The sequence below is a fragment of the Apodemus sylvaticus genome, chromosome 5, assembly GCF_947179515.1.
Source record: "Apodemus sylvaticus chromosome 5, mApoSyl1.1, whole genome shotgun sequence".
In the NCBI taxonomy this organism is placed as follows: domain Eukaryota; kingdom Metazoa; phylum Chordata; class Mammalia; order Rodentia; family Muridae; genus Apodemus; species Apodemus sylvaticus.
In genome coordinates this window covers 96,519,536-96,663,714 of record NC_067476.1, presented here as the reverse complement: position 1 = coordinate 96,663,714, position 144,179 = coordinate 96,519,536, and the positions used below count along the sequence as shown (strand labels likewise).

Here is a 144,179-nt window from a genome sequence, read left to right as displayed (position 1 = left end):
GTCCTTGCCTTCGTGTTACTCTTCATTCTTAATTGACACTGTCATTACAAGGAATGGTAAGAGTCACCAATCACAAGTGTGTTGTGTTGTTTTCTTCACGCAGCTAGTTCCTAGTCATATTTTGCATTCAAGGCCTATTGTGTCTCTCCCTCCACATTATGAGGTTCTTTAATTCTTCTTAGGAAAAATAGGATGCTTAGGAAAAACTGGTGCTTAGTCTTGAATGCATACTGGAAAAGGAGTTGGGGCAATTTGCCACAGTCCTCTGGCATCCTAAATGACATGTTATCAAGAATGCTTCTACCTATTTGTTCTGCTACTTAATACCAAAGTGTCAGAGACATCCCTACTGAAGAACACTAAGTTACTGATTCCTGGGGCTAAAACATATTCTGAGAAGCTGTAAGCTGTTGAACCTACACTCTGGATAAGAATCTATGGCTCCTATAGATATCTGTAAACCTTTCTAAATTCTAAAGAACAGATTGAACTGTCTTCTACATTAAGCTCTTGATACTCCCCAAATTTCCTTTTTAAAGCTATGCAGCTTCATCCACAGGACATATGCATTTGTTCCGTGAAGAGTCTGTGAAGAGCCAACCCAGGCAGCATTTCCTGTTTCTCCCCTTTAGCCCATACCTGAGTCTCTGAGTGCCAATAGACAGCTTTGTCTGAATATTGGATGCTTACCTCATAAATGTAATTTTAGGGAAACGAAGTGATCATTTCAATTTATTTAAGGAATGATGACATGGAATCAATATTTCTAGGCAGGTTTTCTCGCCACAGTAGAATAATTAGAACAACAAAACTAAAGGGGAAAGTGAGCCCACAGATTAAAAATGAAGACAAGAGGTTGAATCCAAATTTCATATTAAAAAAGCAAAAGTTTTAATATATTTCCCAAGTATTTTTACTTGCTGAACCTTACATTTGTGTTTGTATATGATTGTTTCTCCTTCCTTCTCACTATTTGACTGCTTGTTCTAAAGCACTATTCACAGTGTACTTCATTAAAGTACAATATTGAAAGCCTGTGTTAGGGGTTGAGGGTGACTTCTAGTGTTGACACCTTGGAGACAGCAGTTCTGGTACAGGTATTTAATTCTGTGATCTCAAAATACCAGTAGGAAAAATTATCCCTTGGAGAATGCAGAATCTGGAAAGTGTTTCTGGCAGGTTTACCGCATTCCTACACCAGGAAGCTCTGCCTCTAGATCCTCTCCTTCACCTCTCCCCTTGACACATGCACAAACTGTATTAATAATTTGGATGATGGTGGTGGTGAGTGCAGCTGATGAGGGACTCCACTGTACTGACTGTGTAGGAGGTGGGAGAAATGAGAACCAGAATGTGGCCTCTTGGTCCCAACCATACCTCATCTAGGTCTCCAGCTAAGATAATTTCCTACACTTTGTTATTCAGAAATGAGCTCAGAAGTTGAAGTTTAACAATGATGGGTCTCATGACTCTGGTTCTTTGCTCCCATTCCCAATCCACAAAATTCATAATTTCTAGAGATGAGACGTAGGGATTTATATTTTCCAAATTCTCCTTGAGTAAAACCAGTGTTAAACACTACTGGCAGCCACTGAATTCTAGTAGTAAGAGCACATTTCAGAATCAGTAGGCATTGAATTGAAACTTCAGATCCATCATTCATTAACCATTGCTCTTAGAGAGTTAAGTGTTCTTTATTGTCCTTCTGGGATTCCATATATCCAATACACAAATGAAGGAGAAAGGAAGAAGGTGAGCAGGGAAAGAAATAGCATGACTTACAGTATCACAGGATTCATTGAAATCATGAGGAACCATCACTTGACACAGTAGTCAGAACAGCAGTTGTCATTTACCATGCATTCGTGTCCAGATTCCATGCTTGGTTCTGATATCAGTTCTGAAGCAGCTGTATTTACAGTCCACTTTTATTTCCAAATTATCTATTTAATATTCTTCAGTTTTTACCAGTATCTTCCATAGTAAAGGTTGTTTGCTGAAAAGAGGGGTTAGAAGTGATACCAAAGAGTAAAAGATTTTATTTGCATTTTGTCAGTCCTATTGAGGGCACAAAGACATTCAAAAAGTCATCCTCCTGACAATTGGATGAAGACAATGAAGACAGTAGCATTATGCTGTGCCCATTCAATTGATGGACAACTGTGCTTGGCACAACCAATCATTACTGAAGCAAAAAAACTGTTCACGAAAACATATATCAACATATCAAGATATCAAACATATCTTTAACATAGGTACTTAGACTATTTAGAACATGGTATGCAGATATAAGTTGTGTTGGTTGCTTGTTTTTTTGTTGTTGTTTTTGTTTTTGTTTTTGTTATTTGTTTTTTTGTTTTTTCTTTTGAGATAGAATCGCACTATGTTACCCAGGCTGGACTATATAGTCAAGCCTGGGTAACATAATAGCTCAATTATATTTTTCTAATAGTAAAATTAATATTTATTAAACATAATTCAAAAATAATATATAAAGAAAAATTAAAGTTAATTCCAATCACCATCTGAAAGTAATAATATCAACATTTGGATGGATTTCTGTCAGGCATTTTTCAAAATATATTATTTTTATCAATTCTTTGAATATTTCATACATGCATACAATGTATTTTAGTCATGTTCACTCTCCTAGTTCTTACTCTAACTCTTTCCAGATCCACTCCAGACTTCTCCAACAGCTCCAAATTTCCATGTGAAGAGCTCACAGATGAAGAATTCACAAGAGTGAACTTATTACTATTATTTTACTAAATGGACATACTATCAAATTGTTCTCTAGATTCATATCTCTGTAATGAATCCCATTAATTACTTCATCTCTTGGACCTCATCGGACAAGTTTCTTTGTATAGCAATTGGTGGCTAACATAGACACACACAACTGGCCATAGTGCAGGGAATAAATATTTTGGGGGTACTAAGCCACAAATAAGATATGGAGATCATACCACTACCCCCAACCCAAGGCATGGAAACCAATACAGAAGAAGGGAGAAAAGATGGTAAGAGCCTGGAGTCCGGGATGACCAGAGCAACACAGTGCTTCTGGCCATGGCAATACCTGCAAGCTGTATTAGTTTGCACAATACCTTCCAGATCAGCCTTGCAGGATAAAGCCAGTCAACTTCGAAGCCTGGAGAAGGGAGGAGGAGATCACAACCCACCACCATCCCCAACAAAGGATCTATTGCTAGCTGATGGCTTTTTTTAAGTGTTCCATGTGAATGTAAACATCTTTAATAAAATTGATTTAACTGGACAGGTATAATTTCTGAATCATGCTTTTTCACTTACCTTGCAAATTTCTAAACTACTGCTAACAGATTTTGAAAGCCATCATTGCAAATGTTGACAGTATTCAACCCTATCAATATTACATCATTTGTTACCCTGTTCTTGAATTTTGGGAATTTTTACACTGTTTTTGCTTTCGTGAGTAGTAAGAGCTAACTTTCTTATTTATGCTTCCTTACCACAGGAAAACTGGACTTGGATTAAATGCTGGCTGCAGGGCTAAAACTGAAAGGAAGATTCCATTCCCTACATATCTGCTTTCACAAACCACAAATACTACTTTGCTATAGCAATGTGGATCAATGCCAACACCATATTTGCTACTTCAGTCCACTGGGTTTTCTGTTCTTCATTTTAAAAGCAAACAGTATTGACAGTATTGGACGATATGAATGGGGTTAAAATATTGTACCAAATCCAGAGCAAATGGGAGTAAGTAATTCACTGCCGTTTTTTATGTCTGCTGCTTCTCATTATATATACTGCAACACCTGTTACTGGTGACATCACTTCCTTGTCTGATTCACATGAAGGTAAAGCTCTCTACTCAGCATGCTAACACAGTGCCCTCTTCATTTTACATCTCAGTGCTGCTTCTCCTTTTACCTTATTCATGTCCTATCCCCTCCCCATAAATGTCTCTGGGAATGTACCTCCCCACTCTCAATCTATTTATCTCTAGCTCTCTCTGATTTTCAATATAAAATGCTGTGTTTGCAGTTCTGCTGAGTCACATAAGTGAGAAGAAGAGGAGGAGAAAGAAGAGGTAGAGGAGGAAGAGGAGGAGGAAGAGAAGGAAGAGCCACCTGTGGTCATCTTTCTTCCATGCTGTATATACAATTAAAAAAAAAAAACACTAATTTACAGAGAGAAATGCAGAATTTACTTGAGATGCAGAAGACCAAGTACCAAGTTTGTAATATGAACTCCATTACCAAGTTTAAGTCTAACTTTGGGCAAGTTGCTTGTCACTATAGTAACATTCTCCTCCCTCTCCACCCACTGGCACCGGCCATCATCCACCACGTGACTTTCTACCACTGCTGCAGAATATCGCCACCTACTATCACCACCTACACTGTGAGACTCACAGACTTCTGCCACCCCGGCCCACCACATGGTGCTGGCCTCTGGCCACACTGACCACACGGCTCCACACTTCCTGCTACCTGACTGCAGAAGCCCGCAAGCACACACCAGCATATGGATTAGCAAGTTTGAGAAGAGGCAAAACCACAGGAAATTCACCAAACAGACGGAACATATCCAATCAGATCTGAGGCTATGCCTGACCAGGAATCACAATTCTGCAGCTTCTCAGGTGAACCGCTGAGTCTGGGACATCCAGAACCCCTTTGTTGTTGAACATCATTTTTCTGTTGTCTTCCAGTTACTGGACTCTACCAGTTCCTGTTACAGGATTACCAGCCACTGCCCACAGAAGAGCTGCTGTCCATGGAGGAACCTGATGCAAACATTTACCAAGGGGATCCCGATGATGAGAGCCAGTTACCCCAAAATTAATGATGCCCCTAGACAGCAGGAAGCAGCTTAAAAGACATGGCGCCCTCATTCCCTTTTCACCACCAGCTTCCCCCTCCCCCTTTTTTTCTTCTCTGTATAATAATAAGGGAGAGATGTTGATATCATGACCTCTGAAACCCATGACATCACATAGGCAACAGCATGACCCACACACCTGTTGCCACGGCAACAGCCACCATATTCCCAGAATCCACGTGGCTCACCTGCCACCTTTACCTATGGCTACTATATCACCATCCATTAAGTAAGAGGAAGGCCCCTCTCATCTCCCTCTCTCTTCCCCCTTCTCTTTTCATCACCACCTTGCCATGGAACTGTTAAAAAAAAAAAAAAAAGAATAAGTCTGGAAGTGTACAGCATACCTTGGAAACATTTTCAGAATTAAAAGAAAAAAAAAACATTCTTGAATCCAAATCCTTTCTGACTAATCAAAATGCAGGAAATTGCAGAGGTGGTGTTGAAGCTCGGGTAAGTCACTTTTGAATAAAGGAAGTTCAGTAATTGTAGCATTAAAGTGTTAAATACAGTATATATCATATTTGTTTCCTGAATTTTACCTCAATTTGTTCTATGATATACTTTTACAAATCCTATTTTCTAAAGCAGTTAGTTGAACACACAGAAGGCACCAAGAACTATCTGAGAATAGATCTGAGAAATAGAAATAGTATCTGTTTTATTTGTAACCTAAATAGAACATCATTTCTGATTCTAACAGACCATTGTCATGAAGGGCTTCTGTGAGCATCAAAGAGAAACAAGTGTGTAGTGAGGTGGCTGGTGAAGTGGGGGAGGGAGCATTTTACATACTACAAAGCAGCTTCCCTGCCTTTCCACAAAGGAAGTGTCAGGAGTGGCTTCTTCTTCTTCAGTAGATAAAGCAGGATAAGCACTGTAGTTACACGTGCTTTAGCATTTTATTTAACCAACAGCTGCATAATGCTTACTGTGTACCATAACCTCTAAGTGATTTATAAATGTTAGTTCTTGATTTTTTTTTTCTAGGAGAATATGACAAAATAGACAATAGTATCATGATCATTCCAAGAAACTTAGGATACTTGTTTAAGGCCCATACCTAATAAGCAGCAGACCTCAGATCTTTGAGAGTAGCACATTATTTAAGGAGGGGGCTGGATTATCAAATACACTGGATAACCACAGCCCCTCAGCACTATGTAAACCCCACTCCTGCCTTCTGGCACCTTCCACCTCTTTATCTTGGTGATTGTTTCAGACTGTGCCTCTCCTAACATATACCTTGAGGATAGAAAATAATGATGAAATTAATATGAAAGAATTTTACAATATGTAAATTACAGAATAACTTTTCTTGACAAGTTGAGGTTGATGATCTAAATTTAGAAGAAAATTAATAACCTGCTAGAAGTTTTAATTTAATTGGATCTGAGCTGCTAATCACTTTTATCATTTATACAAAAACACAAACAAAAAGAAAAACAACTTTGGTTTTGTGTTCGGAGATTGGTGTGAATGAGTCCTCATTAGCTTTAAAGAATAAAAGATATCCATTCCTGTAAGTCTTTTGTCTAAAAACATTTGAAAGGGTCATCTAATCACTCCAAAGAAGCAATATAAAAAGTATGCTTAGGGTCACGAGGATGGCTCAGCAGGTAAAGATACTTGTTGCCAAGACTCAGAACCTGAGTTCAGTCACTGAGATCCACACAGTAGAAGCAGAAAACAGACTCCAGTAGGTTGTCCTCTCATCTCTACACATGGACCATGATACATAAATGCACACACACACACACACACACATTAAATTAATAAGTGAAACAAAAAGAATTTTTAAAAAGGAATTTTGCTTGAAGAATTGTTTGCCATAAAAATATTTCAAGGGAAAAAAATAAAAAAAAAATATTTCAAGGGATCTATTTTCCCACCAGAAGACAGAAAGCTCATGCAATGGAACACCAAATCAATCATCAGTCATTTAAAAAGAATGAAGTGCACCATCCATCAGTATTTACATATAAAGATATATGGTGTGCATGTGTGTATGTGTAAGCAAAATCAATTCATAGCATTATTATATTATTATGGGAATATCACACAAGAATATTAGTTTCACATGTCTATAACATTCAGACATGTTCAGAAGCAAACAGAGAAAGTCTAAAAGCCACTTAGAATGTGTTCTGGAGAATGTGCTAAAGGCAGGGGTGGTGAAAGGGAAATAAATTTTTACTTTACAGCTTTCCACTTGCGTTTGGTAAGTAAGATTCGCCAAAGCACAGGCAAACATATGGAAACAATTAAACAACTGGACAGAGACTGAAAAATAATCAACTATAAATAAGTTGTGTTTTAGTCTGACCTCCAGACTCATGAGGCATATTACATATCTCTATACTCACCAAGTCATCCCTAACTAAGCATATATCACTGTTGCTAGTGTTACCAGACTTCTGGTTTGGTAACTGTAGATTTGGAAGTTTAAAGTTCATTAAGTCTATTTTCAGTTTGTTGGTTTTTTTTTTTTTTTAACAAACCAGGATTTCTCTGTACAGCCTTGGCCTCTAATGAATGAAGACACTCCTGCCTCTGCTTCCTGCGTGCATGCAACCACTGCCTAGCCATTCACTAAACCTTAGAGAAGGTGAAAACAATCCTCTAAAGACTGGAAAGTCAATAGGAGTGTGAAATTATTTTGTACTTATTTATCTGAGAAACATATATACACATTTACATAGACCATCACCATATCTCATGCTGTTGACGTAACAATTGTGTATGGGTAAGCCAGAGTACATTTGGAAACCAGGAAACTAGAAATAGGTCATTGGAGAATAGATGCTCAATGGAAGAGAGATAGTAAGACACAGATAAAATGAAAATAGAGAAGAGGGAACTGGGGGTAAAAAGCTTCGAGAAAGCAGGAGGGAAATGAAGTGTTAATGGAATGCTTAACCAAAATGAATGGTGCATGACAAGGCTATATTGAAACCTACCACCTCCCATCCCCCCAATCAGTCAGAGGAGACAATCCAATACAGGTAGCATCCAAAGAGAAAAGGATAGGAGGTATGGAGAGAAGAGAAAGTTAGGGGTTAATTATCCCAGCCTAAGGATACATGCAGAAACATCATGGAAATCTACTAGTTTGCAAGTTAATTGAAAAATATATAAATACTTTTTTTAAAAAAGGAGTTTGAGCACAGGAATTCTCCACAGGTATACCATGCTGTTCCCAGAAAACATGGGTTACTAAATATTTCAGAGAGAGAGAGAGAGAGAGAGATGTTTGTGTTTTGCATGTATGGCACATGCATGCAGTGCCTGCTTAGGCCAGAAATGAGCATTGGATCCATGGAAGTGGAGATTATGGAAGGTTGTGAGCCACCTTGTGAATGCTAGGCCATCTCTCCAGTCCTTCTAAATTTTTTTGGTTTTTTTGTCAACTCCTCACTCCAACTACATTAATAAAACATGAACTTTAAAAAGAAAGTTCACCCTTGCCTTGTATAAGGTACATGGATATTTCCTGATCTATTCCAGTAGCTTTCACTTTTTAAAAATATTAATCATAACTTCAGAATGGATAATGAAATTTATGGTATTGAAAACACAAGATTTTCAAACACAGAGACAACTTCCCCATACATATCAAAGGAAGGTACAAAATGTTAAATAAATTGAAAACATGGCTTAGTTTAGTTTTATTTTCACTAGTTATACATTTCATATTGTTTCTTCATATCTTAGTGACTCACACTCTGAAACAGAGGCAGAAATTCCTGCCCTACAGTTGGACAACATCTGGCTAGAGACATAGGATGTGTGGTAAGATAGAAACCAGAGCAGCTTGCAATCTGGAAGTTGGGGCTGTTTTCACCAACACTAAACAGATTTTGGCCACCTATCTGACATTTATATATTATACATTATATTAAACTCACATTTTTCGTCTCTTAGAAGACAGCTTGTATTTTGTGGTTTAAAATTTTTATGTGGCTTAATGATAAAGTTAATTTTAAAGAAAGGCTTATGAAATGTGAGCTGCTGTGAGGAAAATGTGGATCAGTTCTTACTTCCTAAAGAAAGTACAGTGATTTTAATAATAAATACTCATAAATGACCTATAACTCTTTCAGAAGTTTAAAAACATAAAACTTTGGCTTGAATAGGTGGGGATTTTTTATTGTTGTGTAAAAGCTAAATTGTGCAAACCATGAATAACAATTGTGCCAATTAGATCCTTGCTTATAGCAAATATATTTATCTTGCTATCTTTAGAAAAGGTGTTAGTTGTGAGATATATTACCTATGACTAACTTTATCTGTGTGATGAAAACCCAAAGTAGTAGTAGCTTAACTATGATAGTATTTACCTGTCTTATAAAAGCCTAGATGAGGAGAGCATAGAACTGGCTTGTTTCTGAATTATAAGTGACTAGGGTCCTTTCCTGAATGCTCCTGGGATTTTGTTCAATTTGTACAGTATCTAGGAAACTGGATAAAGAAAGAGAGGAGTAATCTTGTTTCTCCTCCATTAAAAGCTGTGCCCAGGAAATCACATATATCACTTCTTTTGGCAGCCAATTGTTATGGTTTGAATCTGGACTGGACCTCCTAGTCTCATGGGTTCTAACACTTAATGCCCAGTTGGTGATGCTGTTTTGAGAGGATGGGGAATCTTGGAACTGAATATGGAGCTTATCTGGCAAACCTAGAGCTATAGAAGTGGGGCCTAGACCACAACTGCTGCCTTGGTTTCAGCCAGTAACATATCTTGAGGCTTCTTCATTAATTCCTTATGTAAATATATGACAAATATATAAAAATCATAAATTTTATACATCAATTTAAATAGATATATTTCATTTATAAAGATTTAAGTAAAATATTAACATATAAACATATATTTGTATTTTATATATATATGAATTGAATTCTGACTTTATACAATTGTATAAATTGAGTAACAAAGTACATCTGGAGCAAGAGCCTAGGGCTCTGTCAAGATAATAAAAATGTATTTGGGTTTTCATTAGAGTTCTGTTCTGCTATTACAAGGTGTAGTAATTTAAATGAGAAATGTCCCCCATAGCTGCATATATTTGAACACTTGGTCCCTAACTGGTGACACTGTTTGAGGAGGTTTAGGAAGTATGGTCTTACTGGAAAAAGTGTATCATGAAGGTGGGGGTGGATAGATTTGTTTCACCTTACTTTTGGTTCTTTAGGTTTCATGCTGGTTTGAGAATTTGGAATCTCAGCTAGCTGCCTTGCTACCATGCCTGCCTGCTCCATGATGACCCACCGTGGTAGACTCTTTTCCCTTTGGAACCATAAGCCCAAATAAATCTCCTTCTCTAAGTTGCCTCATTTGTGGTACTTGTAGTATCACAGCAACCAAAAAGTAACTAATACACACGGTAACATAAAGGATGTGATTTGATAGGCCCCATGACTTCTTCCTTTCCTCTTCAGCTTGTAGTAGCCTAGGAACATTGGTTTGGGTGGCAGCAAAATTTCCTTCCCTTTCTTTGTGTTCAGATGACTATCTCTACACATTCATTTCATTTTTTGGTTGGTTGGTTAGTTGGTTGGTTGGTTGGTTGGTTGGTTGGTTGGTTGGTTGGTTGGTTTGGGGGGGGGGTGTTTAATGTAGTGGTTTGAATATGCTTGACCCATTGGAAGTAACACTATTAGAAAGTGTGTCCTTGTTGGAATAGTTATGGCCTTGTTGGAGGAAGAGTGTCACTGTTCCGGTGGGCTTTGAAGTCCTAGTCTCAAGCTCCACCCAAAGGAGACCCTTCTGGCTGCCTTTAAGAATCTTCTGGTAGTAAGATCAAGATGCAAAACTCTCATCTCCTTCTCCAGCACCACGTCTGCCTGGATGATGCCATGCTTCCTGCCATGATAATAATGGACTGAACCTCTGAAATTGTAAGACAGCCCCAATTAAATGCCACCCTTTATAAAAGTTACTTTGATCAGAGTGTCTTTTCACAGCAATGAAACCCTAACTAATAATGGTGGGGTTTGGTTTTTTTTTTTTTTTTCTTGCTTGTTCTTTCAAGGACACAACATTCCATTTAAGAATTACTATGAACCCAGCCTAGGATTATGACTTGAACAATCCTACTCATTACTAGATTATTTAAGGCCTGTTTTTCTAAGTGCAGGAATATTCCTTCCTGATTAGACTCTGATCTTGGATCTATTAGAACCATCAGTGACTCTACATGCCATAAGGGATAATATATAGACATTTTTAGATAATAAAGGAAAATTTCTACATTCCACCTAAAATTAGAGAGGTAACAGTTGGAATATAGACAACAATAATTTCCAGTGTACAGAATTTATTAAAATAACTCATAAAAGAACCTATCAATAATAAGTAGGTTTACTGCTGAATCCAAATCTTTAAAGAAAAGCTAACAGAAATGATCTAATTATTCCAAAATTTTAAGAGTAAAGAATTTTTTCAAACTCAGTTTGCATAGCTACAATTATAGTGATACTCATGCCAAAAAAAAACTGATATATACACACACACACAGCAACCTATTGGATAACCATTCTTGATGGATGTCAAAAAAATCTTCAAAATATACTAGCAAAGGAATTCAAAAGCACATCAACAAAAATACTTACCATGATAAGTAGGACCTAAGGATGGTTGGTTGTGCAAATAAAAAGATGTAATATAAAATATCAACAAAATGAAGTTTTAAGTGTGTGCTTATCATAACAGATGTAGAAAGTATTTAATAAAAGCTTAGAAATTTATGATAAAGAACATGAAACCGTGGAGGTAGACCCTCTTCCTAACTATGTGTGAGCCAGTCTTCTAGTAGCATGCTCCTGCTTTGAGGATACTGGACTGAACCTCCCAACTTGTAAGTCAGCTCCAATTAAATGTTGTCCTTATATGAATTTATAAAATATCTTGGGGTAACGCTAACCAAACAAGTGAAAGACATGTATGACAATAATTTCAAGTCTCTCAAGAAAGAAATTGGAGAAGATCTCAGAAAATGGAGAGTTCTCCCATGCTCGTGGATCCACAGGGTTAACATAGTAACAATGGCTATCCTACCAAAGTCAATCTACAGATTCAGTGCAATCCCCATCAAAAGCCCAACACAATCCTTCAAAATCATAGAAAGAGTAATTCTCAAATTCATCTGGAAAGGCAAAAAAACCAGAATAGCCAAAACAATTCTTAACAATAAAAGAACTACAGGGGGAATCACCATCCCTGACCTCAAGCTTTACTACAGAGCAATGGTGATAAAAACTGGATGTTATTGGTACAGAGACAGACACATTAATCAATGGAATAGAATTGAAGACCCAGAAATAAAACCACACACGTAAGGACACTTGATCTTTGACAAAGATGCCAAAAATATGCATTGGAAAAAAGAAAGCATCTTCAATAAATGGTGCTGGTCTAACTGACTGTCTGTATGTAGAAAAATGAAAATAGACCCATATTTGTCACCTTGCACAAAGCTCAAGTCCAAGTGGATCAAGGACCTCAACATAAAACCAGAAACACTGAATCTAATAGAAGAGAAAGTGGGAAAGAGCCTTGAACTCATTGGCACAGGGGGAAATTTCCTGAAGAGAACTCCAATGGCTCAGACTCTAAGATCAAGAATTGATAAATGGGACCTCATGAAACTGGAGAGTTTCTGTAAGGCACAGGACATAGGGAATAAGACAAATCGACAACCTACAGATTGGGGAAAAAAATCTTCACTAACCCCACATCCAATAGAAGGCTAATATCCAAAATATATAAAGAACTCAAGAAATTAATCACCCAAAAACCAAACAACCCAATCAAAAATGGGGTATAGAACTAAACCAAAAATTCACAACAGAGGAATCTCAATGGCTGAAAAGCACCTAAAGAAATGTTCAAAGTCCTTAGTGATCAAATAAATGCAAATCAAAACGACCATGAGATTCCACCTTATACCAATCAGAATAACTAAGATCAAAACCTCAGGTGACATCACATGTTGGTGAGGATATGAAGAAAGAGGAACACTCCTCCATTGCTGGTGGGATTGCAAACTGGTACAACCACTCTGGAAATCAGTCTGGAAATTCCTCAGAAAATTGGAAATAGATCTACCTGAAGACCCAGCAATACCACTATTGGGAAATACCCAAAAAATGCCCCACCATGCCGCAGGGGCACGTGTTCCACTACGTTCATAGCAGTTTTATTTGTGATAGTCAGAAGCTAAAAACAACCCAGACGTCCTACAACAGAAGAATGGATACAGAAAGTGTGGTTCATTTACACAATGGAATACTACTCAGCTATTTAGAATGAGGACATGCTGAGTTTTGCAGGCAAATGGATGGAACTAGAAAATATCATCCTGAGTGAGGTAACTCTGACCTAAAAAGATAAGCACAGTATGTACCTACCAATAAGTGGATATTAGCCAAACCAAGAAAAAAAAATACCCAAGATACAGTCCACAGAACTCAAAAAAAAAAAATCAACAAGCTGAAGGGCCCAAGTAAAAATGACACACTCCGGAGAAGAAAGCAATCACAAGTGGGGAGGGAGGGATCTGGGAGGGAAAGTGGAGGGTGCGGGGTTGGGGAGAGAAAGGAACCTGACATGGTGTTGGGTGAGGGAAATGCACTGATACCCTGAGGGCCAGCACAAAGAATGGAAACAGGCCACTGTGAGAGGTAGGAAGTTGGGGGCACCAGAGACCTGGGAGGTGAGAGACTCTCAGGACTCAAAGGGAGGGACCTTAGATGAAGTGCCCGACAGTAGGGAAAGAGAACTTACAGAGCCCACCTCCAGCAGGAAGACAGGGCATCAAATGAGGGAGAGGGTTGCCATCCCACAGTCAAAACTCTCACCCATAATTGTTCCTGTCTGAAAGAACTACAGGGTTGAAAATCAATATTTCCATTAGCTTGAAAAATACAACCAAATAGAACCAAAAATATCCATCAGCTGGTGAAGTTATATGGTGTGAAAATGTGCAATAGTATAGTGGGATCGTGGGGGTACATATTTAGTGAAAGGGGCAGAACAATGATGATAACTGCATGATCTCACTCATAGGAGGGGCTTTAAAAGTTGGTCTCATATAAGTTAAGCATTCCATGCTGGCTATCAGCAGCTCAGACATGTAAGAGGTATAGACGGTTAAGGAACTGTTTGGTCAATGAGCACTAACTCAGAGCTAGGTAGGAGAAATTAAGTTACAGTCAATGTCTTTCCATAATGGACTATATAGTTCAAAACAACTGGAAAGATTTTGAATGTTGTCTTCAAACAAAAAAGGGCAACTGTTTGAGGCGACTAGCATGATAACCTTGATTTGGGCATTTAACAATGGAACAACAGAGGGTACCTCATAAATATGTACAATTTTATGTGTTAATTGAAAAACAACAAGTTAATAAATAGCAAATCCAAAAACTCCACTAGTTGCTAGTGTTAGCATTTCTTCTATGTTCCCCACAACAGCCAAGTAGGCCTGGCTTGATATAAAAGGGACCTTTGGCCTCTCTTACTCTCTTACTCTTGGACTCCTTTCTCTCTCTGACCCCCCTTCTCCCTCCTTCATTCCCTCCCTCCTCTCTCCACATGTTTCTCCCTCTCTCCCTCCCTCCCTCTCTTCTTTTTCTCTACCTCTACTCTCTTCTCAACTTCCCTTCCGATGCACTGAATCAAATGATGTGTTTTATAAAGTCAAAGATATGTTTTATAGAGCGGAGTGTGGTGCAGTGGGAAGGGGTGCTGCAGCGGGCCCTTGCTGAGGCATCCCTTCCCCTGAGGTATAAGGCAAATAAATAAAGTACAGAATCTAGTTTATTTGGGGGCATGGGAAGGGGAGGTGAGCAGGGAGTAGAGGCAGAGAAAGAGAGGGGACAGAGAGAGGGAAGAGACGAGAAGAGGCCGACCAGGAACAGTGGAGAGAGATGGGGAGGGGGTCGGAGAGAGAAAAGCTTCAGAGAATCAGAGAGAGAGAGAGTCGGAAAGACCAAACAGTCCTTTTTCTAGCAAGCCAGGTCTCCCTGACTGTTGCTAGGTAACTAGTGGGCTGAGTGCAGAAAGGAACACCAACAGCTAGGGTCTGAGGAGAAATGTCCACATCTGTTCTGATTCTTACAGAGACAATTTTTTGGTACATTATATCTGTTAGAAAAAATTGCTTCCCATCACTCAGAAATGAAGATCCAGAAATAGGAGACTCGTAGTGATAAACTCTCCGGGTTCCTGAACAAAAGTTCAACAAGCACCAGAGTTCCTCCTTCCCTTTTTGGTAGCCCGGTACTTTGAACTTGTAATTCTCAGAGATCCATTCAATGAGAGTTTAGACATTAATCCTGATCAAAAGCTTAATAAGTATAGCCAAAACCCTACAGTTCAGGGTTATAAATAGATAAATAGATAAATAGAGCTGCCTACACAATGTAAATACTAATCAGAATTTAGATGCCAAGGACCCACATATAAAGCAGTATGTGTTCTTTCCAGCTTCTGGCTATTATAAATAAGGCTGCTATGAACATAATGGAGCATGTGTCTTTATTGCATGCCGGGGAATCCTTTGGATATATGCCCAGGAGAGGTATAGCAGGGTCCTCTGGAAGTCTCATGTCCAGTTTTCTGAGGAACCTCCAGACTGATTTCCACAGTGGTTGTACCATCTTACAGCCCCACCAGCAGTGGAGGAGTGTTCCTCTTTCTCCGCATCCTCACCAACACCTGCTGTCTCCTGAGTTTTTGACCTTAGCCATTCTGACTGGTGTAAGGTGAAATCTCAGGGTTGTTTTGATCTGCATTTCCCTAATGACTAATGATGTTGAGCACTTCTTAAGGTGCCTCTCGGCCATCTGAATTTCTTCAGGTGCCCCTCAAAGGAGTAATGGATACAGAAAATGTGGTATATTTACACAATGCAATACTACTCAGCAATTAGAAACAATGCATTCACAAAATTTTTAGGCAAATGGTTTGATCTGGAAAATATCATCCTAAGTGAGGTAACCCAGTCACAAAAGAATACACATGGAATGCAATCTCTGATAAGTGGATATTAATTAGCCCTGAAGCCCTGAATACCCAAGGCACAAATTGCATAACAAATGACTCCCATGAAGAAGTATGGAGAGTGTCCTGATCCTGGAAAGGATGGATCTAGCATGGGAAGGGAATATAAGGACAGAGAAAAAGGAGGGAGGTGATTGGAGAAGGGATGGAGAGAAGAAGGTTTATGGGACATATGGGGAGAGGGGATCCGGGAAAGGGGAAATCATTTGGAATGTAAACAAAGAATATAGAAAATAAAAATATTTAAAAAAGAAGTAGCTAATAAAAAAATAAAAAATAAAAAAAAATAATAAAAGCAGTATGTGATAATCTCAGGACATGGAGACTAAGAGAGGAAATAACTGGAGCAGGGGCAGACATAAGGGTTCCCAAGAGCAAGATGTCTACCTGGCCCAGCAGAAACAGTGAGCTCTGGGTTTAACAAGAGATCCAACTTCAATATATAAGGTGGAGAGCAGTACGATGTCAGACGGTCGTATGCACCCCTGCACACACATGCCCCCACACATAAGCATGCACACATAGATGCAGATACACAAAAGAAAGCTCAAATTACTAAATGTGCCTTCTTTCTGTGTAACTCTGGATCCTTAGCGCTACTGAATGTGAATCAACACAGAAATGCTGAGTGGGTTGGATGGAATGACGAAATTACTTATCTAGACCCTGAAATCCAAAGATGTTATCAAGAATGGAGCTTTAGAGATATAGAAGACTGCAGTAGCTGTGGGTTAAAAGTGGTCCAATGGTCCTAGGTAAATCACACGCTACTCTTCCGTGTTTTCTGATTTTAACTAACTTTCCTCTCTCCTCCCTCATTCTTCATTTCATCCCCAACCCCAAAAGGTCCTCCAAAATTATATGACAAAATTTATAAGAGTTTGCAATTTTTCCTAAGGAAGTATATAATCGAGAGGAGAGCTTTTATTCACAAAATCCCTCTTTAAAAGGGAGCTGTGCTTGTTGGAAATTTTCTTTGATAATCACCTAAGAATAGAAACTTCTATTTGAGGAATATACATTTTAGCAAGTTATGTACATGAAAGAGGCAAGGAGAGAGTTTTGTTGGTTGATCCACAGGAAAGAGGAAAAAAATGGAAGAAACAAAGTGAAAAAAGAGTTGACTTCCCTAAAACCTGGTACTTCAACAAGCATTAAAACTCGAGCTTCTAATACTGTATTTGGAATTTTTTCAATGACAAACAAAATTATTAGTATAGAAGAGTTTTCAAATTTTTTTTATAAAACAACCTAACAAGAAATATTTTCCTTCCACTTTTCCACTTTCTCCAAACCATCTCAGGCAGACCTTCTAGATAGCAGTGTAGTGGGTCATGCATCCTGTTCCCAGGGCCAACATCATCTCCATTTCCCCGACCTCTGAGCATAGCCCTCCCTAGGTTCCGTTGGCTCTGGTGTATGAAAGCAGCAGCATTCGTGCCTGCCCACTGAACCACCAAGTCTGGTGTCCCCCGTCAACACCTAGGTTGCCCTGTGGTTGCAGAGGAGTTTTGCAACTGTAAAGCAATATTTTTTAAATTACAGCTGAATGGGCTACTCCCTTACTAGTCTCTTCTTCCTATCCCTCATACTCGACAAGTTCTAATCCACTCAGTTTCCCATTTGACACTACTTCTCATACTGTCTTCTATGCTTGGTGTATTCTCTACCTATTTGCCTATGAACAATGTTTTTAGTCTGTTCTATTACGGCACTACCTCCATTTGTCCTAGATTACTCTTATTTCAATTAGGTTTTACTAAAAAAAAAAAATTAAATAACTTCTTAGTATGGCCACCTATTAAGACATCGAGTCCTTCCTGTCCTAGTTTCATTTGTGTTGTGACAAACATCTTGATGAAAAGCAACTTAAAGGGGAAGGGAAATTAAAGTTTAATTTCCAGGAAATCAAGGGAGAAACTCAAGCAGCTACTGACAAATTGTGCATACAATCCCCAGAGTTTAGGACAGGTAGAAAGAACGAATCAGACCTTAAAGAAAACCCTAACCAAATTACCCTTAGAAACTGGAGATGCCTGGGTGTCCTTCCTCCCCTTCACCCTCCCACAAGTCAGGAACACCCCCTACTTAAAGGGAGTGACTGTTGTTGAGATGTTTGAAAGAGCTTCTCCAATCCTCCTAAATTCTAGAGCAGACCCACTAGCAGATATCTCGAGTCATGTTATTTGTAAGTCAGTCGAGGCACTCCAGAAAGTCCAGATTGGTCTCCACACCTATGTTTGACATTTGCAGAAACTGCCACCGGTCAACCCCATCGATTCCAACCTGGTGGCCTGGTACTATCAAGAGACATCAGAAGAAATCTTTAACCCCTCACTGGAAAGGACCTTAAATCATGATCCTGACCATACCCACAGCTGCACAGGCTGGTGGGCTCCGAACTTGGATCCACCACTCCCACTTGAAGCTCACTCCCCCAAAACACCAGGACCCAGACCATTGATGAATCATCAGGCCACACCCAGAGGACCCACTAAAGATAAATCTAATTGCCGACGACTCCCCTTGATCCTCTTTTCTCGTTTGTTCAATCTGATGCTATGTCAAAACATAGGGCCTATGAAACCCGGAAACTATAGGCCAAGGATACAACTATGGAGACATTCAGACACTAAACCAGGCAAAATTATTGCTGAGTGCAATCAGCGCTCTTAGCATGAGTCTCCCGGTATAAAACAGGCATCTGCCATTTATGGCCAAGCCCTTAATGCTAGGGTCTAGACCCACTACTGGGTGTCTGTAGAGAGAACATCTTGTATATTACATGGGTGTACCACCTGTCAATTAAAAGCCTATGGCATATGGCTTAGGCAGGAAATAGAATGTGGGACACAGGAGAAGAAAGAATTCTGGGAGAGAGAGGCTGGCAGATTCACTGGAATGAAGTGACAAGCCAGACACATGGTACCTGAGCACAGGTAACAGCCATATGCCAATATATAGGCTAAAATAAATGGTATATTCTAGCCCAGGAAGAGCCTAGCTATATGGTCAAGGTGTTTGTAAATATATTTTGAGTCTGAGTTTTATTTGTGGGCAAATGGGGCTGGAAAGAAGAACCAGGGCCATTCTTCAACAGTGCCAACCTAAAAACATTGAGGAGGAAAAACTGGGGAGGATCATATTATGCTTGTCCCCATAAGAGAGCTGAGGTAGCCTATTGTTAGGATGAAGAAGAAATCTATTGTCTCCTTTGGTCTTGTGTTACTTGGGCTAAGGGCTGGGAGACTGATAGAGCTGATGAGTACTTAGACACATAAAATTTGAAAGAAATCTTAGTTGTAAGATATCCTGTACTTGCAACCTGGTCACCATCACCTTGAAGAGATGAGACCTGTTTCCCCTTTATGCCTACTAGGGACTTAGAGCATACCTGACGGACCAGGACCCAGGAACCATGTGGATAAGAAACGAGGCCCGGGCCAAAGATTGTGAGAGCCTGTTTCCGCCCGGACCGCATTCAGAGCGCGCCGGAACTCCGCGCCTGCGCACTCAGCCAGTCGCCGCGCCGACCCTGCGGACGTGCGCTTGCCACCTGTCTCGGCGAAACGGTGGCTCTGAGATGCGTCCCTGCCCGCCCCTTGCCAGCTCCGGGTGAGTGTGGAGGACCCCAGAAGCCTGCGGTACGAGGCGGAACGAATCTCGGGGAGAGTCAGGCCTGCCCGAGGCCCGCCGAGGTTCCTGGGGATCCGAACAGGGTGCCACGACCTCAGCTCCTTGCATGTGCTTCGTCAGAGCGGTAAACTCAAAAGAGCTGAGCCCCGCGCCCGATTTCCTGGGGTCGTATCACTTATTTTCCACCTTCCATTCAGCTCTTCCTCTGCACCCCATCTTCTGACTGCAGTCGGTGGAGCTTTCACCCTTGCCCTTCTTTTTTAGGCATGGGATATTACAGTCCCTGAACTCGGCTCGACCCCTGCGTACTCCTTACTTGTACACGAGATGAGGCTGAACACATAGTTCCCATTTAGGAAAAGGTGATCAAGACCAAGAGAGTGGGCCATGGACAGAGAAAAATAAAAAGAGGCGAAGACTGTTGTAAATGTCACCATAGACTGAACTCTGCGTTTCTCTCAGGTGTTTTGTTTCTTGTAATTTATTTTGTATTTTGTGATTTTTTTTTTAGAGGTATTTGCAAAAACAATGCCACTTTCAACCTTGAAATAACATTGGGTTGTTATCGATGTCAGTTTTTATAGTTACTTGGGTTAATGTTGTGTGAGCTCCTGTCATGATAATGTCTGGATAGAGTCACTGAGGCACATCCTTTGGTTTTTAATGTTTCACTTTAATGTGAAAATTAGCTTGTGTGTATTTTTCTTCAAGTTTAAAAATTCAATGGACAGAAAAGAAAATCATTTGACATGGGAGTCAAACCTCTTAAGTACTCAGGGGGATTGCGCTTGGAGTGTGGAAATCCCTGACCTTTTACTTATAAATAGGAAGTGAGATCACCACTTGCCACAAATGATCCTGACAAGGTAGGGTTCACAGTAAGTGTTTTCCCAAAGCAAGTGACAGGCATATCCAGTCTTAATACTAGTGATAGTACTTCACTACTTCACCACAGACCCTTTTGGGTACAGGAGCTATACAGGTAGCCAGTGGCTGTTAATTTATCATCATATAGTTAGTTGCCTTGTGTCGTTTTAGTGCTTAGTGCAAGACTTTTTGTTTTTGGGAGGGTGGTATTCTGTAGAAACAGTGAGTGAAAGGAGAAGTATATACAAAAAAAAAAAAAAAAAAAAATGGAGAAGTTCCTGCTCCACACCCAAACCCTATAGTTTGACTTTAGGCAATTACAAGGTTTTGCCCACCAGCTTCCTGGGGAGAAGCTGCCTTCCCATTCCATACTTAGTACAGAATCGGTGCAGTACAGTTTACTTCTCCCTTTAGCCCTTCGCCAGCCCTCCCCTGGCACATTAGCCCATGGGTGTCAGAAGCTGTTGGTGAGAAGCGTTCCTCTTGTACACTATATCCATTTAGCACTCACTTGCTGTCTTTCTGTTTAAGAGAATACTGTTGCAGCAGGTGAATGAATGTTTGATTATTTAAGCTCGGCTCATTGTCCTGAATGACCATCTTGACATTTGTTGCTGAGCAGGAATTCAATGAACTGCCTGACAGGAATTAAATACCTTTCTGCATTCTTTGCAGTTTGCTGGGTTTATGATAATTTTAATCCCTGTACTTCTTAACTCTTTGCCAACAAGTTTGCAAGTTGTTCATTTTTTAGGTTTTTGTTACTTGTTTTTGTTGTTTTGTATTTTCAAAGCTGAGTGAAATAGAAATACCCATAACCCCAACAGGTGTTTGTTGCTGGTTATATGATGTATTTTATAAATTAGTAGAGTGCTTTATTTCATTATTTAAATGAAAATTTTCATTTGACTACTAATAAGATAATTTTGCATGCATATTTTGAAATAATAGAACCTACGGGAAGGTTCTTTTGATTTCCTTAGAACTCTTACCTGTGGTCCCTTACTACATGGTATATATTCTGGTACTTTATTATCTATTAAACAAATTGGACTGACTGTGATCCATTGAGTTGACTTTACAGTTAATAATGAGTCAGAAAACACTGTTAAAAGCAACTAGTACAAAATAGTCTCACAAATTTGTTTCTTATTCAGATTGCACAATGAGTGTATTTGGTTTTGTGTTTAAAGTGTCTCCTAGGAGAGATAATAAGCACTGTATAGGTTGACTGTTTGCCAAGTTGGTAGACAAAGGAATTCTACGTTTCTTGTATAGTTCTACATTTTATATACTAGAATGAAAGAACTGGCATACCTTCAGTTAGTTTAGTTTTTATTTTAATTGTTGGCTTGTTTAAGGCTAATAGAATAGTAATGGAGAAGAAACTTGTCTTTTCTGGATGATGATACATGAGAATCGTTAAATGTTTGTTAAGTTTTAGTTTGTCTCAAAGATATGTGTTATGAGTACATGTTAGAACAGAATGACCTATTTTGAACATTGCCTGACCAAGGAACCACATTCAACATTCTGTTCTTTATTCATAAATACATATATGAATATACAATTTGTCAGCCTCCTTCTTTTATACTTACTTTTCTCAGGAAGTCTTCAACAAAGCAGAAGTAAAGAACTAATTTTGTGTGTCTATCTAAGAAACCTAAAATGTTATTACAGAGATAAGAGTCACAACATAAGATTTGGTTAATGTTGGTCTCAATGGCTTCTCATGTTTCTGTGTGGCTTCAGAGTTTTCTGGCGCTTGCACATACATTACTGTCATTGACTCGCACAGCATTACTCCCAGTTTAAAAAATCTCAAGTTCCCTTTTCCTGACACAGAAACTATATACTAAAAAAATCTAGGATTAAAACTCAGCTCTCCTGGGAATATTCTCCTTATTGATCTTAGATATTTGAGGAGAGAGAAGGAGAGCACTTTGTTTTTTGGAGACAGGATCTCATTTTATAGCTCTGGCTATGGAACTCACTATGTAAACCAGGGTGGCCTTGAACTCACAGAGATCCACTTGCCTCTGTCTGGCAAGTGCTGAGATCAAAGGCATGTGCCAGTAAGCCCACTGAGAATAGTTTTAATGTTGTGTCAACCACCTAAATATAATTAAATGAAACGTTTTATTCTCAGAGCACGTCTGCAGTATTGCTGTAATTCAATGATAATGTTTTGTTCTTAGTATTTTATATTTTTACCTTTTATTATTAATCAATTTACAAGTATTTATTTGTTATTAGGGCAGAGTCTCACTAGCTGAGCCTGGCCTGAAATTGCTGAATAACCCATATCGACCTCAACCTCATGGTCTTCCCTGTGTCTGACATATGATAGGTAACTTTATAGAGGTGCACCACAGTAACAGGGTTTTTTTAAATGACAGAGCAACTTATTGACATATCTAATAATGAAGAAAGTTGAAACTAAAAGGGTTATTTAATGTTAAAAAGTAAAGTTTGGTCATTTTTAAGTATAGCTTATCAAGTAAAAAAGTAGTTTAAAAGCATGTAGAATTTTAGATATTTTCAAGACTTAATCTGTCTAAAATTAGAATTCATCTAAGATGGTTGTTAAAGTACTTGAAAACACACAAAAAAATACAAATTCTCTCCTACTTTTAATCTTTAGCTTAAGGACAACTAAATTACTTGCTTTTATACAAATCTTAAAATTAATACTTTGTTGTTGTTTTTGTTTGTTTAATTTTTAGAAATCTGTGGAATTTAAGAATGCCATGGAACTCATCAGAATATGCCACTGAAGAATATGATGGCTGAAAACAACTTTAAAATGCTGAAGATTCAGCAATGTGTAGCCAACAAACTACCTAGGAACAGGCCATATATTTGCAATATCTGCCTCAAACACTTTGAAACACCATCAAAATTAGCTAGACATTATCTCATTCATACCGGTCAAAAGCCATTTGAATGTGATGTGTGTCATAAAAACTTCAGACAGCTCGTTCACCTGGAAAGGCACCAGTTAACTCACAATCTGCCGTTTAGTTGTAATATTTGCCAGCGCCACTTTAAAAATCTGAAGACATTTGTGAAGCATCAACAGCTTCACAGTGAATCCTACCATAATGATGTTAAAGTCAGAAGACTGCTTGAGACCAAGCAAGAGAAGCCTGGGTATGGAGTGTATAATACTTTCACTGCAGACGAGAGGCGGGCACTACATCCATGCTCTAAGTCTGATCCCACGTACAGCACCACGAAGAGAAGAAAGAATATTCATGCGTGTACGATCTGTGGCAAAATGTTTCCGTCACAATCCAAACTTGATAGGCATTCACTTATTCACACTGGGCAGAGGCCTTTTAAATGTGTCCTGTGCAGTAAATCTTTCCGACAGTCAACCCACTTAAAAATCCACCAACTCACACATTCAGAAGAAAGACCTTTTCAATGTTGTTTTTGTCAAAAAGGATTTAAGATTCAAAGCAAACTTCTGAAGCATAAACAAATCCACACTAGGAATAAGACTTTTCAGAATCTTCCTTTAAAAGTAAAAAGTCCTGAATCATGTCCCCTACCTAATAAATTAAATGCAAAGCAGGATGCTTTTGAAAATGGTAATATGGGTGAATCTGAGGAGAATAATCCTCTTGATGTCCACTCAATTTATATTGTCCCTTTTCAGTGTCCAGAGTGTGAAGAATGTTTTGAGTCAGAGCAGATTCTCAATGGACACAAGTGTCTTCCTGCCAGAGGTGGCAGAGTTCCAAGCCGACTCAAAAGAAGCTGTAACTATAAGACCATTGTTAAAAAGCTCTTGGCTAAACTTAAACGTGCTGGAGGTAAAAAATCAGATAACCTTCAATCAGAGAAAAGAACATTTAAAAGCAACTACTTGAAAAACTGTGAACATACTTCTGGTAAGCCGAACGTAGAACAAACTCAGAGAACATTTGTGGGTTCTCTTAGCAGACATGGGTCATACAAGACAGTTAGCAAAAAGAAGAAGAAAATATTGACTTTGCCATTTTCTTGGCAAAAGCAATTCCAGAGCCAAAATATGGGTAAGAATTTGCAAGGCATCCTTACAACAGGAAGCATATTAACTATGGATGGTTCCGTCAATAATAAAGACTTGTCAATCTATGGTTCATCAGGTGAGGAATACTTTAATAACTGTGACATGCTTCCGTGTGATTTTTCAGAGTCAAGTGAAAATATACATACTGGACATAAGATGTGTCCCTGTGATAAATGTGACAAAGTGTTTCCTTCTATTTCTAAGCTACAAAGGCACTATTTAATTCATACTGGACAGAGACCTTTTGGCTGTAATGTTTGTGGAAAATCTTTCAGACAGTCAGCTCACTTAAAAAGACATAAACTAACTCACATTGAAAAGATTCCTTATAGTTCTTTTTGGCAAGTGGACTTTGGAAATGTGAACCAACTTTTCATTCATCCAAGTGATGACATTAGCTATAATGCTTCCCAACAGTGTGAGGGGCTTGGTTCCCAAAGGTGTGAAGGTTCAGAGTCCAGTCAGCTGTCAGAAATTGAAGTCAAGGCAGAATCTGAGGATTTTCTTCTTGGTTCCCACTGCAGGAGCAGGCAGTCTTACCTCGACAACACCCTGCTGGAGTCAGAGCAGAGCCATCATTGTTACACTTACTTAGGCCGTCCTGAAAGAAGTGATGGGCTCCTTTACCAGTGCAGTGTTTGTTGTAAACATTTCCGATCTCCGTCCAAACTAGAACGACACTATTTAATTCATGCAGGGCAGAAGCCATTTGAGTGCTCAGTCTGTGGCAAAACATTTAGACAAGCACCTCACTGGAAGAGACATCAGCTCACTCACTTTAAGGAACGACCCCAAGAGAAAGTGGTTCTGGATTCAACTGTGTAACATAAAGCCACTAATGTGTTTGGGATGTCTGGTATAATACCCCTTAAGACTTTTTTGCCAAAGGCCTACATTAGGTGACTTCATAAGCAATTGCTTGTCATACATAATAAGGAGTAAGTTAAATAAAATCAGAGTGTTTTAGACACAACTGAACGACCTGTGAAGGAGTAGCATGGCATGATGCCATCAATAGCAATCTAAAGTTGTAAGCACGTAACTCTGGTTGTGTTAAAAGCTAGGAATCCGTCATGTTCGGTTTGGCCTCATTTATTGAATTACCCACGGCAAGACATTGTGTGTCTTTATGTATATGCATACCTCCCAGAATGAGGCCAGAATTGCCATTCAGCTGCAGCAAACCACCCTGCCCTATTTTCTTCTACATGGAAGCATAAATTCTATTGCAAAACATTTTTCTTACAAGTTAAAAGAAAAATAAAATAATAGATATGGAAATGGGTTGGGGAAATTATAGCATTTTACTTTCCATAGTGGTTTCTTTTTTCCTTTTTTTTTTTTTTTTGAGACTGCTAATTTTACCTTTTTAGAAAAAAGTGCTCCCCCATCCCAATCTAGATTACTATTGCTTTTCCCTGAGGTATTTAAAAGTAAGAAGAAGCTGGGTTGTGCCCATGTGTATTACCATCCACTAATGTTTACATTTGCATGGTATTTTCCAAGTGCCATGAGTTTTTCATATGTCTGCAGTTTAATCTTTCTAGACTGTTAAATGCAGTGTACCTGTTTGCTCATTGGTGACTGACAGCAGACAGCAGTGGCCAGGGGAAAGACTGTTTTAAGTAAATCCATTCTGCTAAATTCAGTCAAATGACAATAGCTTTGTAGTTTCAGACTTCACTACTCTGAAAGACACTAATGCTACAGTATTACTTTGACCCTGTTCCTTCAGTTAGTAAGAATGTTGTCCCTGTATAAGAATAAGGTGCTTAGAGAGCTCAAGGCAGCATTTGTTTCTAAACAGCATTGTCCTGACTTGACAAAAATATTTCATTTAATCCTAATCTGTGAAAGAAATGACCTAGTCACAGATTGTCCTTCACATCTGTGGCAGTTCTTAAAATCCTTGACTAACATTTTCTAGCAATAAAAAGGTTAACTTTTATTTCTAAGGTGAAAAGAAACAGGTGGGTAGTTAGCAAGCTTGAATACAGTGAGAACCCTCTGTTGGAAGTGTGGGTGATGGAGTGATTGTAAGTTCTGATCATGATATAAGAGCTGTACTTTGTGAGGGGAAGGAAGGAGGAAAGCTTTCGCCCCAAGTGCGCCTTAAGAAACTTGGGTATAATTTACAGAGATAAAATGTGATGGTATGAGTAAAATACCCAGATGATAAATAAATGTGCCTATTTTGAAGTAGAGACACCTGTCTAAAGAGGAGAGCCACATGCTCCAAGGAATAATTTCTCTCTGTTTCTTTGAGACTTGAGGTGTGTATTTTCCTGCACAAACAAGTTGTGGCTCACAGAATTGGCTTTGCACACACTCTTAAAGGGCGTGTCTGTTGGGTAAAAGCAAAGCATAAGTAGTTCATGTTTTCCAAGAGTAAAAGTTCAAGAGTTATTTAATGTGTGAAATTGTGGATTTGGGCATTTCTCTAAGTAATTTATATAATTTTATTTGAAAGGAAATGCCTGATGTGTTTCTTTCCCAGTTAAACAGGGAAAGTTCTGAATGTTGTGCTTGTATGACCATGAGTCTTTGCCTGAGTGATAAGATACTTTTCTCTTTTTTTTTTTTTTTTTTTTTTTGGCTCATGCCTTTTGAAGCTGTTTCATATTGAAAGTTGGAATATTGTAAAAATTTTGTCAAGAGATGTATTGTAGTGCTATTTGAAGTACCTGTAACAAAATACTTACCTTTATTACCATTGCAAGCTTATATGGGAATTGTAGGAGTAAAAATTAAATATGAATTTATGTTAAATGATGGTTTGCTGCATGCTAGAACTGTACTTATTGAGTCAACTATTTTGTTTTTTGTTTTGTTTTGTTTTGGGAAAAATAAACTTTATAAATATCTTTTAAGAGAACTAGAAATTTTGTTTGGTGATTCCAGGTTTTGATTAGCTAAGTTAGGACAGTTTACTGCTCCACGTTTCATACTGCAGTAGTGTCTGATTTTAATATATATGTTATATGTTCATGGAAAGTAGATGATGGTTAACCTTGAAAGTCTCAAATTGCAGAATAATTTGAAAATAAAGTTTCAAGTTACACAATTTGCACCTTTTATTTAAGGAAAATCGCATAATATTAGAATAAATTACCAGTGCCAAACACTTTCTACACTGAGCTTACATGCCTATCTAAACATACACTTCATTACTTAAAGATCTCTTCTTAATTATGCATATATTTGTATGTGGGTTTGTGCATGTGAGTACAGGTACTCATGGAAGACAGAGCGGCACCAGGCCCTCTGGAGCTGGATTTTCAGGTAGTGTGGCCCTAACACCTCCACCATCTTTCCAGCCTCATCCATTATCTGTGATATCTCTTTATCACTTCTGAAAGAATATGTTATTCCATTGCTTGTCATATGACTCTCTTTGACTTTATACTAATGAACTGCCTTTTTCAGTATAATACCATAATTCTTTCTGCATCTGTCTTGTCTGCCCAGCGTTAGCTTAAATTAGGTACATATTCAAAGCTCAAAGAAACAGCTGAGTCAGGCTTTATTCCTTTGTATTTCCTTAACAGTTGTAGGGGGAAAAGCCCCTAAAATTAATGCAGGAAAATGTAGATTCTATTATGTGTTATGTAAAACAGTTCATCAGAATGAAAAATCCTTTAGGGCGGATCAGCAGGCTTTAGGCTTTGAAGTCAAGGGATCTTACAAGAATATTTGTTAGAAATACTCAAAGGATCTGTTTTATGATGTTGAATCGTGTCTACCTTTAGAAGCTGCAGGAAGAGAACAGTTAATCCCTATCTTGTGATTTCTTGTCAGTTAGAGGAGTTTAGAATTTCCATACTACATGGAATTCTGTGTTACACTAGAGGAAACTAAACAGCTAGAAAGAACAGTGGAGCAATGGTATTAAATAGGATACTCGCTGGCAAGCTGCTCCAGTTCTCAAAGTTGAGCTTAGTTTCCCTGGGAGCCGTTTTGATTTACCCAGGCTTCCCAGTCCCTGTGCTTCCACTGCTTAAAAGGCATGTTAACTCTGTTACTGATTAATAGATGCCTGAAATTATGACCTTCAGAAAAGGAAAAGTTTATTGTGGCCCTGAGCCTTGGAGGTTTTATCCCTAGAGAGTCTGCTCTGCTCCTCGTCTTTGTGAGAAGGTGATACATACTAGCAGGAAGAATGTGTTTGAAGAGATGTCTCACCCTCGGGCTGCTGCAGAGTGAAGAGTAAGCACAAGAGACTGTTCAACAGTTGTTCAAAGGTCCGACTCTTAAATGTCATCTTAGACCCCATCTCTTGAAAGTTCCCATCACCTAATGGTACCAAGCTGAGGACCTGCTGTTCATACCTAGGCCTTAGGGCAATATTCCAGATGTGGATTGTTGTCACTGTAGTAGTTACTACATTTGTTGGGCTTTGTGTGCATTGGTCTTGTTAGAAGTATTGATGGCTGCACTGCACATCAGGATTTCTGATTCATCAGATTTGATCTAAAGATACATTTTCGTAAGTTAGCTGTTGCGGTCTTGAGACTATATTTTAGAAATACAGAGGTGAACTGCTTGCTTCTTGAAAGAAAAAAGGAATACCTTTTTAATGCTTAATATAATACCTGGAAAACACATCCTCAAATGTAGCTGAGTGTATAAGAAAGAAGTTAGGGAAGAATTGACCTCAAGCATTTTATTTCCAGATATTTTGATTTTTTACTGAAAAGGCACCAATAATATACAATACAGGCAGCACAATTTCTAAAGCAAGTCAAATTGTCTCAAAAAGAAAAGTATCTACATATATTACATGTTTGTGTGTGTGCATATATATAGATGCTGAATCTATATGATGTTGAATCACATCATATATACACACTCATACAAAACATCCTGGGTGGAGGAGAAAAGGCCGACCAGTGGTGGGAAACCAGTGGTGGAAATTGAAAAAGAAGGACTGGAAGAACACTGGCTCCTCATGTGGTTCCTCGGTTCCCTTCCCTTGGCTTTGCAAATGGTTTGACAGTCTTCAGATAGAATTAGTGGGGTGTATTTATCAACTGGAGGATTGGGGGTGGACAAAGTGGCAGATGGAGGCTGCTGCCCCGCCTACCTCCACACTGCTGCCCCAGACCTTGAGGCGTATTTCCTTCAGTCAGCACCTGTGAGCCTGTGTATGTACGTGCTGCAGCCAGCCCCAAAGGGAACTGCTTGATCTGGCCAATCAATGGGCAGATAAATTCACCTTAAATCTGTAGCCTCTTTTAAATCCTTTCATATGCTTTCACAGGATGGATTTGCCTTTGATTGTGTTGAGATCAAAGCCAAATCATGCACTCCATGCTCTCCACTCGCAATGTCTCTTCCTCTTATCTTTCTCAGAACATTCCTCCACCTTCTGCCTCACCCTCTTCTAGAATCGTCAGTTGTTCCCTTTCTTGATGTCTAGTTTTTTATTTCTCCATTTTTTTTAACTTTAATTTTTTACAGTCCGGTCATAACTCCCTCCCACAGTTCCTCATCCCATTTCTTTCCCCCTGTCTCCAGAAGGATGTGCCCCCCACCAACCCCCCACCAGACCTCCCCACTCCTTGAGGCCTCAAGTCTCTCGAGGATTAGGCACTGTCTTCTCTCACTGAGGCCAGACCAGACAGTCCTCTGCTTACAGGGCGTGGGGGGTGGGGTGGGGGCTTGGACCACCTGTATGCTGCCTGATTGGTGGATCAGTGTCTGAGAGATCTCAAAGGAGCAGGTCAGTTGATTCTGATGGTCTTTCTATGGGGTCCTCCTCCTCAGCTTCTTCCAGCCTTTCCCTAATTCTACCACAGGAGTCCCCCAGTCCAGTTGGGTGTATCTTAGCTGCTTCTTGAGTCTCTCAGAGGACAACCATGCTAGGCTCCTGGCTGCAAGCACACCATGGCATCAGTAATAGTGTCAGATCTTAGAGTTTCTCCTTGAGATGGATCCCAAGTTGGGCCAGTTCTTTTACCTCTAATTAACAGATTTTTTAAAAGGCCATCAATCTTATGATGCTTTTGACTGGAAGTAACAGTCGCCTGCCTCCACCTGCTTTAACAATAAGACTTACTGGCTTCCATGACTTGAATTCCCTGACTTAGACAGGAATTGTAGAGTTGCCCAGAATCACATTCTTGAATCACTTCTGCTTCCTTCTATCTGCTCTGCCTTTCATGGTGACAGATTATTTTCCTTGTAATTTTAGAACATTTTGTAATATACCTCAGCTCCCTTCATGGTAGGGAGAGTAAGGTAGGATATGAGTGATAGATCCTCCTCACAATAGCAAGGTACAACCTTCTCAGAATCTCAGCATACCTGACCTCTACCATCTGCCTCCTAGGCATGTTTATGAACCAACCACTCACACAGGAAGACCTGGCAGGTAGGATTGCCTCCATTCGTACTGTCATTGCATAAAGATGATATGGAAACTGATGAAATTTGAAGGTACATTGGGAGAAAAGAAATTAATAGACAATCAGCATCATCCTTGTACACAGCTTAAAAAGAGGTTGTGGGGATGGGGAAATAGTTCGCTGGATAAAAGATGGATAAAAAGATTTGATAAGCAAGCCCAAGGATCTGAGTTTGGATCCTCAGCAGCCACAGAAGCTGGGCATACACACCTGCGTAGTCCCCAGCACTGAGGAGTGGAGAGAGCTGCATCCTGGGCACTAAATCGCTGACCAGCCAGTACAGCTCAAACAGCAATCTCCAGATTAAGTAAAAGATAGTTTCAAAACACATGGTAGATCATGATAGAGAAAGATACCTGATATTACCACTAGTCTTCGCATGCACCTGTGTGGTCACAGCATACACCCTCACATGCATAGTATATGTTCCACGCATGCAAACATACAAGGGGGGAAACAGGTTATGAAGATTTTATTCTTTGTTCTTCTAGCTACTGTCATACTTCACTCTGCTTATTTTCTGGTCAGAATTGGAATGGATCCCATCCCTACTGCCGCTGGGGCCTCCTCACTCATTCACTGATTAGCCTTAGATTGCCTGCTCTCTCCCATCCCCACGACATTCCTTGTGATCTGCCCTCTCAATAGCTATTGAGTAGGTGTTGTTATATACAGTGACATCAAATTGACTCGGGTAAACCCTGACCTATGTGGGAGGTGATTGGAGTAGATGCTTGTACTTCATTCAGATTGAACACACTACACACAGAGATTCTCCGTGTTAATGTTGTGAAGTAAACATGATGTTGTTGAACTGGTCATTAAGTCTAAACAGAATTGGAAGAGGCCAAGCCAAAGAGTCGTGGAGGAATGGAACCAGAACCTTCATAAACTACACACCTGACACCTACATTGACACTAGCCTTTTCATTCTTAAAATCTTGACTTTTAAGTCAACTTTAATTTTATTTTTCCTACAACAAAATTTCACAATATATGTTGATCTCTGAAATTCTTTATTGCCCAGTTGGTGATCTTTGTGAAATTCTTGTCATATTATTTCACTGAAGCATTTACACCAATGGCATTTTTGCCTTTAAAGTGCTTCTTTCCTGACTCTGTTGTTGTTGTTTTTGAGAACATGTTACAGAAAACTTGTAAAGCAAAGGAGAAGATTTATTATACATTATATGCTATCTCAGTTTTTCTGTCAAAATTTAGACAAGTGAAACTGATCAAGGAGAGCTAAAGATGGCTATGCAGTTAAAAGCCCTTGCTGCTCTTCCGGAAGACTTGAGTTTGAATTCCAGCCCCATCTCAGATGTTTCCCAACCCTCTGTAACTCCAGCTCCAGGGACTCTGCCCTTCCCCTTTCTAGCTTCAACAGGCAACTGCACACATGCATTCATATGTACATATGTACTACATACATACATTCATATGTACGTATGTACATACATACATACATACATACATGCATACATACATATATCAGTATAAATATTTTTTACAGTTGACTTTTTATGAAGTTATTTTATTACATTACACCTAATTCCCCAGCTTCACCTCCAACCCTTCCTCTCAGACCCTCCCTTTCGCCACCCCTCCCCACACACCTCCCCTTCTCAGAAAAGGAGAGGCCTCCTGTGGATATTAACCAGCCTTGGCTTATCAAGTTGCAGTAAGATTAGGCACATCTTCTATTGAGGCTAGACAAAGCAGCCAGCCCAGTGAGGGTGAAAGGATCCAGTGGCAGACAATGTAGTCAGTGACAGCCCATGCTTTGCTTTAGGACTGTTACATATATGTGCAGAGGGCCATTCATGCTCTCTGGTTGGCAGTTCAATCTCTGAGCCCCTATGGACCCAGGATAGTTGATTCTGTAGGTTTTCTTGTGGTGTCCTTGACCCTCCGGCTCCCTCAATCCATCCTCCCCACTCTTCCACATAATCCCCCAAGTTCCACTTAATGTTTGGCAGTGTGTCTCTGTACCAGTTGCTAGGCAAAGCCTCTGATGATATTTATGCTAGGTTCCTGTCAGCAAGTATAGCAGAATCTTGAATAGTGTAAGGAGTGGGCTCCCTCTCTTGACTTGGGTTTATTTTTCCCCTTCCCTTTCTCCCTCTTGCTTCTGCTGGCTCCAGCCCCTGCTTGTTCCAGCCCCCTCCCCCCCCATCCACCCTCTCTGCCCCCACCCTCCGCTTACCCCGGCCAATAGGTGTTTCTCTGTTTGTTTGTTTGTTTCGCATTAAGGATGGTTGTGAACCACCATGTGATTGCTGGGATTTGAACTCCTGACCTCCGGAAGAACAGTCAGGGCTCTTAACTGCTGAGTCATCTCACCAATCCATGACTTGGGTTTTAAGATGGGCCAGACACTGGTTAGTCCCTCCTTCAAATTGTGCTCCATCTTTTACCCCTGCACATCTCGTAGGCAGGACAAATTGTGAGTCTAAGCTTTTGTGACAGAGTTGGTGTCTCAATCCTTCCACTGGAAGTCTTGCCTGATTACAGGACATGGCCAGCTCAGGCTCCATATCCCCCATTGCTAGGAGTCGTAGGGTTACTCTCTTAGATTCCTGGGAGTTTCCATTGTCTTAGGTTTCTAGCTCATCCCAGAGATGCATTCCTCAATCCAATTTTCCCTCATCAGTATACTCACCCTCCATCCCCCTCCATTTCATCCCTCCTGTTCCTATCCCCATTCTCTCCCCCACCCAGTTCCCTCCTTCCATCCACCCCAATGTCTAATCTAGTTTTGGTCTTAGTGAGAGATTCAAGCATTCCATTCATTCTTGGGCCCTCCTTATTACTTAGCCTCTTTGGGTCTGTGATTTGTAGCATGGTTATCTTGCACGTTATGACTGATAACTACTTATAAGTGAGTACATATCATGATTGTCTTCCTGAGTCTGGGTTACCTCACTCAGGTTGATATTTTCTACTTCCATCCATTTGCCTGCAAAATTTATGATGCCTGAGTCATACTCCACTGTGAAAAGAAATGCATCACATTTCCTTTATCCATTTGTCAGTTGAGGGACATCTACATTGTTTCCAGTTTCTGGCTATTACAGATAAAGCTGCTATGGACCTAGTTGAGCAAGTGTCCTTGGGATATGGTAGAGCTTCTTTTGGGTATATTCCCAGGAGTAGTACAGCTGGGTCTTGAGGTTGATCTATTCCCAATTTTGTGAGAAACTGCCAAATTTCAAAGTGATTGTATAAGTTTGCACTCTCACCAGCAGTGGAGGAGTGTTCCCTTGCTCCACACCCTTGCCAGCATGAGCTGTTGTTTAAGATTTGATCTTAGCCATTCTGATGGGTATAAGATGGAATCTCAGAGTTGTGTTGATTTGCATTTCCCTAATGACTAAGGACGTTGAACCAATGAATGGTGAAGTGTGAATTGACCATTAGAGATTCCTCTGTTGAGAATTCTGTGTTTAGGTCTGTACTCAGATTTTTAATTGGATTATTTGGTTTGTTGACATCTAGTTTCTTGAGTTCTTTATATATTTTGGGGTTTTTTTTGTATTGAGAAATTGTACTTTTTATTATTACAGAACAAACTGTATTGAGAAAATTAGATGCATGCATTCTTTTTTTTTTGTTATCCCAATCACATTTTTATTCGATATATTTTTATTTACATTTCAAATGATTTCCCCTTTTCTAGCCCCCCACTCCCCGAAAGTCCCATAAGCCCCCTTCTCTCCCCCTGTCCTCCCACCCACCCCTTCCCACTTCCCCATTCTGGTTTTGCCCTATACTTCTTCACTGAGTCTTTCCAGAACAAGGGGCCACTCCTCCTTTCTTCTTGTACCTCATTTGATGTATGGATTATGTTTGGGGTATTCCAGTTTTCTAGGTTAATATCCACTTATTAGTGAGTGCATACCATGAGTCACCTTTTGAGTCTGGGTTACCTCACTTAGTATGATGTTTTCTAGCTCCATCCATTTGCCTAAGAATTTCATGAATTCATTGTTTCTAATGGCTGAATAGTACTCCATTGTGTAGATATACCACATTTTTTGCATCCACTCTTCTGTTGAGGGATACCTGGGTTCTTTCCAGCATCTGGCAATTATAAATAGGGCCTCTATGAACATAGTAGAGCATGTATCCTTATTACATGGTGGGGAGTCTTCTGGGTATATGCCCAGGAGTGGTATAGCAGGATCTTCTGGAAGTGAGGTGCCCAGTTTTCGGAGGAACCGCCAGACTGATTTCCAGAGTGGTTGTACCAATTTGCAACCCCACCAGCAGTGGAGGAGTGTTCCTCTTTCTCCACATCCTCTCCAACACCTGCTGTCTCCCAAATTTTAAAAGATCTTCACCAATCCTACATCAGATAGAGGGCTAATATCCAATATATATAAAGAACTCAAGAAGTTAGACTCCAGAAAACCAAACAACCCTATTAAAAAATGGGGTACAGAGTTAAACAGGGAATTCTCACCTGAAGAACTTCGGATGGCGGAGAAGCATCTTAAAAAATGCTCAACTTCATTAGTCATTAGGGAAATGCAAATCAAAACAACCCTGAGATTTCATCTTTATATATTTTGTATGTCAGCCCTCTCTCAGCTGTGGAGTTGGTAGAAATCTTTATCCATCCTGTCCTTTTGATGGCGTCCTTTGACTTCCAGAAGCTTTTCAGTTTCATGAGATCACATTTATTAATTGTTGATCTTAGTCCCTGGGCTGTTGGTGTTCTGTTTAGGAACTTGTTAATACATTCAAAGCTATTTCCCATTTTCTCTTCTATCAGATTTAGTGTATTCAGTTTTATGTTGAGGTCTTTGATTCACTCAGACTTGAGTTTTGTGCAGGGTGATAGAGTGGATCTATTTGCATCCCTCTGCATGCTGATAACCAATTAGAGCGGCACCGTTTGTTGAAGATACATTCTTTTTTCCATTGTATAGTTTTGACTTGTCAAAAATCAAGTGTCCGTGGATGTATAGGTTTACTTCTGGTTTTGAGAAGGCTAGGCTGCGTCCATGACAGACTTCAAATTAAGGAGACTAATTGCCTCAACTACTTCTCAGTAACAGTTCTCAGACTTCCCCAGCAAGTTTCCAGCCCCCACGTCCTGTCCTAGTAATGGAATGTCCCTAGGGATGGACCCCACAGATTAACATGGCGGTCATCTACCCCAGAATTCTCTAATGTGATTTAAATCAGGCCTGCAAGCTCACTTGGGTGTCTCTCTATATATATCTTGGAAATGGGGGGACCCCAGCATGCTGGAATAAAACACTCTTTGCATTTATACACTATTTGAATCTGAAGCGTCATTCTTCTGTGAATCATGCACCCTTTAAGCTTTTGGATTCAATTCAATTCTATTGATCAACCTGTCTGTTTTTATGCCAGTACCAGGCGATTTTTCTTCTTATTGCTCTGTAGTACAGCTTGAAATCAGGGATGGTGCTGGCCCAGTTCTGCTCCTGCAGTGAAGCTTGTCTGGGCAGATGTTTCAGAGAGGAATTTTTGCAGGAACCTGTTGTCTTAAAAAGAGTGCTAGGGGGAGGGGGAGGTAGGGTCAGGGAGGGGACACAATGACACAACTTCGCTAAGACAATTTTCAGTATTACAGTTCTCTTAATTTGGGGGTAACAGGGCCTGTATAAACCCTGGGGAGTGAGTAGGGGTTTTCGGGACGAGTGCACATTATTGGCTGGAGCTGAGGTGCTGGCAATGCTTCATTTACATAAGGAGGAATATAGGGAGAGAGGGATTTAAACCTGTAATTTGGCCATCAGGCTATGTGACTACCTCAAGGTTGGTGGAGGTGGGGGTTATTAGGTCTATGTGTCCCAAGCTTGCAAGCCCAGAGCAGGGGGAGAGCAATCCTTGGTCTCCATGAGATTTGGGGTGATTCGATGCATCTCAGCCTCACTCTTGTTCCAGGTCTTTCCCCACTCCCTGTATTTCCTCTACCCTCAAGAAGTTCTTCTATTGTGCACGATTGTTTTAGGTATCCTGGGTTTTTGTTCTTCCACATGAAGTTGAGTGTTATTCTTTCAATGTCTATAAAGAATTGTGTTGGAATTTTGATGGGAATTGCTTTGAATGTGTAGATTGCTTTTGGTGGAACGGCCATTTTTACTGTGTAAATCATACTGATCCATGAACATGGGATATCTTTCCATCTTTTGATATCTCTTTCAATTTCTTTCTTCAAAGATTTTAAGTTCTTGTCACACATGTCTTTGACTTACTTGGTTAGAATTATATCAAGATATTTTATATTATTTGGGGCTATTGTGAAGGAGTTTGTTTCCCTAATTTCTTTTTCAACTGATTTATCATTTATATATGGGAGCTACTGATTTTTTTAGTTAATTTTGCATCCAGCTACTTTGCTGAAAGTGTTCATCAACTGTAGGTGTTCCCTGGGAGAATTTTGGGGATTACTTATGTATATTATCATATCATCTATGAATAGTGTTTCTTTGGCTTCATCCTTTTCCATTTGTATGCCCTTGATGTCCTCTAGTTGTCTGACTCCTCTAGCTAGAACTTCAAGTACTATATTGAATAGGTAGGGAGAGAGTGGACATCCTTGTCTTATCCATGATTTTAATGGAATTTCTTTAATTTCTCTCCATTTAATTGGAGGTTGGCTATTGGCTTTCATATACAGTAAACCTTTATTATGTTTAGATATGCACCTTGTATCCCTGATCTCTCCAAGACTTTGAACATGAAAGGGTGTTGGATTTTGTCAAAGGCTTTTTTCAGCATCTGGTGAGATGATCATGTGTGTGTGTGTGTGTGTGTGTGTGTGTGTGTGTGTGTGTGTATGTGTTTCATTTGGGTTTGTTTATATGGTGGATTACATTGATGGATCTTCATAGGTTAAACCATCCCTGCATCTCTGGGGTGAAACCTGCTTAATGATGGTGGATAATGTTCTTGATGTGCTCTTAGATACAGTTTTCAAATATTTTATTAAGTGTTTTTGAGTCATTGTTCATAGGGAGATTGCACTCCACTTCTCTTTCTTTGGTGAGGTGGTTTAGGTATCAGAGTAACTGTAGTTTCATAAAACGAATTTGGCTGTTTTCCTTCTGTTTCTATTTTGTGAAGTAATTTGAGGAGTATTGCTATGAGCTCTTCTTTGAAGGTCTGGTAGAATTCTGTACTAAAACCAACTGGCCCTGAGATAATAATGATCAAAGATTGTTAATTCCTGTTATTTTGATGCTGTTCTGTACGTTTAGTGGTTTAATTATTATGTAGTGGGAGGATTTTCTTTTGTTCAATTTATTTGGTGTTCTGTAAGCTTCTTTTATTTTTATAGGCATCTATTTCTGTTCATTAGGGAATTTTTTTTCTATGATTTCGTTGAAAACATTTTCTGGGCCTTTGAACTGGGAATCTTCTCTTTTTTCCATTCCTATTGTTCTTAGGTTTGGTTTTTTTTTTAATAGTGTCCCATATTTCCTGCATGCTTTGTGTCAGAAGCTTTTTAGATTTCGCATTTTCTTTGACTAACTTATCTATTTCTTCTACTGTATCTTCTATATCTGAGATTCTTCTGTCCTTTGTATGTTGGTGATGCTTGCTTACATCTGTAGTTTCTGTTCTCTTACCTAGGTTTTCCATCTCCAGGATTCCCTCTCTTTGTGTTTTCTTTATTGCTTCCATTTCCATTTTCAGATCTTAAACAGTTTTATTCATTTCCTTCATCTTTTAAATTGTATTTTCTCATATTTCTTTTATAAAGGCTTCTATCATCTACACAAGATTTGATTTAAGTTTTTTTTTTTCTTGTGCTTCAACTGTGTTAGGATATCCAGGGTAATAGGAGAACTGGGCTCTGGTGGTACCTTATCATCACGGGTCTTGTTGATTCTATTCTTACCCTTGACCTTTAGCCAAATGGTGCAGGCAGTCCTCTAAGAATGCAGGCAGAACTGTGGTCCTGGAGTGCAAGGGACAAGGTACGGTTTTCCACTTCTGAGTGTGTCCTAGAGGGAATTAGCAGGCATTAAATTGGGGATAGGAGTCTCACCTGATTGTCCATGGTGCCCACAGGTGACAGGGAATGCAGGCAGATCTGTGAGCTGGAAAATGTAGAGCAGGAGACCCGGCACAGTTTACTGCTTGTAGTGGCTGGTTGTTCCTAGTTGTCAACTTGACTATATCTGGAATGAATTACAATCCAGAATTGGAAGGCTCACCTGTGATCCTAATCTGGAGGCTGGGAGATAAAAGTTTCTGACCTGGATCGTGTCATGGAGATCTTGAGGCATAGTGACTATGAATCCCAGAAAATTAAGACTGGGAGATCTCTGAGTTCAAGGTTATCTGGGACAAAGCAAGCCCCAGATCCATGCATGGTGGCACACACCTTTAATCTGGGCCACACCTTCTGCTGGAGACCATAAGGACATTGGAAGAAGGACTCTCTCTTCTTCACCTGCTTGCCTTGTGGGACTGAGCAACTGCTAGATCTTTGGACTTCCATTCACAGCTGCTGCTGACCATTGTTGGGAGTTGGACTACAGACTGTAAGTCATCAACAAATTCCCTTACTATATAGAGACTCCCCATAAGTTCTGTGATTTTAGAAAACACTGACTAATACACTACTTTTGGGTGTACTCTAGTAGGCAAGGGCTTGGGCAAATATATATATATATATATATATATATATATATATATGGAGGCAGGAAGAGAGATTATAATACTACCTTTTGTCATAGATCTCTTGGGTATGAAAATTTATAGCTGTTCCCTCTGATCTCTAGAAAACAACATATGACCCGAGCTTGTTGGTTTAATATCCTTCTGGCCACCTGCTCATGAGATAAACTGAATTTAACAAATAGTCAACTGGAAATTTTCACCTTCTTTTTCCCTGCTACCTCAGATCTATTTTCTATTCAATGGAACCATTTTCCCCTTTAAAACTCACCCTACTTCTGTATTTTCTGATTTGTGTTTCCTTACGTTTTTCAATTACTTAGAACAAATTTATGCTTATTCTGTTTACCAAGTGTCTTCGCTGTTTGTTTCTTTAATTACATTGGCACTGCTGGAGCTCTCTCTTGGTTCTTTTCACCCTTTGATTTTGCTACTTCCAGCAGAAATCCCCCACCCCATGCTACCTCCTCTAACCTCTCTAATACATCACTCAAAAGGTGTTATCCCAAAATAATCTCCAACTCCTGGTTCCACACTGTCTTCAAGGGGTCTTCCCTCTAGATCTTAAGATTCGGTAACTCAAGTCTTGTTCCTAATTCCCAAGGTCCTTCCACCATGACCTGCTTCCAAGGCCTTATGGGTAGCTATGGTGAAGTATAAAAATAACAATTTCAGTGTATCAAGGTTCATCATCAAAGTCATTAGAAAACCTGCCCTGCTGTTTTATAGATGCCATAGTTGCCAATAAGATGTCAGAGGTTATTATATATTCAGAATGCTTTACATTTAAAGTTGTAATCAAGAAAAATTTTAGCTATACGTCTACAAACCATAAATGATGGAGGGGCAGACACTACATGTATGTACTTAATCGTCAGACCTACAACTATTTTCTTTCACAGTACTCATTTCGGGTAGATGAGTATATAACATAAAATTAAGAGAGAGAATGGTGTACCAGTCTCCAGCCTATATTCCTCCAGAAAGAACTTACTAAAGATAACTGTTTAACCTACGTATGAATTTGTAAATGCTAGGGGTATGCAAACCCACGAATTATAAAATACGTGACTAAATAAAAACCAGGCAAAATTTTTAAACAGTCAACATCATTAACCATTGGAGAAAGATGAATTATACCTATAATGTGATGTACCACATACCTATTAAAATGCCTAAAAAAACTTTAAAAACTATGTATATTAAAAGGTGGTAAGGGAAAGAAGACAACACATGTCTCAAATGTTAGCAAGGCACAGCTACTTTGAAAAGACAGAAGTTTCTTAAAATGGCAAACACACACCTATTGTATGACCTAGCCATTGAATGTATTACTTCAGAGGAAATTTGTCTCTACACAATGACTTAGAATTGCCTGTGGAGAATTTTCTTGTAGTAATCAGCAACTAGAAACAATCTAAATGCCTTTCAGCATATTACTAAATCAATGAATTGTAATATGCCTGAAAAGTTGGTTATTATTTAGCAATACAATTGAATCAGTGACTGATATTACCAACAAGATGCATCTCAAAATAATTTTGAGTGATCAAAAAAGAACATATTCTAAAATGTATGTAAATTAGTTTCTTTTTAAATTTACTTTTATTTTTATTTCATGTGCATTGGTGTTTTGCCTGCATGTATGTCTGTGTGAGGGTGTCAGAGCAGAGTGCACTTGGAGTTACAGACAATTGTAAGCTGCCATGTGGGTTCTGGGAATTGAGCCCAGGTCATCTGGAAGAGGGGTTGGGTGCTCTTAGCCACTGAGCAGTTTCTCTCTCTCTCTCTCTCTCTCTCTCTCTCTCCCTCCCTCCCTCCCTCCCTCCCTCCCCCTCTGTCTCTCTTGTTCTCTCAATATTTACATAACGTGTATATAAAATTCTGTAGTGGACAGTTACCCAGAGGATCTGTGGTGACTGAGGCTGTGTGAGAAAGAGGGACGACAGGTGGTGGAAGGCACAAGGACACACAGTAACTTTTAATGGCTTTGGGCAATCTCATTGCCATGATTCTGGCGATGCTTTAATAGACACCAAACTATTTCGAAGCGTATTAAGTTTTACACTCCGTGTATGTTTATTGTATGGCAATGAGTACTTCCAGGCAGCTTCTGAAGTCACACGGTGCCTCAGAATTCCAAGAGTATGGGTTTTGTTTTTTACCATATCTTTCTTTAACATTCAAATAAATTCTACATCCTATTCTTCCCACTCCCACCTTTACTAATCACATTCAACACCATCTTTCAGCCGCTTCTCTCCCTGTGACCTAATGCCGCACGCTATGTGTTATCTCTCCTCCTTCCATTAGGGGGCAATAAAGAGATAGGTAAAGGCTGCTGACATTCTAGCTCAAGCTTAACTCTTGCCTTCACTTCCCGGCCCACAAGTTCTGCTTCCGGGGACGCCGGGACTTCTCAGGTTCCGGGAGGAACCGTGAGAGCCCAGCGTTTACGTGCCGGGCGCTCTGGCACCTCGGGACTAGGTCGCAGCCGCTGCTTGAAAGCTTTAGAGAGTCGCCACCACGAGTCTCAGGTCAGCTTCGGAGGCGACCGCTGCGATGGCGGCTCCTGCGCAGCCCAAGAAAATCGTGGCACCCACGGTGTCCCAGATCAACGCGGAGTTCGTCACCCAGGTGAGCCCCGGCGTGCCCACTTGTGTAAGGAGGGATGCCGAGGCCCTAAAGCCCGGCGTTGGGGTTGACTTTGATATCTTGTGTAGGTGCAAGTTACTAGTTAAACATTGGAAAAGCTACAGTGAAAGAGGACTGTCCGCGTTGGACCACAAAACATGCTTCTGGATTGTATTAATCGGACAAGACTGTCTACAAGTAGATCGCTCTGTGACCGTTTATTGTCATTATAGAGCTTTCATTTAGGAGACAGCAACGCCAATTCCGGGCCTTTGGCCTTTCACATCCTTGTTAATTCTTTGGAAATTATTGAGAGTGTAAGTGCGGGAAAGTGTAAGGCCTCCCATGCCTCTCCTGTCCCCGCAGATTTGACTGGGCAGAAGCTTAGAAGCTGTTTCCATTCTCTTACCCTGCATGTTCCACATAGTGTTTGTATTTCTGGACACCCCTTTCTCTCTAAGTTGTCCACCTCACTAAGACTTCTTGATCCATCATATTTCCTTCTGAAGATCGCTCCTGAGTGCCCACCACAAAGCTGCTCACACTTCTTGTTTTCCTACAATGTCCCTTAAACAGTTCTGATTGACCCTGGGATAATGACTGAAATCTTTGAAAGTGCTGTGATCTGGCCTGTGCTTTTACCCTATGTTCAATCTCTCTCTCTCTCTCTCTCTCTCTCTCTCTCTCTCTCTCTCTCTGCTTTTACCCTATGTTCAATCTCTCTCTCTCTCTCTCTCTCTCACACACACACACACACACACACACACACACACACATCCACATCCATTCTTTCTTTCTGTTCCTCATCCTCTTTACACACTATTAGAGAGGGCTAGCCTTGACTTCTTAAACTACATTAAAGCAAAATGCAAATAAGCAGACTGTTTGGGAAAGAACACGGAAACAGCCCAGGCAAGTGCTGATACCTGAAAGTTTGAATGTAAAGAAAGAGCTAGAATGGCTGGAACATAGGAACTGAGAGGGAAAGTGGGGGAGGGGAGTTGGTGCCTGACTTTCATTCCCAGCGTGTGGGATGTGAAGATAGGGGAAATGGGGTTCAAGGCTAGCCTTGTCTGTTTTGAGGCCAGCATAGGGTACATACAGGAGAACGTTTTCACACTGTAGAAGGTCTCTTTAGGGTTGAGCTGTAAATGAAAAGAACACACAGGTGCCATCTTCTATGTTTTACTTCAATGAGGATGAATAATCAGTGAAATAATTATAATACAGAAATATAAGAATATATTGAAACTGTATACAAACTGAAAAGACGGAAGCAGTAGTTGTTGGTTTGTGTTGCAAAAACTTCTTGGAAGAGTAACCCTCCAGACTTGGCTTCATTTGTCCATTCATCTTTCCATCTGTGTGTTTGTACACCAAGCATTGAAGTATACCAGACAGTGCAGTTACCTCTTAAAAAATGTGCTTGCTAGAGTTTCTGGTTATTTTAAAAGAGATCTTGGTTTTTTTTAAAGATCAGTAAGAACTATTTTGTTTTTCAATTTTAATTTTTAATTATATGTTTGGGGGGTGGGTTCGTATGTGCTGGTGAGTGCAGTTACCTATGGAGGACAGAAGATACGGTCAGGTCCTCTGGAAGAGCAAGTGCTCTTAACTGTAGAGACACTTCTCCACCCCAGCCCACGTTTCTTGACAATTATGTAATCCACTTCAAATTCTGGAGAGATTATATATGTGGATTTAAATTTCTAAGTGAAGCTTATCCTGCTAAAATATACAGCACCAACTTCTATATTCTTTGTTATAAGCAGCCTTTGTACTACATTTCTTAACAATTTTTGTCTACTTATGTCTGGGTTTAGTAGTCATTTAAAGGCGTATTTCTTTACATATCCACATTAATGAATATTTTGAAACTGTTTTTTTAATACTTACTCAGCTGATGACTAACTAACCGTGGGCAGCTTATTAAATCTCTTGAGCTCTGGATTTCCTTATGACTGGACCAAAAATGGTTTACTCTGATTATAAACAAACCATTACTGTTTGCCAGGGACTTGGGATGTTTGGGTGTTTTGAACATCATGGTGGCTAGTTACCATACAATGCATCACTGGTATTTATTGGATTGTGGCCAAAGATGATAACTAAATTGCATGCCCGTATGGAACCTTTAGAATTGCCCAGTGCTCCAATCCTAGGTCTCCTTTAAGAAGCAGCTTCACATGTCTAAGTGGTGCGGGGTTGTGAACCTGGAACTTACATTTATACTGTTTACTTTTGCAGCTAGCATGTAAATACTGGGCTCCTCATATCAAGAAGAAATCACCTTTTGATATAAAAGTAAGTAGCTTTGTTTTTACAATATACCTGTTTTACAAACAGTTGTGATCTTGGTATCGTTTTAAAGATTAATTCAACAAAAGCTTTCAATACATTATTTATTCACTCACTGCCCTTCCTCCCAGTGACTGCTCCAAAAATCCTTCCCCAACCCCCCTTTCTCCTTTGAGAGGGTGGAGGCTCCTCCTGGGTGTCCCCCAACCCTTGTACATCAAGCCTCTTCTCCCACTGAGGCCAGAGAAGGCAGCCCAGCTAGAAGAACATATCCCACCTACAGGCAACAGCTTTTGGGATAGCTTCCTCTCTAATTGTTCAGGACTCTCATGAAGAACAAGCTTCATATCTGCTACATATTTGCAGGGGAGCCTAGGTCCAGCCTACGTATGCTCTTTGGTTGGTAGTTCAGTATCTGAGAGCCCCAGGGTTCAGTTACTCTGTTGACTCTGTTTGTCTTCCTGTGGAGTTCCTATCTCCTTCCAGATCCACAATCCTTCCCCCTCCTCTTCCATAAGAATCCCCAAGCTCCATCCTGTTTGGCTGTGGGTCTCTGCATCCCTCTGAGTCAGCTGCTGTGTAGAGCCTCTCAGAGGACAGCCATGCTAGACCCCTGTGTGTAAGTATAACACAATATCATTAACAGTGTCAGGGATTGGTGTGTGCCTATGGGATGAGTCTCAAGTTGGGCCAGTTATTGGCTGGCCATTCCCTCAGTCTCTGCTCCATCCCCCATCCCTGCATTTCTTATAGACAGGATACATTTTGGGTCCAAAGTTTTGTGGATGGGTTGGTGTCTCTATTGCTCCACTGTGGTTCCTGCCTGGCTATAGGAGGTGGCCTCTTCAGGTTCCATACCTCCAATGTAGTGAGTCACAGCTAAGGTCACCCTCATTGATTCTTGGGTGCCCACCTTATCTCAGGTCTTATCCTGGAGATGCCCCCTACCTCCACACCCCCTCAGTTACAGATTTCCATTCATTCACGTGACCATCTGGCCATCTCTCCTGTCCCTCCCACTCCTGATCCTAAACAGCCCATGTCCCGTCCCATCCCCTCTCCCACCCAGGCCCCTCTCTCCATCTGCTTCCTATGACTGTCTTATTCCCCCTTCTAAGTGACATTCAAACATCCTCACTTAGGTCTTTCTTGTTTAGCTTTTTAAAAACTGAAAACACTGCTTATTCATTATCAAACTAATAATTGCTTATGTTAAAACATTAAAATATTTACAAGTTACACGTAAGAACATAAAAATCATTACCTAGTGATGATATACATTGTCATTTTATTTCTTTTAATCCTTTCCAAAACATGCATGTGTGCAATGATTTCCCCTCCATGGATTCTTAGATTATTTTAAATATTATTACAGATGAACATTCAGCAAATATTTCTATTAATATATGGAAATTTTTTATACACAGTTTTGGCTGTTCATTGCAAATAGAATCTTTAGTTTCCTGATTGATCTTAGGTTGCTAGACTGAGGAAAAGAGTTGAAAGACTTAAAATAGATGACTAAAGGGGAGGAATATTCAGTGGCCTGAGGGTTTCTTCAAAGTAGTTGTCAAACAAATGCATGACAGACTTTCTAAATGGAGGCTTCTTCCTGGAAGTATCTTAGAGTGCTAGGCCTTGCTGCCAAGTAAACATTGACACTGCAGAGCACCAAACAAGTGATGGAGACTCAGACCTTAAGCTCCACCAGTGTGGACTGAGTTGGGTGCTTTAGGTGGCTTGGTTAAAGCTACACAGTGTGAGTTCTGCCTCTGCCTCCCGATTGCTGCCAATTAAAGGTGGATGCTGCCACATCTGGATGCTGCCACATCTGGTCTCAAATGAGGACACCGACATTAGAAAGGTCAGACACTTGGAGCAAGGTCACAGCCGCCACAGTGATGGCTTGAGCAGTCTTCCAACTGGCCAACAGAGACCAGTTTCTATGTACCCTAGGTCAAATGAACAGAAAGCCTCATGTTATCATATTCATTTGGATATAGCAATTATCCTTTCTTTCTGTAATATCCTCAGACTTAATTTACTGTCTGGCTGGCTTTTGAAATGATTATTAGAGTCTAATAGCATTTAAAATCATTTAAAATTAATTTTTGAAAATATGATTTATGAGGTTTGCTTCACTAGAAATATTATAAACACATCCTATTTAAAGAATATTGTAGATTATTTAAAGAATATTGATTAGTTTTTATATGGATGGATTTTATTCTATTACTTTACTTCCTGTTATTCTATACTTGAGACATATAATGTCATTACTAAAACGTATCCTGTTAGAATATTTGATCTTTCTTATTTTATGTAATTTCAATATGAAAGTTATTGAAAACTTTCAGTTAAGATTGAAAATCAAGGTGATTAACATATTAAACCTTTTTATACTCTTGCCAACAGGTAATTGAAGAAATATATGAAAAAGAGATCGTCAAATCACGGTAGGAGTGAGTTTAATTGTGGTACCTTGGTATGTAGACCATGTGGGTGTGTCTGAATGTCTGGTTCCAGTCTTAGCTTGAGAGGATCTTTTTATTTTCTATATGAAGTTATAGTGATCGTATTAATTACTGCATAGTTTCTCTTTGTCGTCTAATTTCAGAGTCAGATCAGAGGGATTAAACCCATATACCTTACTTGGTTTGTGAAGAACCAAGATATCGATGGATAGATAGGTAGGTAGATAGATAGATAGATAGATAGATAGATAGATAGATAGATAGATAGATAGATAGATGATAGAACAGAGCGAGTATATGTTTATTTCAAATTCACTAATAATTTTCTTATTATTTTTGATAAGTCTTCTAAAACACTCTTAAAATTATAAAACCAAGATGTGAAATATCTATATATTGCAGAAAACCAAGACATAATTAGTTATTTTTAATAATATACATAAAGGAGTAACTTAGAGCCCTTATCAGTGCCTGACCAATACAGATTTGGATGCTTGTAGCCAACCATTAGATTAAACATGGAGACCCCAGTGGAGGAGTTAGGGGAAGGACTGAAGGAGCTGAAGGGTTTGTAACCCCATAGGAAGAACAACAATATCAACCAACCAGACCCCCCAGAGCTCCCAGGGACTAAATCCACCAACTAAAGAGTACACATGCAGGGACCCATGGTTCCAGCTGTATATGTAGCAGAGGGTGGACTTATCTGGCATCAGTGGGAGGAGACGCCCTTGGTCCTGGGGAGGCTCAATGCCCCAGTGTAGGGGAGTGCCAGGGCAGTAAGGCGGGAGTGGGTGGGTGGGGGAGCACTCTCATAGAAGCAGGAGGAACACTGATGGGATCGGGGGTTTCCGGAGGGGAAATCAGGAAAGGGGATAACATTTGAAATATAAATTAATAAAATAATTAAAAAACCCAAAACAAGCAAACAAAAACAAAAACCCCTTCCCTGTTCATAGTCACCAGGGTGTCCATCTTCGTATGGAGTTTTTAATCTTCCCTTCCTCACCTCACATGGAAGGGTTTATACCCCCATTCTGTCATGAGATGCCTTAAAAGAAATTAACTATGTGTATTAGTCATTATTTCATATATTTACTTGTAGATAATGTATGCCCCGTTAGTATTTTAAAATGCTATTTGTTTAAATGTTGTAATTTTATAATTATTTTTGAGATAAAGTCTTGCAAAGCTGAAGACTGGCCTTGAATCCTCCTGCCTTTAGTCTCTTATGTGCTGGAATTACATGTGTGTACCACCAGGCAAGTTCAAATTTTGTAGAGTCCTTTGCGTGGTAAGTCTTTAAGAAGTAAATTTTGCTGGGCGGTGGTGGCACACACCTGTAATCCCTGCACTCTGGGAGGCAGAGGCAGGCAGATTTCTGAGTTCGAAGCCAGCCTGGTTTACAGAGTGAATTCCAGGACAGCCAGGGCTACACAGAGAAACCCTATCTTCCTATCTTGAAAAAAACAAATCCAAAAAAAACCAAAACCAAAAAAAAAAAAAAAAAAAAAAAAAAAAAGTAAATTTTACTAAATAATTAGAAGGCAAAATAAGGCAGTTGGTTGTGTACACCTTTAATCTCAGCACTCAGAAGTTCAAGGTCAGCCTGGTTTACATAGTGAGTTCCAGAACAGCCAGGGCTAACACAGATAAACCCTTTTTCCAAAAACCATGATGATGAAGAGGAGGAAGACGAGAGGAAGCAGAAGAGGAGGAAGAGGAGGAGGAGGAGGAGGCAGTGTCATAATAGGGGAGTGAATGTTTAATGGTTGATTTGTGAACCTGCTAAGAATTTTTATAACAAAAATTGCAATATAGATTAAAAGCTTTAAATCAACAGTGTTTTAGACTAGTGCCTGAGGAAATTATTTTGCTGAGCACTGTGTCATCTTTAGTATCTAGGGAATGGGTTGATGTAATATTTATTAAATGGTTATGATATACTCCCAAAATAAGCTGTTTTATAGTCTTGAGATACATTTAATATCACTACTAATTTACTCAGATCTTAATATACTTATGGTGTAAAAATAGATACTTCTAGGATCTCAAAATTAATTTTTTAATTAAAATAAAAAAGGCGTTTAATTAAGCTTTTCGCTTAGTCAGATGGGTCATTTGACATGTCACACAATTTGTTCAGTTTTGTTATTTCTTGCAATGTCAGTTTTGGAAAGCTTCCCTTACTGCATTTTTAGGTGACTTTCATTTAAAATAGGAGTTGTTACTGTTTCCTGTGTGCTGGTTTGCTGTAAGCATTTTACATACAGTAGTACATTTACCGCTCCCCAAGAACTTTGAGATACTCTTACTGCATATGGTGGAGGAACTTGATTACTGCCCAGTAGTGAGGCACTGGCCTAGTCCCTTGGCTCTTGTGCTCTGTTTTGTTTGTTAGTAGGAATAGCCTCCATTTTCTTACAGGACTTACTAGCTTATGCCCTTTGGCATTATTCTTAATCCTGTTATGAATCCAGGTGGAAAAATAAAACAGTGACTTATAAAATACTTTATCTTGCTACTTTATGTTTATGTTTATTTGACACTGAAAGGTATGGAAACCCTTATAGATTAGAATGCAATACCTGGTTAGAAACAAAGAGAACTTGGGTTTTGTCTGCACTCCAGAGACTGGTGTTTGTTGCTTCCTCTAATATCTTAATTCATAAGTGAAAACTAAATGAGATGAAAAAGTAAATATGATAGATAGGCATGCATGGCTTTTGAATTTTAAATAAGCAGGCTGGCCAGCCCGATGCCTCACCAGGTAAAGTGCTTGCCACACAGACCTGGAGGCTAGAGTTCAGCCTTCTGACCTCCACACACAGTGCTGTGTCTGTCCACACATATCACGTATTCATAATGTGATAGCCCTTTTTAGCATTTGAAAATACTTTTTTCTTCTTACATAGTTTTCAGTGTGGTTGTGAAGGTGCTGTGCAGCTCTGAATCCCATGTTTTTGCACAACTAAGTCCTGGGAAGTTGTATGGTAGTAAAGCAACTTACATGTCTGCCTCCTGTTTCCTTATCAGCTATGGGGATGTGGATGCCGTTTCAGTGTACCTAGGTATATACACAAATTGCCCACCTTTCGCTGAATTAATGAAACATATATTATGTTTTGAGCACAGTATTTTGCTTAATGCATGTTGTCAGTCAATATTGGTATCTTAGAAAAGCATACAGACTACTTCCGATATTTATAGTTGTGATTATTATGTGTAGCTATTCATATGTCCAAAACTCTTCAATCCAAGGACTTGCCAGATGGTTGTCTGTCTTACACACACTTTAGTTAAGCTGCTGCCCAGACTGCCACTCAAGCTGTCACATCCCCCGGGTAGCCTTGCTGAACTGTGGGAGCGGATGCTGGTCATCGGTCCTCCAGCTTTCTGCATTTGTAGTAAAAGCATTCATTTCATCCTTGCTGAAGTTCTGTGATAGTGCGTGCTTGGTGAAACTGTTTAAGAGATCAGAAAGCGGTGGGATAGGATTTTGACAGGGTAATGATCTCCTGAGAGTTGTAAGTGTAATTTTCAACTCTGGAAATTATTACCTAGAGGCAGTGTTCAGCTCAGGCTACTTTCTTCCCAATTTAGGAAATGATTAAGAGAAAATTAGCCATTTGAACTGCCTTTGGAGCTATATCTCGTTAGTAAAGCTATTTATTTATTTATTTGTTTGTTTGTTTAAAGCCACCTCTATTATAAAGGAACAGTGTAAATCTCGTTAGTAAAACTATTTATTTATTTACCTATCTATTTATTTATTTATTTATTTATTTATTTATTTATTTATTTATATAAAGCCACCTGTATTATAAAGGAACAGTGTAACAAAAGAACTATCTTGTATTCTCCACAATCAAGACTCAGGAACATGAGAAGCCTCTAACGCCTGCATTTGGGATGTAGGTGCCCCGTGCCTGGGCAATGCAAGCCTCGATGATGTAAAATCTGATGTGTCCTTTAATTTGTTTACGAAAGACTCCAAATGAATGAGAATTAAGATCTCTGAAATGTTTCTGTTTTCTATTTCAAAGTTGTTTTGTTTTTTATGTTTTTAGGTTTGCCATCAGAAAAATAATGCTGCTAGAATTTAGGTGAGTGACGTCATTACATGGGTGGTTGATGGAGATGGCCTTGTGAGTAAAGTGTTACTTTCCAATACAGAACATAGTTCTAAAGGCTTCAGGAACCTATGGATGCAGGTTGTATTTATTTAGTTGTTTTTCACTACTTTTAAGTGGTCTCTGGAAATAAATCAGGATATACTCTATGACTATTTTTCTTCCTTCTTAGCTAAATTTTTGTTAGTACGACATCATTGTTCCAACCTAGTTATAACCTAAATGTTTTAAACAGAAGAAAATGTACTATTCTTCTGAAGGCCATTACACATGTGCCACCCTTCTGACCTGTATCTCCAGCTGGAGAACAGTTTTTTGTTGTTGGTGGTGGTGGTGGTGGTGGTGGTGATTTTTGTGTTTTGTTGTCGTTGTCGTTGTTGAGTTGGTTTGTTTACTTATTTGTTTGAGGAAAGGTTTCTCTATGATACTTTGGCTGTTCTGAAACTCACTATATAGACCAAGATGACCAGAAACTCAGAGATTCACCTGCCTCTGTTTCTGAGTGCTGGGATGAAAGGTATATACCACTGTGCCTTGTTCACACACAACTTTCAATTATAAAGGTATAAGAGACCATGCCACATCCAGGTTTGTCTAGCTTGTAAAAATAAAAACAGTGATTCTGTTCAGCATAGACCGAGCATGTCTTAAACAGTGCTGAATGCTCTGTGTTCCCAGCACTCCTAGCCACCCTGTCATAGAGTTATTATCCACTCTAATTACTGCAACAAGCAGAACTCACAGACGTTAGGTAATTTTTTTCAAGATGCTGCAGTAAAGTTATTGGTACACTGTTTAATGCCAAAGCGCAAAGCTTTTCTATTTTTTTTTTTTAATACTTCCTTGAATTCTGGCCTGCTTCAGAGATAAGAGCCTCTGTGCTAATACCTTATTCCGTATTCTATGCTTTTCATCCCAGCACTCAGGAACAGAGACAAGTTAGGTTGTCAGCACCAGGTAAAACCTTGGCTGCCTCTACACTACAGCTTTTGAGTGTGGAGCTTGAGCAAGCACTTCTCAAAAGACTTCACCTTAGTGATGCTGGTCTCTTCTTGGTCCCAGCTCCTTTCTCAGCTCTAGGAAATCAGATTATCCTGATAAAGCAAAGCTTTCACTTCAGTGGTGATGGTCTCTTGTTAATCACAGCTGGTTCTTCAGATCTGACCAGAGCCACAGCTTCTTAATTAAAAAGCATTAAATGGCCCCTGTCCTCCATCATGTTGATAACTCTCAGCATTATCCTTTAATCTTTCAAATTCTCACAACAGCTCACTGAGCTTCGAATTCTTAGTGGCTTTTCTAGTATAAAGTTCCAAAGTCCTTCCACAATCTTCCCCAGAACTTGGTCAGGTCTGTCCTGAAAACACCTCACTCCAGGTGTCAACTTATGTATTAGTTGGGGTTAATGTAATGAAAAGTCATGACCAAAAGCAAGTTGTGTTGGGAAGGGCCCCAATCAAGTGGGGGCATTTTCTTTTTTTTTTTTTTTTTTTTTTTTTTTTTTGGTTTTTTGAGACAGGGTTTCTCTGTGTAGTCCTGGCTGTCCTGGAATTCACTCTGTAGACCAGGCTGGCCTCGAACTCAGAAATCCACCTGCCTCTGCCTCCCAAGTGCTGGGATTACAGGTGTGCGCCACCACGCCCGGCCGTGGGGGCATTTTCTTAGTTGAGATTCCGTCTTCCAAAATGATTGTCACTTGTGTCAAATTGTCAGAGAACTACATAGGACACTGATGTACTAATTCAATCTTCATTAAAAAGTAACTGATCTTTTTTAGAGGGAATTGTGAAGTTTATGGTTGTAAATTGGCTAGTATATCCTAAGAATTCAGTTTTATTCTTACAGTAGTCTTAGAAAGATCTTTCTGGATTAGTGTGGAGAAAACTGAATCTGGGAACAAGTCCTTTCTTGTCGTGGGATAAGTACATATTTTCTACCGTACCAGACCACTTTTCAAGAAGAACATTAGGTTTTCATTACCATAACAACATACCTGAAGTAGTCAGAAAAGCTTGGTTTTGGCTTTCAGAGGGATCTGTCAATGGTAATTTCAGCTTGTTTTAGGTCTGTGGTAGCACAGTGCATTATGGTGAGAACTGTGTTCATTTCATGGCAGCCAAAAGCAAAGAAAAAGGGCTAGAGCCCCAGGATTCCTTTCAGGTGCATACATGCATCTAGGGACTTCTTCTAGTCTCCATTTCCTGATGGCTCTTCTCCCTTCCAGTAGCACAACCAGCCAGAGAGCAAGCCTTTAATACATCATCCTCTGGGTGATCAAAGATGTTATGCAGTTAAAGTTAATAGTCTTCTTAATGTCAAGAAACCAAAATGTTTTAATGACTGCATTAAGGATAGTGTAACATTTTTAATTACTGAAAAGTGTTAACTGACAGTGTGATAGGATCTAGAGTCACCTGGGAGATGTGCTGCTGGGTTTCCTGTGAAGGCTTGTCGTGACTAGGATTAGCTCTGGGAATGTCTTCCAGAGATTCTTTTGAGCGGGTGTCAGTTGGTGTGGAAAGAACCCTTTTACCCATGGGCAGGGCCAGCTGTGTAAGATGGAGAAAGCACTGGCATCTGGCATCTGCTCCTGATTGTGACCATGAATTTAAGACATTTTATCTGAGGAAATTAATTAGAAAATAGTAAATATGGAAAATAAGAAAGTAGGACATACAGTGTCTAGAATGACAAAGCCTGATGGGACATTCAGTAGGTATCAATAGACAGTGGAAAAGGGGCAGTACAGCAGACAGAATCTGGAGTTTTCTAGATGTGCACAACTTCATTAAATTCCAGAAACACAACAAATAACAGTGCCACTACCAAGAACTAAAATAGAATGAAGTTTTAAAATCTGCCAGAGCAAAAGTCAGTGGAACCAAGAATTCTACACCCAGCTAAACTGGCACAAAGTAAAAGTCAGCTAAAGAATGACCTGCACTACACTATAGCTGACAGAAACTCTAAGACATGACTTAAGAAGAATATTCACATAAGGGATAAAACAAATCCTTGCACATGTACTGGATAGCACTCTGGTCTCTGACTTAATTCTTTTGATCAGCATTTGTTTAAAATCTCATCGGGCTTCCTAAGTTATTGAAAACCTACTAAGAAGGAATTCTAGTACTGGGCTCATGGAGATAAATACCAGTGCAGGTGAGCTCCTTAGGTACAGGAAAACACAGAAGTAGAAGAGTATAAACCGCCCCCCTCCACCCCCCGACCCTGAGTGCGTGGGCATAGGTGTGTGGAGAGTTATACCTGTAGTGATTTAGCATGCGGGAGTACAGTGTTCCTTTTTCATTAATGCTTGACAGTATTTTGTAGCCCAATACAATAATTTGTGTTCTGTTTTCTTTAATAAATACTAACTTATGTTTAGAAGGTCAGAAATAAGTTAAATTTCATATGTTCACATTTCCATAAGTCTAAATGAAGAATTTTAGTATCCAGAAGGGAATTGTCAAGAACCTTGAAAACTCAATTATTTTGAATTACCTTTTAAACTGAGTTGTAAAGTCTCTTTTTGATGGTTATAATTGTTTTCACAACTTTTTCAGAAAAAAAGTCTTTTTTCTGATAAGAACTAGTACAAATATCTGAGTTATATTTGTTTGTGAAAATGCCTATTATATAATTTTGGTTTAAAGTTAATATTTGTTAAATGATTTTATTTTTACTCCTGTGAGCCTTCAGGTCAGAGAATATTCAGGGGTAGAGACTTTGTATGTTAGTAGATTAGTGGCTTCTCTTGTTGCTGTGACAAAGTACTTGCCATATCATGCCATTTAAGGACGGAAGGGGTCACAGTTGAAGGTACAGTTGTCCATACCATGGTAGAGGCGGTGTGGAGGTAAAAGCAGCAGGAGTTGTGGCTGCAGGAACCAAGGTCACATCACTTCCCCTGTCAGGAAGGAGAGCCCCCAGGGCTGGTGCTCAGTTCCCAGTATACTGTTTCCCTTTCCCTTCACTCCAAGATGTCTTCATTCAGGGTTAGACTTCCTTCCTCACTTAAGTATCTCTATAAATGTTCTTACTGACACACTCAGAGATATGTCTCCTAGGTGATTAAACTCACCTTACCCATAAAGATCCAACCCCAACCCTCCTTTGATATCTTCTTGCTTGGAAGTGTGGCTGTGTCATTCTCTGAGCCAGGGTTTCTACATGTGTCTAGTGGCAGTACTGGGGCAGAGTATAGGGAAATCTGGGAAAGATATGCAAGTATTAAAGATTTTAGAAAAATAAAAATACTTCTATTTTTCAGGTGAGTGATGCAATATAATGTCTGGTGATAACTAATGAAATATTCTATAAAATCCTTTACAGCCAATATCTTGAAAATTATCTTTGGATGAATTATTCTCCAGAAGTTTCCAGCAAGGCCTATTTAATGTCCATCTGCTGTATGGTGAATGAGAAGTTCAGAGAAAATGTCCCAGCCTGGGAGGTAAAAAAAATACTAAACTATTTCACAGTTCTCATGATGGCCCTTCTTAAGGCATTACAGAGTAACAGAGTCTTTTCCTGATAGTAGGTGTTCTCTTAGTGAGAACGCTTACCCAAGGGTAAATAAAGTACTGTGAGACAAGATATAGATGTGTAAAAGATAATGTTAGTTTTCTTTTGATTGTATTACTTCCAACTGATTTTCTGGGACTTAAATAATGTGGAGGTAGAGCTATTTTTCTATGTTGCGATTGACAAAAGGAATGATATGGATTATAATGACTTACATTTAGAATCGGCAGAGTAAAGTATTGGTAACTATAGGAGGTGATATGTGAACACTGACAGGTGTTTACTTTCAGATCAAACTTTTTTCTTCCCCCTTTCAATTTGGGACTGCTTTCCCATTTGAAATTTTTTTTTTTTTTTTTTTTTTTTTTTTTTTTTTTTTTTTTTTGGTTTTTCGAGACAGGGTTTCTCTGGGTAGTCCTAGCTGTCCTGGAACTCACTCTGTAGACCAGGCTGGCCTTGAACTCAGAAACCCGCCTGCCTCTTGCATCCCAAGTGCTGGGATTACAGGTGTGCACCATCATACCCGGCCCCATTTGAAAATTTCTAATGAACCAAAGGTTTCTTTAGAGTCAACAGAGCCTTACAGTGTGGTGCCCTCTATAAGATGGCCAGCTCACTAAGAGTGTCCTTCCAAACATATTTTTTAAGTAATGAAAAAGCATGGTAATTGCTGTCTTTTTGCTGAAGTGGTTTTTAAGTGATAAAGTGTTTAAGGTAAAGTTTAGAGCAGTCAAGATTAAAGCATGAACATTTCACTCAGATACTAAGTAACTATCATATCAAGGCACATTTGAGCTCAGGTTAAACTGTGGACTGTAAACATTACTGAGACATCCTAGGGATCTCAGGAAATTGCTTCTAGCCATTATAGAAAGTAAGAGGGATTTATTTTAAAGCCAGTCAGTAGTATCACCAATTTATATATTATAGAGACCACTTTAGTAATTAGGATTTGAAACAGATGAATGACAATGCAGGAAACCCCGTTTTGTATAGGGATACATTCCAAGACCCCATTAGATAGCCCTATAGGTGTATGCTACTCCATAGTAATATATATGTATGTTCATAAATTAGGTGTTCACGTATTTCCTTTCCTATGAAATTGGGCAGTGTAGCAGATCAACAACAATTGATAATAAAATAGAATTATACTGTACTGGACTTAAATTATCAGGACTACTTTTCTTGTATTATGGGGTGATTATTATTGAAAATAAAAGTTAAATCGGTCTGCTTGCTGAAATGAAGTGTCTAGATGGCAAATAGATTATATAGATTAGATACTAGGATTAGATATATAGATTTGTTATCCTGGGATACTAGGGTGCCATTGATACCCTAGGCCAAGTCAAACATGGTTTCATCCCATTCCTCAAAACCCTGTACAGTTGAAAACACATAGTTTCTTTCTAGACTTTTCCCTTTAATAATTTTAAACTGTAGTTGGTGCAAATAACTGGAATTACAGAAAGCAAAATTATAGATAAGGTACAGCTATCATAAATTCAGAGGACAATATAAGATTTAAAAATAAACAACTGGATTTGATAATTGAAGTAGCATTAGGGAAATGTATTATTTTCAATAACTTACCAAATGTAGTGGTGCCATTTATCATAAAGACAGAGGAGTTGAGGAATCCTATGGAAGGTTTCTGTTTAGGCTTGGAGTTTAAATTGCCTTGTGATGAGTAGTAGAACAGACAGATGCAAGCACCAGGTGCTAAGGGCTGCCTGGACTACCGCTGGCTCTTCAGAGTCATTAGCATAGGAGGAAGTGTGGCTAGAACCCTAGGTACCAACTGCCTTGTGAGTAACAAGTAACAATGATAACAAGCCGCCCGGGATAGGATGTGGTTCAGTGAGCTCTTTCTTAGCAGGAGATGGAAGAAATGGGAGGGTACAGGTCCTGTAGCTGGGCTGCTGTTAGTGGGGGTGTTGTTGGTAGAGGCTGGTTTAGAGAGATGACCAGAAACAGGTAGAATAACGATGCATCTCCTTCACTGGCCTGTGGCAGTATGTAGCAGGGCCTTGAATATACATATATAAATATATACATTTGCATTTTAAGAGTTGAGTGGTATTGGGCAGGAGAAACAGTCCTGAGATTAATTACACATTAAAACTATAGTTTTTGCTGAAGATATAGTTGTTTTGTTTAGATCAAAGGAATTAAGATACTCCAAAATCTTAATAAGAAAATAAAGCTTTATATAAATAAATTATAACTGAATACAAGAACAAGTAAGAAAATTGAAGTCTCTATATTCTGTTAGCTTTAGGTCTCTCATAGTCCTGTCAGAACTCATTGACTTACTGTCACTGATGAGAAGTCTACAGAGCTTCTCTTATCACATATAAAGATAGTCATGTAATGACTTGTGCTAATCCATTCTGAAAAACGCCCACCAGGATTTCTATAATAAAGAAAAACACAAGCAAGAGCTCAAAGTGAGTTTTTTGTTGCTTGTCTGTTTCTGTTTTTTAAGATAGATGTACCACTGGCTGTGCTGTAGACCAGGCTGGCCTCAAACTCAGACATCTGCCTGCCTCTGCCTTCTGTGGTGCTGGGATTAAAGGTGTGTGCCACCGCCTGGCTCACAGTAAATTTTTATCCATTGCAGACTTTTAAGAAGAAGCCAGACCACTTCCCGTTCTTTTTTAAGTGCATCTTGAAAGCTGCGTTGGCTGAGACTGATGGCGAGTTCTCCCTCCACGAGCAGACCGTCCTTCTGCTTTTCCTGGATCACTGCTTCAATAGCTTGGTAATTGTACTTTGTGCTCAGATCTTCGCATGAGCTTAGATGAGCACCTGACGGCTATCACTTCGTGCGCAGTAGTAGGGAGTAAAGTGGATGCTGGAAACTTGAGTTCAGCATCTCTAATGGATTTATGAGCCTTGTTGCCCTTTAGAAGTTTGGATTTGATTCCTCCTCTGCTACTGAACTTAAAAAATGAAAATGAGTGGGGGAAGGGAGAGCCTAAATGTGAGGAGGAGCCAAGGGCCTGGTTAATAAATACTTTGAATGTGAAGTCTGCACAGTCTTCATGCTAAAATATAGTCTTCTTTTTTTTTTTTTTTTTTTTTTTTTTTGTGGTGCCTCATGTGTAGGCTAGCTAGTCAGCAAGAGAACTGTGTTGACTGTGTTGTAAGTTGACTGACTGGATGATCTTTGAGGTGTCTTGTTTTGTTGTGATATATTTTCATCCTTCATGAAATCATCTTGTAAAAAATGAAATATTTTCGGTAACTAATATTTCACCTCAGCTTTCTGTCTATGCATATCTGAAAATATATACATAACTTGTTTGAAGACAGATGCTTCTGAATTAATCATCCCTTAGACTTAGGCAAGAAAATTCTTAACCTGAAGACCAGATACCATTAGATGAGTAGGCTACTAGGTTTCTCTCTACAACCTGATATCTTGGATCTTATAAACTAAATAATAAATAATAAATAAGTTAATAAACTAAACAGAGAAGAATATATAATTCCTTATCAGATATTGAATAATGACAGAGCTTACTTAGTATTAATAGTTTGGTGCTAGGTTTGAAAAACTTAGAACCTAATTTATTATTTAAATATTGTATCTTTTATTTTTTCCAATCTTCCCTGAATCAGTTTTACCATTCTGCCACATAGCTTTGAATACCCTGGCTCCTGGAGGAAATACATCCCTGCAAACCCCTAGTTGTTGTTACTATTATTGTTGTTATTAGTATTAGTATTTTATACTGGGGATTGAACATAACGTCTCAGGCTAGGTAAATTCTGTACCCCTGAGCTAGATGTCTAGGTCTGGTCATGATATTTTTGTTGAATTGTCAGTATAATTTTAAAAAGATCTTCTTCAGTGTAGCCCACACGAGCCTTACACTTATGTTTCTGCCTCAGCCTCCTTAGTGCTGGGATAGTACAGGCGTATGGCACCTTCCTCGGTCATAACTTTTATCATGTCTGCTTCTGTTTAATGACATCTTACTTAATATCCAGCCATCTATGAACTCATCAGCAGCTCTGTTAATACATGCATTTCTCTAACACACGTTTTCTATGTAAGGCACATGGCATGGGCTGGAGAGATGGCTGGATGGTTAAGAGCATTTGCTGCTCTTCCAGAGGACCTGAGTTCTCTTCCCAGTACCCACGTAGGGCAACTTATCTGTAACTCCAGGTCCAGGGGCTCTTATGTCCTCTTCTGGCATTCTCAGGTGCATGTGCACGCACACACACATGCACACAAATAATAAATTAAAAAGATGACATAATATATTAAATGTATTATACCCGTGAACTTCAGGTAGTACTTCAGCCTTGTTTTGGAGATCCATATTAAAAGGGTGAAATCACCAACAAAATATGACGATAAAAATGTAGCACCACGTCTCAGAAAGGATGCTTGCTGGCAGGTGAAACTGAAGCAGAGAGCTAACTGAGCCTCAGGGGGAGGCAGGTACCTGGAGCAGCATAAAATTTCTGATGTGGTTTCTGTGATTACTGCAGGTATTGGAGGTTACAAATACAATTTTGTGAATAAGTAAATTTTTAAATATGATATCTGAAAATAATGAAAACTGCCATTTTAAATGTAAAAGTTTTTAAAAGACTGATTTCTATATGTGTGTTTATGTATATGCGTGTGTATTATATATAGAGTGTGTGTGTATGTGTGTGTGGTGTGTGTGTGTGCTATATAAATGTGGGTACCAACAGAAGCCAGAGAGGATGTTGGATTCCTGGAGTTGGAGTTGCACGCTGTTGTGATCCTCTCAAGGTTCATGCTTGGAACCAAACCCTGGTCCTCTACAAGCAGCAAGTGCTCTTAACCATTGTTACCACTGAACCATCTCTTGTCCCTTGTTGAACTTCTAAATAGTAAAATATCACCAGTTTTATTAAAGTATTGATGACATCTTTTTCTCCTAGGATTCTAAAAGGAAATAAACTATGTCTGTAGGAACATAGGTAAAAACATGGAACTATATATAAACTATAAACTTGTTTTCTTTGTGCTTTAAACAGGAGGTAGACTTGATCAGGAGTCAGGTCCAGCAGCTTATCTCCCTCCCGATGTGGATGGGCTTACAGCCTGTAAGTACCTGTTTCCAGTGTCTCCTCGAGTCTGATAGGTACAGTCAGGCCAAGCGGTTTAACAAACACAAAAGTGCCAGCTGAAATCTACTTCCTCTGCAGTGATTTACTTTGTAATAACTTCCTCTAACTGGAGCTTTGACATTTCTAAGGATTGTTGCATGTACCCTAATGTATGCTGCACTTAATTTTAGTACTGTAAGTTGAAATGAGGGGCTGAAATGAATTGAGCTTGAAGAGAAAAGTATAAGTATGACTGTCATCCTTATGTATGTATTTGGATGAGGTTAAATGCAGTCTTGGATTTTATTTTCGTGACTGTGTATACAGCTATAGATGGTCCAGATCACACTTAATATTAACCACTTCTGGTTTTCCATTCACTTTTTATTGAATGCTGGATATGTAAATAGTAGATTAACGTATTTCCTGTATCAACTGAAAATGACTACTTTTCAGTGTAATACTTCGTTCAGCGTTTTGCTCCTGCTCTTGTTTCCACACACGCCCAGATGTGCAGACGAGTCAGTCATTGGTCAGGGCGGCAGAGTGAGACACACACAAACAATGCTAATGACAAAGTGGTAGGGACAAGGAGAGAAAGTGTGGTGCGGGGTGAGAACTTTTTGTTTCTTTTGTGCCTTTGATGAGATGGGATCTTGTGCAGCCTAGACTGGCCGGGAACCTGCGTTCCTTTCATCAGTACTGAGCACAGGGGCACGCACCTTGTTCAGACAGCTACTTCTTATTTCTTTTGCAGAGGTTTCTCCCTCCCACCTTCCACCTCCCACCCATTCTAGGGTTTGAACCCAGAAATGTGTTGTACTTAGCAGAGCATATATCACTATAGTCCCAGCCTTGACAATTATTTTAATGTTTATTGTTGGAGACTTAGACTTTTTTAATTCAGTGATAATGCTTATAAACATTTATGCTTATTTTTCAGATTTTTAAGCTTAAAATCTTAATTTTAGAAATAAATTATTAGTTTATAATAATTGTTATTAAAGGTAGTTTCTTCCATCTTATTTTTATTAAAATATAGAATAGAATAGTGTTTTTATAATACAAGTCATTCTATAGTTTTCAGGCTTTGTCTTATGTGTTTATTATGTGTCATATGTAAAGAGACTAGCTAATGTTCAATCTAAGTGTCACATCTATTACTGTTACTGATTGCTGTTTATCATGCTTCTCTTTTAGGCACGATTGGAATTAGAATTGAAAAAGACACCAAAGCTAAGAAAGTTCTGGAACTTGATTAAAAAGAATGATGAAAAGATGGACCCAGAAGCAAGAGAGCAGTACGTGGACAGTTTTCCTCCACATCAGGCTTTGGGTCATGACACTGATTTATTGTTTCCTTTTACGGAGTGTTGAATCCAGATAACTTATCAGCAGATGCTTTCACTTAGATTAATATGAGTATTTTACAGAGATCTGCAATGCATGCTCGGAGGCCAGAGATGAGTGTTAGGCGTCTTTCTCTAGTGCTCTCTCCCTTATTTTCTGAGTAGGTCTTTCATTGAATGTGTAGCCTCCACTCCCTTGGATCCTCCTGTGCCTCTCAATGCTGCTGTTACAAGTGCACAGCCAGGCTTTTGACATGGGTGCTAGGGACCAAACTCAGGTCTCTAAGCTCCTGAGTACAAGCACTACATTGCCCGTTGATGCGTCTCTCCAGCACCCAAGTAGATTTTGATTACTCACCGTACTTTGCATTTCTAGCAGAGATTACGTGATCCTTTGCAGGTATCTATTACCTGATGTTTTATTAGGTGATGGTTAATTCAGGGAGCAGTAGGAACTTGACTTTTAAACTGATGTTTAAGTCTCTAGCCATTTTAATCCTCTTCCTGTATTTGCTACCTAATTTAACTACATTAGGGTTTTTTTGTTTGTTTGTTTGTATGTTTTTTAAGATGGTCTCACTCTGTAGGCCAGGCTGGCCTTGAACTCACATAGTTCCTCCTGCTTTTGCTTTCCAAGTACAGAGATTAAAGGCACATGCCACTGTGCCTAGTTAAACATAGATTTTGAAAATGTTATGTGTGAGTATTTTGCCTGTGTGGGGTGTAAGTGTACCATACGCATGCATTGCCATTTAGGTCTGAAGAGCGCAGCCCATCTCCTGGAGCTGGAGTTACAGTTGGTGGTGAACCCCCACGTAGGTTCTTGGAGCTGAACCCCGGTCCTCTGGAAGAGCAACAAGTGCTCTTAACTGCTGAGCCATCTCTCCAGTCCCTAAACATTAAACTTTTAAGGCTAGTAACAGTATAGATAAAACATTGAAATGTCCCGTGCTACCCTGATCCCTGAATTTAGGTGGAAATGGATAATAACAGGAGGAGGTCCTTAGCAGGCAAATCAGGCTGTGATGAGGCTGTTCCTTTCTTCCTGTGAATTTATGAGGAAGACTCTGTGCTCAATATTAAAGACAGAGCTTTTGGACAGCTGAGTGTTTATATTTGCTTTTTATAACTAATTCAGAAATAATTGGATTATTGTTTGATCCTTAGGGCCTACCAAGAAAGAAGGTTTCTTTCCCAGCTCATCCAGAAGTTCATCTCTGTGTTGAAGTCCATCCCACTTTCTGGTAACTGGCCACCTTTCCTCTACTTGCTGTATATTATTATGTAGTTGGCCTCCTAGAATTCACTCTCTTCTACTCTAAACACTGCTTCTAGAATGATTTAAAACTCTAATAACAGATGTGTGTCCTTTCCATTTCCTGTATATTGCCAGCCTGAGAGTTGGTTCTGCCTGGACGGGTTATTAAAGTACCAACACAGTTATTGAAATGTTTGTTTCGTTAGTCAATATTTGTATTTGCTTACCAGGTCTGAGTTCTCTGCAGGAGGCTGGGGACAATAGTGCATTAGGTGTTTATGATCTCATTTGCTACTTTATAATACAGTACTGAATAGTGTTTTCACATGATATGTGTTGGGTAGGAGGATCAGAAGTGCTTTTAAGATAGTTAGCTACAATGATGGGTGAAGCCCATCTTTCTTTATAAACTGTATGTCTTTGTATGTCATGTTTTTAAGTTAGCATACAAAGTACTGGGTCTCATGGACTGTTTGTTTATACTTTATTCTCATCCTTCCCCCTCCCTCCATCACTGCCCTCTCTCTTTCCATCCCTCATTCCTCCTGTCCCTAGCTTCTGATCGATCTTCCAACAAGTTCCTTCCCTTTAGATTTCATGTCCTGTGTATTCAATTGGCCCCACCCCTCCAAAGATCTTTTATCTTCTCAAGTTCACCTTTTTAGTCTCATGACTTAAACACACACAAGACTCATTGTCACATGTATGTACACACATGTATGTATGTATGTATATGCATACAAGTTTAAACTTAGGTTCTGCATATGAGAGGAAACATAGTCATTGTCTTTCTGCATCTGGCTTATTTCACGTAACAACTTCTAGTTTTATCCATTTTCTTGCAGATGTTGTGATTGTATTTTTCCTTATGCCCAAATACATTTCTTTTTTTTAATAATTATGTATTTATTTTATGTATATGAGTACATTGTTGCTGTCTTTAGACACACCAGAAAAGGGTATCAGATCTCATTACAGATAGTTGTGAGCCACCATGTGGTTGCTGGGAGTTGAACTCAGGACCTTTGGAAGAGCAGTCAGTGATCTTAACTGCTGAGCCATCTCTCCAGCCCCCAAATACATTTCTTTTGTGCATATTTATTACATTTACTTCATCTGTTCATCTGTTGATGGGTATCATTGGTTGCGTTTCTTAGCTGTTGAGAACAGTGCAGCTGTAACATCCATTTGTAAATATCTCAGCAGTGAGTCTTACAAGTCCTTTGGGTTTGTGTATGGGAATGGTAGTTCTCTTTGTAGTCTTGAGAAACCGCCACACTGACTTCCATAGTAGCTGTAGCAGTGGGCATGTTCTCTAAGTAGTGTAAAATTAACTTGTTTGTTTGCTTGTTTGTTTGGTTCCATGCCCAGCATGGCTTGAGTGACTAACCTGACTGGGGTGGCAAAGGAATGAAGAAAAGACAGACACATGGACACACAGTGAAGCTTAGCCAGGTGGAGAAGCCACAGTACCCAGAAGCTCAGTGTAGTTTTACATACAGTTGAACAAGGAGGCGGGGTTATGGCATATAACTGACTCAAGGAGGCCAGTTTAATCTCGGTAGGAGCAGTCTCAGGAGGGGTGCAGTCTTTAGGCTATAAACATCCAGGAAGTAAATGCCTGAGGAAAGCTTTGCCATATTCTGAGCTTTACCCCCATGGAGCTGAGGTGTGGTGGTCCTTGGTGCGCCTGTGCCCATATCAATAATACACACCCACTGGCATTTTTGTTTTTTGGGTTTTTTTTTTTTTTTTTTTTTTTGGATTTCTGGATTTGGTTTTTCCGAGACAGGGTTTCTCTGTATAGCTCTGGCTGTCCTGGAACTCACTCTGTAGACCAGGCTGGCCTCGAACTCAGAAATCTACCTGCTTCTGCCTCCCAAGTGCTGGAATTACAGGCATGTGCCACCACTGCCCAGCCTACTCACTGGCATTTTATTTTGCATATTTATATAGTTAGTTATACATTCATTTTGTGTATTTATGTATTTATTTGTTTATTTTAGATTAGATCTTTTTGTGCAGAACATAGTGGCCTAGAACTCATTATCTAGCCCAGGCTAGCCCGGAACTTGTGCTTTTCTTGCTGTATCACCCAAAGTGCTGAGATTGTATGAGCTGACCTACCTGGTTTCCTTTATAACAGCCTCTGGCCTAGGAGAAGGTTAGAAAACCATGTTCTAATTCTCCATCCTCAGCTGCTTGCTTTCTCCTTTCCTCAGTTGATCTCTTAGAAAATAAATTTCTAGAGGAGTCATTTAATGTCTCTTCTGGATATTAAGTTGTATTGTTTCAGCATCTTGGTAGTAGTATGCCAGCTGGAAAAGTCTGTGAGGAAAACTACAGTTAACATTTTCATACAGTAGACAGACACTTTCAGATTTCTGTAACATTTGACCTTCCATTTTCCTGTAGATTACAGATAAATAGATATATTCTAAAGCATTTGTGGGGTGGTTTTATAGATGTGGTTCTAGGTTAGACACTGCTTAGAGTCTTAGCTAAGCAATGGATAAAAAAATTATGTGTCAGTTGAAACAGTGTTGACACAATGATTTTAGGGGGTAAGTGGTGGGCCATTTCCTGGTATTAAGAAAAAGCAAAAAACAAAAAAAAATCCATGCAGGGACAGAATTCTTTCTTTGGTGTATATATTTACTACTTCAAATTTAACTATATACATCAGACGTGTGTTTGTGTGTGTGTGTGTGTGTGTGTGTCTGTCTGTCTGTCTGTCTGTCTGTCTGTCTTGAATAAGCACAATCATATGTAGGCATGCACATGTGCTTATTCATGAGAATACTTAGGAGTTTGGTATATCACGATACTGAAGGAAGTAGACAAAGTCTTTATAGAAAACTGCCTTTTATTAAAAGGAAAACTACCTTTGGTTTTTAAAAACACTGTATTTTTTAAAGACTAGAGAGATGGCTCAATATTTAGGGCACTTGCAGCTCTTGGCAAAGGACCCAGATTGCATCCCTAATATATACATGGCAGCTCCTTTTCTATAACTAGTTCTGGAGGATCTGGTGTCTTCTATCATCTGCAGGCCACAGTGCACATACATACACATATGCACTCATACACACAAAATAAATTTAAACCTATAAAATAATTTATTCATCATTTTTTGCTCATCAGATTAATAAAACACACTTCTGACCCAATCTAAATATTTCATTTCCTCATATTAGTAGAACTAAATAATAATGGCTTGCCTTTGAGAAAAATATGAGATTCTTATTCTGAATCATAGTTCAGCTACAGAGAACAAGACAGATAATTTTGTTAAAATTATTAAATAGCTGTCAGTCTTAAGAATAGCACATAAAATGGCATGGTAAAACTCTAATGTGTCTCTCTCATGTCTAGAGCCGGTCACTATGGACAAAGTTCATTACTGTGAGAGATTCATCGAGCTTATGATTGACCTAGAGGTAAGAAATAGGTAGTGATTTGCTGTGTATTCTTCAGCAGTCTAAGATCAAGCTGTGACTACATCTGAAATACTTACTCGAAATGGTCCTTGGTCTGCGTCTATTTCAAGGTTTTATATAGACTAGCAGGTCTCAGTTTGATTCCTTGAGGTTTTGTACTAACTGTCCTATTAACATGGGTTGTTACTGCCTTTTAGAATTATGGTTTTTAAAGAAAATTTCATATAGTTAGATGCAAGCTGCTTATGGAAAGTTCAGATCCAAAATTGATGTGGTTCAGAGTAATCCATTTCCTTCTCCCTAATGTAGGAAACTGAAAGAAATTCTGTCCCTTGGCTTGAAATGAGTGTTAAACTATTAGACTAACAACCATTCATGAGAACTCTGTTCATGTGTGTACTCTACCAGTGACTAATTTATATGTTCTCACGTGGTGTCAGACCTTGTCTAATAGATTTGTCTATTAGATGATGTCATTGATTAGATCAGTAGTTATCCAACCTCCAGTCTCAGTTTCTCCTCACTGTCTTATTGCCATCAGGGAAGTAGGGACAGGAAATGGAAAAGAGCTTTGCTTTTACAGTAAAACATGAACCATGTACTGGAGTTTCATGCAGGTTTTATATAAAAACTACAAAATGAAGATAGGAAGTGAGTGATAACGCAGGACTTTAATTCCACCACTCAGAGGACAGAGGCAGGCTGATCTCTTGATCTTTAAGGCCAGCCTGGTCTACAGAGGGAATTCCAAGGCATCCAGGTCTACACAGAGAAAGTCTGTCTACCTTGAAAAACCAAACTAAGCAAACAAACAAACCCACCTACTAGACAAGATGGTCTGTGAGACTCTTCCCTGTCATCCTTTTTAAAAGGAAAAACATTGCCACTGGATGTTTCTTGTTTTAGTTTGCTTAGCAGCAAGGATGAGACCCTTTGTTTTATATCCCATGTGTCTTTGGGCAGGCAGGAGAGTGTTTAGTGATGTTCTCTTTGTGTGAAATTGTCACTGTATCTCTAGCTGTGGGGAATACTTGAGAAATGGATGCTTTGTGCTTATCGCTCTTTGCCAGGCTCTGCTTCCCACACGGCGCTGGTTTAACACCATCCTGGACGACTCCCACCTTTTGGTTCACTGTTACCTTTCCAGTCTCGTTCACAGAGAAGAGGATGGCCACCTGTTTTCCCAGGTGAGCTACTGGATCAGACACAGTTAATTTAGCAGTCTCTTATGTTGGTTGTTGCTTAGCCATGCAGCTGGGAATGCCAAGTCATAAGCCAAAGTGAGAGTCTTAAATATTGATCCCGGTCATTTTAAAGTAAAACCAGAATGTACAAACTGAATACATACTTGAATGCACCTATTCAACTCTAGTAATTACCTGACTTGTATGTCAGCTGCATGTCCTTTATTATTGAGCTGAATTATGACTTTGGGAGTGTAGCCCTGTATGCTCACACATTTCACTTGTGTGGATAACCACTGCGGAACATAACTGGCGAGAAGCATTGATGGTGAGTGAACTGCACCCCGGTGCCATGGCTCACTCCTGTCTGTGACAGCAGTGCCAGGCAGTTGCGAGGGTGGAATTTAGAGTAGGAAGGCAAATGTACTTTATTGCTTTGGGTAGGAAAGAAATGTGTTTATTTCAGACTTCCTGTATTGTCAAGTGAAAGAAAATGTAGTGAGAGTAAATTAGAGATGCAGGTCTTATGTGTATGACAGCCTCTGTCTCATGTCTTACTAAGAACTTTTTTGTTTTCATTCAGAAAAAAATTCTGCCAGTGATTGGCCATATATATTAACTCTTAGTAATCGACTATAATGTGTCACAGGTTAGGACTAAAAATAATAAATATTTAAGTGACTGCAGCCAGACTACTCCACATGCAGAAAGCGGGGCCTCTTCATACATGATCTAAGCTTGAGATAGGTTGGTGGCCCGGAGCCTCGTAAGAGGGCGAGATAATACACTCCGCAGTTTGCTTTTCTCTTGCTGTGATGTTACACTCTGGTGAAAGCAGCTTGGGGTGGAAAGTGTCTGCTGGCTTAAACTTTCAGGTCACAGTCCATCCTCAGAGTCAGGGCAAGAGCTTACGCAGGAAACCAAAGTGGACCGATGGGGAAAGGCTTGGCAGCTTGCTGTTTGGTTCATGCTTAGCTTTTTTAAAGAGCACAGACCCATCTTGCTAGGGATGCCAATTCCAACCAGAACAGTCTGTCACAGACTGGGCCACAGGACAGTCTAACATGGAAAATTCCTCTACTGTATTGGGATTGCAGGTGATATTCTCCATAGCAGTAGACTATGTATATCATGTAGGCTTAATAATTTACTTATAAAATACATATTTTCATGAAATTTAAATGTTTGGATATGCTCTCAAGTATTTGCTGTATAATGCTGAATTCTAAAGTTTTCAACCCCTGAGAAACACATAGATCTTTTATTATCTTTGATAAATATTGTTTTATACTTTCTTGGTCTCGTGTTTTCATGGTTTATTAATTTAAATGAATCCTTCCAGCTTTTGGACATGCTGAAGTTCTATACTGGCTTTGAAATTAACGACCAGACTGGAAATGCTCTGACAGAGAACGAGATGACCACAATTCACTATGACAGAATAACATCTCTGCAGGTAAGTGCAATGTACTGTTCCTCCTGGTCCTTGGTGAGTCAGCCTGGAACTTAGGTTTTGTAATATGCAAATAAAAATATTTGTCTTAAAATTTTACTGCTATGAGGAGACACTATGACCAAGGCAGCTCTTATAAGGACAACATTTAATTGGGACTGGCTTACAGGTTCAGAGGTTCAGTCTATCAGCATCAAGGCGGGAGTACAGCAGCCTCTAAGCAGGCATGGTGCAGGCAGAGATGAGAGGTCTACATCTTCATCTGAAGGCTGCTAGCAGAATACTGACCTCCAGGCAGCTAGGACAAGGGCATTAAAGTCCACACTTACAAGGCCACACTTCCCAACAGCGCCACTCCCTGGGCCAAGCATATTCAAACCATCCCAGTGTTCATATTGTTTCATCCGCCCAGTTTTCAATGTTTTTTATTTTGATGAATTTATGAAAAAAAGTGACCTTCATATTCCATCTGAAACCCATGAATCTGTGTGCTAGTATTTTATTCCATGTGAGCTTATATTAGAGGGCATGAGGTCCTTGTATTCAGAGTGTCTGTCTTTTTATTTACTCTTGGTTGGTCGGACGACCTTGCCAGGACGTATCTTTCCAGAAATCCAAGTAACAGTAGAGCAGGAACGTGCTTTATTCTCAGCTTCTTCCTCTGTACAGTCTCCAGTACAGTGCTGCTTGGGGCTTTCCTTTAGAATTCTTTGGCTATTTTTTGGTAATAAAATGACATTTAGGGCATAGGGAGGGTTTTTTTTTCCACTCATGCCAAGGAAGCTACATATATGCCATTTTCATGTCAACATTGTGGGTGCCACAGATACCTGGGATGTCGCTCTGATAGAGTGTTTCCTTATCATGGACAAGGCCCTGGGTTCAATCCCCAGCAGCGGCAGGGAAGGGGCACTAACCAGATTCTATTGTTGCTTTCCTGCCAGAACAATTTCTACCTTCCCTATTGCATGATACGCCTCCAGTTTAATGAGGCAGGGATCACATGGGAGAAAAACATAAGAAGGAGTGGGAAATATGTATTCATTTATTTACTTATTATTGAAGTCACAAATCAGATGGATTTAATAGACCGAGCATTCACCCAAACACTAAAGTTCACACATTGTTTTCAGCAGCTCATGGGACTTTTTCCAAAATATTTTACATATTAAGAAAAAAAGCAAGCCTCAATGAATAGAAAGTGGAATAATACAGCATATTTTATCTGGCCATAATGGGATAAAGCCAGCTAGCAGCAGTCAGAGACATGAAAATACGCAGACTCAAAGAGTCGAAGCCACACCCGGTGAACATATGCACTGCGTGTGGCCTAGAGCCCCAGGTGCCCAGGCTAACCCATGTCTTTGCTTCCCCAGAGGGCCGCTTTCGCACACTTCCCAGAGCTCTACGACTTTGCCCTCTCCAATGTGGCAGAAGTAGATGCCCGCGATTCCTTGGTCAAGTTTTTTGGGCCTCTGTGGTAAGATGACATGAGAAGAACAGCATTCTCTCCTAGGAGCTTGCTGTGGACTTAGCTTTCTTGTCTAGCACTATAGGCTGTGGATGGCCTTCTGTTGACCTCACCTGGTGCTCATCCCTAGCAGTGTGAAATTCTTGACTCACTTAAACATAGATGCCCATCTTTCCTCAGGAAGTAATGAAAGGATGTTTAATAATGTAGGCCATTATTCTTTGAGTAGAACACTAACCTGGCCAAATCTCTAGCCATAAACAGCATGTAACAGAAAGCAATAAAGCTTCATGTTTGAGTTAGAGAGATGACCCAGGAAAATTTTGTGTTCTTAAGATATCAGTGCTGCTCTCTAGTGCGTATCTACCAGTGTATTTGGTACCTTATTTACTTCCTGTTTTCCTCTGTACCTAAACTAGCCTAGGTCTTCAGCATTTCCACAGGCACTTGATTACTTTCCTATTGAATTTTCAATGTATTACACAGTCACTGTCAAAAGCTGTTTTGTGGCCTGGAAAAAACAAAGAGGTGGAAAATAGATTAGCAGTTCTGGGGTTCAGAATAGAAAAGAGGAGTTTGATGTAAAATGGCATTAGAGAGAGAAAAAAACAGGAGCTGGATATAGCTGTCACCTGGGAGGCTCTCCTAGTGCATGACAAATACAGAGGGGGAAACTCAGGCAGCCATTGAACTGAGCACAGGGTCCCCAATGGATGAGATAGAGAAAGGACCAAAGGAGCTGAAGGGGTTTGCAGCACCATAAGAGGAACAACAATATGAGTCACCCAGTACTCCCAGAGCTCCAGGGACAAAACCTTCAACCAAAGAGCACACTTGGAGTTACGCATGGCCCCAGACAAATCAGCAGCAGAGGATGATCTTGCTGGACACCAAATGGGGGAGAGGCCCTTGGTCCTGGAAAGACTTGATACCGAGGTGTAGAGGAATACCATACAGGGAAGCGGGGGAGGGTTGGTTGGGGAAGGGGAGATGACTTATGGGATTTTCAGGGGAGGGGGAAACCAGCAAAGGGACAACATTTGAAGTGTAAATAAAGAATATACCTAATAGAGAGAAAGAGAGAGAGAACAATAATTATGAAAGAAAAATATTACTAGTAAAAGACAAAAGAAGCATAATTTATTCTTTCACATAAATTATATTCAAAATGCATACTTTTTATTTTGTTACATTCTTTTGAAAAATGAGTCTTTGAGAGTCCAGTGTTGATAAATTTTTCAGTAGAAACATTTTCTGTTTCATTGAAGTTGTTAAATGAGTCTAGCTTTGGATAGTCCACATGTGGGACTGAGGAGAGACTGCATGAGGTTGCTGGGCCCTGCTCTACCTGGGTCTGCAGTTACTCACCATTCTGTGGTAGTTTCAGTGGTAGATGGTCAGTGCCGACTGTCAGTGGAGTTCAGGTACCATGAAAGGCTTAGCAGATACTTCAAAAGTTTTAATTCCTGTTTGAATTCCTGTTTTTAATTTTTGTCATTGTTGGGGTTTTGTCTGTTTTGTTTTGTTTTGTTTTGTTTTCTGCCCATATCTTTACTTTTTAAGGTATCCATAGGAAAACATGGTAAAGGTAATTGATCTGAATCAATCTTCTCCATTCTGCAGTTCAAACACACTCCACCAGGTGGCATCATACCTCTGCCTCTTGCCAACACTCCCTAAAAATGAAGACACAACTTTTGATAAAGAATTTCTTCTAGAATTGCTGGTAAATATTAATACTTAACTGTCTCATAATTTCTTCTGTGGCTTTTCCCACCTTTCTGGGTCACTCATAGTGATATAAGCAGTCCTGACTTCTGGAGTTCAAGCTCAGTATTTGGCCTCTTATCTTTGGAATTAGTTCTTTTGGGGAGGGGAGGTGGGTGGGTCAGGCCTCAGGCTTGTTTCTTCACAGCTGTGGTTTCTTTTCTCACATCTCTCAAACCTCTGAGCTCTGTTATGGCAGGACGTCGCAGTGGCACTCAGCCACTTCCGTGTCACAGAGCACTCCTGCTCTGGGATTCAAAGCTGACCGTTCCTTTCTTCAAGGAGACCACAATTAGGCACAGTGCTTGTGAATCTACTATGTGTGAATGAAGTATCAGGTCTTAGCCTTGCTACTGTAAACTCAGTAACTTATAAATACAGTAAATTATTCCTAAGTGGCTTAAGATTTCTAAGCATTTTTTTAGTCAGCTTTGGAAATGAGAAACTTTATTTTCTGAACTAGGTTTTTTTGTTTTTGTTTTTGTTTTTGTTTTTGTTTTTTTAGAAACGTAGTTTTTGTTGGGTATGGTGACTTTTTTCTGTTGCTGTGGCTGTTGTTTGGATTTTTGGGTTGGGTTTGACTTACTGTGTAAGAAATGCACCACTGCACAGTAGTTGAAATTAGGGCGTGAAGAAGTCATGCAGGTGGGAGTCTCCTGATGCCCAGGAGTGAGCATGGCATACTCTTCACCCCCGCCCCCTTCCAAAGCTCTCAGAAGACTTCTCTTATCATTAGATTTAACCATGTGGATATTAATGAGGTACATTTTATTGTTAATAATTCAGAACTGTCTAGGTCACAAGTGAAGGTAGCAATGTAGCACAGTGATAGAGAATGCTTACTTATACAATATAGTGAATACTATACGTTGATTCCAGCACCACAGGACCAAAGAGTCAAGTAATTTCAGAACTTCTAAATAATTTTTAATTTTGTCTTCATTTCACATTTGTTTGGGGATTTAGTCCACTGTGTAATATAGGAACACCTTTTTCCTTTCAGTACAGCATTTTCTGAAACAGATGACTATGTCAAATATTTAGCCATGTAACTAACTAATTGTTCTTAAGTATTGACAGTTTTTACCTTTTTCACCTTTACAGATAGAGTGTGTGTGTGTGTGTGTGTGTGTGTGTGTGTGTGAACCCATATGTGAACATTTAACCAGATCCAGGAACTAGTTATTTTGTCATGTGTGCTAATGGCAGCCCGGTTAACCCTGAAAACCAACCCTCCGATGAGCATGCGCTGCCTTTGCACCAGCCATGGTTTTTCTCAGTCTTCCTATTTTTCCAGTAAAACAAAACAAAACAAAGGATTTAAAATGCTCTTTTTCTTCTGTTATGAGATTAAGTAGCTTTTTGTCTATTTCAGACATTTTCATTGCTGAGCAAAGCAAATAAGTAAATAAATAAATAGGCATATGTGTCTGTTGATTTTTCTTGCACATATTGAACTGTATTAGGCATGCCTTTCTGGGGTTTACTTTCCAAGCTTATGTTTGTACCGCATGACAGAGCGCATAATCCCTCCCTGTAGGAAGATGATGATAATACGCTAAATTTGGAGAGCAGAGACAAGCCATTTGTAACAGGTGTTTAAAGCTTAGTGACAGGTGTGTGAGTGTCATTTAGGGAGAAAGCCTTGGGGAACATTTCAAATTAGTTCCAGAATGGAAACTACTTTTTTATTTGCATGTTTGCTCTGAGTATGTGTCTTAGATTTCTATCTTTGCCTGTCCTCCTCCTCCAAGTCACTCATCACTGTCTGCAACTGCAAACGCTTCCTAAAAATTCCCTGAGCTCTTTTCTGACAAGAAAAATCTCTTTCAAGTCAGGCTGTTGGTACCAATACTAAGTTTTTATGAACAAAAGAAACACAAACCTTTCCCAGGGATTTTTCCCATAGAAAAGTCGTGTCATTTTGGCATTGTTAATTAGAAATCAGTTTCTGTGTGAGATGCACTACTGGGCTATCCAGCGTGTGGAGAGACCGTGAATGAGGGGGCAGTACAGTGCACCCAGCCTCTCATTTATAGTAGAGATGGTTCAGACCGGGGTTAATAAGCTTTCTCAGACCATGAGAGATGCTTAGAAGAAACATGAAAACCAAGTCCAGGACTCATAGCGTCTGTTTGGAGAGTTTGCTTTTTACATAGATACTACAGTTCTTAAACTCTTGCCTGTGCTAGGGAGTTTGATACAATTTTAGAGTGTTCCTTCTCATCACCATGGAGCCCTGATTAGAGACTGATACTTCACCTGTTTTAGGGAAAAGAAGTAGATTAAGAAGATTACAGTGACTTCCTTGTAAATGGAGGACCTGGGGTTTGGTTCTAGTTCATTTGGTTGATACCTTGTTTTTTTTTTATGATTTATGAGGGAAAAATCAAGTTTTATCAAACTGCCACAGAGACTGAAGCCCAGGAACGTCTCACTCCATGCCTAATGGCAGGAAGATGGGCTCTCCCTGACGTCACTCATGTTACTGTAACTCATGTCAGTGTTGCCTTTCCTTAGGTGTCTCGCCATGAACGCCGCATCTCCCAAATTCAGCAATTGAATCAGATGCCTTTGTATCCAACGGAGAAAATTATATGGGATGAAAACATCGTCCCTACAGAGTACTATTCTGGGGAAGGTAGGTAAGGGCATACAGAGCTCACAGGCAGCAGGACTTGAAGTTCATCACGCAACTGAAATGCACACGTGTCTCCTCTATATAGTAGATTACTTCTCTGTGTTCTGTGGCCTTAGAAGCTAGAAAAGAGTGAGGATTTTAATACTTAGCAACAGGATTTATATTAAATATATCCTAGGATTTATTTCCCTGTATAAAATATGATTCTTAAACCACAGTGCTGATTCTGAGGAGGCTTAAGAGTACAGAAAGTGTAGCTTTCATTGATCACTGTGATAGTCTGTGTGATAGACATGCCCTTCAAAAGCTCTGTTAGAGCCTTTTTAAAGTTCTTTATGAAGCCGGGTACTGATGACCAAAAAACCCAAAACCCATCGCCAGCAGTTGGTAACAAATGCTTAGAGATACCTCTCAAGTGTCTGTACTAGCTATTGAGCCTGTACCTTTGATTGAAAACTTCCTGTTTTTAAAGATGAGAACTTGATTCAAATGTACCAGTAGTATAGTACTAATGATGTCTTTAAAGGAGTCACAATTATTTTGATGGTTACCATTCTAAGAGTTTCCTAGAATTTCTCCTGAAATCTACCCGATTGGAGACCATTGTGTTAAACAACATAAGCCAGGCTCAAAAAGACAAGCATGGCTGGTTCTTTTCTGTATCCAGAACATGGAATTGAAATTATAAGTAGCTGTGTCTGTTCTGTGTGTGTGTGTGTGTGTGTGTGTGTGTGTGTGTGTGTGTGTGTAGGACAGGACAGTCAGAGATCAGGAGACAGGAGGAAGAGATTTTAAGGAAGGTAAGGAATAGGGTAGTGGAATCCCTGTAGTAAAGCAGAGGTTGGTCTAACTAGGGAAGGCGGAGAACTAGCTGACCTAGAAGGACCACTAGGGAGACAGAGGGAGGGCACCTAACGCGAACAAGGTGTGCACATGTACATGAAGATGCCTTGAGGAACCCATTCCTGTCTGTGTAGCCATTGTTAATTCAATGAGGATTACAAGGTGCTAACAGGTTTTTGTTTTGTTTTGTTTTTAATGAAAATGAGACACCTTTCCTTCAGCCTATGCCTGAGAGACAGTGACTCAGTGTAAGTCAGTGTCTACTAATAAAAACAATGTGAATATTTGGCACACCATTTCTTGTCTTTAAGTTCTCTTATTACTGCTGTGGCACTGTAGATAATGTATAAACATGTGATTTGTCAGGTAACTATTGTGGCTTTGGTAATGCTGTCGAGTACTTGGTCTCTAAGTTAATTGTAAGACTGCTCAGTCACAGAGATGAGAAGAGCTGGAGTAACATAAGACAGTAAGACCCTAAAACCTGGCAAATGGCATGTCTGAAGTTCTCTTTAGGCAATGTAGCATCATTATATTTACTTTTGTATGGTATGTTTTGCTGCAGGGTGAGTTTATACTAATCAGAATTTGGATGGCTTGAATTGGGTACAAGTTGAAGGAGTTTTAAAGCTACTAATATCTGTACTAGTGTTAAATATCTTCAGAAACATTTAAAAACTATGCTGGCCTGTGAAATGCTGCTGTTTGATTACTTGTGTATCTTTACATCAGTTCTCACAAGATAGCCTGTATAGTCTGTGCAAATGAAAATGTGGAGATGTATCTGCTCCACAGACATCAGTATCTGCCTCTCCAGCTGCTGGTGTGTTTTTTGTATATAGACCAGATGGTTGATTAAAAGAATAATGCAGTCATCGATGCTGTTTTCCTTTTCAGGCTGTCTTGCTCTCCCCAAGTTGAATTTGCAGTTTTTAACTCTACATGACTATCTCCTGAGGAACTTTAATCTCTTCCGCTTAGAATCGACTTATGAAATTAGACAAGACATCGAGGACAGTGTCAGCAGAATGAAGCCATGGTGAGTGAAGTGACGCCACCTGTAGTGAAGTGTGTGTGTGTGTATCTGATATACCAGGGCAGGGAAATCAGTGTGTTTAGCAATGTGAAGATATCTGCCAAAGAAACCCACTATTATAGAATTTTTATAACGTGAATTCACTTCAGAAGTGCTAAAGTATAAGATGTATTTGAGTACCGTGAAGGTGTGGCAGGGGACCTGGGTAGAAGGGAGAAGAGGTCATGTTAGTCAGGGAAGGGGAGAAATCAGTAGACATTAATAACAGAATAAAGAGGTCCCAGCAGTCCTGGACTAGGCAAGTTAGACTCCGTTGGTCTTGGGTGAAGTTCATCAGCTAGGAGTGCTGCCCCTCACTTGTTCCTGTCACTGTAGCTGGAAGTGTGACCCAGAGGGCAGAGCATGGTGCAGGACAGTCTGAGCAGCACGTTGGAAGGAGTCACTTATAGATCTACTTACCTGAGAATTTTTCACTTTAAACTTGACTCTTCACCTCCTGGCTTTATCTGGAGAGTTTCTTTAAGAAAATCCTTTTGTTCTAAATGTGGTTGTATTATGAGATTTGTGATGGTTAATTTTAGAATTTTACCCATGAGTGACTTTGGGTAAATTCTTTTTATTCACTGTTTCTAAGTAGATGGTTACAAACATTACAATTGATTGCAAATGAGTAAACGTTATTTGTGAAGTGAATGGTTACCTTCCAGGCATAGCAGATATACACATGTTGTGATACTGGCTTTGTGTGGAAAGCCTGAGAGTCTGGAGTCTGAACCTCCGTAGGGGGCCTCCAGCCTTCTCTTCCCTAGCCACAGAGAGTGACCTCAGGCTCTGTGCTTAGGGTCTATTTTTCACTTCCATATTTTATTTTATATTCAGTTCTATTTCTTTAATTATTATGTGAGAAGTTATTCTGGATGAGATTATAAAGCCCAACACAAAGTATTTTTGACTTAATAATCAGTTGAGTCAGTAAGTAGGCTAGGATTGTGAAATTTGTATACCCACTGGCTGCTCCTTCCTGCCCACAGCTTGGCTGAAATCATTGCCCATTGTTCGGACCCTGTGGGAGCACTTGATCCAGAAACTCCTTTACAATTTATGGTTACCTTGCACTTATGTGTCTAGATTTAGAGCCTAATTTTGGCCATTTTGCAAAATAGGGATTTATTAACTAGCACATAAGTAAATAGAATTCACTTGTACATTTAATTTAAATGTCAAGCACACATACAAAGAAAAAACAAACAATTACTCATGGTTTTTATTCTCTATTAATAGAGGATTTTTTTTTAATTACTCTTTTTTTCTGGAAGATGAAAGAAAATGTTAACTTTTGGAGTTAATTTGTTTATATTTAAAATAATAAATCCTTCTAAAGTTTTCACACTAATGTCCAGGAAGGGACTTCTGCAGGTGCAGGTCCATACCACAAGGGCAAAAAAGAAGTCCAAGTACTCTTTCATGTTACATGTTTCGGGTCCTGTTTCCCATGGCTAAAGCCACTGGGACAGCAATAAAAAGTGATGTGCTCCATGTGGCAGAAACCTGTCCTTTCAACGCTTCATGTTTCAGTTCTGTGAGAAAGCAGAGCCAGAGGGACCAGGTTAGAGGCTGCCTGGGGTAGTGGGAGATTGGCTGCTGTGAGGAATACTTCTTCAGGGACAATGCAGATGTTCTAAAGATGGACTGTGATGGTTCATACACATCGTGTGCACTTACTAAAACTCCTGAATTGTACATTTGCAGTGGCTTAGTTCCACGGGACAGTCTGAGCTGTCCTAGAGTGAGGTGGTGAGAGTGGAGGGAGTGGCAGGACTCCTTTATGAGGGTTCTGCAGACTGTCACGCCACCCAGAAGCTGTCCCAGTGCTAGCCAAGCCCTGCAGTGTAGGACTTTTATTCTTAGTTTTGCCTTGATGTTATAAAATTGTACAGTTTTAGTTATTGCACAGAATCTTTATATTAGAGGTAATTTAAATTTGGAATGTTGTTTTTGGAATTAACTTTTAAGTTTCAAAGTGCTGCCTTAGTTTATGTTCCAAATAAACCATTCAGTGTAAAAATTGCAGTTTCTAATGCAAATTGAAGAACATAAATAAGAATGACTATTTGGATGTTGCTGCTACTTGTTAATTTCCCCTCTGATCTTTTTTAAGTGATAAGATATTTTAAGGGATTTAAGGTAATATAGTTCAATGAGAATTCTTGCATGTTTTTAAGTTTTTAAAATAATAGCTTCTTCTAGAAATGTATTTTAAGTGTAACCTAGAACATAAAGAACAAACGATGAAAATGTTAATAGTTGAAATTATTTAAGAGAGGAAAAGGATAAAATAAACTAAGTAACTGTCGTTTAAAATGAAGGAGATGTCATCCAAACAGATCCTTCTCTTCTTTGTGAGAAGCTAAGAGGAGTTCTCCAAGGAGTGGAGAGTCCTGTCAGTAATGGAAGAGAGTAGCTGAAGCCGTTTCAATTGGAGACAGTGAAACTAGAGACATTGTATTTCCTGATTTCAAATTATCTTACAAAGCTACTCTGATCAGAACAGTGCTCGGTACACATAAAAACAGGGACACACAGCAGTGGTGGCATGTGCCTTAAATACCAACCCTCTGGAGGCAGAGGCAGGTGGATCTCTGATTCAGGAGAGTGAGTGAGTTCTAGGACAGCCAGGGCTACATAAAGAAACCCTGTCTTGAAAAATCAAAAAGAGAAAAAGGAAAGAACCCCCCCCCCCCCGGATATATACAAATAGGCAGCAGTAGAAAGGCCAGGAATAAAGCTATATGTATGGAACATTTGTGCTCAGAATCCATAGTGAAGCAAGAAGAGGAAAGCTAGATCTGCATGTAGAATCACTGCCTTATGGTAAAACATGAATTCAAGTAGATAAAACTAAAGTCTTGAGACATGAAAGTTTTGGAAGAAAGCAGAGGAAAAGTTATGATATTGCTCTTAGCACTTTTTTGTTTTGCTTTTGTTTTTTGTCTTTGATCTTGACACCAAAATAGAGGAAGCAAAGAGAAAAATAAAGTAATAGTGAGTAGAAGTATTCAAAAGTAGAGAGCCCCTGTACAGCTGCACCCTGCAAGGAAGCACATGAGACGTGTATCTAATTAAAGTTAAGGCCGGGGGTATAAGGGCATAGACAACTCAACACAAAAAAATAATTTAAAAAAATATCTAGCTTCCTAAATGGACATGCTTGCAATGAAGATGGAAAGGCAGCCAGCAGCTATAAACAAGTGGTGCTCAGGTCTGAAATCATCTGGGAAATGTAGATCCAGCCACTAGATAGTCAACCATCTTGTTAAGAAGGAAGATAAGTATTGGCGAGGTTTAAGAAAATGAAAACCCTATGCATTTTTATCGGATATATGTTTGTACAGCCATTATAGAAGACAGTGTAAACATTCCCCAAATTAAAAGGAATCATGAGCAGTAATCCTACTTGTGGCTATATATTAATAGGAACTAAAATCACTGTCTTAAAAGAGATACCTGTAGTTCATACTCAAAGCAGCACTCTTGTCAGCAGCCATGACAGAGAAACAACCTGTGACTATGTAGAGATGAACAAGTAGAAACAGTGTGTGGCCACGTGTACAGTGTAGCATAGTGTTCAGCCTTGAAGAAGAACGGGCCCTTACCATGGATAGCCTGTGCTAGCCGGACTAACTGAGCTGAGCATGCACTCTCATGCTGTGCTTCTGTAAAGCTGTAGGTCTTGTTTGTGTAATCACGCACTGCTTTGTGTTTCAGGCAGTCTGAGTATGGTGGCGTAGTGTTCGGTGGTTGGGCACGCATGGCTCAGCCCATTGTGGCTTTCACTGTCGTCGAGGTTGCCAAACCCAACATTGGTGAAAACTGGCCAACCCGCGTCCGTGCAGATGTCACCATCAATCTGAATGTCAGAGACCACATCAAGGATGAGTGGGAAGGTAACTTGGAGGTTCAAAAGCGATGCTGCCTTTGGTCTCTGTGATTTACAGCTTTCACTTAGAGCATCGGTCAAGTACTTTTACTAAATATTGTCCTTCTTCAGTTTTATTCTTAAAATTTAATTTAAAGCATTGTAGTTGTCTTTGTAATTCGTAGTAAAAATACTAAGAATCATACAAGAGTATTTTAAGTATCTCAGTACTTTAATGAAAAAAATCATAACTATCAGTATTCTAATGATTGCCGTTTACAAAGCAAACTAAAAAGAAATTGTTCAATTCGTAGAGTGTTTGCTAGATTTGTAGAGCAACATAAAAGCATCAGTGCAGCCTAAAGGAGAATCATATATAACTTCTACACAGTTGCAGCATAAGCAGAGATAGTAATACTCTGAAAAGATGAGAGCAGCCAGAGTAGAAAAGAGATGTGTGCGCCTCATGGAGGAGGCATGGAGAATCTGGTGAGGAGACCCAGGGTGAAGCAGCTCCGAAGGAAACTATTTGTTTTACCACAGAAGGAAGGCGGATGGGATCACTGAACCTAGGTTTACTTGATGTTATGTGACAATTGACAAGAAAGTAAACCAGTTGTTTTCCTTATTTTTTTTCTTAAGGTTTTAGTAATTAGAGTTGTGTATCATAATTAGCTTTTTGAGAAGCTATGTTCTAAAATACTAAGTGAAAAAGAGTTAAAACTTGGCTAACATCTGTGTAAGAACTGGCTCTGAACCAACGGGCAGTGACTTCTTTTGCATTATCTCTCTCTCTCTCTTTCTCTCTCTCTCTCTCTCTCACACACACACACACACACACACACCGTTCCCAGCTGTCTAAGAGACGGTTCCCCTTGCCACCCTGCGGTGAGAGATAGCAGCCAGGAGGTTTAATCTCTTGCTACCTTCTTCAAATGCCAGAAGGAAAGGGATCAGTTTTCAGAAATTAGAGCTCCCCACATAGCAGTAACCATGAGGAGCATATGTTAGACTTAAAAGGAATTGTAAAGGAACCCAGCAATGCAGTTCGCCAAGTGTTTGACAAATGACTGCTTTGGGTGGTATCATTTGTGACAGATTGCTTTGAGTCCTGTATCTTTCTATGAGCTCCAGTCTGTTGCATTATATGTTTAGAACATTATGCACCATTGTGATTGCTGAGCCTTGAGAAGTCATTAATTGCTAGGGAGAGTGTTATATTTATTACCCCTGGCAACTTACACACACACACACACACACTACAAAGAACCATGGTGTCTCCAGTCCTATTAGCCATATACTGACATTGGTGTCTTAATCTATGTGTGTTCTTTTTCCAAGATTTTAAGCAGACAGAGACTATATAAATTTTCATTTCTGTCACATAATGGTAAATATAATAGCTTGGGAAGAAACAAGATGAGGCAATGTGACTGTCCATGTGGTGTCATTAACACTTTAGTGCCCCTGTTCTTTCTGTGTCAGTGTTATTGATGAAGCCAGAAAGCCAAAGAAGCTTTGGGTTTTGACACCAATCTCTTGCCTCTTGACATTCGCTTAGAGAGATTTCTGTCTGCTGACTGAAACTGTACGTTGAGCCATAGCCTGTGGGTAAACCTCTGCCTAACACTCCTGGGCTTTGATGAGTTATTCTTGGGCTAACCTGTTTTAGGACAGCGCACTCAGGCTGTTTGGGATGACACTGATGGATAACCAAAGTGATGGTAGAAACTTGATGACTATGAGTTATATGCCAGCCATATTTTCAGTTACTTAATAAGAATTAAAAATAAGAATGGTGATGAACGTCCAATTTTGGATCCGTAACATGACTTGGAAGTCTTACTCAGTAATTAATTTATGACACAGAAGTTTCTAATTTTAATGTAAGAAGATCTTCCTTTTAATTACTGCTATGAAATATTGAATATTAAAACTCTAGGAAACAAAATTATGTTCTAATACAAAATATATTATTGGTCATCCCTTTTATTGTTAATGTTTTTATTAAATCTCTCCTTTAAAAAGGTTAAGAATTGGCCAATGAAAGACCATAAACAATGTAATTCTAATAAAAATGTCTTTATGTTTTACTAGGTCTTCGCAAGCACGATGTATGCTTTCTAATTACTGTGCGTCCTACAAAGCCTTACGGCACTAAGTTTGACAGGAGGAGACCTTTTATTGAGCAAGTTGGTCTGGTGTACGTCAGAGGCTGTGAAATCCAGGGCATGCTGGATGACAAAGGGCGAGTCATCGAAGATGGTACGGTGATGTCTGTGTGAGAGAATGACACATTTCTGTGCTGCCTTACTTGGCAAAACTTTCAATTTTATGTAGTAAACACAAAAGTCTGTGTGTAAGGTACTTAACTTTACAACTGTAGAATACTAGTATCTGTGGTGATGGGGCACTTGCTAACGTGTGCTGTGTACCTACACAGTAGGCTTAATCTGAGCACTGCAAAAGAAGAAAGGCAAAAAACCAAAAAAAAAAAAAACCAAAAAAAACTTTAAATATATATTGTTGATCCGTCTTGACTCTTAGAGAGCACACACTCTTAAGTTAGAGCTCTGGATGGTTCTTTCATGCTTCTTTCATAGCTTGGTGGCTGAATTTCCCTTAAAACTTGAACTCATTTCACCTGTAATTTTGAGCTCAGGCTATTGTTAGACTGCTGATGCTTAAGCTATTCAGTTACAGAGTTTAAGGGAACAGAGGGAATGCAGGCTGGGTGGGATAAACATTGCCCCAAAATGAGACCAAAGCTAGACTCCAGCAAAGGAAGGAAGCTGAGGCCATGGAGATTTCCGGGGTTCACATTTCTCTATGTGAAATTCCTTTCCAACTGGTGTTGTTAGGTAGACCCTGGAAATTTGAGAAAAGTAATTAACCCACAGTCAAATTAAGAAATAGAAAGGCTAATTCTTAATTCCTAAAATAAGACACATATCTGTAGGCACGTGACTTCATGTGTGTTTATTCTAAAAGCCACCTGATCTGTGCCACATGTGAGTCACTGATGGACCTGTGAGCAAAGGCTCTGACCGCTGAGCACTCCTGCTTAGTGAGGAGTCTGCACATGGCTACAGTCTGTGGTATTCTATCCGCATAGGACAGAGTTGTAAGAAATGATAAGAATTTAGGAAGACAGGAATATACTTTTTGAATCTGAAATGTCTAAGCACAGGACAGTTCAGTCACAAGGGGGACTGGAGGTGAGTCTAGTGGCTTACCATTTCTGTGAAAGAAAGACTTTTAACTTATTTTCATAGTTAGTTAAAAAAAAATACATATTTCTTTTAAAAAATTCTTCAAAAAAAATCTAGGACCAGAACCCAGACCCAATCTTAGAGGAGAGTCAAGGACATTTCGAGTATTTTTGGATCCGAACCAGTATCAACAGGATATGACCAATACGATACAAAATGGAGCCGAAGATGTGTATGACACTTTCAATGTCATAATGCGGAGGAAGCCGAAGGAGAATAACTTCAAGGTACTGTTCAGGTCTCTAGCTGGGCCCCTTAGCCCCTCGTCATGAGATCCAGAAGAGGGCCCCGCATGCTGGGTAAGGGGTTTAAGCAAGTATTAACTTCAGTCTTAAATTCGTAGCAAGTTGATTAAATATGGCATTTAAGGAAATCCATCTGCTAAATCTGTTCTGGCTTCTGAAGAAATTGGAAATGTATAGATGAATTCAGCATCTCCTCTGAAGGTCAGCTCCTTTTTACGTGAGGTACCATTTCTGCCCAGAACAAGCTGAGGAAGAACACAGCTCGTTCATTTACTGGATCTTCCTTTTAAGTCAAATGTAGGTGTACTCCAGATGTCTTCGGGTGACAGAGGGGACATCACACTGAAAGATTCTCTGTGCAGTGTATAGACACACTTCTCTCAGGGACACTGGGCCTGCCTTACTCATAATTTACTTTCAGAGTTCAGAAGGAGTAGTAAAGGAAGATCTGAAAATGCCAGTCCTGTGGTCACATGTGCGGCTTGTAGGGCCTGTGAGCAGCACTGTTGTTTGAAGTTGTCCTGAACTGGAAACAATTGGCAGGGTGCCTTTCTTTCCTCTTTGCTCCATGCCACATCACTTATACTGTCTTCTCACTCCCTTGCATTTCCATGCTGTTGCTGTGTATGAGAAAACAGAAGCTCTCAGTCGCAGGAGTTTATTCTCCATCTCTTGTTTTACTGATAGACAAGTGCAATGGAGGAGTCCCTGACTTCTTTGAAGCTTTTCCTATTATCAAGTCTGTCCTCCACCATCTCACACCTCCTGTGCTGAAGTCTGGGGAATTCTGTAAGATTTTTTGCTAATTGTCACATCCTGGTGCTTGTCATGGTCTGTGCCTTCCTTCCTCTCCTAGCTTTAAGATCTCCTTAGATCCAGAGCTCTCCTCTTCCTCACCGGTGTTATGTGAAAGTGCTCATCTGTCTGTCCATCACTCACCTAGCCCTTACTTAAGCGGTGCTAGGATCCCGAGTTTTAAAAACATTCATTAGGCCCTGCCTCCTAATTTACATATAGGTATTTGTTTTATTAGGATGGTTTTTAAATATTCTAAAAAATGTTCTCAGCTCTGTTAATTCCTTTTGACAGAAATGTGCTAACTGCAGTAGTATCCTTTTATTGTAGTACAAGTTCTTACTTCTTCATGTTTGACACTCTTATCAATGTGTTTGCGTTTTTATTTCTTTCTACCCATGCTTGCTTTAGTGTTTATAAATGATACTGCATTTCACTGAACAGTTATGCACTATGGGGAGGAAAAAACTCGAGTTTATAAGGAAGCATTTGTTTTTGGGGGCCTGCTTTATAATTTCTTTTATTTATTTATTTATTTTTTTGTATTGGGTTGACATGAATCTTATTTTCATCCTGCTCAATAGGAGTCAAGTGGCAAGCTTATTTATGTCATTCTATCTAAACGAATTCTTAGTGGATAAACTGTTCCTACTAACTTAGTTCTTTTGTTTGACTCAGTATATGGTATCAACTGAAAATATAGCTGTTGCTTCAGTCTTGCCAAGCACCTGTCAGCAGAAAATAGCTTCTCGCCTTGAAACACATGGACATTCTGCATCGGTGCCGTCAGCTCTGCATTCCGGTGAAGTGTAAATGTTTGAGATGTCTACTGACGCGATACTTTTCTGTCCCTTTACTGCCAGGCTGTGTTGGAGACTATTCGGAATCTGATGAATACCGACTGCGTGGTACCAGACTGGCTGCATGACATCATTTTAGGCTATGGGGACCCAAGTAGTGCCCATTATTCAAAAATGCCCAATCAGATTGCCACGCTGGATTTCAATGACACTTTTCTCTCCATTGAACATTTAAAGGCCAGCTTTCCTGGTCATAATGTCAAAGTGACTGTGAATGACCCAGCTCTCCAAATACCCCCTTTCAGGTAAACTCGGAATGGTCTTCTCTTGGCAGCCAGTCTGTAGTCTGTCTGTATTAACATCAGCACTGGTGACTAAGTGAGTTTTAAGCATTGTGTCTGGATTTCATTTTGGCAGTCCTTAGCTTTGCTGTAATAATCACTGGGATAAGACTATTATATTTGAATCTATTCCTGACTCCTAGTACAGAAGCTATTTTTAAGACTACATTAAAAGTAGCTTCATGTCTCAAAAGAGATCAGTAAGTGTCTGTGATTTGGAAAGAACTATATAAATATAGTAGCTGACTAAGGAAATATGCCTGTGCATCGCACACGTAGTCTACTGTGTTCCCTAACTGTGACTATACAGGCATGTGAGGTTAAACTTCATTTTGAATTTAAGAAGCTAAAAGTTTTCTTTCAATTCTGCATGCCTCATGCAGGTTTTAAATATAGATTGAGTATCCCTTATTTAAAATGTTTGCTACCAGAGATATTTTAAGTTTGGAGGTTTTTCAGATTTTGAAATATTTCCAGCGACATCACCAGTTGGATCTTCCTAATCTGAAAGTCCAAAAGCCAAAATGTTCCAAAATTCAAAATGTTTTCAGAATTGTTTAAGTATCACAAATGCTTAAGATTCTGGAGCATTTTCAATTTTATGTTTCAAATTGTGGATATTTAATATGTATTCAAAACAGTTATGTCAATATCAAGTGTCTTTAGCTCTTAAGTAGGAATAAGTTAGGTGCCTGGAGCCACCAGCTGCCTCCAGAGTTTGGTTATAAGCATCAGAAGTTATGCACCAAGATGCCCTTTGGTCTAGTTCAGATCCTACTTCTTTAGCTAGAAACCAGAGCCTGCAGCTCCCACAAACCTATTAAATATACACATAGTAACATATAGTAACTCAGCATGCTTCCAACATATCTGTCATAATATCCATACCTAGTCTCCTCCTTTCATCTCTAAATTCTGTTTATTACAAAAGTATTCTTGTCTCCTGGGTTTGATATATCTGTTTATTCTCATAACTCTTCTATAGCATAGACTCTGTTAAGAACAGTCTTTGTCCCTCCTGACTTCTGTTTCTCTAGGCCCTTAGATTTCTTTTGTTTGTTTTTGTTTTATTTATTTATGTATTTTACACTTCAGATTTATTCCCCCACCACTACCCTCCGACTATTCTACATCCCACACCTCCTTCCCATCCCCCTCTCTCCACGAGGCTTTCCCCACCCCTAAGCCCCCACCCAACCAGACCTCTAAACTCTCTTGGGTCTCCAGTTTCTTGAGGGCTAGGTGCATCTTCTCTGACTGAACCTAGACCCAGCAGTCCTCTGCAGTATATGTATTGGGGGCCTCATATCAGCTGGTGTATGTTGCCTGGTTGGTGGTCCAGTATTTGAGAGATCTTGGGGGTCCAGGTTAATAGGGACTTGTTGGTTCTCCTACAGGGACGCCTTCCTTCTCAGCTTCTTCCAGCTTTTCCCTAATTCAGCCACAGGGGTCAGCCACTTTTGTCCATTGGTTGGGTGCAAATACCTGCATCTGACTCTTTCAGCTGCTTGTTGGGTCTTCTGGAGTGTGGCCATGCTCGGTCCCTTTTTGTGAGCACTCCACAGCCTCACTAATAGTGTCAGGACTTGGGACCTCCCTTTGAGCTGGATCCCACTTTGGGGCTGTTGCTGGACCTTCTTAGGTATCTATGGTGGTATATTTCTTGAACTCTCAGATGCTTTTGCTAGATAGAGCTATTTACTCCCTAGCTTTGGAATTGAGTGCTTCTGCCTACGAATAAGGTGACTTCCTCGCCACTTTAAAAATTCTAGGCAGCTTTTGACTCTGTACTTTAAGAGTGGGAAAGAAGATTGGGAAAAGTACACAGAGAGAGTTAGCTTTTTTGGTTTAATTTTAGGAAAGTTATTGAAAACATTAGCTTCTAACCCCAGACTAAGAACCTCTTCCCTGAATTGCCACATGAGACTTCAGAGTGTCTGTCCCTCCATTCTCAGCTGTCCTCTGTGCTCTGGCTTGGCTGTTTGTATGTGGCCTCTGCTGTTCCTTATTTCTTTGGGGAAAGGCTTTTCTTTCTGGCTGTGTTCTTTGAAACTAGTCTCTTTAAGTCTTCTTAATAAATGAACATTAGGGCTGGTGAGATGGCTCAGTGGTTAAGAGCACCGACTGCTCTTCCGAAGCCTGAGTTCAAATCCCAGAAACCACGTGGTGGCTCACAACCATCTGTAATGAGATCTGACATCCTCTTCTGGAGTGTCTGAAGACAGCTACAATGCATTTGCATATAATAAATAAATAAATAAATAAATAAATCTTTAAAAAAAATAAATGAATATGAATGAAGCACATTTACAATGCATATGACAGATACTTAATGTTTCTTTGATTTGTCCATTAATTGGATGACTTTTTTTCCCCAGATGGAAGACCTAACACCCATTTTAGTAATTGTAAATGTACTTTTATTTCCGAGTTTATATAGAAGTAAATTATAAATCTTTCTTTGTTGTTGTTGTTGTTGTTTTGTTTTTTGTTTGTTTTTTCTCTGTATATCCCTAGCTGTCCTGGAACTCACTCTGTTAGACCAGGCTGGCGTCAAACTCAGAAATCTGCCTGCCTCTGCCTCCCAACTGCTGGGATTACAGGCGTGTGCCACCACCACCTGGCCACAAATCTTTCTTATGCATCTGTTTGTTCATACACAAGATAGTAGTTTTCTTTTTTTAATTGAAAGTTCAATGTTTTTCTTGCCATTTGTTCCGATCACATTCTCCCTTGCCTCATCTCCTCAGAATCTCCCTCCCTTCGATCTCTATGCCTCTGCTCGCTCCCTCCCTGCCTCCCTCCCTTGCAAAAACAAATAAGATAGGAAAAATGAAATACACACACATGATGCATGTGCATGTACATCCCATAAAAACACAAAATCAGAACCATATATAAAAGCAAAAGACCAATACGTTTTTATTTTTAAAAAGCCCAAATAAAGCGTTATGAAAAAGGAAATGCCCAGAATTATTGAATTTGTTTTGTGGAGGCCATTCCCTGCTGGGCACGGGGCCTACCCTATACCCAGTGGGACTCTGTTGGAGAAAACTAATGTTTCCTTTTGAAGTGGTTGACAATCGGAGATAGCTTGTAGGTTAGGGATATCTTCTCCCCTACTCCGCTCCAGGACCCCATCTGGCCTGGTCCGTTTCTTATTTTAAAAATGAATGTGGGTTTTGCTTTTGTAGAATAACTTTCCCAGTAAGAAGTGGAAAGGGGAAGAAAAGAAAAGATGCAGATGGGGAAGAAGACGACACAGAAGAAGCAAAGACCTTAATTGTGGAACCTCATGTTATTCCTAATAGAGGTCCTTATCCTTACAACCAACCCAAACGGTAATTTGACTGCCTACCTTAGCTACAAACTTGGTTTTAAATTCTCTTAATCTTTTTAAGCCTTGGGATAGTTTTGTTTCAAACCTTAGGTCTTTTTCCCTTTCGTTTATCAATTGTCTGAATTGCTGGGAAACTTTAGGTCACTCTATAGTTGCATTTCAAAAGGAAATGTTCCTGGCACTAAAAAGTCAACATTACACAACTACATCCACATAAGCATGTGGATAACTGTGTAACTCCTGGGTAACTGTGGCCTTTGCGAGTGTGTGCTGGGACTACAGGGGCAGTGCATTTGGGACTATAACTTCTGCTGTCCAAATAGGCCTAAAATAGGCTAAGTGTTTTGGGAACACTAGTCTCTCATAAGACTCATTCTGTGTTTGAGGCATGGATGGGTGCAACAGGATTGACGTAGAAGAGGGCTAGGGAATGAGTACATGTGGATGTTTGAGCTAGTTATGGTGATGTGAGCCTGCACTTGACTCCATTTTGCTGCATTTCTAACCATCTTGTGTTTCACCCTCTATTTGCAGTAATACAATCCAGTTCACTCACACACAGATTGAGGCCATCCGGGCCGGAATGCAGCCTGGACTCACTATGGTAAGCAAAACGGCTGACTTTGTGGACGTTTGCATGATTGCAGCATCGTATGCATGAGGAGATAGTGCTGCTCATCTCAGTGTTCAGACACTTGGTAGACTGTGGCCATTGGCTCTGTCGCCTATCCTCCCCCCCCCTTTGCTGTAGCTACAGAAGTATTGGTAGCAGTGTCTGGCCAGCAGAGTCTCTGATGTTTACTCTCTGGCCCTTTACAGAGAAAGTTCTGCCTTGAGTGTGTTTAATTTCCAAGTACATGGAAATGTTTCTCTCACTTTCAGTTGTTGTCTTGAGTCCAAATCTATTAGAATCCAAGAGTCCACTGAAGAGTATACATGAGTACATGCACACTGAGACGTGCACATGTGATACACATGCATAAACACTGGAGTGTATATATCCAAGTACACATTTATGTAATCTTTCTTTTTCATCATTTCAATTTTGCTCGTTTGTTTTTTTTTGTTTGTTTGTTTTTTAAGTGAGTTTATTCTGAACAGGATTTCTGAGAATTGCATTTCAGCCATTAATCAAACCCTTTTTTTTTCTATGTACATTTTCTCTTCTGGGTCAATGACATGACTTTTTGGTGTTCTTCCATAGACGTATGAGTTCCTGAGATTGGGCTATCTGTCCTGTTCATTATGTTACTGAGTCTACCCACTGAAGCTTTTTACTTACTTACTTTGTGTGTGTGTGTGTGTGTGTGTGTGTGGTTTTTTGAGACAGGGTTTCTCTATGTACTCCTGGCTGTCCTGGAACTCACTCTGTAGACCAGGCTGGCCTTGAACTCAGAAATCCACCTGCCTCTGCCTCCCAAGTGCTAGGATTAAAGGTGTGTGCCACCACAGCCCAGCTTTTACTTACTTAGTTTTTCTAAGTTTTTTATTTCTATTTTCTAACAGCATAGTAACTTAGTTCTTGTTATGTGTTTGTCATGTTATAGGTTGTGGGCCCACCTGGTACAGGAAAAACAGATGTTGCAGTCCAGATCATTTCCAACATTTACCACAATTTTCCAGAACAAAGGACTTTAATTGTTACTCATTCCAATCAGGTAATTGACTCTGTGTCTGTGTCCCTGTCTATCTGTATGTATGTATATGTCTGCATGCACATGCCCATACTCAGAACTTTTTATTTTGAGATTAAAGGTATTAACCCTTATAAGTAGTTGTTTCTTTATTTAGTAGACTGGGGATTCCTTAGGTACAGAGATCTAATGTATATTCGTACCTGATTGAGCTTAAATACCTGTAAGGCTACATGTAAATCTATTATATTAAGGATTATTGTGTGCTGTGTTAGTCCTTCTGAGGGAGGCAGAAACAGTAAAGTTTGCTTTCTTAGCTCTGTAATAAAGTGTGACCAACACCTCTCAGAGCATCCTAACCCATGATAAAATTGCCTTCCTGTAAACCTGGATAAAACTTATTCTCAGGATCCACTAGTGACTGCTGTTGATGTATCTTTAGAAATACTGGTTTGCAATAGTTTTTGGATTGTAAGTCATTCTATTACTTGTATTCTTTAATTTGCAGTTTTATTTATTGTTTGTAATACTATATTTTATTCATCTGGAATGCTTTAACAGTGGTTTTAGAATTTATAAGTAGGGGTAGCTTGTACAACATGACAAGTTTTTATTGACCTATTGACTTGGGAAGAAAGTTAATTTGTTCTTCCCCCGAAACCAAGTGCTAGGACTTTTTTTTTCTTGTTTCTATATAATAAGGTTTATTGCACAATCAAAGCTGTTAGTTAGCAGTTAGCTCTTAAGATCCACAAACTGTAAGTCATGCATTATCTCATAGAATCTGACTGAGTTTTGTCTCATGCCTTGGTAGAACCTGCTACAGTACATACTGCTTAGGCTGGGTTTGGGTAGCAGTCCTAGAGAAGCTCTGTCACTGAAATAGCCATAAAGGGCACGTTGCTGAAGCCCATGCTGTCTCTGACATTCAGATGACCTCCAGACCTCCAGAGTCTGTCAGTGTGGTGACGGGGTGGAGTGGCAGTCACATAGCCCATTCATTTGACTTGTTAGCTGCGTTGTTTCCCTATCATCACTTACTGTCCTGTCCGCGTACGGCCAGCAACCTCCCATCTCAAAAGAAAATCTTGATGTTTTTCTGATTATAAAATATATAAATTTTCTGCCTCAATTTTTAGTCCAGATAGTAAATAATACTGTGTTGATGGGTCCTGAGTGTTGAATAGTGTGAAAAGCTAAATAATGAGAAATTTAAATTTAAAAAAAAAATAGTAATGCCTTCCATTTCCTAAATCTGCTAGAATGTTGGCAGCAAAGGATACAGGGTACACTATGGAGCCTGAAGTGTACGTCAGCTTAGGGCAGGGTTGGACTGTGACCAGTGCGAATGGATGCTAACCAGGAAATATTGTAAATGATGCCTTTATTTAGTGTATCTTCCGAAGTTAGGAGACTTTTACCTTTTTTCAAAATGTTTGCCTTTCTACAAAACTTTCTCCTAACCACAGAGGTTAAAGAATAAATATTAGAATTTGAGAGAACCTTTAAAATGAACATTTCAGAGGGAGAGAGAGGTGAGTCCCAAATGGTTTTTGTCAGAGCAGGCCGTAGCAGCAGGTGCTGTCTGTTCACTGTACAGAGGGAAGCGGGCTTTGGGCCTGAGAGTTGAGGACGCACTTTCTCTTTCTCTGGCCCTCACCGGGAATCTACACTCACGTTCTGTGCCTGCTGTCTCACTGCTGTTTGCAGTTGCTGGATTATTTCCCATTCTCTCCAGCCCTTGGATCACTGCTGGGTGAAGTGAAACTCAGCACAGTTTATTATTTTAGGAATCATCACCACTTGGAGAAGCTAGCCCTGGACCCAATGCCTTGCAGTCTATAAATTAGACATAGAGGTTCAAGATAGAGGTGGTTTTATAGTTTCCAGTTAGTCATGGGCAAGTATACATAATGCAAATCCATGCACTCAATATTAAATATAATCTTGTTAAAGCTTCTAAATTGGCCTAATATTAAACCTACTTTTTTCTGACTCTTATATACCTGCACATTGCTCTATACAGCTAGGAACTAGTCTTTGTTCTATTTCAATGAATTGAATACGTCTTTTAAACTCACTGCCTTCCATTTGCCTTACTGACCAGGCTCTGAACCAGTTGTTTGAGAAAATCATGGCTTTAGACATTGATGAGCGCCATCTCCTGCGTCTGGGTCATGGAGAAGAAGAGCTAGAGACAGAGAAAGACTTCAGCAGGTAAGAACGGCGGTTGATGAGGACGCATGCACAGGAGAAGTTTTAACCTTTCACCCCTTATTAAGAAAATGCCGAGGGAAGAGGCACATATAATCAAACTTACCTCCAACAGTTCCGCTGTCACCTGCCCAGTCTGCTTGTTGAACTGAAGGAGCAGGCATGGTGCACTTTAGCTCCAGCTTGTGATTTAATGTCATTCTGTAAGTGGAACAAAATTGAACAAATCCAAGTTTTCCTACCATTAATAGTTTGTTTCTTCAAAATTATAATATCATTTCATTTACATAGCAGTTCAGATAATAAGTACAATTAATAGGTGAACATACTTAACATATCATTTATTTCATAAATAGGACCTTTGACCTAATGTGAAAACAGACATCAGAAGGCTGTTGCATTACTGTGCTTGGTCTATCCAGAGTTCACTTATTACAGAGCTTACCAAGTATATGAAAAGCTAGCCCGTTACACGGAGAGCAGCACAGTGTAAGGCGGTGAGGCTCTAGCTTCTTGTGTTGGACCACCTGGTGATAGTTGTGAACTCTTCACATCGGGCTTTCCTCTGTTAAGGCCATTGATGAGAATGGAGCAGGAGCAGTGGAGATGGGGGACCGGTGGCTCCCCCCTCACACACAAACTTCTCACTCACTCACTCACTCACTCAGCAGGATTTGTGATCCTGCAGCGTTTGAGTGCTAGACCACACACTAGAAACTGCAGATAACATAGAGTGCATTTTCAACTTTCGAAACATTGTGCTTTTATGATAGCTTAAGCAGGACAGTGCTGTACAGAGAGTATCCAGTCTGTCTGCTCTGTGCTCCTAGCCTATTGGTCTGCTCCAGAATACACTGTAACATATGGGAAGTTTTATATGTACAAAACCTGACAGCTTGCTTGATCGATTTTTCTCTCTACTCAGACTGCCAACATGTTTGCATATAAGTACTGGCCTTCAGTTATATTTTAAATAACTTTTTGTGCTGTGGCCCAAGATATACCACTTATAGTTTAATTTATTAACCACTCATAATTAAATATAAATTAAATTGGGCTTCCTTCCTTTTCATTTCTCTCTGATCACTTAGAGCTTCTATTATACACTCTTGAGTTCTGTCAATAGATGTTGTCAAAGCCTTTTCATTACAGATTTGCCTTCTTACCTGTCTGACAATTGTAGGTATGGAAGAGTCAATTATGTCCTGGCTCGAAGAATAGAACTTTTAGAAGAAGTCAAACGATTACAAAAGAGTCTAGGGGTTCCCGGAGATGCTTCATATACCTGTGAAACTGCAGGCTATTTCTTCTTATATCAGGTATGGCTGGAAGGCTTTAAAGTCAGATTCATAGTGCTTGTCTTAGAAGGAGAGTAGTTCACATTCTAGAGAAGGTTATTGTTGTTTTCATACTTACAAATATATGGCATTTCCAAAACCATTGTGATTGCCCTTTGTTTCTGTTATTGCTTTAACAGTTTTAGCCTTTCCTTGGGCACTTTGTATGTGCAGACAGCTTTGTGCACTTGGCTCTCCCTCCACACTGTGGACTCCGGCGATCGAGCTCAGGTCACAGGCTTGGTCACAAGCACCTTTTCCCTGAGCCATCTCCAGGCCCTGGGCTTTTGTCTTATGGGTCTGTTTCCTTTGTAAACAACTCTAAGTTAAAGCTGATATTGCTGCCTTTGAAGTCATTCTCTTTCTCTCCCTCCCTCTCCTTTCCCTCCCTCTCCCTCTCCCTGTCCCTCTCCCTCTCCCTCTCCCTCTCCCTCTCCGTCTCCCTCTCCCTCTCCCTCTCCCTCTCCCTCTCCCTCTCCCTCTCCCTCTCCCTCTCCCTCTTCCTCTCCCTCTCCCTCCCTCTACCTCTCCCTCTCCTTCTCTTTCTCTCTCTCTCTCTACCTCATTGTAGGAATGTAACTAAATACTCTACCTACCCAGTCATAACAGAGTACAAAGGCATTTTATTATGCCATTTATCAATAACAAGGGAAAACATACTGTTCTTTCTCATACCCAGAAATAAAGTATCTCTTAGAATTAATTGATTTCAATTTAAGACTGTGACTTTGTTAAGATTAATTTTCTGAGCATGAAAACTATTGAGAAACAGGAACCCACATAAATGAATAAATGGTAAGTCCTTTGTCTTGCTAATAATTTCTAGTGAATTAAGAGATAATCAAATAGTGCAGACTTCATGTAACTTGTTCTCATTGGAGTAATGCGGTTTGTATATTTTAGAAATGATCTAAAATTGAAAATTTTAATGAATTTGAGAGAATGGGCTTAATCTCATCAGTGGCTGCACAAGCCACTTGAGTGCATTCAGAATGAGATTTTATGGGTTTTGTGAAGCAAACAAGACATGCACTGTCTTGCAAAGTAGTGCGCTTTAGATTCAGACTGTTTAGTTCATTTTGTCTAGATTCCCTGTCACTTTATTTAAAGCATAATTTAGCCATCAAGGTACAAGTTGAGCTTTCCCTGCAGGTAATGTCCCGTTGGGAAGAATACATGAGCAGACTGAAGAACACAGGGAGCACCTGCCCAGACGCCGCCGAGGTCGCCACGCTCTTCCCCTTCCAGGAGTACTTTGCCAACGCGCCTCAGCCCATCTTCAAAGGCAGATCTTATGAAGAAGACATGGAAATCGCTGAAGGGTGCTTCAGGCATATTAAGAAAATCTTCACTCAGCTTGAGGTAAAGTTTTTCAACTTGTTTTCATCTTTCTTTAAAAGTTTCTGGTTTACCTTTTAATGAGGAAAATTAAATAGTAAGATTGCAAATCAAATTGTTAGGAAAAAATTTTGAAAATATTTACTGTCTGTATGTGTGAGAATGAGAGAGAGACAGAGACAGACAGACAGACTGACTGACTGCAGTGTTACTATGTCAGACCTAGCTGACATAGAACTTTCTACATAACCCTGGTTAGCTTAAACTCACAGAAGTCTTTAAGCTCACAGAAGTCTTCCCCCTTCTGCCGTCTAAGTGCTGGCATGCACTCTCTCACACAGCCAGATACAGTTTTTAGTTAAGAAATAAGCAAGAATTAAAATGAGTTATTTCCAATACTGCTATTTAAGAAAATAATATTTACATCAGGTATTGTTCTTCTTTTTTATATCAAATTCACTGTGTAGGTAGCATGACCCTAAGCCTCTGCTCTCTGCCTCTTGAGTCATGGAATGGCAGGTGTGTGCAGGTGTGCACCAGCACGCCTTGTTCACACAGCAATAAGGCTCTAAAGCCCAGGCTTCCTGCACCGTCAGCAAGCACTCTGCCAGCAGAAGTACCCCGCCGTCCTCCGTCAGGAAACTCAGTAGTAGCTCTTTGTATAGGAGTTTGAGATAGATAAGCTGTTTCTTAGTTGATCAGTAGACACAAGGTAAGGTTCCTGTATTAACCAGGATGCTTGGTCCTGATAGGAAAGTGAAGGAAGGATCATCAGTGAACAGATAGAGAAGGCTCTGCTGGAGATCCAGGGGGAGCCTCAGGACAAACATTGCTTGCAGTAGGCTTCTAGGTGGCCATCTTCAGGCTTGTCTCCTTAGTCAGAGGGTATAGAAGGTGTCACTCTAGGTACAGAGAACAGGGACTTCGTAGCTTTTCTATCTCCTACATATGCTTCCAACCCATCCCCTAGTATCTGTCTCATAGTTGGTAAATATTGATAACTTATGGATAGGTAGATGACTATATAGGATAGTGATGATTTTATACCTGAAAATTATAGTATCAAAATTATACTGGCCAATATATAGTAGCAGCTGCCCTTTTGGGGAGTATAAAGAGGCAGGTACATACTACCTAATTTGAATCAGTGATGCTTAAATTATTTGAGAAACACAACAAAATGTTAAGAAAAAATTGAAGTAGGTATATGGAATTTTCAAGTCTGGGGAAACCTGATATTGTTGTGCCTATCTATGCTCCACCATGGCTGAACTTGAGACTGGTCCTTGCAGATTTAAGGGTCCTCTATTTTCTGTCAGCTGACATTTAGCTCAATTAAGCATATCCTGAGAGATGTGGTGGAAGTTGAGAAGAGACAAGTTGGGCAAAGCAAAGTTCACTCTGCTCTGGTTTTCTCTCTTCTGTTCCTCCAGCTCCTATTAGACTGGCCCAGGTCCCTGGTGGAGTAACCCAAGTCCCTGGGCTCTGCCCACACCATGGTTCCTTCTGATCCTTCCTAGTAGGAGTGACAGTGACTTTTTTTTTCATTTTTTTTTTATTGAGTGTCTTCTTCATTTACATTGCCAATGGTAAAACGTTTCCCAATTTCCCCCCTCCCCAAAGCCCTCCTCCCCAACGATTCCCTACCCCTCCTCCCACCCCCTGCCTCCATGTATATGCCCCTTTACCCGACACAGTCCCACCTCCCCCACCAACTTGACAGTGACTTTCTTGCTGTTGCCAGTGTCTACATTGACTCATCCCCTGGCTGGCTTTTCAGTCCTTTGTCATTTGTACAACCAGTTGTTTACTATTTAATAGGAATGTATGAGTTTTTCTTTTCTTACAGGGAATTTGAATAATGTAGCTATATTACTGGTTGGTATTTTATTCAGTGCTCATTTTTTATAATAAAATTAGTTTATATACAAAATGTCCAGATTGTAGCTTGAATATCACCTGTTATCTGAACTCAGATGGCACCAATAACAAAAAGAATTATAAATCATTAGCCTTAGCTTAGTCTTTTCTTATGGTTCATTAGGCTTGGCTTATGTTTATATATTATATTAATGCATAATTACATAATAAATAATTATGTAATATATATGTATATGTGTGTATATATGTGTATATATGCACATATATACATACATACCTACATACAGGAATTGTCCAATAGGGTAGATAGTGCTTGTATACACATGAACTATTACTATATTAAAGTTGTCTCGCTGGGACTCACTCCATAGGAATTCAGAGCCTCAGAACTACTTCGTAGTGGACTGGACAGATCTAAATACCTCCTGGTGAAAGAAGCCAAAATCATTGCCATGACGTGTACTCATGCTGCCTTAAAACGGCATGACCTGGTCAAGTTGGGTTTCAAGGTAAAGATGTAAATCCTTAGTTATCTCCTCAATGGCTTTCTGTTTCTTTACTTTTTTCTTTTTTGTCATGATCTAGATTGGTTCACTTCTTATGAAAGGTCTCATGGATAATTAATTGCTTTAATGGTCTCCTTTAAAAGTAGATGGTAATGTAACATTTATATGATTAATGAGGTTAAATCTCATTTAATTTTTGAGTAATATGTCTATCAATTAACATCAATCACTTGATTGTCTTACCAGACCATCATTGTTAAGGTTTCATCTTTACTGAGTATCACTTGTTTAAACAGATTTAAAAGCTATGAAAGTAGAATTTCATAATCCTTTACACCCGAGACATTTATCTATGAACATTATTCACAAAGTAAACATATATCCAATTCCTGTTGTCTGTCTGTAGTAGAATGATTTTATTTATGCCATCAAGTGAGATATTAAAATAACTTAATGTCTGATAAATATGAGCAGGATTGATGTTTATTACTCAGTTAAAGTTGAACATAACAATTGAGTAATAGGTTTGAATTTTCAGTCTTTGTCACTATTAGCTAAAACTCTCACCTGAGTACAGCTCTGTAAGCCTGTACCTGTTGGTGTGTTGCTTGAGAGGGTGCGTTCAGGTTTGAACACAATGGCAGCAACTCATTTGTTAAGGAAAGTAGTTAACAGTTTTAAAGTACGTAAACTCACTGAAAGATGATACCCAGTAACTGCAAGATAGAGCTCTTGTTATCTTAGAGGGAAGATTCCTCAGTTGCAGGGCAGGGCAGATATAATCAATGAGTAATGTGGAGTGTGAACTTTCCCAAGTGTGAAAAATATGCATGGGAATTTTTTACCTGAATATTTTCTTCTTGGGACTAATATATATATATATGGGTATATAAAATTTGATATTATATGAATTTAAAAACAAGGGATATTAGTATAGTCAATACTAGAATTTGTAGATTTTTATGTGTATATCTTTGTATGAGGTCTAAAATATTGCTTATCAAAAGTTTGCTTATCATTTTCAATCCTTAAAGTGATAAGCTCTAAAGTTATTCCATGCAGGTAGGTTTTTTAAAAAATATTTTTAATTTTGATGTTTTTACTTTTTCTATGTTTGTTCATTGAGACAAGGTCTTGCTGTGTAACCATAGCTGGCTGGGGCCTGCTATGTACACACCAGGCTAATCTCAGCGTCATAGAGATCCACCTGTCTATGTCTCCAGAATACTGGAATTAAAGGTGTGTGTTGCAATGCCTGGCCAAACTTAAAGTTTTAAAGTCTTATAAATAGATGTACTTTACACAGACCATGACTTCTTTGAGTAGGTCATGTCTAAGGATTATTTTTTTCCGTAAAAGAATTTGAAGAATTGAAACAACTTGATAATCTTTTGACTGTCAGTGGCTTAGAGCAGGAAGGGAATGGTGGAGATTCCCAAACCATTAGTAATGGTGGTTCTAGACAGTGTACCCTAGAGAATAAACTCAGAGCCAGCTTGAAGGTATTATGACAGACTTCAGTAGTGTCTGAGATCCAGGTTTGAGGTGGAAGTGGATTATTGTGGTGAATAAGACTCCTAAGGGTAATGAGTACTAGCCACGTGTACAGTCAGTCTGACTAACCTGTAAAGAATGTGGAGAACTAAATTGGAAAGAACCAATGTGAATTGCAATGAGCTCCTCTCGCCATAGATGATGTTGGGACACCTGAGGTTAAGGACATCAACTGGAGACCAATCAGGATGCAAACTTATTTGCATAGTTTATATATGCTGTCTTAATACAAAATTACTAAGGCTTTTTGACCATTGTTTTGTTTACGGTGATAATTGCTTGGTTTTTTTAGCTACTCTTTGACAAGATTTTCTTTTTCAGTATGACAACATTTTAATGGAAGAGGCTGCTCAGATTTTGGAGATAGAAACCTTTATCCCTCTTCTTCTGCAGGTAAGAAATAAAGCTCAGAGAAATCATTAAGAATCCTGGCTACACTTAGGGTCCTGATTCCATGCTCTCCTGTTTGCTGTAATGTGTGTAGTCTGTAAACTCTTTCCCCGGATCTATCCATGGCTTTGGATTCCCTTTGGGCACACTACTTAAAAATTCATGGATTAAGCCAGGCAGAGTGGCTTTAATCCCAGAACTCAGAGGCAAAAGTGGGAGGAATTCTGTGAATTCAAGACCAGTCTGGTTTACAAAGCGAGTTCCAGGACAGTCAGAGCTACATAGTGAGACCATGTCTCAAAAAAATAAAAATAAAAAATGCCCATGGTTTATATCTACAACATAGCTTTTAAAAGATGACTTTTAAACAGGAAAATTATATTATTAGGTAATTTGGAGGGAGAATGAGTTCCTTTGTCTTTTCTTTTGTTAGAGTTGTTTCTACAGATGTTTCTGGTATTCCTTGGATACATTGCTTTTTGTAATTGTGTGACTAAATTTTAAAACCAAGTAGTATTATTTTAAGAATGCTTCTTGTTATATATTCTTTACTATTAAAGCATTATAAACAAAATATGGAATTACCAATATAAGACTAAAAACCACTTAATGTGCAGATAAATTTAGTTATTAAAATTGCTTTTATAGGCTGGAGATGGCCCAGTGGTTAAGAGCACTGACTGTCCTGAGTTCAAACCCCAGCAACCACATGGTGGCTCACAACCATCCGTAATGATATCTGATGCTCTCTTTTGGTGTGTCTGAAAACAGCTACAGTTTATTTACATATAATATTAAATAAATCTTGGGGCAGAACAAGCAGAGCCCGGAGTGAGCAGAGGTCCTGAGTTCAATTCTCAGCAACCACATGATGGCTTACAACCCTCTGTACAGCTACAGTGTACACATATACATAAAATAATAAATAAATCTTAAAAAATTGCTTTTATAAGCTATCATATACAAGTTAGTGTTTATTATATCCAATGTAAGATATAGTTCCTGGACACGGGGCTATGAAGACTAAGAAACTGAAGTTAGTAGTGTATGAAGCTATGAATGGTTTTTACTCTTAAACTCCTCCTCAGAACTTCTTGGCATACTTCTAATACCAGTGTTCACTTTGGCCTCTTTCTACTTCTGTCCCTGGGCTTGCTTCTGCCTACTTACATTTTGCTTAACACTGACCGTAAACTTCTAGAAAAGCCCTTCACCCAGGCCTGCTTATACCTCAGGTGGGAGCGCTGGCACCGTAGCTTCAGTACCCGCCCACCGTGTAAGCCATTCACTAGGCCTCTTTAGAGAGCTGGTGAAGTTGAGAATCTGCAAGTTAATAGTGTTGTCCGTGGATAGTTCCCGTGAGCTAGAACCCTCAGGAATGGGTTAATTGAACTACTCTGGTGCTGCCTCACCTTTTGGTGCTTCGTTTCTAGAATCCTCAAGACGGATTCAGCCGATTGAAGCGATGGATTATGATTGGTGATCACCACCAGTTGCCTCCAGTCATCAAGAACATGGCCTTTCAGAAGTATTCCAACATGGAGCAGTCTCTTTTCACTCGCTTTGTCCGGGTTGGAGTTCCTACCGTGGACCTCGATGCTCAAGGAAGAGCCAGGGCAAGGTGAAGAGTCACTCCAGTTAGGAATCTAGGTTCCCTGAAAGATCATTGCATAAAGATTTAGCCTCCTCTACAAATCTAGGAACTGCCCTCTACAAATATGCATATTGGCCAAATGAATTGTTTTCTTCATTAACTTGATATAAGTGGCTGAAAAGGATTTACTTTATCCTGTATCAAACACATGACCTTAATGTAATGATAAAACCTAAAGCAAAAGTGAACAAGGGGAGAACACTGGTTCTTAACTTCATAAGGAAAGCCAGCCACGTCACAGGTGCTCCTAGTGTCCCCACTTACAGGCCTCCTTGGCTCTGAAGTGAATGACATAGCAGTAGTTTACACAGGCGCACAGGAGAGCTGTCAGCTTTGGAACATCTTCAGTCCGGTCTTTTGGTTACTTGGAGCAAGGAGCCTAAAGTTTACAAAGTATTGTTGATAAAATGATGACTAAGTCTGGCTACTAAAACTAAAACAGTGTGGTTCGTTAGAATGTCCTTTGTGTACTGAAGGGTCCCACCTTGTTAATCTGTTCGGGGTCTTTGTCTTGGGCAGCTTGTGTAACCTCTACAACTGGCGTTACAAAAACCTAGGGAACTTGCCACACGTGCAGCTCCTGCCAGAGTTCAGCACAGCCAACGCGGGCCTGCTGTACGACTTCCAGCTCATCAATGTGGAAGACTTTCAGGGCGTGGGGGAGTCGGAGCCTAACCCTTACTTCTACCAGGTAAGACAGCGTGTGGCTTTGGAGTGTATCCTGTCTATGCTGGGCTGAAGTACTATGGAATTCAGCAGAGCTGAGCCATGTGACCGACTACCAAGAAAAAGAGAGATTGCAGCCATTCCTTACAACACAAAAGCAGTCATTTTCAGATGGATCAAAGAGAGACAAAGAATAACTAAACTTGGTAGAAAGTAGGAAAAGCAAATACTGACAAGTTTGTAATAACGTAAGGAAGGGCGTCCTTGTTGAATCAGAAATAAGAAACTTAGTTGACTTGAGAAAAATATGTAAGTAAAAACAATATACTGAGTAAAATCTATATAGAGAACTCAGTTGCTTTAAAAAAAAAAAGAAAGAAAAGAGTACTCAAGGAGGTAGAGAGAGGTCTCAGCAGATAGATGTACTTGCTGATCTTACAGAGGACCAGGGCGTGCACACTGCAGCTTAAAGTGGCCCATAATGCTAATTCCAGAGGATTTGGTGCTCTATGAGTTATACACACACACACAAACACACACACACACACACAGTACATATGCACAAAATACACTTTTAAAAGTAAATTTAAACTATTAACCTAACAGAAAAACACAATAAAGGAAAATACATGACCTAGAGAAAAATGAGTAAATTCCTAGCAGTAATAAATCACTAAATTAGACAGTACTTGATAGTGAAGCACATGGGGGAGTATAGCTCCTGCATTCCTGCATTTCTAGCAGGAAAATAATTTCCTACATTAATTGTCATATGTACTCAAAACTCTGTTCTCACTCCTAGTAGTGTCGCAAACACCAAACTCAGCCACGGGATAACCAGGATTCTTTTGGTCCAGGAAGGCACGGGTTCGGCGAAATGACACACATACACCGAGGTGGTTTTTGGATCTGAGTGTATTTTTTGTTTTGAGGCATGAGCCTTTAAGCATGAGGGATTGACATTTATATATCAAAAGATGTAGCCAGTAAAGCAGGCCCAAGGAACAATTAGCATAACCATTTGGCACAAGGAAGTATAAAATCAACCAGGTAAAACGTTTTCCCGAGTAACAAACTTAGAAGCTCTAACACAGACAACATCAATCTTCTTGATATAAACTTTTAAAGAGACTTTAAAGGACATTTTCTCAAACTCCCAGAGTCTAAATGAGTCTCTGTGAGTAATAAGTATGAACTGCATCCTGAACCACACCTGGATAAGTTAAGAATGTTGTTTTGGCCAAAGACTCCCTAGGTGGGGTCTGCAAGACAAAAGCAGTTTCCTCACAGCTTCCTTTGAGGCAAATCACGCCTATATAATCTAAGAATATTGTTTTGGCCATAGACTCCCTAAGTGGGGTCTGTAAGACAAAAACAGTTTCTCACAAGCTTCCTTTGAGGCAGCTCTGTGCTTTGCAGCAACTCAAATGTAAATTCTTTCTAATCTGCCCTAGGACCCACCTTGAGTCCTTGGCAAGGACATTGTATGAGGTTCCTCAAATGTAAATATCCTCTAATCTGAGCCTATTGTCTAAGATCAGACCCAAACCCACCTGTCCTGCTTGGACTTTGTATGAGGGTCAAAAAACAAAAGGAACCTGTAATGTTAGGGTTCCTGGAAAAATTCTAATACCTGCTATTAATGCTTTTCTTTCCGTCCAGTTAGAGCCTTACTTCATTTACATACTGTTGGGAGGTAAATGTAATTACATAAACAAAGCTTTGCAGAATTTTCTGGCTAGTAATTTACTACAAGATGGATTCTTTTACATCTTAATTTGCTTGGGTTTTTCCCAGCCCCGGCTACTAAAAAGGGGGAGAAAACAAATTGCCAAGTGAGATATTCAGCTCTGCACAGGGGTGTTCCGGAGAGCCCCAGGAGGCTTTTCTCGCCTCAATCTGTAAAACTTTGTTTGCTAGAGCCACTGCAGCAAGTAGCAAACAAGAACTTGGATGAGATTTTTTGGGGTTTTTTTTTTGTTTTTTGTTTTTTTAGTAACACATATATGTGTAGAGAGGCATTATGTGTCCCTTGAATTCCAGGTGATCACAGTCTGTCACTATTCTTTTGGTACCTTAGGATGCCATTATTTCTTAAGCATCTCACTGATATCTATTGGCTGTGAACATCCAGGAAGCCATTACTTAAACTCAACCCCATTTTTAGACATTTGTTTTTCTTTTTTCTTTTTTTCAGATAGGTCATCTATTTATTTTTTTAATTTATTTTTTATTGAATATTATCTTCATTTACATTGCCAATGTTAAAACCTTTCCTGATATCCTCCCTCCCCTGAGACCCCTGAACCTCTCCCCTTCCTCCTTCCCCCTGCCTCCATGTATATGCCTCTCCACCCAACACATTCCCTCCTTCCTTCCCCCCCCCCCCCCCCCCCCGCCTTGGTTTCCCTTTGTTGGGGCCTCTGTTGAGCCTTTACCTGACCAAGGACTATTCCTCGCACTGTTGCCCAACAAGGCCTTCCTCTGCTACATTTTTGGCTGGAACCATGTGTGCCCCTTGGTTGATGGTTCAGTCCCTGGGAGTCTTGGGGAGTCTGGGTGGCCAAAATCATTCTTCCCACGGGGCTGTAAAACTCTTCAGCTCCTCCATTGGGGACTCCATGCCCAGTCCAATAGTTAGTTGCTAACATCTGCCTCTGTTGTTGGGGTTTTGTTTAAGCTCCACCCCACACCTACCTGGCAATGGCCAGGTATGCCCCGCCCCAGAGATCTGGCCCACTATAAGAGGGGCTACTTGCCCCTCCTCTCTCTCTTTGCTCTCCGCTCTCCCACATACTCTCACCTCTCTGCCCCTGGGGCTCTTCCCCCCTTCCACGTGGTCTTGGCCGGCCTCCACTCTCTCTCTCTCTCTCTCTCTCTCTCTCTCTACCTCTCTACCTCTCTACCTCTCTCTCTCTACCACTAACTCCCATCCCCTATTCTGAATAAACTCTATTCTATACCATGTCTGTGTGTGTGTGGTCCCTCAGGGGCAGAGGTGCCCAGGCAAGGGCCCGCCTGGACACCTTCCCCCACGCCGCCTAGCCACACTCACCTAACCTCCTATATTACCCCCTTTAAGCCCCTTCATCATCCTGCTGCCGAAAGTCCTCCACCTAACCTCATAAATCCTTCATCTGTATTTGTAAGGCTCTGGCAGGGCCCCTCTGGAAACAGCCATGGCATGCTCCTTTTGGTATGCACTTCTTGTCATCCATAGTAGTGTCAGGGTTTGTTAACTGTTTATAGGATGAATCACCAGGTAGGGCAGTCTCTGGGTGGCCTTTACTTAAGTCTCTGCCCCACACGTTGTCTCCCTTATTGCTCCTGTGACTATTTTGTTCCCTTTCTTAGAGGAACCAAAGTACCCTCACTTAAGTCCTCCTTCTTCTTGAGCTTGTTGAATTGTAACTTGTTTCTTCTGAGCTTTTGGGCTAACATCCGCTTATTAGTGAGTGCCTACCATGTGTGTTCTTTTGTGACTGGGTTGCCTCGCTCAGGATGACACTTTCAAGTTCCATCCATTTGCCTAAGAATTTCATGAATTCATTGTTTTTAATAGTTTAATAGTACTCCACTGTGTATATATACCATAGTTTCTGTATTCATTCCTCTGTTGAGGGACATCTGGGTTCTTTGCATCTTCTGGCTATTATAAATAAGGCAGGTATGAACATAGTAGAGCATGTATCCTTATTACATGTAGGAGCATCTTTTGGGTATATGCCCAGGAGTGGTATAGCTGGGTCCGCTGGTAGTACTATGTCTAATTTTCTGAGGAATCACCAAACTGATTTCCAGAGTGATTTTAGCAGATTGCAATTCCACCAACAATAGAGAAGTGTTTCTTTTTCCCCACATCCTCTCCAGCAACTGAGTTTTTCAGCTTAGCCATTATGACTGATGTAAGGTGGAATCTCAGTATTGTTTTGATTTGCATTTCCCTGATAACTAAGGATGCTGAACATTTCTTTAGGTGCTTTTTGAGTTTCCTCAGTTGAGAATTCCCTGTTTAGCTCTGTACCCCATTTTTTAATAGGGCTATTATCTGCCCCCTCCCCATTTTGGAGCATATGTCTTCCTCCAACAGAGAGTAGGAACAGCCTGGTGTGACCCTAAATGAATGGGCCACCCATTCCATCCCTAGGTCTGCTGTTCTTCGGGTAGTCCATGAATACAGTTTGGTGCCAGGGGCTTCTTGGATCCTAGATCTTTTCTTAGAAACAGCACCATTGGCTTGGAAGACTGAGTGTTGAGCCCTGTGTCCACCAAGAACTGAATGGGTTTCTCTTTGACTCCCACAGTTATCCTGGGTTGGGGGAGGTGGCCAGAAAACCCATCTCCCCTAGTCACTGTCTTCACCCAGGGCTAACACCTGGGTTTGCCATGAGGGGGGTACTTTTCCCAAGACCTGGGAATTCCTGCTCCCAGCTTCTATTTCTTAGGGCACACTCTGGCTCAGTGGCCTCTTTCTTTATAGTATGCACATTGGTCCTTTTCTGTCTCCCTTTTCTGCTTTTTTTAACTATTATATTTTGGATTCTCTGTAGCTTCTTTCCTTCTCTGTCATTTTCTTTCTTTTTCTCAGTTTCTTCTCCTCTGTCTCCCTGTCTCAGCAAACTACAAAATCTCTCTACAGATTTTCTCAATAACCTACACTACTAAATCCTTCTACAGACCTTCTCAGCAACCTGCACCAAATCCCTCTAGCCTCTGAAGCTCTTTCCTGATATCTCTACTAGCTCTGTCTATAAGAGCCATTGTCATAGTAGCTTTATATTCCAAACCCCTGGATTCATAGTATGTATATTGGCAGAATGCCTCCAAGAGCTGCTCTAGAAAAGCTGCAGGTGACTCATCTGGTCCCTGCTTAACCTTACATACCTTGGTCAAATTTGTGGGCTGCCATGCCCTCAAGACCTGCCAATGGAGTCTGGTGTTGGTCTGTCACCTTTTGTCTGAAGGTAATCTTTTTGGCTTCCTGTATTACAAATAAAACAGTCTCAAAGAGATTAATTAGTCTCTTGGGAAATATACCCTTAGTGAGAGAGCTACATCAGGATAGGTGGTCTCAGGTCCTCTCCTGCTCCACTCTGTGGTCCTCTCTAAATATCAATTGAGCATAATTATTACCATTTTGTAAACTATAAACTATAAGATAGACATAACACCTAGTTTATCATCCCTGTCAATTAAACAGAACTCTTTTCTTCTGTATTATCTTAAAAGACTGTCAGAATTAACACTTAATGTTGTATTCCGTAGCTGCCTGCCACTACTATGAACTGGGTTGCTGGAACTTTAATGTCAGTCAGAACTTTTAACAGTTTGGGCACGCCCTTCCCCCCCCCCCCCCACCCTAGGCTGAGTTCCAGTGAAGTCATCTGGTGGTTTTTGACTCTACAGCTGGGTGGGTCACCTGCTTAATTCAGGAATTTGTAGACCAGGGAGAACAATGAGCTCAACCTTCACTGAGCTTCTCCACCCTAGGTGGAGCAGGATCCTGACTATCACAGGAATCCTTGCTCATCAAAGGCTGTGAGAAGTTCACCTTGACCAATGTCTAGTACACTCTTAACACTCCACCCTAGGATAAAAATTCTTACCGTAACCTACTTCCCTATTATGCCCTTAGGTCAGATTCCTGCCCAAAGCCAGGGATTGTCCTTGACCAATGTCAAGTTCCTACCATGAGGCGTGACTCCCTAATATGACTTAAGAATATGGCAATACAACTTAAGAATTAACATTGTAAGAATTGACTTATGTGCTAGCTTTAAATTTTATGTCACCTGAAAATCATTTAAATTTATATCAGCTTTCTCTGGATTAAACAGCTTGGGCTGTCTATGAGTCTTCAATACCATCAGAAATCTAAGAGTGACCAATATTAACTGAAAATATAGAGAAAGCTTAACATAGCTTTTAAGACTTAAACATCATATACTATGGATTTTTGACGTTTTGAAATCCAACTATCTATGTAAAGTAATGTGGACTGTTGTCTATTAAACTGTCTTCAGCTATTTCTGATTAAAACGTAGAAAACACCCTAACAATAAACTCAGAGCCTTATATTTCTATTTAGCCCTAAACTCATAGACTTAAACACATCTCAGCTCAGTAATAACAAAGAACTGGGTGTAGATCCTGTACTTTCAAATTTAGTATTTATACCAACGAAAGCCTTGATTTTGTATCAAAATAAAACCTGTATCAAATAAGAACTTATGCCTTAAACTTAATAACAATTATAAAGATTTTAGTATCACAAAGACAGATTTTTTTCACTTAATATTTTAGAATCTAGTCTCCTGGAGGTTTCCCTTATTTTGACCTCTCTCCCAGAGGAGCAATATAACCACAAAGTTTAACATCACATCGATCATAACAATTTAAACAAGTTAAAATAAAAGAAATAAGCCATTTGTACCAACGTAAACCCAAAATTCTCGCAGGTGTTGCATTACGCGTCTTGTCAAGACTTATTTTCCTCGCCAGGGGGTGTCAGAGTCCAAGTATTGTTGTCTCTCCTTTTGTTCTAAGTTGGCATGCTTGAGTCATGTGACCTGATTTTAGCACCATAGACAGAGTTGCTTTTCAGTCAAAGTCAAAATAATATCGTCCGTCTAAGTCCAAGAACACAAAACACAATACAAAACAACACCACATAGACAGCCTGACCTGCCACCGTCTGGCCTCTACATTCAAGAACACATAGCAAGGAAAATCAGGCAATTTGCCTCTAGAGGACACCAGATACCAGATTCCAGCAGAACATGGCTTCTGACATTACTGACTTGCTGTTTACAGATGGAGGAGAGCTTTATTCAGCTCCCCTGGGTCTAAAGCTTCCTCTAGACCCCCGCGGTCTCAACTCTAGCCACAGCCAGTAGAACACACTGCACCAGACAGACTCTCCGAGCCCCCAGAAGCTTGTAAACAAAAACAAAAAGCTTTCAGACACAGTGAGACAGACAGAAAACAAACCCGCGGTACCGTCTAATGGTCAAACTGTAGACAAAGACACACAAAACTACCAAGTGTTCCAAACACACTCGTCCGCGTCTGTATTTAAACAGCCGCCAAATGCAACCTCTGACCGCATGGGATTCCACATCCACTTTTTTTTTTTTCAGTAGAAGGAGCACTCCATCCCCTTCGTTCCAAAAAACCACAATCAGGCTCCCCTGACTGTCTCTCACCCTCGAAGCGTCCTCCGGGGTTACAGCCTGCATGCCTAGAGCGTTCCCTTCCGCTGCCCCTGGGTTCTTACGACCCACAGTGGCGGCTGTGAACTAACCATGGAACAGGATTCCTCATCTGCTCCGTTATTCCAACAAACAGAAACCAAGGCACATACACAGCAGCACCACACTCAAAACACTCAGGACATTTAGAATGAAAACATTGCCGGCACACACACATTCCAGAGTTTACCTCCGAGTTGGTTCTCGCGTGTGAAGGGAAATCGCACTTCCCTGCCAACGCACCAAAAAATGTAAGACCCCCAAAAACCAAGGGTGCCCCAGCACCCCACGCCCCGGAAGGCGACACCCAAATCACTCACGAGAAACGGTCTCAATGCAATAGCATGAGGATTTCTTTATTCCAGAATTCTGGGTTCCATAGCCGTGCACCACGCAGGGTAGAGGACTATGGACCCCGAGTACTGAATTGCGACAGCTTTTATAAGTTTATGACAGAGCCCGCAAATCACAAACCAATCATTTCTTTTTTTTTTTTTAATATTTATTTATTTGTTATATGTAAGTACACTGTAGCTGTCTTCAGCCGCCATTAGAGGGTGTCAGATCTCTTTACGGATGGTTGTGAGCCACCATGTGGATGCTGGAATTTGAACTCATGACCTTTGGAAGAGCAGTCGGTGCTCTTAACAGCTGAGCCATCTCTCCAGCCCTAAACCAATCATTTCTTAGCATGGAGAGCCCAAGAAATGTGAGCCAATCGATTTGTACCACTCCATAGTTTTTAGGCCAATCAGTTTAAATTATCGGAGCCCCGCGCTCAGTGGACCAATTAGTTTCCTATAATGTCTACAGCTGCGTGAACTCCTGCTTTGGGGTAATGGCGTAAGTTTACAGAAGCAAGATAAGCTTAGCCCATTTCCAGTTACCCTATGGGGCCAGGATCACCTATTCAAGGCCTTTCTGCTAGGTCTAAACAAAGGGCGGGCTCTGGAATGTGACCTTTTACCTAGTTTCTAACAAAGCGAGATAGCATTTTAAACTCCTGATTTCTTGGGGTCATTAGAGTTAGGCTGTATTTTCTATCCTTTCATGCCCACGTGTTCAAGATTCGTCCCCACTTTCTCCTCTCTAAGCTTCAGTGTGTCTGGTTTTATGTGTAGATCCTTGATCCACTTGGACTTGAGCTTTGTACAAGGAATAAGAATGGGTCTTTTTTATGCATGCCGTTGACCTAGCACCATTTGTTAAAAATGCTATTTTTTTTCCCAGTGGATGTTTTTAGCTCCCTTGTCAAATATCAAGCGACCGTATGTGTGTGGGTTCATTTCTGGGTCTTCAGTTCTATGCCATTGATCTTCCTGCCTGTCTGTATACCAATACCAAACAGTTTTTATCACTACTGCGCTGTAGTAGAGCTTGAGTTTAGGGATGGCGATTTCCCCAGAAGATCTTTTGTTGTGGAGAATAGTTTTTGCTCTCCTGGGTTTTTTGTTCTTCCAGATGAATTTGAGAATTGCTCTTTGTATATCTGTGAAGAATTGATTTGGAATTTTTGATGGGGATTGCATTGAATCTGCAGATTGCTTTCAGCAAGATGGCCATTTTTACTATGTTGATTCTACCAATCCATGAGCATGGGAGATCTTTCCACCTTCTGAGACCTTTTTTGATTTCTTTCTTCAGAGACTTAAAGTTCTTGTTATATAGATCTTTCACTTGCTTTGTTAGGGTCACACCTAGGTATGACATATTATTTGGGACTATTGTGAAGGGTGTCATTTCCCTAATTTCTTTCTCCTCTTGTTTATCCTTTGAGTAGAGGAAGGCTACTGATTTGCTTGAGTTAATTTTATATCCAGCCACTTTGCTGAATTTGTCTATCAGCTTTAGGAGTTCTCTGGTGGAAGTCTTGGGGTCACTTAAGTATACTATCATATCATCTGCAACTAGTGATATTTTGACTTCCTCCTTTCCAATTTTTATACCTTTGACCTCCTTTTGCTGCCTGATTGCTCTGGCTAGGACTTCAAGTACTATATTGAATAGATAGGGAGAGAGTGGGCAGCCTTGTCTGGTCCCCGATGAGTTTATAAAGACAGTATACTGAAATATTTTTCTTGTTCCATTTGAAATATTTAAGCTACTCTCTTATATACTTACAGCCTAGGAACAAATACGACCTCTAAATGGTAAGGCATTTAGAGTCTTATTCACAATAGACACGTGTTTCATGATACCTGCCTTTGAGGGTGGCTTGGGAGTTGATGGTTGTCTCCTACTGGCTTCATTAATAGTGTTTCTGAGTACTTGCCTGATCCACATGACGGTGTGGACCTGAAACATCATCCAAGTTACTCATTTCTTTCCTTATTTGTTAATTCTGTCTCTGGGTGAGGTTTCAGTATATCAAGAAATAAGGGCATTCTCAAATGATGATTGTTTTTGTTAAATGTATTTCTGAAGTATTAAAAACCTTATCTGCCCAAATATGATCACTGTACATTTAAGTAATACATATTTAAAACTTAGCTTCTAAGAGGAGAATAGATGGAAAGTTAGTGAAAGTCCCTTAGTTGAAGCAACTGTGACTGATATGGCCTAGCTTCTGAAGTGTTCATCAAAATACACTTTTTCCTGTTAAACTTCACATCTGACTCAGGCAGAGCAGCGAATTAAGCAGTCTTCATTGCTCACATAAGTTAAAAAAAAAAACAAAAAACTGGCTTCTATTTGCTGAGAACTCAGTACATTAATCTTGCCCAAAATACCTGAATACTCAAAACTGGATTTTATTCAGCCTTAGCATTTATTATATAAGGTCATTTTCATGGTCCCTGGTTTGTTCTTTTATCTATATTAGAGCTGATCCTTGGATAAATGTGTTTTGCTACCAATATAGAAAATGGAGATTTACACAGTCATGCGGCTTCTTTTGTCTCCTGTCTTCCAAAGAACTAGAGAATTTAAATGAAAGAGATAATTGAGACTGTCTGTCACCAGGAACCTGAATATAAATGGTGTCTCTGAAGTCCAGCCAGTAATTTTCCTCTTGCCTTTGCCTGGAATCTAGCTTCTTATCTTTGTCTTTCCGTCGTGTGCAATGTTCCTGCTTTACTTTCCCATCATGCCTGATCTCAGCCTCTACTGAACTGGATTAAGTAGCTCGGGATCAGATTTCTTACTTTGAAGTTCAGCAAAGCCCTTGCTTTTAAGCTTTATCTCACCCATCTTTAACCAGAATCTCTCATTTAGCAGTAAGCCAGATTACCAGATTGAGAGCACATCTTCTCACCTAGGTGAGTCCAGTTCAGGTGGCAACCGGAAGACAACAGAAACAAAGTCACAGATACATCAGGAAGCATGAGAGGCTACGAAAGCACAGTGCAGTCAGCTGTAACACTGCTAGATCTCCATCTAGTTAGACTGGATATTATACAGACTCCTTGGGTAGTTTACCCCTTCAAGTTATATTTGTTGGAACACCAGAAGTTTTAGTACAATATACAGACTATATATCATGATCATTGTGGCCCCAGGAATATCAACCTCTTAGTTGATAACTCTATGTCCTATATTGCAAACATCAAGGGTTTATCAATATAAACAAGAAAAAGACTATCCTTCAACTTATATCTACCTATTAACTTTTCACTTAAGGTATGCTCAAAAATAAGTATTTGATGGATAGGTAAGCCACTTTACGAAGTATAACCAAAGGGGAGCTAATGTATACCATGGCTGTGCTTGCATTACAGAACCTTGGAGAGGCAGAGTATGTAGTGGCCCTCTTCATGTACATGTGCTTGCTTGGTTACCCTGCAGACAAGATCAGTATCCTAACAACCTACAATGGGCAGAAGCACCTGATTCGGGACATCATCAACAGGCGCTGTGGAAATAATCCACTGATTGGAAGACCAAACAAGGTAGTTTTATAAATGTAATGTGTTTTCACATTCATCTTTTTGTCAAGGAAAAGTTTGTGTTTATCATATGTTGTTTATATCGCTCCACTTTGTCTCACAGACAAACTTTCTAGAAGGTCAGGATAGCAATAGAATTTTCATGTATAGTGTCTATACACGAGAACCAAAGATTTATTTCAGAATGTCCGATTTTTATAACTGTAGAGAGCCTTGTTAAGTAAGGCAGACTAATATAAAAAGGGCAAGTGAACTGGATATCTTTCATACAAGACCTACAAGTAGTCAATAAAGCATCGCTTCCCTGTAATTTCGTCTTTTCCATCACTAGCTGTCAGGAAGCTCTAAATGGAAACAGAGTAAGAAAGGGGGGTGCAGTTCAATCTAGAGGGCCTGCTTAGTGTTCATAAAGCCCTCGGTGCCTTCCTCAGCACCACTTAAACTCAGAGCTGTGGTACATGCCTGGGATCCCAACTCAGGTAAGGTGGGGGCAAGAAGATCAGAAGTTCAAGGCAGTCCCCAGTTATATATCAAATTTGATGCAGCTTGGACTACATGACATCCTGAATAAAATAAAATAATTTTTAAAAAATGCAATAAGAATTCTACACATCAAGAGAATGGGTAAAAATTGTAAAAGCATCAGGCAGTGGAGCACCTGGAACTTGGAGACTGGGATATAAATTGATTCAGAAACTTTGGAAAGTAGTTTAACAGTTCATGAAGTCGTGCATACAGTTAAAGTCTGACAGTTCTGCTTTCTACAATGAAAACATGCCCACAAAAAGTATTGCAGTATCCAATGCAGCTTTATTTTAAATACCCCTAGAGTCAAAGGCCATCTAGTGCCCATTAGCAGGCACATGCTCAGCAGCAGGGCAGAGGGAGCAGCTCTGTACAACACGGAGAAGCCACAGAAGCCTCGTGCTGTTGACACAAACTGCATTTAGACTGTGTGGTTCTACCCGTGTGAGTGCAGAGCCTGCAGAAAATAAGGAGAGTAGATCAGGCACTGCCTGGAGCAGGAAGTTGCCTGCTTGTTTACAGTGGGGCGAGGTGGTGGGCATTGTGGAGGGGGTGGTTGTGTGGGAGTGTATGGGAGTTTATGTTGTCAACACTCATTGTACATAAATTATACCTCTGTGAAGTCTACTTCCAAAGAAGTGTTTTATAGACTTCCTTAAATCGGAGGGACCGTAAATGGTGACTTATGTAACAGAAGCAGTAAGCTTTGTTGAATTCATAGAACAGGGATGGAGGCCTAAGAATTAAACTTAGTGGCTAGAATCTTAATGAACCTCCCTTCATAGTAAAAAGTGCTATCAAGACTTTTTTTTTTTTCACTTTAACAAGAATGCTATGGACAATTGCTAGGGACACACATTGATTAATAAGTGAGTATACTCTGCTATATTTTTTAGTATTTGGGACTCCACTTTGTGAACATAGCCTGCCTTCTAAAGCAGGATATGTCCAGTGGAGGAAGGCTGCAGGTTCAGGACAAGTCTGTAGACATGAGTGTGAGTTGCAGGAGGACATCGTCCAGGATGCTTACCTTGCATTAGTGACACTCATTGACTTGTTAGGGTTGATATGATTTGGTTTCTTCTGAGATCATTTTAAAGTGAAGATGCTTGTCTCTAGTACTTTGGTAGGATAATGCCTTACTGTGCTTTTGAAAATATACCACATTCCCCACCTTCTTTTCCTAGGTGACAACTGTTGATAGATTCCAAGGTCAACAGAATGATTATATCCTCCTTTCTCTAGTGCGGACCAGGGCTGTGGGCCATTTGAGGTATGTGGGGCGTAAGCTTTATCCTCAGTCTAAAGTTACTGTCTGTTTTGAGCTTCAGTGACAAAGTAGCTCTAGACTTGTTCAATTAATTGCCATAGTTAATCATTGTGGCAGCTTTTTGTATACAGGAATAACATCAGATCCCTTATGTAGTTTATCAGTGCTGTTACTACTAAATGTTTAACTTATAATGTCGTAAGTGTAGCTCTTTCACAGTCAGTGACATGCAGAGAAAACTTTCTGCCATAGGATCTTGATAGTCTTGGATCTGTTAGAAATAAGTGTCCAAATCAAAGGAGCTAAAGGGGAAGGGGCCTCTCCTGGGACATGTTTCAGCATGTAAGGCTTCCGGCTTTCCTCCCTCCACTATCTTTCAGCTTCACGAGAGGATAAAGGATCCATTTGTTCTCCCAGGATCAAGAATGGTTCGAACTAACAATAACCTATTTTTATCATTTTTGTGATGTATTTATGTACTAGAGATTTATGGGAGTAATATCTTCTTATTACAAAGCAGCCGTTTGGTTTTATATAAATCTTCATCTCATGTGACTTACTAGCAAAACTCAGGCGAGCCAGAGTTCATTGTCTTAATTTATTCGATGGATATAGAGAGTAGGCTCTCCAAACACTCATACATTGTCATTAAGTCCAAAGCTCTTTGGAGCTTAGGTCAGATTCTATTAGACTGATCGTCTTTATGTAAGAGGAACCAAAGACAACGGTGTTTTAAGAAATTGTTACAAAATGATAGCCATAAGTTAGCTTATTCTTGCTTATTGAGGTCTCAAGCATACTGTTAGGTCTCCCTAACTGACATAACTACTGTCTGAATGGCCATCATTGCTGACCTACCCCTCATCTTCAAGTTTGAATGCTTGAATGCTATGGCCTCCTCTTCCTCTGCAGGTACCAGGCCTATATTTAGATATATTCAGAAAAAACACCCATACACATTCAAAGAAAATAAGCCTTTTTTTTTTAATTCAGTAACTTGAATTCTGTAGTGATCTCTTCCTAATTTTTTGAAAATTTAAAAATGCTTATGACAAGGGGGTAACTCAAAAGGTGATTTCAGTATTGGCATGCGTCTGCAGGTTTCCTAATTAAAGACACCCTCATCCTTCTGTTATCTGTCAGTGTGCTAGCTTCTGGATATGCAGGAATCAATTTAGCTTCCACAGTTTCCATCCTTGAGGAGTTTGGAGCCCAGTGTGAGACACAGTCAAATAACTTGGAAAGATGCCTTTACCTGAATATACCCAAAGGTCAATTCCACTCTTCTCCTGTGCTATGCGGACCACACTTGTAAAAACCTGTTAGTCGCTACAGTACCAAAGACTGATAAACGTCCGCTCACAAGGACCTGGACAGTGCTGTGTATTTGCTTGAGATAGAGACAGAGTTGGACCCTCCTGGATGTGACAAAGCCACACAGTGGGACAGTGATTCCTCAAAAACAGCTTAAGGCACTTCCTTCTTCCACCACCCCACTGCTTCCTAGATAGCATTGTTACATGTTCTTTTCTATTTCTGTGAAATAACTAATGCTAAGGAATTCTAGCACTTACCAGCTAGGAGTATACACACATACATACATACATACATACATACATACATACATACATACATACGCACAAACACACACACACACACATACACACATACATCCTGAAGCTACCACACTTCCATTTGGGATCTCTGCATAACTCTGCATTAGGAATTTGAAAAGAAGCAAAAGAAATTTTTACTCGTACATAAAACTGGTAAATTTCCTAGAAAGGAAAATGTTTCCTTGATAGAGCCTGGGAATTTGTTGGCAGAAAAGTGATAGAAGTTGACTGTCATAGTGATGATAACTATGCAGTAGTCAGTCACTGTACGGAGCCATATGGTTCTGCTGGGGCTCCTTGGGTCTTCTAATGCAGTGCATTGGTTAGTCTCCTACATGGGCACACATGCCCAATAACTAACAAGGCATTAACAATGAAGCACTCACTTGGTTTACTGATCAATATATTACTGATTTGCTTTATTGTTATTATGTTCTCAAGGATTTTATTACAATAGTTTAATTCAGTAGGTTATGTAAAACAAGGTGAGGGACTGCATATGTACATTATTAATTTTGAACTAATTATTTTGTTTCCTAAAGGGATGTGCGTCGCTTGGTGGTAGCCATGTCAAGAGCCAGGCTTGGCCTTTACATCTTCGCTAGAGTATCCCTCTTCCAGAATTGCTTTGAGCTGACTCCTGCTTTCAGCCAGCTCACTGCCCGCCCACTGCATTTGCATATTATTCCAACAGAACCTTTCCCAACCTCCAGAAAGGTAGGCCTTTCATTACTGGGTAGAGCAGTATGCCCAGAGGGACAGTGGATTCTCTTACAGTTGACCACCTTAGGGAGAATACCCAGTCACTGACATGAAATGCTCTTTACACCAAAGAACCAAATTATATAAAAGTAATGTCTTCTAACAAGTCCTGAAACTTAATATGTATCTGGAATCAACTACACACATTTATTTTCTCATTTGATCTAAGCACCATATCTGCTTGGCAGGCTTTCTTAGGGTAAGAAAAGTTAGTCATATATCAGGTAGGCAGAAGCAGGCGGTCAAGCAAGAGTCCATGTTCTAATGAGCCCACAGCCCCTCCTCTCACCCATCAGCCTGTAAGCGAACTGAGTCATCTGGTTCAGTTCTTGCACTCGGGGAGGTGGGCCAGGGAAGACATGCACAACCTCCTGGACTGCGAATACCGCCTTCTGCCCCTTCTCACCGTGACTCCTTCTCCGTAGGCTCTTCCTTCTTTGACACTTCTCCTTCCACTCCTCTCTGTAGGGTAAGCTATATTGTAGTCTGTTCTCAGATTCTTTCACACAAAGTGCAGATCCCGGATTATGTTCTGAGTGTGACTTTGTTTTCTTCCAGTGGAAGACTTCACCCTTGTACTTTTTTCACTTAATGAAATGTCCCAGGGATCTAGGAAATCCAAATAACAAACAAGCAAACAGTTTTATAAATATGCTCAGTAAAGCTGTTTTTCACTCCTCTAAAACAAACAAAATAAATTTGATGTGTTTGTTCTATGGTGGTGGTGTTAACTACTTCTCTTTAAAGACATTTCTGTTTGCTTGTCTGTTTTGTTTTTAAGAAATGCCACTATGAGAAAACAGAGAAGGGAGGGAGGGCGGGCTGTGCAGCAGCATCACCAAAGCCCTGGTGCTGCTCAGAGGCCGACCTTGCAGCTCTACACAGGCTCTTTTATAGACTTGCCATTACATGCTAACTACTGTTACATGCCAGCTACTGTAAGGTGGGATCCTTTTTTCCTGGAAAACTTGTTTTTATATTGATAGACTTCCGCATCAGTCCCTACAGTAAAAAATGATAAGATTTTATGTAGGATCAGTGATTACAAATAGGAAAGTTATCCATTGTCATAGTAGCTGAAAGAGAATGACAGATCTGTTCCCTGCAGTTGTTTTGCTGTTTTACTGCTACAGAGATCTTTCTCAGCAACTTTAAATCCATGAGAGTCCCCTCATCCCACTGCAGACTTGCAGAGTCCAGCTCTCAGGGTGCTGCGGGTGAGGGGTCTGTGCTGTGACAGTGTCTCAGCTGAACTGACAGATGCTACAGAGCTTAACACAGGGATTTGAATATTACATCCATGGCTGATAGCTACATGTTAGCAATAATAAATGTTAGCATATTATGCTTCAGAAAATATAAATAGGAAACATTGTTCTTGTATTTTCGTTCTGAAACATTTCAGATCCTTTCTGAATTCTAGACACTAATGGAAATTGTAGCCTTTAGACTGTGCTGATTCAGTTCCTCTATTTATGAGATTTCATCTGATTCTTTGACATTAGCTTACATACAAAGATTCTTAGTTTACTTACCAGCCAAAAGATGAATTAAAACCTAATGACGTGAAATATGTTGTCTTTCATTTCTCTGAATTTCATAAGGTAGTTTCTGGACTCCGGCATTGGATGTCATGACTTCCATACCCTAGTGATTGTTACGGATTCAGAAATGGGCTTGTGCTGAAATGCTAGCTCCGGGTTTTCTTCACTAGCTTCTTCACTGTTTTTTTGCTGTCTTCTAGAATGGAGAGAGACCACCTCATGAAGTGCAGGTGATAAAAAATATGCCCCAGATGGCGAATTTTGTGTACAATATGTACATGCATTTGATACAGACTACCCATCATTATCATCAGGTGAGTTTGCTCAAGAGTGACTCTTACTTCTCCAGCTGTGAGAAGAAACTCCTCTGTACAGTGAATAGTACTACTGTATGTTACGGAGAATCCACAGTTGGATATTATTATTTATGTAGCATTCATATTTTAATACATTTATATGTATTGGCATCAAGTACACATGCTCAAAATGTACAATTTGATACATTCTGTGTTTATCATTTATGTATATACCCCCGAAACTGTCACCTTACTCTAGATAATGATCATAGCCATTATCCTCAGTTTTCTGGTGTCACTTTGGGCTTCCTGCCCTTCCCTAAGCCCACTGGGGTGTGATTTCTGCCATTATGGACTAGTCTCTGCTTTCTAGATACTTCACTAATGCCAGCATCCAGTGTGCACTCTTACTTTTTCAGTCAGCTGTCACTCAGGCTTTTTTTTTTAAGTCATTCATATTGTTGCATGCTCTTCTCCAGTTGTTGGTAGATAGTGATTGTTTCCATCGTGGGATGTTACAAAGTAACTGTGAAAGGCTTTGCACTTCCACCTCCAAGGACAGTGTCTGGCTGATATGTTACATGCACATTTAACTTCTTACAGTGCCAGTCTAGTTTTCAGAGTTTTTAGGCTAGACCGTATCTCCCCAGGGTGTGCAGGTGTCGCGTCCTCACCCACACTCACCACAGGAAGCCTGTCTATGCAGGAGCAAGAGAGAGGGCTCACTGAGCTGAGTGTGCTCCGTTGTCATTGATTCGGTTGTATTTTGAATTCATTCTTCATCATTTGAGCATCATTTTTGCTTTGTTATTTGCCCCTTTCTATATTCTTAGAGGATGAGTCTGTTCACGTTTCTTATTGTAATGAGCTCTGAGAGGTTTTCTGTATTCCAGCTACGAATTCCTTGTCAAACATGTGCTTTACAAATTTTCCTTCCTAAATTGTAAGTTGTTTTTTTTTAACCAGCTTTAGTAGAATTTTGAATTTTGATGTCTAATATATGAAATTGCTTTCCTTTAACTCATATGTCTAAAAATGGTTACTTTAGCCCCAGTTGACGGAAGACTCCCCTCCTGCAGTTACAGTTTGGGTTGTGGTGTTTACACGTAGACTAGGTTTGAGCGCCTTTCTGGCATGGTTCCATGCAGTGTTGTATTTATTTGCCCATATGTGGATCTCTGTAGTCTGACTGCCATCTCCTCAATCAACTACTTCATTCTCCTTTGGACTCCTAGTTGTGACTTAGTAAAGAAGCACACACACACTGTCCACCTCCCCACCACCATCTCCATGCTGCCTGCATGGCAGTGGGTAGCATAGCAGATCTTAAAATTAGACAGAATGAATGTTTCAGTTCCAGTCTTTCTCTACCTAGCTCAGTGTCCGCTTTCCAGCCCTGTAAAAGTCCACTGTGATTGAGACAGAGGGACTCCAACAGGGAGAGTGTTTATGGTCATTGGGGAAATTAGCACCTTACCAATTTCAAGTCTGTCTCTTCCTGAACATTCTATGTCTCCATCTCTTAGCTCTGCTTTGAGAGCCCAATGCTATTCTGAGTGGTGCTTTTAAAATATTTTCAAATTTCTGACTAGCTAACAAAACACAGGAGGAAAGAGGCTATGGCTCCACTCCAGGCTGTCAGGGAAAAACTGGAGGCTTGAGCTCCATTCTCCTTCCCTGCCTTGTCCTGGTCTTAAGATTAACTCTCCTCACAGGCTGCCTCTGTGAAGGTGAACCCTGGGCTGATGAGGCAGTTAATCCCAACCTACCACTGCACTTTCTTGGAAGCGCTACCAAAAATTCCTTTGTTTAAAACTCATAACTTTTCATGTGGGTTTTTATTGATTTGTGATATGTAGGTGTATTCTTTGGCATTAGCAGAACTAAGGTCATTGTTTCAAATCAGTCAGCCAAATTGGTCCTATCGGATGGCTAACAGTGTTTGGAAAACCATAGCACAAGCACTGTATTAATTAACAGTGGTGTAACACGAGAATTTGATCAGCTTCAGAAGCCGGTGTTCTTTATACACATTCACCTGGAATTTTTTTTTTTTTTTTTACTAGACTTTCTTACAACTGCCACCTGCCATGGTGGAAGAAGGTGAGGAAGTTCAGAGCCAAGAAACAGAAATGGAAGCAGAGGAAGAAACCACATCTGCTCAAGCTAACCTCACACCCAGTCCAACAGATGCCAGCCCGAGTCAAGAGATCCCAGCCTCTCAGCCTGACTGCTCCAGTCAGACTGAAGCTGCCTGCAGTCAGACAGAAGACACCTCTGCCCTGTGTGACATTGCTACTGCAGCTGAGCCTGTCTCTGCAGCAGCAGAAGCCACCACCCCACAAGATGTGGATTCTGTCCCTGCAGAGACCAAGTAGCCTGTCTGCAGCACAGCCTGGGACATTCCATTTATAAAGTCTAAGTGGGATTACCTTTTGAATTTCATACTTACTGTATGGCTTTAATGACACCAGCTAATGTTTAGTCCTTATGTTTATTAGCTGGTTTCTTTATTTTGTATATTTTTTATTTGTAAATAAAAAAAAAACAACTCTAGTTTCATTTGTTCATTCAGAAGAGAAAATAATTTTGATTGCCCAATGTATCTGAGATAATAACCAGAATTAAAATCAATTTCTAGCGAATATGTAAGGCACACTTGCCCTTTTTTCTTTTCAGGCTTTCATATAACTCAAACTGGCCTTGAGCTCTCTGTGCAGGTCAAGATGACTTCAAACTCTTAACCTCCTGAGGCCGCTTCGCTCATGCTGGGGTTACATGAACTCTGCCAAACTCTATCACAAGCTCTGCTGAGGATCAAACCCAGGGCCTTGTAGATGCTGGGCACGCACGCTACAGCTGGGCTTCATCCATTGTATACTTCACGTTTATCGAAGGGGCCTAAGACACAAGAATTAACCCTTAGAGTTCCAGGCAGGGAGAACCATCTGTTCTCACCCACACTGTCAGATTCTCAAGCCTAGTGGCCTTTCCTCCCACCTTTCTTTCTGTAAGGACATAAACAGCCACATGGGAAAGCCCTTTGCAATCTATCAAAGAACCTGCACATATTTTCTTCTCTGGATCTGAAAATGGTTTAGTCGCCCATGTACATGTGGCCCGTGGGGCAGCGTGCAGCCAAGGACAGCTGTTATGCAGCCTAATAAAACTTTCAAGTATTTTGCAATTTTTAAAAAGTATGTGCTTTTTAAGAATTACTTAGCTTCATTTTGTATGTGTGTGGGTGTTTTGCTTCCATGTGTGTCTGTACCACATGCATAGAAATCAGAAGGGGCTATCAGAGTCCCAGGAACTGGAGCTATCAGATGGTTGTTAGCCCCCATGAGAGAGCTGGGAATTGAACCCTGACCACCAGTACTCTTAACCCTTAAGCAACTTTAGCCCAATTGTGCCGTTCTTAAGTAACAACTTACAGTGTCAAAGAGTTAGACATGTCTGTTTCTCCGCTGGAGTCTTGTTTATCAATAGGGCCCACTTTAGACCTGAGGAATTGGAGCCTTAGACATAGGGCAGGGTCTCCACTCCACAGCGTTATCAGATATGACTAGGGAAACAGAACTAGAGTTCATCATCTAGCTGAACAGGAAGACTGGCGGGGCCAGTCTGGGCTGTGATTGACCTTAGCTCCTATATGCAGTGGAGGCCTGCTAATGCAGCAGTTCTGAGTTCCGTGCCCTGTTGACTTTCTTGATCAAATGGACAGATGTCTTAGGATTTTGTTCCACAAGTGTGGTCAGCCAGCCAGCAGCTATAATGGTGTACTGAAGTTGATTAGAGAATTAAAAGTTCATGCTCTCTGTTCATCTACAATGCAGCTGGGTCCCCTGTTGACTCCATGCACTTCATGGCTTGAGAGGTGCTCTGCACAGGTAACTGTCTGTCCTTGTGAATGTCACTGTGGTACTGGAATTAACAATGAATGGAACTAAATGCTTTTGGACAAGTGACCTCTTCTGATGAGAACCCTGAACATGGTGGCGGGAGTGGTGTCACGAAGACAGGGCTGCATGAGTGTTCACTGCTTTTATTTTCTCCTTGTTGATCTGCTAGAGTTGCAATGGGGAACAGTTACATAGTGCCTTCCCCTCTAGTGCCTCTCCCTATAGATTTGACCTTATCCAAAGAACCTTTAAAGACAGAACCACACTGAGATCCCTCTAATCGTGGCAGTGAAAAGAAATGATGGACTCATAACCCCAAAAATCAAGTCAATTATATGCTGAATAACTGTTCAGTTCCTAGGCTACAGGACCCACGCTCTCAGCTCACAGTGTGCACCGGGACACTTGTATAAATGTTGAGTATGCAGAGGATGAAGGGCGGAAATGCCCAGCGTAAAACTCTGACCTATTTTCTTATCAGAGTAAGGATCAAGCCAGATAGTCGGTTATATAATTTCTCTGATACAAGAGTTTGGAAACAGGTGAGGGCATGTGTGTGGGGAACAGCACTCATGGAATTATTTTCATTTTGAATATACGGTAGCAGGCTATGCAAGAAGGAAAGCAGCTTTGCTGTATTACGATGTTTCCTGGAAAAGATTTTCCCGCCACCTGCTAGTAGGCATGACTTAGGATACCAGCAATGGAAACAAGCCCAGGTCTGGACTGTCGTCGTCTGCCTGGGTGATCACGGTTAGTTTGCGTGGTCTGCGGGGGTTGGGATTTTTGGAGGTAGGGCACGGGTGTTGTTGTTTTCTGGCTCTTTCTATCACACTAAAATTCAAATCAAGGTGGATACTGGTTAAGTATTTAGTCAAAGTTAAAAAAAGATGATGAAGAATTGAAACTGGGGTTTCAATTTGAAATTGTTCATTCACTGTGAAGGCCAGAGAGATAACAGATGATAGAGAATCAGGGAATTTTAGTAGCAGTTAAAAGAGATTTGCCCTCATGCCTCCCTTTTCTTTCTCTCTAAGCATGACTGAACAGAATAGAGAAACTTGGGAGGGCTACTTGAGGAGAGTGGGTAGAATCCAATTTCAAAATCCTAAACATGTGTTTTGTTTGCGTTCTAAAATGAGAACGCATGAGCCATTACTATACAAACTGGGGTTTCCCATTTGGTTTGGGGTTTTGGCAGATAGGACATGAAGACATGAGATCAGTGTTCCCCCAGCTCTCCAGACCCAGACTGTCAGATTTGAACATGTCATAGCTTGGAAATCTATTTTTAAAGAGAGACCTGGAATATGTGTGCCCAGAGAGTGATCATGAAACTAAGCAGGTAATGACGTGATCTGTTGAGGTTGTTTTGTTTTGTTTTGTTTGTTTTTTCCTCACCAAATGCTGAATTACAAAAGTTTTTTTTTTTTTTTTTTTTTTTTTATGACAACAGAGAATAAAGACCTCCATTGATCTGGGAGAATGGCTGAAAATATATAAATATTACCAGAACATTTTAGTTAGTGTAATGATAAAAGTTGGGATGTTTTACTGGATACTGCAACACTATAAATGGCTCATTTTCCATTTATAAAAAGCAGTTACTTTATGATTAGAGCAAGCATAGGTCATGTAAGATATTGAGAACAGTCAAATTTTTACCTAGTCTTTTATTAGACATTGGCCTGACCTTAGGCAAATATAATCTCTCTAAACCCTGATTTTTTTTTTTAATCTACCAAACCATGAAAATGTTTCCAGGAGCTTCTGCTTATTCTTGTATAGTGAAGATGAAAATACCTGGTAACCTACATGCTTGGTCAATGCCACTCACTCTCCCAGTTCTCCAAAAATGTTGTGACTTGTGAGCTGTTGCCAGGTAAGCTCTGACTGCACCAAGTAGCCGAGTCCCTATCCGTGGAACACAACACTGAGGTTGGACGATAAGGCAGACACAGGGTAACAGTTGACCTTTGAGACTCATCAGAGCTATGTCTACTGACCAGATACAGCTGTGTAAGTCCATCGTAACAAGCAGAACAAACTGTCCTGAAACTAAAATTCTGGTAGCACAGTATGACCAGATAGAAGTCAGGAGGGCCCACCATGCCTCTGATACAGGGAGCTTTTGGTCTGGGTAATTGCTGTGGGTTCTAAGTCTAAGGGCAATGTATCATCCTACCCTTGGAATGGGATTAGTATTCATTTGCTTTGATTTGTGCCTTTCACATGCTATTTCTTTCTTATTTGTGGTCATCCACATAGTATTTTTAGAGACATTTCTTCAATTAAGAGCATACAGAAGGATTTAAAAATACTAATACTGACCATTTTGCACAATCCAGAAGCACATTTAAAGACAACAGTGTCACGCTTCCTGGCAAAGTGCTTGGTGGTTGGCCCGGGTAATTATGAAGCAATCATGTTAATAGATGTTTAAGGATAATGGAACTGGAGCTGTGCTGAACAGAGGATGGAAATGAAGACACGCGAGACGTTTCTCTTCATCCACTGGTGCTCGTTAGCATCCCAGAAAGGTTTTAATTAAGTGGGATCTAGGAGCTTTGGATGCTCCAGTTTTTCTTCCTCAGAAGAAACCTCTAGCTCAGTCCCCCAGAACATGCCTCAGATCACACCATGATGAAGGCTGGTAGTGTGTCAGCTTGACTCGATTAGCTCTCTACTGTTTGGCTTATTTCCATGGCAGGTTACATGTTTGTATGATATCTACGATGATATCTGATCCCGCTATTTCTTGGCATATCTTACAGAAACTTCTACCATTAAATAATACTATGAACAGCGTGTTCCATGGTCAAACTCACACGGGCATCAAAATTAATTATCCCCCCTTTACAGAATCACAGTGCATTAATAGCTAATAACAGGTTCAGAAAAGAACTGCTATAAAGAATCATATTTAGCTTCTTCTAACCTAGCATTTCTCAAGTTTGAGAGTAGAGCAAAGGACTCCTGCTTTTGTTTCTTTAATAAGCTACCTTATATAGCTACTTCCTCAATCTATGGCTTGGGAACCGTTATCTCTACACCAGTTAGAGCTGATACCCTCCCATTAGATAATAAAGCCCAAATATATTTTTCAATAAGGAAGCTTGAGGTGAAATGGTTTGTATAAAACATTATAATCCAATATCATTGAGCATCATGTGGTATTACTAGCAACATCCTGAATATGCAATTTTAATGAAAATTTAGCCAATGTACCATGACATTCCTTCATGTGAGTCTTCCAAGAGAAGGCCACTGAGCAGTCTGTTTATATTTTAATTTGGAGCTCCAACTTTTTACACTGCCCCTTTCTTCCTAATTCCTACCATACAGTAAAAGCTCATGTTACCAATTTCATTCCTTTTTTTTTCTTAAAAAGTTTAAATTCCAAAAATGTAAGAATTAATTACGTTTAGGGTTTAACCCAAAGAGAATTGATGGAGATACATATAGTTTCCTTTTATAAGGAATTTTAACACATAGCATGACATGAAATCTCGTGGTTGATAACTGCTCCCTGGTTCTCTTCTTTTCTGACTGACTTAACACCATACTTTCTTTGTCTTGCAGTCTAAGCTAAGCTGACAGAGGTTTTTCTTTGGGAGCTGCCTGTGTGTGTCAGGCAACAATGGCAGGAGCAACCCCAGTGGTTTGCACATAAGAAGTCCAAGGCCTTGAGTGATTTGTTTTTAGGACAACACAATTAAAGACCTAGGCAAATACTCCAGCACTTGCTTGAGACAATTCCAAGTAGAAAAGCCAGCACTCAAGCTTTGTGCCTAAGTAGACAGGACTAAAACTTTGCTGTCAGGGTTAGGAGAACAGAGGAGCCTGAGTTACAAAGACCAGAAGGAAATAAGGCATCTGAAGAAAAGATGGTCTAATATTAATAGTATTTATACTAATAGGTGAAAGCCAAATTAGTGTTTGTTTTGGTTTGAAATAGGCATGAGAAGCACCTAATGGGCAGGAACCCTACTAAGCTGTCCTCTGTGCTTCCAACGTGCTAATTAATTATGTAAAAGTCGTGTTCTGTTTAAGCAGTGGCAGAGCAGGTTACAAAACAAACTGAATGTGAGTTCTAGCAAGGAGGCAGTTAGCATTTACCAAGATCTATGGTTTCATCTACCCTTGCATGTTTGCTGGTTCAGTTGACAGTCAACGTTCAGACTTGAACCCAACACCTGCGTGTGATGACTGAAAAGTATGTCAGTGTGCCTTAAAGCTCCCAAGAGCTTTGTAAAACAATTCCCAGCAAGATGATCTTTCTCAGCTACAAAAATAAGTGCTGAGGCTGCTGCTGCCAATCTGTCTCCCACTCAACTTCTTCCTTTTTGAATTACTCAACTTTGGAGGAGATTGGCTCTTCCTAGATAGTTCCTGGAAGGTAACTATAGAAGACACTGGATAGAGACTTCTGTAGCCCAATTTCCTGGACAAGTGACTTAGGTATGTGTAGCTCCATTTAGTTTTCAGCGTCCCTACTGCTTAGCATCAAAGCGGGTATAGAGACCTCTCTGGTACAACTACTGAAAAGGGCAGCCCACATTCGCACCAAGCATGTGTTTGCTGATATCTGATACCTTGAGCCTACTCCTCTTGTGCACCTGGTCTCCATGTCTCAACCCCATCTCCGAACATCTCTTGGTGCTCCTGCTACCCTGAGCTAGATCCCAGCTTCCGACAGCTTTTCTTGCTTATTTGGGAGTCTACAGATGTTAGCTCTTTTCTGGTACTGCTGAAAATGGCATCTGTGTTTTCATCTTCTAGTTTCTCTGTGACTCTTTGGATCATTTCCCAAAGGAAAAGAATCAAATACTGACTTTGAGCGATGAAAATAGATGGCCATAATGAACTTGTTTAAAAAGAATTCAGGGGCTGTGGAGATGGCTCAGCAGTTAAGCGTGCTTCCTGCTTTTGCAGATCACGTGGCAGCTCACAACTTCCTAGAACTCCAGCTCCAGGGCATCTGGTGTTCTCTCTGGCCTCCAGGGTCATCTGCATACCAATGATGCTCAAGAACTCACACAGTCACACACATGTATATATAAATTTTATATATATATATATATATATATATGTGTGTGTGTGTGTGTGTGTGTGTGTGTGTATATATGTATGTATATATATGTGTATGTATGTATATATATATATATAAAGAATTCTGAAGAAAATTCTAGACACTGTTCTTTACATTTCAATATATTGATTTTCATATGTCCCTATGCATACAAGAAAAATGCAACACACTAAACTTCTATGTATCATTCCTAGCAAATGAGGTACACGGTTTATGAGTAACCCTTTAAGATATACAGTGTGTACATTTGTGTTTGCACATGTTCATGGGGGAATGTTGATGTGTGTGCCTATAGAGGTCTGAGTGAGAACAGCTCTCATAGGCTCACCTTTGAATGCTTGGCTACACAGTGTGTGGAACAGTTTGGAAAGTCTTAGGGTTTTGGCCCTGTTGGAGGAGGTGTGTCAGTGGCAGGGAGCTTTGGGATTTCAAAAGCCCACACCATTCCCAGCAAACTCTTTCTGCCTCATGGTTGTTGTCTCAGCATGTAAGCTCTTGGACTAACCTTCTGAAACCATAAGCCCCCAATAAACTTTCTTCTATAAGTTGTATTTGTCATAGTGTTTCTTCACCAAAGAGGAAATGTAACTAAGACAAAAGGCCAGAGTCTGATACTTGATATCTTCCTCTCCACCTTCATTTTTCTACCTCCTAATGCTAAGATTACAGGCACATGCCACCACTCCTGGTTTTTGATGTGGACGCTGTGGATCAAACTCAGTTCCTCAAGCCTCTGCAGCTAGCATTTTACCAACTGAGCTGCTTCCCCTGCCCCCAAGTATGTCTTCTTTAACAGGCAAACTCCCTTTGGCTCCAAAGTGAGCTGTGTACAAGCCACTCATGTGGTTAGCTTTGTGTTGTGTGGATTCCCCTTTGAATGGTCTTACTTTGTAAGAAGTGTGTTGTTCAGTTCATAAGTGTCTCAGCGTTTTGTTAGGCATTCCTGCCTCTGTTCCACTATGGAGGCCATGTTGTGAATAGTGGCAATCCTTTGAAATGTATAATGACTTTTGTTTCCTGTGCATGTGAAGATTGTGTGTTCCATAATATTTTGTGTGGCTATGTTCTAACCTTGTATGTCCTTTGTTATCCACTTGTTCCGTTAATAGAAGAGAAGTAGTGTGTGCTTACATATGTATACACATGTATGTACAGGTGATTATCAATTATCCAGAAGTCAACTTCAAATTTGTAGGATTTAGTGTGTGTGTGTATATCTGTGTGTATGTGTGTGTGTGTCGGTGAATGTATGCCATGTTTATGCATGTACCCACAATGTCCAGGAGGTTGTTAGATCACCTAGAGCTGGAGTTGTAGCCAGTTGGGAGCTACCTGCTGTGGAGTGCTGGGAACTGAACTCAAATCTTCTGGAAAAAAAACACTAAGTCACCTATCCAGCTCTCTGCTATCTTCATTTTGGGGACAGGGTTTCTTATTAAATCTAGAGCTCACCAATTAGGTTAAATTGTCTGTGTGAGCAAGCCACAAAGATCTCCCTGTCTCAGTCTCTAATACTAGGATTATAGGGACATGCTGCTAAGCCCAGCTTTTAAAAAGTCATAGATTTGGGATCTGAACTCAGGCCTCATACTACAGGACAGGTACTTTACTAATTGGGCCATCTCCCTGTCCCCAAAAAGTGTGTACATTTTAAATCCCAGTATGATTATAGACTTACTCATCAATTGTTTTAGTCCTACCAGACAGATTTTGTGTTGAGCATTCTGTAGCTATTGTTGAAAGCATAGAACTGTAAAAGTATCATCTCTTCCTAATGGATAAATAGGCTTCTTCTGCTATTTTGTATTCTGCCCTTAGTTTAAATGTTTCTTGTCATATACTAATAAACTTACACATATTTGCTTTTCCCTACTGTCTTGATACCCTCCCCATGTCCTTTTGCTGGGTCTTCTAAGCAGCATAGCTTTCTTCGGCTAATAAATACTGCATTTCCGACAGAAGGCAGACAATTCCCAAGTCACCACCAAAGTGTGCTGTGTCATTCACAGCAGAGCAGCATGAGTATCAGTATTTGAGTCAGTTCTTCTCACTCCTCAGACCCACAGGAATGAGGAGAGTGGATCCTGAGAAACAAGGGAATTCCTCCACTCTTATAGCACAGCACCAAGCCTGTCTGCTCTCTGTTCCCAACGGAGGCGTTTCCTCATCCCTCTAGGTTTTCTGCTGCAAATGCAACCCTCTTGAGAAATGCCTGGGTGGAGAGCAGCCTTCTGTTACACACACACACACACACACACACACACACAGAGAGAGAGAGGGGGGGGGAGTGGAAGCACACGTAAAACATGCAAAGGTCCTCTGTGGTCATGAGAGCATCTGCTTCTCTTTGTGATTTCGTCATTTTTCTATCCTTGGTTTAAGGATCTATTGAGTGTATGTACAGATTTCTAATTACAACTCCTTTCCAACTAGAAGGGTATTTACAGTCAGGAAGTGGACTTAACTCTTGGCTCTGCGTGCTTTACTGAATGCCGAGTCAACTCTCCCAGTTCTCCTTGGCTCACAGGCTCCCTGGCGTAGCTTCTCGCACTCCCTTGGATCGTTCTGTGTTCTTCTATTTAAGAGTTTTTTTCTGAAAGCAGTCCATGTAATCAGACAGTGTTTATGTTTCAAATAGATTAGGTCACTTAACTATAAATACTTTACTATATTTAGATGTTTTCAATATTTCAATGTTCCCTGGTTTTCCTCTTTCCTTGTTCCCTTTGCATATGTAAAGTACTTTCTTAATTGCTCTTTTTCCTTGCCTCACTGCCGACAAATTCTTCTAGTCATCCCAAAGACCTCTAGAGATGCTCTTGACTTACTCTGACTTCTGAAGAATTAACCCCATTCTGCTTCCCAGGTAATGCTAAGTCCTTGTACACTGACTGCTAAGTCCACCTCCCTTACTATTCATGTAAATGTTATCCCTACAAAAATTTCCCTGTTTTAATTAGAATGTTTAATTAGTTAAATCAGAAAACTGTTATTGTTTCATTTAATGCATTTGCCACACTCCTTACTCTTTTAATCTTCCTACACACTCCGAGCACCTGACTGGAATTATTTTCTCTATGAGGAATTAAATCCCTTCATTATTTCCTGTGGTGCATGTATACTCCTGACACTGTCTGGTTTTATATTTCTGGCATGTCTTTATTTCGCCTTTGATGTTAAAAGGTGTTTTCACTGCGCCTAGAATTCTGTAGGGTTGGTTGTTATCTTTGAGTGTTGAAAACATCATTTCAATTTCTTAACCCTTATCTCTGTTTCTCTTTGGAAAAGTTGGCATCCAGTCTTCTATGGCTTCCTATAGACACGCTCTGTTTTTATTGACAGCTTAATGCTTCATGCACCTGTCTTACACACATTGATGCCCACCTTCTGTTCTATGTGATGTTAGAACTCATTCTTCATAATTACCATTCTGGCTTCTTATTGTTGTGTTGGTTTTTTTGTTTTGTTTTGGTTTGGTTTTGGTTTGTTTTTTAGCAAACTCTAATTCTTGGGTGATACTCTTACCTTGTCATCTACTTTCTTCAGGTTTTTGGTATTTCTAGTATCTGGGTGGCCTGCCAGTATTTTTATTCCATCCATTCATTCTATGTTTTTCAGTCTGTAGAAACATAGGTGCCTGGCATTGTTGCACGGGGTTGAGTCTTTCTTCTTGCCGCATGGTCCTCAGTCCTCTCTCTCTCTGTGGGATGGGATGAGATGATCACCTAACTCTTTAGACCATCTTTGTTCATATGAGTCAATGATTCCACTGAAGCCACTCCTTTTATACTTTAATCACTGCAGTTATAAATGAATGTACATCATTCTTATTTAAACTTTATTTTAAAGTGCTTGTGACCCTAGAATCAGAGAAATCTCTGTTGGCATTTATTCTTAATTTGCCCTACAGTTTATTTAACTTAGAATACAACAGGGCCTGGGCTCACGCTTGTGGCTGACCATTCTGTGATTTATTACCAGAAGGGCCAGTATCCTCCTAGAACGAGAAACAAACCAAACAGACACTATTTCATCCTAATGGGATGTGTGGTCACACCAGCACCTCTTGTCCACTCTGCTTATATAATTCAGGAGAACACTCAGCACGGGTTTAACAGACTACTTCTCAGAGAGGCCCTGGGCGTGCAACACCCTGCCAACTTCCCCATTAGTTATAGAGAAAAGCCACTTGGATTCTGAAATTGCATATCAGCCAGGCAATCACCACACAGAAATAGCCCCCATGAAAAGAAAGCGGTGCTATATTTGAAGCCTTAATCATGTGTATTTATAGATCTTGGTTTGGTTCTGTTTGAAAATTTTCACATTGTACAGTAGCATTGCAATTACTAACAGACCAGAGGGTGAAGGGATGAGACGTTTGGTCTACTTAATATTTTGTGTACGCTAAACCTAGTCACAAAGAATTTTTCTGGTCACCCCTTCCTTACTGAATGTACTTCAAAGTTTGCTTTAGACATCTCCCACGTTTATTGCTTATTGGGGCTGGAGCCGTACGGGAGTTCATCAATTCATGAAAAGATAATGTAAAACCACATAACCACTAGATAGTCCACCTATGACATTGTCTTGGTTTGTGTCTCTATTGCTGTGATACGATACTGACCAAAAGCAACTTGGAGAGGAAAGAGTGTGTTTGGCATATAGGTCCACCATGAAGGGAAACCTAGGCAGGAACTCCAGGCAGGAACCTGGAGGCAGGAACTAAAAGAGGCCACAGAGGAATGCTACTCACTGGCTTGCTTCCAGGCGCGCATTCAGCTATCTGCCTTGCAAAGCTCAGGGCCCACCTGCCTGGATGTAGCAGTGCTCAGTGTCCTTGGCCCTCCTCCATCAATTAGCAAGACAGAAACTATCCTAACAGGCATGTCCACAGCTCCTTCTTCCAAGGTCTATCTAGTTCATGTCAAGTTGACTAGAGCTGACCAGTATAAGCATGCCCGCAGTCAGTCTTCCCCATCTCCTAATCACTTATGCTGGCAATGGAAGGCCCCAGTGAGCAAGCAGTCAAAAGGAGTGTGCTACAAGTGGGCAGCAGTGCAGGTCCTGACCCAAGACCTGGCCCAGGACATTCAAGGGAATGTAGGAGATAGAAGCTGGAGACCAGGCCAGAGAACTGGACAAATATGTAAACTGACAGGTATCTTTTTATTTTCCCCTGACAGTATCCCACAGTCTAGTTCTCCTCTGAATGTTCTGACTTCTCTATCACACTTGTAACCTCTTTCAGTATTCTCCAAGCTCAGCTGACACAGCATGTTTTCCTCCCCAGTACTCCTGTCTACATTACTACAGGAGCCAGCCTTTCAATCCCATATCTGCCTGGATCTTTCTCCTCTATACGGTAACTTCCACTGTCCAGCACTTGTACTCAGGAAGACCTGGCAAAGATGGAATTCTGTGTACACTGCCTCATGCTCACATGTGCAACTGAAATTGTGGCTGGTAGGACCTTGAGAACAAATTTGAATTTAACTATAGATAATTCAAACAGCTGCAGATAGCTAGTGTTACATGCACAGTTAGACAACCCATCGTTTCTAGTTTTTTAGCCTTTCAGGAAAGCTCTAATTCTTTTGTGGACAATCTGCCATGAAAGATTCATTTTATTTTAAAAATTCAGCAGTGATATTTCCATGAGAACACTAAAGTTTAATGGTTCAATAGAACCAAGCTATCCATGTTTGTTTTTTTTTAGTCAAGGACCCACAACCTAGAGACAAAAGGCCATTTCCACTCTGGAACTGTGTTGCTCAACACATGGACAATGCCTTAGGTCTCAAGCAGGGCTGAATGAGCTGATTGTTCCTGGGTACAGGGACAGACTGCAGGCATCAGTGAGGACCAGGAAAAGCGCCAAGAGTTGGTCCCAGTGGGCAATGCAAAATGTCAAGTGGCATCATGTCAGAGCAAAACCAGACAGAACATGGTGTCAGGGAGGGCGAGGCAGTGTCCTACACAGCAAGATCTAGGAATGAGGTGGTGGTGGCACTAGTTCTGGGACATGTGACATAGGAGTAGAGCACTATAGAGAGAAGGAATAGAGCTGCATTTCTCAACCTGTGGGTAGTGATCCTTTGGGGGGGATTGAATAACCCTTTCACCTCATGTGGGGTCACCACAACATGAGGAACTATAGTAAAGAGTTGTAGCATTAGGAAGGTTGAGAACCACTGGATTAGAAGAATTAAGAGGTGTGGCCTTGGAGTAGGTATAGTCCTTTATTCAAAGATATGTTACTGGAGGTAGGGTTTAAGATTTCAAAAGCCCACACCACCCTAGCATTTTACTCTGTGTATGCATTAGGGTGTAGCTTTCAGGTACTGCCCCGGTGCCTAGCTACAGGCTACCATACTCTTCACCCCTGTTTACTACTCTAGTTACTGTCATAAACCTGGGTGAGTGGGGCCTACAAATGAGAAATATTATGTCTCATGCAATAGTCAACTTTATTCAGGGCATCTGGCAATTTATATCCCGAGGGTTAAGAAGAATGCCGAGGAAGGCGTTCAGTCCACAAGGGCAAACCACACTTGGCAAAAACATGTTTTTCCATAGAGCCATATAAACAAATAACAGCCAAGGGTAATGAACAATCTAAAGTGAAACCACGCCCATCCGACACATCTAGAAGGAGCATAAAAGAACATTCCAAGAACAATTTTTTGTTTTTGAAGAAACTGGCATCACAAGACTTAATCTTTTTTTCTTGGAATTTTCTCCTAGGCATTCAGACTTCTTCTCAAAGAACTCCATTCTTGGACTGTGTTCTGAAGATGACAATGAACTAAACCTCTGAAACCGTAGGCAAGCCCCCAGTTAAATGCTTTCTGTTGTAAGAGTTTGCCCTAATCATGGTATGTCTTCACAACAATAGACCAGTGACGACTAAGACACTATTTTCCTCTTCCAAATAAAATTACTTTTTCTGCAGTGTTAATCTAAAGGCAACATATGCCTAGATGTGTGAATGGATCCGAGTAAGGCTACGTGCACCCTGCTGCTCATATTTACCTCCTGAGCACAGCAGCACCACAGGGCTCTGCGGTTAGATGCTTCTGGATACTCCTGCCTCCATATTAGATTAGAGAAAATCCACACTAGAGAAGCTGACCTGTGTCATGCTTCAAACAGATTAGAAGCCACCTTCCATGAAGAAGTAGTGCTAGCTTGTTTTGCCAGCCAGAAAAGTTTTATAAACCCTTTATTTGTCAAAAACAAACACACAAAATTTAGTATGTCCCTGACTGACATACTATACTTTACACTGGGAACAGTGAAATAAATACGTACTGTCTTCATTTCTTCCCATTGAGTTTTGAAATGCCCTCAAAGCAAAGAACTGATACTGACCACACTATTTCTTTTTAGTCCTGACAATATCCAAATCTGCTTGTGACATGACCAGTACTAGAGAATAGTGTCAAGTGGAGGAAGACATGGAACAAGTATATTTTGAGTAAAGAAAGACCACAGACGATGATAATGATGATCGTGGTGGTGGCGGTGGCAGTGGTGGTGTGGTACCAGGACCTCTGAAACCTGTGACATCACATAGGCAATAGCGCAACCTGTTGCCAAGGCAACAGTCACCATATTCCCAGAATCCACTTGGCTCACTTCCTAACTTTACCTGTGATATCACCACCCATATATAAGAGGAATGCCTCTCTCTCTCTCTCTCTCTCTCTCTCTCTCTCTCTCTCTCTCTCTCTCTGTCTGTCTCTCTGTCTCTCTCTCCTCTTTCCACTGCTGCCACCTTGCCCTTTACTATCTCAATAAACCTCATGTGGACTTGTTTGTCCTGGTGTGGTCTTTCTGGAGGTGGTGGTTTGAAGTGATGATGATGATGATGATGATGATGATGATGATGATGATGATGATATAAGCTAAGTTGATGTTGGTAGTGGATGACATGATTGGTAGTGGTGGTGGTCATGGTGGTGACATGGATGGTATTTCTTAACCTCTTAGGCAGGATTGCATAACGTGGCCTGTGTTTCACACAGATGTTCACATTCAATTCTCACAGGAATCTCATGTCCCTGTGATAGCGCCTGTCATTCAAATGACCACATTTAAGTGTAAAGAAACATGTCAGGGCTTGCACAACCAATAAAGAGTAGAACTAGACTTGTAGTAGGATCACTGAGCACAGCACCCACTCTGAGTCAGTCTCACATTGTGATCAATCCCAGAAAGGTGTAGACCAGACACAGTGACTGGCGTGTATAATTTGTACAAGAACCACATGTCAGCTCTGTGAGTGTGGAAATATGACTACTGCAGTAACACATGATATAGAAACCATGTTAAGCTGTCACAGACATGTTTGGTGAGTGAGCTGACTTACTCTGGCCTCTTAGATAAGTAAAGGTGCTCATCTGGCTTCTGGAGATGGATTTTCAGTGCATTTTCAGAAGATGCTGATGACGCTTGCCATATCTCCACCAGGTGAGCCCTGGCTGCCCTCTGCCATCACTGGTGACAGCGACAGTGATTTATGCAAATCTAGCACACTGAAGGCCTGGCTGCCATTAGTAAAACAAATAATGGGGTCACCCAACATGAGTTCCGAAGGGTAAGAAAACCCAGCCTCTCCTTCTTGATTGTTTGAGAAATGACTAGAGATTTGGCATTAGAAAGGGTGAATGACTGCCCAGTGCTGACTCACCACTCAGCTGTGACTGCCACCAGCCAAGAGGGACGTGAGGAGGCATCTGCTTCAAGGCTTCCTCCTGGTAAGATGCTAGTCATAGGGTTCTGACTGCTCAAAGGCCTCTCGCGCTTCTGGTTTGTGACCCAGACTCTCTTGTGTATTCCATTCTGTTAGTTGTCACCAGCACTCAGTCTACAACCCAAGCACAGAGGTTTTTGGCTTCTCTCTGCCTATCCCAGAGCCACCCCAGAGCCACCCCAAGTCCATCTTTGTCTTCAAAGGCCTCTTCTCCCTCATGAAACTGCTCCTGCATTCTTGAATGGGACAACCTGCTGTTTCTCTTAACTTCTACCTCCCAAACGTTTTCTTCTTTCATATTGTGAAGGGTCCGTGATTCGCCCTAAGAATGATATCCTAGATTCAAATAGTATGTAAACACAAAGAGTGTTTTATTCTGCAGAAGTCCAGCATGCTGGAATCTCCCATTACCAAGGTAGAGAGACAACAAAGTGAGCTCACAGGCCTGATTTACAGCATGTTAGGGGATTCTGGGTAGGTGACCTTCATCCTTGCTTCATCTCTAGGGACATTCTATTACCAGGATGTGCACAGGGTTTGGAAACTATTGCTGGGAGGTCTGGAAACATCTGCTGACATCATCTTGCCTCAGGCCAAGTGGTGGAGTAATTTCTAAGGCCTGGACTTGCCTTAGAGGCCTTATTTAGATATTTAGGCCTCATCTCCTGAACTACCTATTTGAACTTGAACCATACCTTTTTGAGTTGGTTGTTATTGAGACAAGGTCTCCCCATGTATCTTAGGCTGGACCTGGAACTTACACAGACTCACCTGCCTCTGACAAATACTGGCTTTAAGGACATGTGCTGCTATGCCTGGTTCCAGCACAGACCTTTAAGGGCTCTTTCAGGTCCAAGTTGCTATGATTAACTCTTCCAGGAGCCCTTGGAGTCTAACTTTTACAACCAACATTTAGACACCGAGAGAAGAGCATACTGTATGTATATGGAAAAGATACTCGAATGTGGAGGGGACTGATAGAAAGCTCAAACGCTAAGGCCACCTGCTTGGTGTGCTGGCCCGCTTCCCAAGGTATTGTCACCTGCCTTCCTTTTGTCTTGTTTGGTTTGATTTTGGTATTGTTGGTTAGTTTGTATTTTAAAAAATATTGTGTTTAACGGTAAAGCTTAGCATATGTCAAGACTGACACAGAGTCCAAGTAGCAGGGATAGCTGGTTAACCCCACGGTGTCTGTCTCCTGGTGACGAGAATAAAGAGGATGGCCATCAAACTGAGAAGAGCTCCTGGTCTCAGACAGGGCAAATCCCAGAATGGCAGAGAAAATCTACCACTTGAGAGACCAGTTCCTGGCATAGCTGATAATCAAGCTACCAAACAGTGTTCCAGTTGCCAGCCCCTGATCCAGCCATATCAATTATGGAGGCGCCAGCATCAATGAACTTACCTTCCGTGTCTGTCCGTGTCAGTGTCCTGGGAGGCAACACTAGTCTTCTGGAACTCACATCTGGACAGCTGAGAGGGGAGCTGCCACAGCAAGGCTTCTCGGGGGGAGGCAGACACAGGCCTGGTCAGACCCCTGTATAGGAGCAAGTCAAGACTTCCTTGGTGTTCTGCATCTTCTCCCTGTCCTAGATCCAGCCCTTCTCACCTGCCCTTCTTCTCTACACATCTTCGAAGCTTAACAAGCCTCAGTTAACACCTCTCCAGGGACAGTTAAACCATCACATCCCTATTTTAGAGCACCTGCCGGATGTTGTCCTGAAGCTTTATGTGTTACCCAGGGTTGATTGCAGGTGGTACCTAGTGTCTTGGACCATTTTCTTTTGCTGGAACTGAATGACACCACAGAATGCAGTTGTCTTGCAATCTGGGGTCTGGGAATTCTGAGGCATCTGGTGAGGGACTTCTTGCTGATGAGTATTCCATAGGCTCTGAAGGTGGAAATAGATATCATATACAAGAGACAGACACAAACTGGATTTTATAATAATCCCAATCTTATAATAACCCATTTACCCCTCAATCAACTAATTCATCATTCACAAACAGATGAACCGTTACAGGAAGAGAACACTCATCAATCACCTTGAATAGCCACACCTGAAACTGGCTGGGGCTATAACCCAGTGGCAGACCCTTTGCCTGGTAGATATACTGCCTTGGCTTCAATTTTCAATACAATAAAAGAAATTACAGTTGGTCTTTGACTCCTTAGTAGAGATGTAAATGCAACATGAGTTTCAGTGGCAACCATAAAACTGTCATTTCCTAATCCCCAAACATACACATCAGACTCTTTTTTTTTTTAAAGATTTATTTATTTATTATATGTGAGTACACTGTAACTGTCTTCAGACACCAGAAGAAAGCATCGGATGTCTTTTCTCTTTTCGGATGGTTGCAAGCCACCATGTGGGTGCTAGGATTTGAACTCATGACCTTTTGGAAGAACAGTCGGTGCTCTTACCCACTGAGCCATCTCTCCAGCCCCCCACATCAGACTCTTAAAGAAAGGGACATGATGCCTGGATACCATAGCTTCTCTCAAGTGTTTTGTTTTCATTTGTTCATTAATTCACTCATTCATTCATTCATACATAATACATTCCCATGTCTGGAGAGTAAAAAAAATATAAGATTTCTAAAATACAATCACCTTTAATAGTGGGAAGAGAAAACCATCTGATTCTTTCCTTTCATAATGTGCCTTTGTTCCCACCAACTGTGATAACAACTCACACAGCTTCTGAAGTAAATCAATTAAATAGAAGTTGTGTAAGGAAAACAGCAAAGTATCGTATAGATGTTTCTTAAGATGGAGAGACTTTCACAAAGAAAATTGGTGTTAAAGCCTTTCCATTTCTTTGTCTCATTAGAATGGAATGAAGTATATGACATCCCCAGCTTCAAAGAAAGAGAAGAGCCAGACATAAAACCGTTGAAGACAAGATGCTGTTGGCATGTTAAATGCGGTCTTTGAAGATAGCATTTGAATAAATACATACCAAGAGACCAAATCTTTTTAAATTTTTTATTTATTAATGTGTTTTAGGTATATGATCTCTCTGTCTTCGTGAACATCAGAAGGGAGAATCAGGTCCCATTACTGACAGGTATGAATCACCATGTGGTTGCTGAGAATAGAACTCAGGACCTCTGGAAGAACAGCCAGAGCTCTTAACCACTGAGCCATCTCTCCAGCCCCAAAAGACCAAATCTTGAAAATATGATGCCTGTGGGTAAACAGACAACGAGACCTGGGCAGTGATGGTTTGCACCATGAAGACGAAGCCAGTATAGCATAACTAGTCAGACAAATGATCAGTTACTGAGAGTTTTGTGAAAAAGCAAAAAGTGAGGCCGGTACCACATTTTTCTTGATTACCTTTAAAGTTGAAATGTGGGTTCTTATGCTCAGAAATACTACTTCACTGCTCTCTTTAAATTTCTCCAGAATTAACAAATATGTTTTGTCTTAGTTAAAGGCGAATGCAGAACCTCCTCCTTTGCTATACCATGAATAAATAATGGTGTGGCTCCAAAGTTATTACGTTGACCCTTAAGTTTAGTGAAGTAGTATAGAGGAGGCTGGTGGGAGGTGGTGAGATCATGAGGAGTCTACCTTCAGAGTGTGCCTAATGTTCTTTTAAAGGACTCAGAATGAGCATCCTAGCCTGGAGGGCGCACACAATCCACCTACGGAGTAGATGCCTCTCTAGACACTGAGTGTATTGGGGCCAAACTTGATCTTGTATTTCTCCAGGACTGTGAAGACTAAGTTTCTATTACTTACAAACTATCCCATCTACTTTTTTATATTGTGTAACTATTTGTAGACCATCTGTCTTAGGTTTCTATTGTGGTAAAAACCATGAGTAAAGGCAACATGAGGAGAAATGGGTTCATTTGACTTATGGGTTATAGCCATATAGTCTGTATCAGAGGAAGCCAAGGCCGAAATGAAAACAAAGATGATAAAGGAGCACAGCTTACTGACTGGATCCTCATGGTGCCCTCAGCCTGCTCTCTTATACAATCTGCAGAGAGTGCCACTGCCACAGCAGATCGGGCCCTCACGTATCAATCATTAATTAAAAAATAATACCTCACAGTCTTGCTAGTCTACAGGCCAAGCTGACGGAGACATTTTCTCAATTGATATCCCTTCTGCCCCAGTGAACATAGTAGCTTCAACAACAACCAGAACACCATCACTGAAAATTCTGATGCACACAGAGTATAACTTTTGTGTGTGTGTCTGTAATTTTTTGGAAATTCATTGAGTTAAATGTATAAATTCTGCATATATCAGATTTGTTATTCTGAATGAAAACTTGCAGAGCATCAAGTCTGTACAAAAGAAAAAGGTCACTCAGGTGCTTAGTTACTGGTATAGGTCACCTTTTCAAGGACAGCCCCTCTGTTGTCCACATTCTGCAGGTTCTGTTTACCCTTCCCCCCTTTTTCCCAGCACTCGTGGACTGCTGCCTGTAGAAGAGACTGCCTTCAACTGTATTAACGGATGCACCTTGCTCTATTTGATGTGGTAGTCTGGGACTTCACTGAAGACAAGTTGAAAGTCATCCTATATATCATGTGCTAGAGCCAAATGTCTTCACTTCCTCTAAGGCCTTGGTCTACAGAAGATTTAAATTTGCTTCTGAACAGTAAACATTATTAAAGAAAAACATCTGTATTTTTTCATTATGTGGAGATTCTCATCATAACACCCGTGTTTTAAAAACCATTGTTCAAAATCTGTAAGTAGATAGGCCAAGTTATATGAAAGAGATGTCTAAAGGTACATAACTGTTATCAGTTGGTGTCCCAATCCTGTATTGAGTAATGCCAGTTGAACAACATGCTGCCCAGTAAGGCATTGAAAAAGAAAGCAAACACTGACGTGGAAACCAGCGTGTCCTCTGGGAGGCGGACAGATGGCCATGCCGTCTTCTGTTCCTGTTCATCCTTTGTCTTCTGCCTTATAATTTTCTCTTGTGGTTAGCATTCACAAGAATGCTTTTCAAAATGTTATGTTACCTTGTTTATTGCATTTTAGAATGCTTTGGTCCTAAATAATTAAAATTAGAAGAGCCAACATGAAAAGGATCCAAGTTAGTTTGGGAGATGACTTAAATGCGAATTAAAACAAGGGAAATCTGAGGTAGAACCCACCGCTATTTATATTTAGCGGTCTTGTGCGCATGTGATGTTTAGAAGCTCTTTATCTACTTTGGGAATTTCCTGACTGTTGAACATTTAAACTTCCCATGATATCACCACACTAAATTTCTCATTTGCACATACATATTTAAAGAAGGGAAAATGGCACCCAGACTGTGAAAGTCACATCTCTTGTGTGAGAGGTGTGCTTCTGTGGATGGCATGTGTGAATCTGGAAGTGACACTGCAATATCCTGACTGTAATAGAGATTTCCCACACAGATGGCAGAGGGGGAAATATGCTGTAGATGTCTATCTTAGGGTTATGATGGCTGTGATGAAACACCATGACCAAAAGCAACTTGGGGAAGAACGGGTTTATTTGGCTTACATTTCTACACGGCAGTTCATCGTTGAACAAAGAAGGACAGGAACTCAAACAGGGCAGGACTTGAAGGCAGACGCTGTTGCAGAGGACATGAAGGGGTGCCCCTTATGGTTTGTGCCTCTGACTTCCTCAGCCTCTTTTTCTTATAGAACCCAGGACCACCAGCTCATCAATGACCCCACCCACAATAGGTGGGGGACCTCCCCTATAGATCATTTATTAACAAAATATTCTACACACTTACCTACAGCCCAATTTTATGGAGACATTTCTGTTTTTAGCCTTTTATTGATTTTTTTGTGAATTGCATAACATGCACCCAAGCCTGTCCCTTCGTACCTGTCCTTCACCCTTGCAACTCCCCCACAGAAGAAAAAAATATTGTAGAAGCAGTAGTGTGTGACAGTGTGTCACACAGTATATCCTTTTGTCCACATTTCTTTACTTACAAATGTTCATTGCAATGAGTCATTGGTCTGCTTTGAGCCCTCTGGCTTTTGCTACATTATTAATATGAGATCCTCACTGGATCTCCTCTTCGATAGCCTGTTGCCTGTGTCATGGAGATCTTGCAGCTTTGAATCTGTAGGACTGGCCCATCACATACTCCAGCAATTTATCAATGGGGTAGATGTTGGGATGGGCCAACTCAAAGCCCTGGATCTGAGCCTAGCTGGTTATGCCACCAGTTCTC

At 40.2% G+C, this 144,179-nt stretch overlaps 2 protein-coding genes across 5 annotated transcripts; both read left to right on the top strand.

Annotated features, from left to right (window-relative positions):
- The first annotated feature begins 19,448 nt into the window (after window positions 1–19,448).
- On the top strand, window positions 19,449–27,381 carry Znf770 (zinc finger protein 770). Of its 3 annotated transcripts, none has more exons than XM_052183183.1 (3): window positions 19,449–19,558; window positions 19,844–20,041; window positions 23,173–27,381. In XM_052183183.1, the coding sequence occupies exon 3, from the start codon at window positions 23,214–23,216 to the stop codon at window positions 25,329–25,331; it is 2,118 nt and encodes a 705-aa protein (XP_052039143.1). In that variant the 5' UTR covers window positions 19,449–19,558; window positions 19,844–20,041; window positions 23,173–23,213; the 3' UTR covers window positions 25,332–27,381. The 3 variants fall into 3 exon arrangements, with proteins under 3 accessions (XP_052039143.1, XP_052039144.1, XP_052039146.1); XM_052183186.1 differs by lacking the exon at window positions 19,449–19,558 and adding an exon at window positions 19,565–19,703; XM_052183184.1 differs by lacking the exon at window positions 19,844–20,041.
- Window positions 27,382–41,973: 14,592 nt separating this feature from the next.
- On the top strand, window positions 41,974–122,777 carry Aqr (aquarius intron-binding spliceosomal factor). Of its 2 annotated transcripts, none has more exons than XM_052183182.1 (35): window positions 41,974–42,217; window positions 44,462–44,518; window positions 46,928–46,968; window positions 51,057–51,092; window positions 55,455–55,575; window positions 58,273–58,413; window positions 60,678–60,746; window positions 61,950–62,050; window positions 63,266–63,342; window positions 66,732–66,796; window positions 67,867–67,983; window positions 69,323–69,436; window positions 70,810–70,913; window positions 72,528–72,630; window positions 75,192–75,312; window positions 77,053–77,194; window positions 80,957–81,135; window positions 83,205–83,372; window positions 84,437–84,606; window positions 86,283–86,524; window positions 89,755–89,901; window positions 90,435–90,504; window positions 91,448–91,558; window positions 93,642–93,751; window positions 94,932–95,067; window positions 96,238–96,447; window positions 98,676–98,813; window positions 100,686–100,757; window positions 102,188–102,375; window positions 102,928–103,099; window positions 114,041–114,211; window positions 115,921–116,006; window positions 118,162–118,336; window positions 118,807–118,845; window positions 118,919–119,176. In XM_052183182.1, the coding sequence occupies exons 1-35, from the start codon at window positions 42,143–42,145 to the stop codon at window positions 119,159–119,161; spliced, it is 4,311 nt and encodes a 1,436-aa protein (XP_052039142.1). In that variant the 5' UTR covers window positions 41,974–42,142; the 3' UTR covers window positions 119,162–119,176. The 2 variants fall into 2 exon arrangements, with proteins under 2 accessions (XP_052039142.1, XP_052039141.1); XM_052183181.1 differs by lacking the exons at window positions 118,807–118,845; window positions 118,919–119,176 and adding exons at window positions 120,126–120,239; window positions 122,288–122,777 and having other exon boundaries at window positions 41,975–42,217.
- Window positions 122,778–144,179: the final 21,402 nt, after the last annotated feature.

Coding starts and splice junctions, on each gene's coding strand:
- Znf770 (XM_052183184.1), top strand. CDS start 23,214: ATGCCACTGAAGAATATGATGGCTGAAAACAACTTTAAAATGCTGAAG.
- Aqr (XM_052183181.1), top strand. CDS start 42,143: ATGGCGGCTCCTGCGCAGCCCAAGAAAATCGTGGCACCCACGGTGTCC. Junction 55,576..58,272: donor AAAATGTCCCAGCCTGGGAG/GTAAAAAAAATA, acceptor TATCCATTGCAG/ACTTTTAAGAAGAAGCCAGA. Junction 75,313..77,052: donor AGAGTACTATTCTGGGGAAG/GTAGGTAAGGGC, acceptor TTTCCTTTTCAG/GCTGTCTTGCTCTCCCCAAG.